This window comes from Leopardus geoffroyi, chromosome D2, assembly GCF_018350155.1.
Source record: "Leopardus geoffroyi isolate Oge1 chromosome D2, O.geoffroyi_Oge1_pat1.0, whole genome shotgun sequence".
Classification (NCBI taxonomy): domain Eukaryota; kingdom Metazoa; phylum Chordata; class Mammalia; order Carnivora; family Felidae; genus Leopardus; species Leopardus geoffroyi.
In genome coordinates, this window is record NC_059334.1 from 80,257,376 (window position 1) to 80,399,642 (window position 142,267).

The window sequence follows — 142,267 nt, forward strand, 5'->3', positions numbered from 1 at the left end:
ACACCATGGAGATCCTAGCACGAGTGCTTGGGGGCGGGGTGGGGTGAGGAACAGCATGCATTCCCAGGGACCGGTCACAGGGGTCCACATTTAATTATGTTCAGTATTAATAAAAATACAGCATAACTGGTTCACTTAACATACCTTCCACTACTAAGGGCGTACAATGGAGTACAATCCGATATACAGCTTTGGGGACACAAAGTAACTTCAATACCAGGTCATGAGAAATGCTCCGTTTCGCTTTGGTTTTGGATGACAAGCCCCAGGACCGCCGCTCGGAACGGCACCTGCACTGCCAACGGGAACCGGGCCCGAACGTGACAAAGCAAAGGCAACAGATACGCCCTCTGGAAAAAGGCCCCTTGAGAGACACTGTCCGGATGGCACAGATTGGCACGGAAGGGCTGGGCCTGCGTATATAAAAAGATTTGTATAATAAACCAAATAATATTGGAAATAAGACCTCCAGTAATACTTCTGTAAGAAGCAGAATTACACTGCATGTTATTCACATGCATAGGAGCGTGTAGGAAAAATCCTGTGTTGTAATTATGGCTGGAGTGGAACAGCAAAACACGTACTGAAAACGACAAGGTAATTGGCAGGGAAATTAATCCACGGAAGGGCCGCGTCCAGGGCAGGGGCGCCTCATCAGCGACACAACAGGAAGGGAACCCACTCAGAGAATGGACCCACGCACGCGCACACATCACCCCCCACTGCGAATAAATACACACACGCTGAAAGTGAGATCTCCCCGCAGCTCCCTTGTGCTCCGGCCAGACTCCGTGCCGGCCGCTGCTCCGAGCGCCGGCCGGCCGTGAGATGGGGACGGGGGGTTGCTGTCCCAGCAAGCGGGTCTTCAGCAGCAGAAACAGCTCGGCCGTGCCAGTGCGGACGGAAGGCCCTCCCCGCGCCTCCCGGAGGGCTGTGCCTCCCACCTCTGATGGTAGAGAGGTGACGGCTCCGGGGCTGGAGAGCTGAGCAAATCCTCACGTCTGCGCGTGATGGCCAGGCACCTGCACGTTTGCGCTTCCTGACACTGGTGTAGGAGACCCTGCCCGGAAGGTTCTGGTTCACCTCGCAAACACTCCGGTGCGAAGCTTCCCCGAGTTCGCACCCGGGGCTCCAGCCCCCTCCCCATCAGTCTCTCTCCATCACCTCCGAGAAACGACGAGACCGTGAGGCCATCCGTTGGTGGGCCAAGCGGTCGAGCTGCCTGGAAAGTCCCATCAAGAATCGCAGCACACCCACGTGTGGCTCGCTGTTTCTGCCTCGGGACACACGTGTCTTGTAGTTTGCAGAAACAGGGAGGGCCTCTGGCCACACGTGGCGGAGAATGTGGGCAAGGAGCTGATTCCAGGGGGCGGGCAGAGCGACGGGGCCCGTCTGTGGCCACAGCTAGAAGTTCACACACCCTCCGGGTCTGACGACCTCGTGTGCGTGAGGAGGGTCCAGGACACCTAGACTTCCCAGAGAGTTCAATTCCTTGAAGTTGCTCAGTGTGGCATTAAAGCAGAAATTTCCCTTCTAATTATAAGCTGAGTTTGTATCCCGATTATAAACTGCATGAGCTCTTGAGAAGCCCTCAAAAGTGGCAGAAAAGGAGCTACGGCTGGTGAAATGCAGGAATGGTTCGTCTGAAACATTCGTGTTCTGGTTAAACATAAGTAACACCAGGACAGGATGGGAGGGGCCCGAGATGAATGTGCTTGGGCTTTTTGTTCTCTTTCGTAAAAGTGAAGTTAACAAGGTTCAGATCTGAAGAGAAGAAAGGGCGGACCTCGGAGTAAAAGAGAAAAAAGGAAAGCGTCTGTCTCCACGCTCTGCCCAAATGAAGGTGTTGGCCCGACCGGTGTTTCAGGGCCGAACGGAAGTGTAACTCGGACAGTGTCGTGGCGTGACCTCTAGCGTGATGGCGCGACCTCCGGCGTGGCGACGTGACCTCCAGTGCGCTCACTCGGATCCCACACTGTCAGCCCCCAGCCAAGCTTCCTTCCCGCCCCCCCACAGCCCGCCTGGTGCCCCCCGCCCCGCCCCCCCCCACCCCCGCCTGGACCCCGCGGCCCGGCCACTGTGCCGCAGGAGGGAACGGTTCCCAAGTGGAGGTTCCAATGGCCCGGGATGGCGGAGCCCCGTGAAGGGTCAGTTGCCAGGTTGTTTCACACCACAAACGGTTATACTAAACAGGTGCCTAGGGAGGGGAAGAAGAATCATCTGGGGGTTTTCTCCACGCTGTTGAGGAAGAGGGCCCCGCCCCCCAAAGAGAGATTTTTAAATCACGGTAACCGTGGAAACCGCAGGGGGACCCCGACCCTCAGGTCTTCTTCCAGGCGAACGCCTCGTCCGCGAGCACCTGGGCCAGCCTGGCGTTGAAGGGCCCATAGAAGTCCTGCAGGATCTTTTGGGTGACCGGCCACATGGGGCCCAGGTTCCGGTCCTCGGGGCGTCGCGCGTTGGACGCGGGGCTCTTTGTCATCAGGGTCTCTTGCTTCTCGCCTAGGGGTCCTGGAACACAAAGAAAAGACTGTGAAGCAGGAGGCGCGGCAGGAAGGAGCTTCGCAAAACTCCCAGCCGTGCTCTGTGTTGGGCCAGGAGTTCCCCTCCCCTCAAGAGTGCTCAGTCCTCTGGCCAGACCCGTCCTGGTCCTGGAGTTGCCGAGGACGGAAAGTGGCAGCGTGCCATCGCGAAGGAGCAGGTGCTGTCCGGCCTGGGGCTGGACACCTGCCCGCAGGAGTGCAGCTGTGGCTCTGGGAGGCAGCCTCCCCTGAGCCTCCCCTCCTCCCGGTCTCAGTGCCAAATACCCACAAAGGGCTGGCTCCCGTGGCCGTCAGCCCGTGTCCGTGGATAACTGCGCGAGCTGCCAGGCACAGTCCGTGTGCTTAGATTTTCCTACTGACCAGCCTGCTGGAGTCCTGCCAGTGTCATTTCTGCTTCAGGCTGCTGATGCAAAGGGCCTGTGGCTGGGCCATATTTCACCCTGTGTGTTGTGCCGTATCGTGGCCGTGGGGGTGGTGGGGCAGGAAGGCCACCTGTGCCCAGAGACCCTATAAGCTGCAAGAGACCCACCTGCAGCAAGATCAGTGGGGAGAGGCCCGGGAACAAGCCAGCCACCTCTATCCCCTGCCCCCTGGACGGTTAGTCCCTCACTGGCTTAACCGTATCACTGCTCAGGCCACTTTGTGCCAGGCCCTCGGGATCGGGCCGAAGTCCTGAGCCCTTACGCAGAAAAACCATATTCCGCTGTCGCTGGGGTGTGTGCAGCAGAAGGAACAGAACTGGCCTCACTGTCCATCTCAGAGACTAAAGTCAAGCTCACCAACACAGCAGAGTCTACGAGGGACCCACTCCAAGAAAAGTGGTTCTAGGCCTTCAGAGGAAAAAGCAATCACCCTCCCTCCTACCACTATGACGAAAGGGTTCTGAGGCCAGTGGAGGGTAAACAGATTTTAAGGAATATGCCATCAACAGAATTCCCGGGCCAGATCATTAGATGGGGCTGCGGGAGTGCTTGAGCTCTGGCAGTCCTTGGGTGCCCATCCACGTGGGCAGCCCTCTGTGCCCAGAGACCCACCCCTACAAGCCATCACCCTGGCCACCGGCAGTGGACTCTCCTAGAGGAAGGTGGCCACGTGGCCCTGACTCCAGGCGCCCCCCAAAACCTGAGAGCATGCCATGACCCGTCCACTCCCTCCTCCAAGCCTGTGGCCTCTGCAAGACCGTTCCAGCCGTGCTCGGACATGTCGCCCAGCCCAAAGACTCAGCTCGCAGACCACTCCTTCCATGACCCCTTCCACCATTCCTCCTGGGACCCCGGAGGCACGTATACGAGCCAACCGTCACTCTGCCAGGGACTCGGCCACCAGTGGCTTCCTCCTCTTCTCTTCCTCTGCTGGGCTGGAACCTCCCAGATGAGGGACCCCCTCCCCCCACCCCGGCACCAGGCCCCGCCCTGAAAAGCACGTACGGAACCAGCTGCCCGGCCCGGCCCCGCCCGGTGCGCAGAGTCTGTCTGCGACTCGGCGAGCCCCGCGGACGGCCAGTGTCCGCGGAGCTCATGCCTGCTCCCGGGCCACCAGCGTGACATTCATACCGAGGTTGAGGAACTGGAAGACCCTGTGCATGGTGTACTTGACATTGGAGGCGTGGTCTTCCAGGCGAAGGACGAGGAACTGTTCTTTATTAAACACGGTGAGCCAGTCCAGAAGGTACACAGCATACAGACCGACCTGGAGCCTCACCTAGAACCAAGGCAGAAGGCGGGCATCACTTCGGGAGTAATTTCCCTAACGGTTTTCCAAACATACGAGGCCTGAGTACAAACCAGCACCAAGAGTTACCCGAGCAAACAACTGCCTTCAAAGGATGGATTTTAAACGCCATGCTTTCTTGAGTCTTCAGGAAGGGTTCTGAGCTCCTCACACAGAAGATTCCTACTTAAGGTCACAGTTAATTCTCACGACAACCCTGGAGGTGGCTCCGCGACACGTTCCACAGTGGAGACTCAGGTGAAGGAAGAGGTCAAGACCGTACCCGTGAACAGCGCAAACGTTCTTTGCACGATACCCTGGCTGTTTCCGCTCCTACACCCAGCACACGACAGCCACGAAAACCACGTTCGACACCCCAGAAACAAGCCAGGTGAGTGAACCGCCCCGTGCCTGCTGCCACCTGGGCGTCCGTGACCAGGGGGCCGTGTGTACATCCAAAGAAAGCAGTGTCACGCACAGCCACTCCTTCCCACCTCCACGCCCGGGGTGACGTCCTCCCGTGCCTTCTCTCACGCCAGGCTGCAAGCTTGCGCGGTGAAGAATTCACCTTACCCAAAGGAAGTCTGGCCTCTGGCCTCGGCTCCTGGGAGGTGACCTCTAGGCCACCTGGGATGTCCTGCCTGATAAGTGGCTTGGCTGGCCTGGGGCATCTGGCCACCGGAGAGTAAACAGTGAGACTGACAGACAGGGGATCGGTCTGGCCTGTAGCAGGGACTGGACGGTAAAGGCCAGCCAGGCGGATGGCATGTGACTGAGTCCCAGTAAATACTCCAGACACCACAGGCTCGGGTGGGCGTCCCCGGATGGCAAATGCGGCAAATGCTGTATGTGGCCACATGTGCTCCTTCCGTGGGGGGGGGGGGGGGGGGGGGAGCGGTTCAGTGGGTGTCCCTTCTCTGCTGGACGCACGGTCTTCAGTGAGTCCTGCGATTCCTTCCGGGGAGCTACTGGACCCCAAAGTGGTTTGGGGGACCCCCTGCCTTACAAACATGTCAGAAACGAGAGTGGCCGTGGGACGTTCCCTCTGACTTCACAGCTGCTGCTCAGCTCTACAAAACTTCAGGAAAACACCAGAGCTCTCCCCTTCCGCCCGCAGCCCCTTTCTCCTGGGCCCCCCACCCTCCCCCAAGTCCTGGGGACCCTGCCCCATTTCCGGTCTGCCGCTCTGCCTCTGCGACCTTCCCACGTTTCCACCTGCTGCCTCTGCCTAGCTCCACGTCAGCTCCTCCGGTCAGGCCCAGTTGTCACAGCCTCCTAACCGGTGCTCCCCGTCTGGTCTCTGAGCACCCACCCCTGGCCCGTCACCAGTGCGAGCTGCCCCACCTGCTGGCCTGGCCCCTCTGGCCCTGCTCCCAGCCTGCCTGCCGTCCGAGCATGGGGAGCCCTTGGTCTGGCTTGCGCTCGGCCCCCAGGCGCCCCCTCCCAGCCTCAGCCGTTCGGCTGGCGTAGACAGATGCTCTCCCTTCAGGGTCCCTCTCTCCCTCCCAGCCTGACCCGGGGCTCTTCCAGCCTGCCGGGCTCCGGTGCTCCTCGGGCGACGTGCCGGGCACGGTGGTGGCAGGGTGGTGAAACGTTTGACAAAATACGTACAGAAGCCGACTAGTCTCATCTCTCGCTAGTCTTTTCCCACTTCCTTCTTTATCTTTTTTTTTTTTTTTTTTTTTTTTTTTAAAGCTTGGGGCCTAGATCTGAGGATGCTCATGTTCTCCAAATTCTCCCCAAGGCACCAGCTGAAAGGTGTTGACATTTCGAATCAACATTTATTTATTTTTGGGACAGAGAGAGACAGAGCATGAACGGGGGAGGGGCAGAGAGAGAGGGAGACACAGAATCGGAAACAGGCTCCAGGCTCTGAGCCATCAGCCCAGAGCCTGACGCGGGGCTCGAACTCACGGACCGCGAGATCGTGACCTGGCTGAAGTCGGACGCCCAACCGACTGCGCCACCCAGGCGCCCCTGCTTCTTTTTCTAATCAGGCAGGAGGATGCAGAGGAAGATAAACAGTGAGAAGCGATAAGCGGTCTCCAGAATTCATTAGCTGCCTCCTGTCCCCCCGGGGTTGTTACTGCCTCACGCGCCGGCCCCTAAAGAAGACCCCCCCGAGCTGGACCAAAGCAGGAGAGAGAACGCGTATGTGCCAGCCTCAGAAATCACGCGTGCGGCACCCCTAACGCAGGCAGACCGTAACGAGCGTGCCTTCTGGAGTCATGGGCCTCACAGAGCAGGTCAAGTCTCTGTCGGGCTCGCTGGCCGGCCCCTCCCAGGGAGGGCCAGCCTCACGAGGGTGATCTTCCGGAGAACCTGCCTGTGCAGCTTGAGAACTTTCTAGAAGGACAGAAGCTGGTGTTTGTGGTGGGGATGGCGGGCGAGGGGATGATACAGCAGCTGGAACGCATTCCTGACCTGGCCACAGGTGACAGACTATTTCTCCGAAAGCCTGTCGGCTCCCTCTGTGGGCAGAGCCCCCCAGCACAAAGACCCGCGGGCTGAGGCCTCCTGCAGCAAGGCCTTCCTTCGCGGGCAGGGACGGTCCTGGCGGGGTGGGGGGGTGGCGGCAGGGCAGGGAACAAACCCCGCGGGGCTCTGCAGGCCACGGGAAGCGAGGAGGCTCCCCTGAACACCTCCCCTTCTGGCCAGCCCTGGTCCCCCTTCTTCCTCCCCCTCCCTCCCCGCTCACCACTCCAGGAAAGCTCCGGTCACCCTGAGTGACGCCTCCCGGTGCACGCAGCCATCATTACCACAACTGTGCGCCATCGACACAAACCCAAGACGGGCCCACTTGGAACGGTTTTTCTTCACCTTTCCCGGCAGCGGCCGGAGGATCCAAACGGCACGAAGATAAAAAGGGCATTTAGGGGAAGTGTCTGATAGATGTAAAATGACAAGACAGCAGAGCTGAGAGAAAGCCTTTGAGGTTATCTGCCGCGGCCAACTCTTGCTAGAAAAATGGAAGCCCAGGGAGGGGTGGGGGCCTGCCCGGGGTCAGCTGGGAGCACCCATCGGCACCCGGAGCTGACACCGGGTCCCCGCCACCGGGGCTCTTCCTGCCACACAGGGAAAGAGCCCAGGAGGGGTGGGTGCAGGGCTCTTTCCAGACAGGCTCCATGCCGAGCCTCTCGGTTCCCGATTAGGGGTTTAGGTGAAGCACCCTACACAGCCTACCCGGTATCCGCTAGTCTCAAAAACTCCCCATTCATTCATTCATTCATTCTGCCAACAGTCGAGTGCATGCTACACGCAGGTACCCCCCTAGGCAATGGAGATGTGTTGCTATGTAACAGCCGTGGCCCCCGGCCTCACGGAGCCTGGAACCTCGTGGGGGACACAGAGCCGAGCTGCTGAACAAACAACCTGCAACCACCAGTTGTGATCCATGCTGCAGGGAAACAACTGGGGTGGAGAGAGAAAACAGAGGTCAGTAAGACCCAGAGGATGAGAAACCCTGCGGCATCCAGGGGAAGCACGTTCCAGGGAAAGGGGCTGGAACCGGTCTCTCCAATCCGCCTGGAAGGTGCTGGACAGACTGATGCCCCCCCCCCCCACCCCCAGCTGCTGTCTTCTGTGGGCCGGGGCTGAGCCTGAGGGTCCCACTGCTGGCAAGATCCCCGCGGATGCTGACGCTGCCGGAACCCTGCTTCGCGAACCCCCGATCCGAGGCGAGAGGCTGGCCGGAGGACCTAACAGGAGAGAGTGTGGCTGCAGAGAGCAGTGACAGAGAGGGGGTGGCTGGGAGGAGGTGGAGAAGGAGGCGGGGACCGGCCGGTGCACTCCAATGCTGCTGGAAGGCAGGGGATGTCTTAGGAAGGGTAGCACCGGGGTCCGCCGATGTTTGGAAAAGCTCTACCTCCCTGCGCTGTGGCTGAGCTGGGACTCACAGCTGGAGGGAGATTTGCGTCCCTCACCCCAGAATGGAAGGTTCGCCCCCAAGAGGAGGGTTTCCAACTGCTCCTCACTGCCTGGCTCTTCCTGGTGAGCAAGGGGCTGAAGGGTCACGGCCAGTCTGCCGTCTGTGACGCCCCCCACCCCGTCCTGTCGACCGGTCCTGCCCCTGGACACCTCTCTCTGACCTAAGGTGTCGGCTCAGCCACCACCTCGCCATCCTCAGCAAAACATGAGATCGAGTGAAAAAGCCAGTTCAAACCTGTGCTCTTAGGAGCTAGCCAGGGAAAGGAGGGAATGCCATGAGTCCGAAAGGCCACAGGACCTGGGATGAACCCTAGGCCTGTTACCCGCTCTGTGTCTCTGGGTGTGAGCGTCCATGTCTGTGAGCCTCAGTGTCCTCATCTGTAAAATGGGCATGGATCTCAGGGCAGCACGGACGACAGAACACAAAGAGCCCAAGACTGTGCCTGGCGCAGAATCAGCGGCGAACAAAGCTCGGATCCCATCGTCCCTCTCTCACTGGCAAAGGCTTGTGATCGGGAAGAATTTCCAGCACACCCCAAAGTGGAGGCCCATGACGACTCCTAAGTACTGATCACCCGGTGTCTACCATGTTTCAGTGTTCCCAGCTGGAGGCCAACAGGGCAGCAGAGGGGAGGGCACCCTTTCTTGTCTGTGGGACAAAGTGGCTGTGGAAATCCCGCCTCCTAGAAACCTATTCAGAGGCAGGTGAGACCTGCATCCGGCCAGTTCCGTCCCCGTGGCCCTGACTGTGCCGAGGCGCTGGCCCGGCGAGCTCTGGGTGGTACACGGGCCCCGGGTTCAGACTGCACGTGTACATCAGACACTCACTCTTCTGGGACAGAAACACGACGTGAAGCCACTGAAATGCCACTGAAATAAGCCGTACCCTCACAGTCAGGAGCTCTGCCCGGCCCTGCCTCGCCCTGCCCTTCCAAATCCAGCCAGCTTGGGGCGCTCCCTTGCAGAAGGCCCCCGAAGCAGAGCCCTCACCTATCCCTCCCTTTCGGAGCACCTGCCACATAACCTCTTGAAGAGAGAACTCAGTACTAACATGGCCTGGAAGAGGACGGTTCCAGCACCTTCTCTGAACCACACCAGCTGGACCCATCACCTCAACTCTCCCTGTTCTGCCTCCCGCCCCCTCCCTCTCCCTTCCAGGTCACCCCATGGCCGTGCTTCTTCCAGCACTGAGCACGGTGCTGAGCACAGAGTCGGCACCCACTGTATGCCCTCGGAGACGAATCAAGCCTCAGCTGTGAATGAGGCCAGTCCCCCAACCACACCACACCTAGGAAGTTTCAAGAAACATCTCCAGGTAGTGGCTCTTGTCTCCTGCAGGCCCTGCACAGATGACCCTCACGGTCATGAACAATCATACTAAAAAGCAACAGCTAAGAACCAGAGCCATTTTGAAGCAAATGCTGCACTCGGCCTGCCGGCCAGCAAACACGTGGCTTCCCCATCATCCCACCGCTTGATCCGATCCAGTCCAATTCCTGTCCACGTCCTTTCCACTAGTCCTCCTAATTGTTTCTAGAAACTTCCACCATCTCCTACCCCGACTCAGCCCCCAGTTCTCTTACAGAAACCCCATCCCACCCCCACCCTGGCCTCCCTGTCTCTGGGAGACACCCCGCCAGCCCTGGGCGCCACACATCAGGCATCTTTCTGAAACACAGATTTGCTACGACTGTTAAACCCTCCCTGGGGACCCACGTCAGGCCAGACTTCCAAGGCTCACGCCCCCCTCTTACCATCGCCCCACCACCCACGCAACCGTGTGCTGTGCCCAGCTGTAGCAAACGCTCTCCGTGCTTAACTCTTCGGCCTCTGCCCGAGCTGCTCCCTGCACCTGGACAGATCACCACCTCCACGTCCCGAGCCCGTCATCCTTCAGGCCTCGGCACAAACACTGCCTTTCCTAGACGTTCCCCTGGTGCCTTGTGTTCAGGTAGCCTCTGCTGGGAGCCAGGGCTCCTGCCCCAGCCGCTAGGTCACTCTCCCTGCCAGGACTGGGACTGCCCGGGGGCACAAGGACCAGGCCTGTCCTGTCACGGCTGCCCTCCCAGCCCATGTGTCATGCACAGACACGGTCAAATGACGAATGCATGTGCAGGGAGGCAGAACACGCTGCCCCGAAATATACCACTTTGGCATGAGGATTATTTTGAGCCCAAGGCAACTGAGAAGAAACACAAACATAAGAAAAGCTCTCCGCCCTCACCCTATTTGCCTCCAAGCCGTACATAAATTTGTCAGGGTGCCCTTCCTCCCCTCTCCACCAGGACGGACCAAATTAATCACTGGAGACAACCCTAGACCTTTATCAGCCTTAAGACAGCATCAGAGGATGTGACGTAACAAACCTCGATAAAACTAGCCCTTATCAACCATTAGCTCCCCCATACGTTTACCTGCCTTCCCACGATTTGCTGCCCTAGAAACTCAAAGTCCTCCTGCTTTGTCTGGTCACCTCTCTACAGATGTCCTTTCCTCCTGTCGGGATGTTACACAAGCCTGAGTTCTAACCGTCCCTCTGAGCTACTCATCACGCACGGGTGCAACACACATGTTAATAAACTTGTGGTTTTTCTCTCTCTTGTTAATTTGTCTTTTGTCGGTCTAATTCGCAGGGCCCGGACCGGCAACTCTAAGATGGCTGCAGGACAAGGGTTCTTCATTTCTCCCCTACGCACGAAGGAACTATCACTCTGACCCTTACAACAGCCTGGAACGGCAGTCTTATTACCCGATTTGAGGACGAGGCAATGGCGTCTCAGAGAAGCTAAAACGACTGTCCAGAGTCACACAGCTTCGTAGACGCCCCAGCTGGGAAGCGAACCCACACCTCTGTCTGGCTCCAAAGGCCATTCCTCTACCCTGTGCCGCTGGGCAGATTCTAGGTTTATCTGTGCCCCTGTCCGCATCTTCTCTGACACACTGAAAACTCCAGCCTCAATCCAACCTGCTGCCTCTGTGCATCCTGCCGGAACCAGGACCCTGCGTTCCAGATACGACGGCCTTGAGAACAAGGAAGAGGGAGGGAAACCTCTTGACCCCGAGCACCCCACGCCCAGGGGGTTCCCAGCCTCCACCTCGAGCACATCGGTCTGTGCCGTCCCACATGCTGCGCTCCGCAGAGCAGTCGTGAACCACGCCCCGGGACGGGGGCAGCACCAGCTTCACTGTGTTAGGCTCTCCGGCAGCACCAATCTGCTGAAAAGGCAGACAACCCAGGGTGCTATGCGGTAGAAAACCACCCCCAGCTGAAGGGTGCTGAATTCACCACCAACAGCTTCTTCTGCATAAAAAAAAAAAAAGAAAAAAAAAAAAAAAAAGGCAAGAAATGTACAGCCACATTCCTGAAGGCAAGTAAGAGAAAAGCAAAAGAGAGATCAACGGGAGATAGTTTTCCATTTAGGCCCTGTCGCAGGAACGCTGAAAGTCACCGGTGGGTGATTCGTTAAACCACCAAAACAAACCGCCATCGATCAGGGAACGACGCTTAAGACGATTCGAGAGCTGGGTCCCCGCGTCTGCCAATCCTAATTGCAGGGTGGGTTTTTGGAGCCTCACTGAATGGCAATCTCCCTAAATGTGCCCTCATTCTCTGCAGGGGGAGGAGAGAGCATTGTAATGGGGAGATGAGCAGGGAAGAGAGCCTGGTGCCAGCTGAAAGGGCCCAGCCTTTCTATACAGTTTTTATGCCCGTGCGTATTTGTTTGTGCACTAGCCACCACGGCTCAGAGGCATGGGGAGAGGCATTTGCACATTAAAATGCTTCTCTGCGTTTATATGCTAAAATCCCATCCACTGTGCCACCTGCATAATAACCACCAAGTGGCCTGCTCTGTAAGGGGGCCGGCTTCCAGGATACGCACAGGCATGGCATTGTTGAGGGTGTTGTTGTAGACGCAGGCACGCAGGGAATAATCGAGCATGCAATTCTCAAACAGCTGCAGAGCTTCTGTCACTTTCTCGTGGAAGTCATCAGCAGATTTATTCGAACTTGCAAAGTAGAGATAGTCGGAGTACAACCTGTGAATAAAATAAACGGAGACTTTTACCACCCGGGACTGTGAAATCACGCGACGCGGGTGACGACGGAAATCGACGTGCAATGACATTACCTCGTCTCGTTCATTAGGACCCTGCCATTTCTCTTGGTTCCCCTGCAGATGAGCCCCCTCCCTACTTCCTCCCACACCTCCCCACCCCTCACCGGGCCACCCACGCTCTCCTGGATTCGGACATGTCTACACTGGCCCCCCGACCAACCACCGGTACTTCTTAAATCCTATCCAGCCACTTCAGCACGCAGCTGTTTTCACTGAAACGGTGAGCTTAGAAACACCAGATTGTGAAAACTGTACGACGGCGAAGACGGGCCACGAAAATGTTATGCTCCTTCCGGTTTCTCTCTCCTCCATCAGAGGCAACAATAACCAGAACAGCTGTTGCTCCTACAATCTGACAGTTTCTCATGAGATTCCTGGCCCATTCCACAGACGTTCCAAACATTAAAAAACAACAACAACAACAAATTATGAAATGTATCTTTCTAGATTGGTACGGACCTATTTTTTTTTTTTAATTTTTTTTTTTCAACGTTTATTTATTTTTGGGACAGAGAGAGACACAGCATGAACGGGGGAGGGGCAGAGAGAGAGGGAGACACAGAATCGGAAACAGGCTCCAGGCTCCGAGCCATCCGCCCAGAGCCCGACGCGGGGCTCGAACTCACGGACCGCGAGATCGTGACCTGGCTGAAGTCAGACGCTTAACCGACTGCGCCACCCAGGCGCCCCAGTACGGACCTATTTTTTAACACAACATAAAAACACCCCTACATCTGCGTGCAGTCACCCTGTAAACCCGTTCACACGGACCCCACCACATGTATGTGGCCATGTTTTCCTTCGAGAACTGACGGCATCACTCCTGGACCCAATTTCCCCCGGTTCCCCTAAACCTTCCCAACTGGGCCTCAGCTTGTAGACTTCCACGTCCAGCTCTGCACTGCCCAAGTGCGCAGGAATCCTGCCAGGTCGGTTCAGCCAGAATCCCCCGCCCTGCGATATCTGATCACCCTCAATATTTGGTGGGCTCCTGGTCCCCCACCATCTCCCAGGGGATGTCTCATCGCCCCAATGTGCCTTCAGCAGGAATCCTGCTAGGTCGATTTAGCCAGAACTCAGACCGACCTTAGCCCGGTGTGTCCTCTTAGTAATTTCCAACCCACGGACCCCCACTACTCCTTGGCTGTGAGTCCCCACTTTTCCTTGCTGTATCTGGAATTGAGGCCAGTCTTTGTGCCCTACACAAAACCCCATGCAGTGTCCTGACACTCACTGGAGTGGGTCCTGAGTGAAACCTGCCTTACCAGCCTTGACCAAGCTCCAGGATAAGGGTTTGCGTGCTCCTTCCTTTCTCTCTCTCTTCCTCCCTCCCTCTTTCCTTCCTTCCTTCCTTCGTTTCTTCCCTCCCTCCTTCCTTCCTTCCCCTCTCTCTTCCTTCCTTCCCTCCTGCCCTCCATCCTTTCTTCCCTCCCTCTTTCCTTCCTTCCACTTTCTTCCCTCCCTCCCTCCTTCCTTCCTTCCCTCCCTCCTTCCTTACCCTCTCTTCCTTCCTTCCTTCCCTCCTGCCCTCCATCCTTCCTTCCTTCCTTCCTTCCGCTTTCTTCCCTCCCTCCCTTCTTCCTTCCTTCCCCTCACTCCTCCTTCCTTCCCCTCACTCTTCCTCCCTTCCTTCCCTCCCTCCCTTCCTTCCTCTTTCTGTCTTTCTTCTTTTCAATAAATCCTCTGTGAATATATTTTACCAGACTCTCAGCATTACAGATAGATTTTGTTAAGCAAGGGCTACTTGTTTTCTTAAATGAGACAGACAAACAATAAGAAAGGGTGAATTATGACAACAGTATCATGAACACGGCGCTCACTCAAGCCCTCCTGCCCAGTTTCTCCGGGGGTCCAACCTGTGAGTCCTGCTCCCCAGAGGTGACCTCTCTTATCAGGGGCTGAAAGAGCCTTCCAGAAATTTTCTGTGCCCACTGAAGCAGGTAGGGGCATATTTTCTATTTTCACAACCATGGATGGTACCAGATCAGATCCGGTGGAATCAGATCACGTGCCTGTCATCGTGGCACATCACCCACCTCCCGGTTGGGGGGTGGGGGGCTCTGAGCACCCACGAGCGCAGGGGCGATGGGGGACTGCACCCTAACATAAACGTCATCCCACTGCCACCCAGTAACTTTTTTCTTTGCCACAACTTCTGAGCTGTGAGTTCCCACACCTTTTCCTGCTTTCCGCTTGCAAAGTCTTCATCTTCTTTCATGTTTCGGAGATCGCTTCTTCATTCCTGCCTGGTGCCTTTCCAACGCCCACCCCCCAAGCGACCTCCCTGCTTCGCCCTTCACTCGCACACCGCCCACCTCTCCCTGCCTGTGGGGAAATGGGGCTGACACGGGTCGGCCCCCTGGCTCCACGGACTCACGTTCTCTCTCCCGTTAACGCCTTACTTTCCACCCTCCAGCCTCTCCGACGTGGCTTCCCTCATTCCAGCAAGGGTGAGGGCGACTCAGTGAATCTGACAAGGACACATGTCCTGCCAACGCACACCCCCACCCCGCGCCGCGCCCCTGACACCCACACTCAACCACGCCCACCGGGGCGGAAACCACAGGGCCCCCATTGCAGGGGCCAGCCGCAAACGCTCCCCCCCCCCCGGCACCCCTCCCCTCTGACTGCAGTCAAGGTTGGATGCACCTGTGTTGACTGCAGGAGCATGGCTTCTTGGGGACCAGCTCTCCTCAGGCACTGGGCACGGTGCCCACGACACGGCCCGTTAGAATTCATCCACAGCCAGTGTCCACAGAGGACACCTCTGAGAAGTCCTGAGATGACTGGGATCTGCCCACCGACTGCCTAGCATCTACACACACTCTGGAAAGGGAGAGTTTTGTAGACCTCGGCCTGCTCGCTCCAACTCTCCAGAAGGCCCTGTTTCCAGACTAGTCATTAGAGATGCTCAGGGACTAGCGAGTACATTCTCCCCCAGATCTGTGCCCACCCGAGCACATTTCCCAGGATGACACTCCATCTGCCGGTCACAGCGTCCCCAAGAGCAGCTGTTCGTCGCGGCACCCGTCCCTGCAGGCCAGTCGTAGTATAACCTAGAGGCTGATGGGTAAGTGTCTACATCGGATTTGCACGGACCTCAAAGAGCAGTCGACCTGTTCGTGCCAACGCGTTCCCTGTGGCCACGGGTCTGGTGGGGGTGTCCTTCCTGGCTCACACACTTATCGGTCCTGCCGTATCACGGCCCGGCCCAAGAAACCACGTCCGCGAAAAGTAACAGACACCTTTCAAACTCCCATCAAAATCTGTATATAATGGGAAATCCGAATTCCAGAGTTCCTACCACGGACTCCTACAGGACCATCCAAATCCTTTGGTGGAGCTGGAATTCTATCACATAAATTACTGTCTACAAACCCAACCACTGGGTCAAGCTTTCCATACTGAGAATCGATTTTGTGGTAGTACCATTCCTTGTAGACACTTTGGCTCATAAATAAAACAAGAGCCCGGGGGCGCCTGGGGGGCTCCGTCGGGTTGAGTGTCCGACTTCGGCTCAGGTCATGATCTCACAGTTCGTGAGTTCAAGCCCCGCACTGGGCTCTGTGCTGGCAGCTCAGAGCCTGGAGCCCGCTTTGAATTCTGTGTCTCCCTCTCTCTCTGCTCCTCCCCCGCTCATGATCTCTCTCTCTCTCTCTCCTTCAAACAAACAAACAAACAAACAGACAAAACCATTAAAAATAAATAAGTAAAACAAGAGTCCCTACACCGGGCTCAATTTTAAACACAAAGTAACTTCATGAAAAATCTGCTGATTCCACAACAACTCTTTAGAGATCAAGAAGTAATCCCAGGGCATAAACTGGGACCTGTCCGAGGTGCCAACCAGGCCAGCCCAGCCCTGCTACGGGGCGGGGGCGGGGGCGGGGGCCAGTGAGGGAGGATAGGACGACTGATTTTCATCTGTTTGAGGGGAGGTGAAATGAACTCAGGACCCCATCTTCTGTGACTCCAGTTCACAGCCGGGCCGGGCCCACTTCCTCAGCAGAGTCTCTAGAGGGGGTGTCTCTGGCCCCTCAGTCCCCCCGGGAACCTGGACCTGCCCACAGAATGTGCGGGGGGCTCTGGGATCCCCTCGAGCCCACAGGCTTGCCGGGAGGCGTACGAGTAACAATACATCCCTCACCCTCCACTTTGTCACAAACAGCTGAGCAGAGACTTCACTCATCACAATGAATGGCCACCTCTCCCGTCTGGATTCTACAGATCCTCCCAAAATGTGTCCCCAGCACCTATGAATGGGATCTTATTTGGAAACAGGGTCTTTGCAGATGAAATTACGTCGAATGAAGATCTTGAGATGAGAGCATCCTGGACGGAGGGTGGGTTGTAAATCCAATGACTGGTGTCCTTACAAAGGCGACAGAGACACGGGGGGAGAAGGCCACGTGAAGACACGGGGGGAGGCTGGAGGGATCCTGCCGCGAGCCAGGGACCAGCAAGAACTGTCAACCAGCAGCAGCAGCTGGACACAGGCCTGGGACAGCCCCTCCCTCAGAACTCCCAGAAGGAACCCACCCTGGTGGCACGCGGAGTGTAGACTTCTAGCCTTCTGAACTGCCAGAGGGTAAATTCCCATTGCATTAAGCCCCCAGGTTTGCGGTAATTTGTTGCAACAGCCCCAGGAGACGCATGCAGGTTCTACCCCCCAATTCCCAGGAAGACTGAGGAGTTTTCTGCCCACACCTCTCTCCTACCCTGAGACCGCGGGAGAGTCCTGAGTGTAAGATGGATGAGAGCCACGCGGTTCGCTTCCCTACAGAGATGTAAGCAAGAAGGCAAAGGAAAGGCATGAGCTCTAACTTTCAGGGGAGCCCTATCTGGATCCCCCGAAGAATCAGGCTCGTGCTTCCTAAGAATGTCAGCAATGATCAATGCTGTGATTTCCCCCACAGCCACTCTCTGGGGGAAAAGGGCCAGGCAGTGACCATGCACGAGTGAAAGCCACTTGGATGGGTTAAAGCCATTCAGAAAATGTTGAGAAGGGCAGCAAATGTAGCAAGGCTAAGTATCCAAGGGCTGGAGCGGACATTCTCACGTAACAATAGATAAACCTAAACATCCACATTTTGGCCTTTAAAATCAACTGTACAGGGGGCACCTGGGTGGCTCAGTCAGTGACTCGACCGACTTCTGCCTAGGTCATGATCTCACCATTCCCGAGTTCAAGCCCTGCATTGGGCTCTGCGCTGACAGCTCAGAGCCTGCAGCCTGTTTCAGATTCTCTGTCTTCCTCTCTCTCGGCCCCTCCCCTGCTAGTGCTCTGTCTCTCTGTCTCCCTCTCTCTCTCTCAAAAATAAATAAACATTGGGGCGCCTGGGTGGCGCAGTCGGTTAAGCGTCCGACTTCAGCCAGGTCACGATCTCGCGGTCCGTGGGTTCGAGCCCCGCGTCAGGCTCTGGGCTGATGGCTCATGATGGCTCAGAGCCTGGAGCCTGTTTCCGATTCTGTGTCTCCCTCTCTTTCTCTGACCCTCCCCCATTCATGCTCTGTCTCTCTCTGTCCCAAAAATAAATAAACGTTGAAAAAATAAATAAATAAATAAATAAATAAATAAACATTAAAAAAAATTTTTAAACAACTGTACAATGATGAAGCAGGAGAGAGAGGCCAACAGGGTAAACACACAATAGGTTTAGCTGACATAAACTCATAATGAATCATCACAGAATTGCATGGACACTGATGCAAACCATAGGATGCATTAATAAAGGTATGGCATTAAAAATGTGGGAGGGTGTCACTCTGCACCACCCTGGCCAGTTGGGATCCCAAAGGATGCTTGCTTTCAGGGCTGGGTGCCAAACGGTGAGCGGGAAGGAGCTGTTCCATCTGAAGAAGCAAGACTTAGCAGGAAGGACAACAGCTTCAATGGCTGAAAGGCCGTCCAGAGCGGGAAGGAAACCTGAACTACACTCCTGGAGGGAAGACTGCCCAGGGGGTAGAAGGTTCAGGAACCAGCTTGAGACAAGGGGGAGGTCTCCAGCTGGGGCAGTCCAGCAAGAAGCGAGTGGCCCCAGCAGCAGGAACAGTCACGGCTGGCGGGGCTGAGGGCTCCCTGGCTGAGAGCCAGCTGCCTCGACACCCAGCCAGCCCCCTTGCATTGCAGGGGCCGCCAAGCTCCCTTCTGCTGAACCATCTAATTTTCTTACTCTTAAACCATCCCAAACAGATGGGTGTTACATTTGGCCAGGACCGTTTCCAACAGCAATTCCAAATATAAGTCCAAATACATTCCAGGCCTTCTGTGCTATGGTTATTTTAGAAGGCTGCTGGGGCGGCCCCGTGACGGGGGGCCAGCTCTCCTGGAAGTGCGCTCGGCTCCTGCCTGTGTGGTGCGGGGGTCCCGGGACCCAGCATGGCCACAAGGGGGAGTGGGAGAGAATGTATGCGTGGGGGGGTGGCTCCCCGAACCTAGTGCCTCTGGATGGGACTACATCTCTCCCACTCGTGGGGGCAGAGGAATGGCCACCAAGGCCATCACGGAAGGCCCCGCCATGTAAAACCGGGACGGTTATGCCCAGGCCAATGCTGGATTCCTTCAACGACACTGAGCAGAGGTGGGGTGGACGGATCAGCACAAAAACAGGGGCAGCCACTACTCCGTGGGCCGCTCCCACAGGCCGGGCTCGCGGGTGCTGTGGGCGTCAGCTCCCACGGTCCTCACGGCTTCCATCCCTGACGCGGCTGCCCTCAGCAGGCCCTGCGCCACGCACTGCACACGTTTTCTCATTCCGCGTTCACAACCCGTCCCCCCGAACCCCCCCTCCCGGCCTGAGCCACAGGCAGAGTGTCGTCACCCTGTCTTACGAGGAGAAGGCTGGCCTTCGGACAGGTCACACGGCCCCAGGGCCTTTGCGGCTGGGGCCCAAACGAACCCAGGTCTGCCTGGGCCCAGACCGAGCCCCCTGATCCCACAGGCCTCGGCCCATGGCCCGAGTTTAGGAGCCAATCCACTGGGGCGGGGGGAGGGCCAGCCATCGGAGCTGATGGGTTCTGGGGTCCGTTTTGACGTTTGTGTTGTTTTAGGTGCCCAGTGACTGCAAAGCAGGAGTCAATTCTGTTACAGAACTACTTAAGCTCCTGGAAACAGAAAAGCAATTATGACGTGTAACACAGCACCCAACACACACTCAGGACAAAGATGAGCATCGCTGCGACCATCGGGAAAAGCGAGTTTACGGAGCGTCGCCTTGGGCATCATTCGGCAGCAACGACAAACAGGTGTTCAGGTGTTCGTCACGATGTCAGAGCTCGGGGCACCTGGGCGGCTCGGTCAGTTGAGCGTCCGACCCTTGATTTCAGCTCAGGTCATGAGCTCACGGTTTGGGAGATCGAACCCCAAGTCGGGCTCTGGGCTGAGAGCCCCTCTCTCTGCCCCTCCACCACGCTTCTGCATGCACACGCGCTCTCTCGAAATAAACAAACATTGAAAACAACAATTTCAGAGCTCACGGAGTGATCTTTCACCACTTGCATAAGCCGACGGTCATCGGCTGCTTGGCCTTAGTGGGTTTGGTGCTCACCGCCCTTTGTAAATGGAGACGTAATCCACGTCCTAACAATCCAGTAGGTCTTGGCACACACACGACGCTGCGCCCGTGCTGCCACCATCCACTTCCAGAAGGTTTTCGTCGCCCCCAGAAAGTCCCTGCTGCTTTTAACCCGTCCGTTCCCGGAGAGGCTCACGTCAGAAGTCACGGACATCCCCGGGCCCCCAAGGCACGCGACACTTCATCGGCTGGGTCTCGAGAGCCTGAGCCGTGCTGTCGGTCCCCGTCGAAGCGTCACGCTTCGGCCGTCTCAGAGGGCTGGGCTCTGGGAAGAGACCGGGGGGCGGCTGCTGGAATGGTGGGCGGCTGGGGGCGGCTGCCGGCTCCTGGGCTGGCTCACCGCCTGCAGGCCGTGCCGGCCCCAATGTCGCCGCGTTCCCAGAGTGCCCGCCAGCCGGCTTCTCAGGGACCCGCAGGTGAACGTCCCATTTCCTCCACCAGGACCCCCCCCCAGGAGGTGGGCACATAACACTCTTGTCTTCTGCTTCACCCAACCCCCACCCCGGGCCTGCAGCCACCCAGAGGGGGATGACGAAAATGAAAAACCGAGAACCCCGCCACTGTTCTCCATCTGCTGGCGTCCAGATTCAAATCACTGATCGATGACTTCCCGACCTCCAATACTGTGCCGTCAATAATCGTCATGCGTATTTTTCCTACAAGGAAATAAAGGCCATTTGATGTGGCTGGGAAGCAGGCCCTTCCATCTCGCCGAATCATGGGCTGTGCATTTCTCACTGCGAGGAACAATGAAGCAGGACCGGCCGGGCCAGCTCGTTGGGAGAACATGTCGAGAGTCACCTTAGGGCCATACACATGGGTGACACGGATGAGGCTCATTTTCTGCCAGAGGAGAACATCCACGTTTGGGCCTGAACGTGTCCACATGGATGCAAAATCTCCAGGTCACTGAGGTCATTTGGGCCGGTCTTCTCTTCCCCTCGGGCACGAGTAGGGTTCTGGGTCCAGAGCAGCCAGTCCTGGGTCCGTGGTAAATGCTCACGGAACAAAAGGCAGGACCTCGCAGAGGCAATACCAAACGTGCCTTTCATCTAAGAGCCCAGCGTGGTTGACAAAGCACTTGGACACAGTTTGCCAGTGACCCTGATCGTGGGTATCTGCTGGCAGGAAAGAGAAGAATGCTCAGTGGATCACTGGGCTGCCCCTGATTAAAGCAGTGCGAAGCCAGGCCTGAATCCCAGGCTGGGGGGCCCCCACCGCAGGGCGTGGCCACCGCCCCCCAGGGCTGGCCCGTGTGTAACACGCGCCATCTCCCCCTCCCCGCTTCAACTCGCCAGCCTCACTAATCCGAGGTCCCCGGACTGACCTGGCGGTCCAGAGGGGACTCGCCACCACCCCACCCCCATCCATCCTGGCCCGATGTGGGCACACGTCTCGCCTCGCAGCCTCTGCGGACTGGCTACAACGGGGCCCTTCTCCCCGGTGGCTCTCGCCCTCTGCAAACAACCCGTGTGGGAGCACGCAGGGCTGCCCACGCCTCTGTAAACATTTCCCAAAAACATAAACAGTGTCAAACACACAAGGAATTTTCAGCACGATGGTTTTTCTCTCACCGGTAACAAGACGGGGGCCTTCGCCAGGCGGTCAGTCCCGAACGGCCTTCAGAGCACCTTCACAAAGGCCCGAGCTGTCCTGGCCTGGGCCCGGCCGGCCCTCCCTCCCCACCGTGACATCCCCGGCCAACCCCCTCGGCCTCGGGTGGCTCACAGCTCAGCCCTACGAAAGTGAGCCCACGCCACGTTTAGGGCTCACGGAAGGCAGGCCGTAACACCCCACAGACAGGTTCTGAGAAGCGAAATGCCTGAATCCGCCAGGAAATTAACAGGCCACTGGGAGACACTGCACTACAATCCTCCTCGAGACTCCCGCTGATTTCTTCGTCCCCCAGAGTCTCAAAGACAAAGGCAAGAGTGCGGGCCGGAGGGAGGAAGAGGGCGTACCATCGATCTGCGGCTCTGAGGCCGCTGTCACGACCTCTCCGCTCCGACGGCCTCCCCCCCCCCCCCGACCCCCGGTCCCATCTCTTGCCCACAGGGGAGTCCTCCTCATTTCCCCTTAAGATAATCGACGTTAATAGCTGATCCATCAGCGCTGGGCGACAGCTTGCTTTTCAATCCCCGTGCAGACGTGTTACGGAGAAAATACCACACGTGACGCCGAAGCGCCAGCTCCCCGCTCCGGCCCGAGGACGTGTCTGTGGCACTAAGTCAGCGCTCCCAGGGACCTAGGGAAGTGGAACTGTTTCAATCCCGCAGCGTCGGTCGGTGCAGCTTCCTGCTAATCTGAGCTCGATGTCGCCCTGGGATCGGCATCTTAATCTCTCTGACGTGGGGTCCATGCCCTGAAGGCACCCATCAAAGACAGGGGACCTTACTGCTTCCAGAGCGTTGCAAAAGTGGGGAGTCACCCTGCTGATGGCTCACAGCCCAGTCCCGTCCAGGAAAGGCCCCGCCCCACCCATGGTTACGCTTCCCCAGCACGGACAGGGGACAGCGGCTGGTGGCCGGGAGAGGCCTCGCTGGGGACAACTCTGAAGGGCCGTCCAAGCCACGGAGCTCGTGGTGGGGTCGGGGGGACCTCTGTGTGACTGAATCATGGCCCCAACCTCCGCTCTGCCTGTCTCCCCCCACCGCCGCCTCCCCCCCCTGCCACCGGCTTGTCCCACAACGGGCCCCGTAAACCTCCCGCGTGCTCACTGCCGTCTCCAAGTTAAATCTGCATCCCAAGGACCAGCCTATGACAGGGAAGAAAGCCTGATTCCTCAAACCAACAGGGGCTCAAATCCAGCCTGGCCACACTACTAACCAGTTGACGGCGAACCCAGTAATGCAGCCCCGCTGAGCCCACACACCTACTTGCCAAGTTCGAATGAGGCAATGCCTGAAAAGGGCTTAGCAGGTAGCCCACCCTGAGTACGTGCTCAGTTAACGCTTTGGTCACTTAATTGAGGGCTGTCCCCAGCCCTTGCACTGGACATAGACTCCACGAAGGCAGACAAGAAGGACTTTGTTCTCTAACGTATGCACCACATCTAGCATGTCTAAGTTGTTCAGTACCTGTTCAGGAAGTAAATGAGTGCTCAACCTGGTTGTTGTCATTATTTGCTACTACTGTGACCTAACAACAATAGCTAATAATTCCATAATATTTTGTACTTATCCAGCCCTGTTTAAATACGTTACATATATTAAGTTATTCTCACAACCCTAGAGATAGGACTATTTTCCCCCATTTCACTGATAAGGAAATGAGACACAGAGAGGTCAAGTAACCTGCTCAAAGCCACACAGCCAGTGAGTGGCAGAGCTGGGATTCCGATTCAGACTATCTGGTCCCCCAGAGCTATGACTCGACAAGGCGACCCTGGTTTGCCACTCACCGCTCACACATCCTACCACCCGCTTTGCTGGGAGTAAGATCCAGGAAACCAGCATTCCTGCCCCAAGGCTCAGCATCACTCATTACTCTGTCCTAATGATCAACTGCACGTAAATGGATGCATTTCATTAAGTGTTTCATTCCTTCCCTTCCTAGGGCATCGTCCTAAATAGATTAATTATTGACCCACACTAGTGGGCTGTTTAAAAATCAGTTTAGGGGGGCCTGGTGGCCCAGTGGGTTAAGCGTCTGACTCTTGATCTCCACTCAGGTCACGATCTCACGCCTCATGAGTTCGAGCCCCGTGTTGGGCTCTATGCTGACAGCACACAGAACCTCCTTGGGATTCTCTCTCTCCCTCTCTTCCTGCCCCTCCCATACACACGCACTCGCTCACTCTCTCTCTCTCTCTCAAAATAAATAAATAAACTCTAAAAAATCAATTTATACAAGCAGATGAAGAAAACAATGCCCCAGGTTCCCAGGCTCATGGTGCCTGGGTCAAAATCAAGTTCTCACTCTTAGCGGAGCTCTCCTTCCTGTTTGACTCGAAAACCAAGCATCCCTGTGGGGGTCGTTGCTGCACCCTGCATTAAAACCACATACAGAACAAAACCCAAAACAGAGACGCGGTAAAGTCCTTGACAGATGCTGTGTGACCCTACCCTCCAAGTGTCCCCTGAGTGAACTACGTCCGAGGGGCCAGCACCTTCCAGACATTCTGCACATGTAACGGAGGCTGTCTCCAAATGATGAGGCAAACTCCACCAACCTCTTGCAGATGAAGAGGCAGGAGGCTAACGTGAGAGGCAGTGAAAAGAACGGTCTTTTCCACTTTAGCGTCAGGTTAAATGAAGAAAATTCTGCTTTTTAATTAAGTAGGCCAATTTGGCCTAGAAACGCTTCACTTTTTTAAACCGTCATTATCTCTTACACAGAGAAACTTGCGACATGACGCCTGGCTGGCCCTTCTGGCCGCAAGCACCAGCCCACCCACTTTCCACTATTCCTCTGTTCTCCTCCAGAAGGGGGGAAATGGGCTTACTTACCATTTACATCTTTCTCTGGAAACTTAAATGTGATTGATTTGATTCTACCTGCAATTCCAGTATTTTTAAACCCTCTACCTTGGGTCAATTCTAGAAATAATGGCTAAATGTGACTCTGAAACTAGAAATAAAATCCACCCCTGGCCCCCGCCAATTTGTAGATGGAAAGAAAAGTTTAGCCTAATCCCACTGGCAGCAGGCAACCGCGGAACGTCCCCGCGGAAGAGCGAGGTCGCGGGACGACCCAAGTGGGCTACTGGCCGGGGACCCAGTTAGACTAAAGGGAACAGGGCTCCAAGGGTGTGTTTCTTCGAGTGACCTGAACATTGAGTATCTATCATCCTTTCTGGCTGGGATGGCGAACGAGCCAGCCACTTAGGATAGGCCATGAGCCACGGGTTTAAAAAAAGAAGAAATCCCTACTGTTGCATATTTTTTATAAATGCTTAAAAAGCAGCAAAACAGCTGTTGCTGTCAGTAGCCCACACAGAAAAGGTGCAGATGAACACACACTCCACTGTGCGTGGGGGGGGCTCTGACTCTGGATGGGGTATCACACCGGCAGCTTCTCTGCTGTTGGCTGCACGGCTGGGACCCAGGTCTCTGGGAGGATCAGACAGGGAAATGGAAGGCAGATGTGCAGGGCAAAAATCCCTGTTCCTTGGCATTCAGAGCACGTAACCTCCTCCCTTCGAGTGTGGCCCGGACCTTGTAACTTGCTTCTAACCGACCGAGTATGTAAAGGTGATGGATGGACAGTCTAGCGATCAGATTATAAAAGACTGGGACTTCCGACTTGCTGGTTGACTCTCCCCTTGCTGGCTTTGATGAAGAAAGCAGCCCCGTTGGCAAGATCCAGCAGCAAGGCCTTGAGGGAAGCTTCTAGCCAGCAAAGAACGGACGCCCTCCCTCCAACAGCCCTTGAGGAACTGAATCTGCCAACAACCGTGAGAGCTTGGAAGCAGAGCCTTCCCCAGTCAAGCCTTTGGATGAGACCCCACCATGGTGAAGCCCTGACTGTGGCCTTGAGAGCGAGCCCGAAGGAGAGGACGCAGTAAACCGGGTCAGGTTCTGACCCCCAGAGACTGTGCAACAGTAAGCGTGTGGTGTTCTAAGCTGCTGACTTTGGGGGTGAACTGTCATACGGCAGTCGATGCCGAATGCAGCAGGCGATTCAGTGACGGGGTTAGCCTCCTGATGCAGGCTGCCCTCGCGGCATCGGGCCGTTCCCTCCTCGGCAGCCACCACGACATCTGCCACGAGAGAGGCAAGGCCTCGCTTCTCCAAAAAAGTGCCAGCCCCCAGAGGGTAGGCACTGGATGGACCTCCATCTTTCACAGATATGTACATGCTCAGCCCCCAGCACCATGCCCAACATGTGGTCAGGGTTCGAGAAAGGACCAAATGGACCAACTCTTTCTGCTGAGGACCAGAAAGGCGAGAGTATTCACAATAAACAGAGTATTTGGGAGAGGGGAGGGGAGGGGAGAGGGGAGGAGAGGAGGGGAGAGAGGAGGCACAACCTAGGACTACTTGAAATGGCCGTCTCGTGGCCCGTAAGTCTTGTAAAGGCAGGCCGACTTTTGGCTGGGTCTAGAGGCAAGTTGGGCAGGTCCTGCTTTGGCTCAGCTGTCTGAATCTGGGCAGCACCATGGCCCTCCCCACCGAGAGGCTCGCCTTATGGCACTTGTGTCCTCGGAGGTACAATCGAGAACTGCACGAAGAAAGGGACGTGTTTGGGAAAGGTGACTCCACCCTCCCAACAAGAGAACCTGTGGTCTTTACCTTTGCTCTCACTGTTCTCCCTGCTCGCAAGGCTTCTTCCTCTCAACCACACTCCATCTCTGTCGACTTGCCAAACTCCTACTCAGCCTTCAAAACCCAGCCTGGCTTCAGCTCCTCCAGAGTAACGCTTCTAGACCTCCCCACTAGGAGCTCATTCCCTCTTCTGGGTCACTTCTCACCCTCCCTCTTGCTCTGGTTGAAGTCACAGACCTTAACGACCACAGCCATGCCGGTCCTGCAACCAGCCGTGGGCTCCCATGCCCGGGGCCCAGGACGGGGCAGGCACACGCTGAACAAGACCAGACCCACACCACACCGGTCCCCACCCCTCTATGCCCAGGGAGTGACACGATGTCGCAGCGCTCACTCCCGTGGCCCCTGAGCCTGAGACACAGCGTGACCTCCCTCAGAATGAGGAACTAGGGAGAGTGACAGGAAGACATTCAGTGCACAGGAAGCATACTCTTGAGAGAATGTTCCAGCCTTGGGAGCTGCGGCTGGAGGCGGTCTGGGGGAGGAGGGCAGAGCAGCTGTGAAAACACCTCAGTGGGCGGTGAGGGGTCACTCAGTCATGGAGCCTTTCCTCCCGAGGCTGACAGTTACATAATCATGTCTACACGAGCGCACCGCCGGTTTGTGTCAACCCCTCTCCGGCTGGGGAGGAGGCTGGGCAGCCCACGCCCTGAGCAGAAGGGCCGATCCCTGCCTCCCAACTGTGGGAACCAGCAGGTAGGATGTGGCGAGCTGCTCCGAGGTCCGCGGCCGCCTCGGAACCAGACAGGGTGGCTTCCTGAGGAGAAGGACAGAACCAGAGTGGCGGCATCCGGGGCACAAAGATGTGCCTCGTGATGCAGCACGAGGAGGGCCTGCCGCAGCGCAGACAGAGGGGGACGAGCCAGCGCTCCTCTGACCAGGCCACGGTCAGAGCTGCAGGGGCCGTTTCGAGAGCTCCGCCAAAGGGACACAGACATAAATGCAGGGAGTGACCAGGGCAGGACTTTAAGGCAAGTCCTCCTGGGGGCGAGAATGTGAAACAAAAGCAGCACGTGTAAGACTGGATGTGCAGACGGTTGTGTACACACACATATACACACACACACACTTATCTGCCTAGGTAAGCTGGTGGGAGACTATTGCTGCTTTTTTTTCATAAGTTTTCCTTTATAGCTTTCCAGTGTATTTCCTAAAATTTCCACAACAAGCACATCTTATTGCTATCCCTGGCAAGGACACGAGGCCCCGGATGCATGCCATCCAAGAAAGATGTTAGGGGGATATTAGTTTCTACCGCAACCTGTGGGCCCGTGACTGCGGGATTTTTATTCTTTGGGATTTCTGAAAGCTCCAAGTCTGAAATCCTGGCTTCAGCAGGGCGGGTTCCCGCTGGGGCTGCTGAGTGAGGGGCTGTGCCAGACCCGTCGCCAGCTGCTGGCGGTGGTCGGCAATCCTAGGTGCTCCCGGGCCTGCGGACGCGTCACTCCAATCTCCGCCTCTGCCATCACGTGGTGTCCTCCCTGTCCCTGCGTCCAAATTTCCTCTTCTCACAAGGGTATCAGCCACCGGATTAGGGGCCACCCGAGTCCAATAGAACCTCATCTTAACTCGAGTCCAGCCGCAAAGGCCCTGTTTTCAAACAAGGTCACCCTCAGACGTATGGGGGCGGTTAGAACTTCAGCACCTGCTTGGGAGAGGCATAACCCCGCCCATAACAAGAGACGCGGAACCCAAAGAAAAGCGAGAGACACCGAAGGCCCTGGCTGCTGTCTTCCACCTGTGGCAGGCGCTGCCATTTGGGGAGCATGACACTTGGTCTGTGTGACTCTGTGGGGAAGAAGCGGGTCCAAAGTGCGGATACTCCTACAAGACAGATCCGGCTTCACAAGAGGAAGAATAGTCTCACGGAGCTGGACTGGTCATCACAGGGCTCGGGGACTCCCACTCCAGGATCCTGGACCAGCCTGCGGGCCCCTCATCTCTGATGTGGTGATACTACGGGGACTGCTGGGCTAAGTGTCCCAGAAGCCCTGAGCTTCCGCCGTCCACGCAGGCTTTGGTGCGATCGGAGCATCGCCAGTGCCGGCCCCGCCCCGCCGTTCAGTATCACGCCAGCTGCGCCTCAGTCACACGGGGCGACCCCGGCTTTCTACCACAAAGCAGCCCTGCCCGTCATTTTTCTTCCTTTTGGTCTTTGGAGGGAAGCTGGAGACGGAACACTCAGCGGAGCTGACGGGGTCGTGACACAAGGAATCGCGGGAGCTAAAGCGCTCGGCAAACCCCGACGCCCCTGATTCCAAGGGGGTTTCACGTGCCCTGACGGTACCCAAGGAAGGGCCCACGTCCCCAGGCCAGAGGCGGAAGGCCCAAAGACCGTGGTCAGACTAAGAAAACAATCCACAATTTGTTTAGACCCAAGGAAGACTGCACCAAGAATAACATTTACACAAGAAAGAGCAGTAACGTAGCAAGTGAAGCTTGTTTATTTAAAAAAAAAAAAAAAAAAAAAAAAAAAAGAGGCAAGATCTTGCTCATGGTGAGAAGGCGGGTCTTTAAAACTGCCTCTTCACCCCCAAATGCATGAAACCCAAACCGCTCACCTCTCCACGGGGTCCCTGAGCATGACAATCAGTTTTGCGTCTGGCTGAAAGGCATGGATGAAGTCCTGGGTCAGAAAGGGCGGCTCTCCATCCGTGCTGTTGTCGTAGAAGAACGTCCAGGCGTTGTTGTCCCACATGGTGGACGCGCTGGCCTCCCCTAGAAACAGAGAACGCCGCAAATGAGCGGTGCTGAGTTAGGGGCTCCCGCGGGGCAGCCTGTGCTAGGGGCCAAACGGGGCTCCGACCGATGCCTTCCCCTCAACCAGCCATGATGGGTGAGCTGGTCCACCACCACCGGCACAGGGGACTCCAGGAAGAGTCACGACCCTCTGCCACGGCGACTTCCCCCACTTCCCCCCCAAAGGCCTCCATCTGGAAATCCAGGTGATCTAGGCACCACGGAGCATCCGCTCCCTCCCAGCTCTTCTCCAGGATGTGCCAAAAAAAAACCCCTCTGCCAGCATCTGGCCTCCCAATTTCACGATGTTTGACTCTGCTCACGGCACACAGCTCTGTGGCATTTGAAGGGCCCGCTGAGAATGTACTAGATCGTTTCCTTCCCCAAGTGCCAGGGATGGAAGAGTAGTTTAGGGAAACGGAGGCTCTTCGGGAAATTAGACGGCAATCAGCATCAGATTTTTTTGTTCAATCACAACGGCCGGTCCGGGGCACTCTCTGAGACCAAACGAGAGGAAGGCTTTGCGGGAAGGCTCACGGGACCTCAGTCTCAGGTGCTGCGTCCGACGGGCCCGCCACCCCATCGCCCCGCACACAGCTGGCATTCACTCAGTACCGACTGGGTAGACGGCCCGCCGGCCCGGCCCTGGTTTTACGATGGTCCGCACGGACGGAGGAGGAAACGTTCAACACGCATTCTAAAACGGGGAGGAGGCCAAGGCACGCACATTTCCGCGTCTCCCTCTCCGACACTTGAACCACTTCCCTGACTTTTTTTTTTTTCTTTTTAGCAGAGTCTTCAGAGATTTAAGAAGAGAGGCAAATCGATCCATTACATACCAATTCAATTTCCCGACATTTTACATGGGTACTTGATACATCGCAAAGTCACTTATTCAGGGAAAATCTGAGCCAAAAGACGAGTTTCTTTGATCGGGGATGAGTGCGTCACAAAGATGCGGGGAGTTGGCAGGGCCCTGGCTCTTCTAGGATGTTCAGTCACATCCAGGTGAGCATTTCTGTGCTGGTCTTTCCTCTCTTTCAAGATAATGCCGTAGAATACGGGCAAGGCACGCCCGTCAGAAGTCCTTTGAACATTCTACTCACAACGAATATGAGAATATTACAACAAGGGAAGTATCTAAAACCAAAGTGGCACAAGTTCGGTCAGATCTCATACATAAACCAGCTCTGCAACCAGAGAAACGTCTGTCCCTCCACCCGTCTGTCCGTCCGTCCATCCATCCATCCAGAAAACATTCGTCTAGTGTCTCCAAGTGCCTGGCAGTGTGCTTGGCATTACGGATAGCGAAAGGAAACGGGACAGACAATCCCCTGCCTTCTCCTCTCTTACAATCTAGGGGAAGACTCCATCAACAACTCCGTCAACAGTCAGATCCCCAGCTGAGCACTTTGTCAGGGCAGAGCAGGGGGCCGTGACAGCAGAGGTAGGGGCCTGCCTTTCCGTGTGTCTGGAGCCCCACCCCCGAGAATCTGGTCACTGGAATCCCTCGTGACTCCAGCCATTGGCCCAGACCACTGAGGAAAGGCTCTCTCTGACCCGTGAGCAGGGGTGAAGGAAGACACTTATGCTCTACCAAAGACCTAACCCGAGGAAGCTGAAGCAGAGCTGAATCGCATTTCAGGGCTCGCAGGAGCCAGAATGGATCTGGTCCATTCTGTCCCATGGTGCAGATGTGCCGACTAAAGCTCAGGAACGCCAAGACCGACTCGTCAACACGTCTCAGAGCAGGCTGGAGGCACAGGCAGGCCTTAGCCATCAGCTTTCCACCTGCCTCTCCACTACCATGAAACTCATCAAACTCTGTTCTAGGTAAGTATCAGAGCAGCAAACTTTTTCCTTAATTTTCCTTTTTAAATCTGGAAGTAAAGGGGCGCCTGGGTGGCGCAGTCGGTTAAGCGTCCGACTTCAGCCAGGTCACGATCTCGCGGTCCGTGGGTTCGAGCCCCACGTCGGGCTCTGGGCTGATGGCTCGGAGCCTGGAGCCTGTTTCCGATTCTGTGTCTCCCTCTCTCTCTCTGCCCCTCCCCCATTCATGCTCTGTCTCTCTCTGTCCCAAAAATAAATAAACGTTGAAAAAAAAAAATTAAAAAAAAAAAAAAATCTGGAAGTAAAATTAGAAAACCACACTAAGGCTTTCCTTTTTCATTCATTATCTTAGGCTCTATTTCCTAGCCCTAGGATGTGTATTTTTAGCTCTTTCATAAGAACATGCGATTCTCCCAGAGGCATACGGTGTAGGAGTCACAATCAAATATTAATTAGACTTGTGAGCTGAGGTGTGTGGACCCAAGGCTGCAAGAAAATAGCTAGTAGTCAATTCGCACTACTGGGGTGGGGGGCGGGGGGGTGGTGGTGTATGATCTCATCTGGCTCTCAGAACTTGATGTGAGTTAAAAAACCATAAATAAACCAGAGCTTAGGCGTGTAAGTCTATCTCCTTGGACAGGAGAGTCAAAAGCAAGGCCATGGTTCAAATGGTTGATTACAATTCCTCTGAGTTGCTAAAAGATTCCTTGAGTTTGGAGAATCAAAATATAACACATTTAGGAATGCTAAAAAAAGAAAAAAAACAGATTGCTGCCTTAGGTAACCAATTGAAGCAAAATATGTGATTAGGTTTCTCTCTTTCAGAAGAGGTAAGTGGATAAATGTCTTCTCCTAAGCTGAATCCAATACAAAGAGCGGGTAGACAGATTTTTTTTTTTTTAATTTTTTTTTTTTTAACGTTTATTTATTTTTGAGACAGACAGAAACGGAGCATGAACGGGGGAGGGGCAGAGAGAGAGAGGGAGACACAGAATCGGAAACAGGCTCCAGGCTCTGAGCCATCAGCCCAGAGCCCGACGCGGGGCTCGAACTCACGGACCGCGAGATCGTGACCTGGCTGAAGTCGGACGCTTAACCGACTGCGCCACCCAGGCGCCCCAGATTTATTTTTTTTATAAAACGTTCTTGTGAATTAAAAAAAAAAGTGATTATTAATCAAACCACCTCATTGTGAATGTCTAAAGGCATTAAGTTGATAAGGGCTAGGCTTTCTCAACAGCAATGAGTCACCAACAATGTGTTAGGGCTGCGTCTGCTTCAGGAAGAGACTGCGTCCCTCTCTTCCGGGCCCCAGTGGCCAGGGACTACAAAAGCCACAATATTAAATTGACTCATTGGTTATCGGTGATCACGATGCCCCATCCAAACTTAGATCAGTACGTCATGAAAAGAAACCAAGCGTGTGCGCTTGGTTTAAATGAAGACAAAGAAATGTCAACCTAAAAAAAAAAAAAAAAAAAAAAAAAGACAAAAACGTTTCCGGTACACTTGAGTCCGCACAGAACTAAAAAAGCCTACTAAACGTTGCTGCTTGGGGCGCCTGGGTGGCTCAGTCGGTTAAGCATCCGACTTCGGCTCAGGTCATGATCTCACGGTCCGTGAGTTCGAGCCCCGCGTTGGGCTCTGTGCTGACAGCTCAGAGCCTGGAGCCCGTTTCAGATTCTGTGTCTCCCTCTCTCTCTCTGCCCCTCCCCTGTTCATGCTCTCTCTCTGTCTCAAAAATAAATAAAAGTTAAAAAAAAAAAATCTAAGCGTCGCTGCTTTACAGAAATCGCGTAAGCGACGTCAACGTTTCACGGAGGGGTGAGACCGACGGCCAGGTCGGGAAGTGCACGTTCAACAGAGGTGGCCGGCGTCAGGCAAATGTTCCCAGCAGGCAGAGCAAAAGCTGGGCCAGCGTCAGGGCAGAAGGGGCCCGGGGGGGAATGGGGGCCCAGCCTGGGGCGGGAGTGGCCCCGGTGGGAGCTGCCCAGAAGCCGTACCGATAATGATCCTAGTCATCCTGCTCTGTTCCTCTGCAGAGCTGGCCTGCAGTCCTTGATGAATCTGGTGTGCGGCCAGGTCAAAGAGGTCCAGGTAATCTTCCACGGGGTAGCGGTCCCGAAGCCCATCTCTCAGGCGGACGATTCCTACGAGAACCAAGAAGCCCACGTTACTGAGAACGAAAGTGTCAACGGCCGGACAGTGGCCTCCTGGGAAGTAACCAGAGAGGGATATGAAGGCCCGGGGGCCCACCGGAGTAAGCTGCAGGAGGGGGCTCACAAGAAGGACGCCTGCAAACTGGCTGTCCTCTTTAATCCGTGCACGCTTCAGGGAGCGGAAGGCCACCATTCAGCCCCAAGTGGCAGCTTCAAGGACAGCCCGCCTGTTCGAGATCTATCAAAGCATCTGCTTGGAGGGCCAGAGACTTGGGGGCTGGTCACCACGTGCGCCAGACGGGCCCTAAAGTGGCTGAGCAGCGATGGCATCCAGAAGGCACGTGCTGTATCAGACAGAAAAGGGAGTTTTTTATCTGAGTTTCTGTTTCTGGCCTGTGGGATCAGGCAGCTTGTCTGTCTGCCTCAACAAGGGGAATGGACAGTCCCGGGACAAACGCTCGGTTGAACCCACTAGTCATTCTGGCATCGACCCACGCAGCCCAACTGTGCCCCTTGCCTTAAAAGCAGGTAAATTTTGGGGCGCCTGGGTGGGGCAGTCGGTTAAGTGTCCGACTTCAGCCAGGTCACGATCTCGCGGTCCGTGAGTTCGAGCCCCGCGTCAGGCTCTGGGCTGATGGCTCAGAGCCTGGAGCCTGTTTCCGATTCTGTGTCTCCCTCTCTCTCTGCCCCTCCCCCGTTCGTGCTCTGTCTCTCTCTGTCCCAAAAAAAATAAATAAACGTTGGAAAAAAAAAAAAAAAAAACGGGTAAATTTCACGTGGAAATATGTTAACAACACACTGTCCCAAACCACAACCATCAAGGTTAACGGAAAGCGGAGAGAAAACACCCGTGTGCAAAACAGCAAGAGGTTCAAGGAGACCCTGGGGATCGGATTCCAGAAGCATGTTCCTGGGCTTCCCTCTTCCCTGCCAGTGGGAAGCTGGGTTTCATCAGGGCAAATGGTGAGCTGTGCAGGGAAATCACCCTATGTGAAACCGGGGCTCCCATAGCCGCTGCTGCCAAACCACAAAAGACACATTTACGCTTCTGTTCATCCGCTCCGGGAAGGACATCAAAAGTATGAAGTCAATTTGTCAGGACACAAACAGGACTTGGTCGAAACTCAGGTTCTACTAAGGAAAACTTTAAAGATTCCCTTCTAAGCAACCTGGGTCCTTTGCCTGAAACACGCCCTCGTGTCCCACCCGAGCTCTGACCTTTGTCAAAGGGACCAAACATCTCCTGGCAGAAGGGAAAAGGTTAAGAGGAAACAGTGACATGAGGGCTGCAGGGTGGCTCCGGCTGGGTGGGGGCGGTATCCACGGTCACCCCTGTGGCAAAGGGGTGCTGCGAGCAAGGTCGCCCGGAATTATCTCCATGTGATGGATGTTCACTCTGAACTTGAGGCAGACGGATGGAGCAGGTCAGAGCAAGTTAGGCCCGAAGCAGCTTGATGACGTGTTCACGGTCCTGGGAGAAGCCAGCCAGAAGCTCAAACTTCACCCAGCGTGGCAGCCTTTGTAGTGTTCCCTAGGCAGGGGGGGTGCTGGGGGCGGGAGGAGCTCTGGCAGGAACGGTGCAGAGCTGGGGGCAGACAGCCCCAGAAATACGCCCACCTGGCACTTAACCACTCACCGCTGGCAGGTGTACCAAAGCTCTTCAGAACAAGAGTAGCTGCTGATTCTGCACCCTTCCCCTTGCCCTGTATACAGCCGGCACTCAATAAATGCTCCCTTGGTGACTGGGAGCTGGGTTCCAGCCCCACTGGAGGTTTGAGTCGGGGTGGCCCTGGATTCGCGAACGGTCAGCTCCCTGCGACTCGGGGACCTGCCCACCCTCCCTGGCGGGGCCTAGCACCACGGGACCTGGGATGGAAGCCGGAAACCACTTTAGGAGGAAGGCGGGAGGCGGGGACAGGAAGAAGCGCGCAGGCGCAGGCCCCTCCCCTCGCGGCGGCAGCTGGCGCTCACCAAAGCGCTTCCGGGTCCACCAGTGGGGCTCCTTGATGGCGGAGAACTTGACTTCCGGGTGCAGCCGGAGGCGGTCGTAGAGGTCGGTGGTGCCACACTTGGGCTGCCCGATGATGTAGAAGCGCGGCAGGCAGCGGAGGCGGAAGTGCTTCCCGCTGGCGTGGGACAGGTGGCCCCAGAAGGCCTTGCGCAGGGCGTCGAAGGTGGAGCGGAAGCGCTTGGAGTAGAGCACGTAGGAGTTGGTGAGGTAGGGGTCGGTGGTGTTCCTACCCGTGAACTCCTCGTACCAGCAGGGGCTCTTGCTATTTGGAAGAAATTTATTGGGGATTACCGAAAACATCTGCAACGAGAAAGAAAAAAAGGGAGAGACACACGGAGGGGGCACAATTAGCAAGAACGCGTTCTAACCGCGATGCGATCATGCCCTAACCCTCGCTACGGTGTCCGCGTTTCAGCTGTTATGTGACAATGGCTAAGCACGAAAATAAAGCAAAACTTGGTAAATAGCCAAGGCCATGTTTTCTCCTTAGACCAAAATAAAACTAGAATTTGGAGAGAATGAAGATAAAAGCTTACTCAAAATCCATTCTACCATGATTTATCTTTCTTTTCTCTCACACGCGCGCACAGCAATCTAATTAAATTTCACAGTTGGAATCTTTTTACTAGTTGTGTATTTAAGTGACCATTAGGGACAAAAATACTAATTAGGACACAATAGACACAGGATTCTGGTGATCTACAAAAGCAACTTGAACCACCATGGCCGCGTTTCAAGTCCTGCGATGAAATTATGAGAAGGGGAGGCCCTTCTGGTATTTCTAGCTTCGCCCTTCAGTACTTCGAGTTTCCTCCTTGGTGTAAACATCGTGAAGGGACAGCCCTCTCCCAGTGCACTCTGATCTGTGAGGGCGTCAAATTATCCTTGTTACACATGAGAACATTTTTTTTTCCGTCATTTTTCTTCCTGTGTTCCCAAAGATGGCCACAGAAAAGGAAGCATCTATTTTTAAAACTCAATAAATCAATGGAGATTAGCACAAGGCTACTCACGTGCAATTCCTGCTTCTTGAGATCTTCTATGTCTGGGAGCTGCCTGGTTGTGAACTCTATCCTGGCTGTGATGCTGTTGATAATTAATTTAATGCTTGGGTAGTCTTTCACGTACGAAATATTATTTACAGAGGGTTGGTGATGATGCTGTTTCGTGTCACTCGGGTTTTCACCGTCCATCAAGCTGGGATTGCTGGGGAAGGCTCCATAATGGAAAGGTGAGGAGATCAGAAGCTCTTGGTGGGCCCCAGAAAGGATGTAAGATGCCATCACCAAGGTCATGATCATCAATCCAAAAACCAGGCTACATCGCTTCCCCTTCTTGAAGCGCAGAAACCTGCCCCAGCTCTCATTGCCCTCAGCCCTCACCTCGAGAACAGCAAGCAAGTTCATCTGCTTACCGTCCACACGAAGCACAATTTTGTTCTCTCCTTTGCACGCGGGGCACTCCGGGTGACTGTGAAGGGGGCCTCCTCCGCAGCCAACCTGCTGTTTGTGCTCGTTGTTGGGCAACAACTGTATGCAGCAATTAATGCAGTGCCTCATGGTAATGCCCTTGGACTGCTGGCCCACAGAGCCATGGGAGAGCCCCTGCGGAGCCCAGATGCATGCAAGTCGCGCTGGGAACACTTTTTAAGGATGTCTTCTGGTTACGTAAGATGGTTTTAAGGCACAAGCAACGGAAACAAATATAAAAATGAGCAGGAGCCAAAGCACTAGACAGTGAGGAAGTGCCTTCTTTGGTTCGACTCTGAAAGACAACAAAAAGAAGTGATCTCCAATTGTCATGTCCCGTAAGAGCCGCTGAAACCTCAGAAAAATCCCCAAGTCTGGGAACAATTCTGCCTGCCCTTCAGGTTTTTCCCATGGCACAAGATGAAGGGGAAGAATTCTCGCTGGAGAACACGGAAACATCCAAGGGATGAGAAGAGATCATGGTCTCAGTGAGGGATGGGTTGGCATTCCATCCTTGGAGACGCCCGTGAAGGTTTCTTCTTTTACATCTCGTGTTCCTTTCAAATGTTTCCTCTTCAGGGGGAGCAGAACCTTTAAAATGTCAGACCACCTAAACAACAGAGAAAAGAGGTGTTAGTACCTTATGCGATGATCGCAGTAACCCTGGGATCATCTTCCGAGGAGAGAAGCTCTCTTCCACTCCTGTGTTTCAGCCAGTCTGCTCCGTCGCAAGCAAGTCATGGAAAATCACACAGGATAAAAGGAGACGTTGCAGGTCCTCAGTGCTTGGCTTTGGGGTTCAAGCTCTGCCACCAAATGTGGCTCCGCATATATCCTCTAGCGTCCCAGCCACACCACAGCCAAGTACCAGATCCCCAAATCTCAGGAGTTCACAGTCATTCTCGGATGCATGCAGGGTCAGTGACTGCTTGGACATATCCGTGCTTTTAAATCAACAAAATACCCAAGAAGCAGCCTGGTTAGGATAGGCGCATGCAGAGATAATATGTTTTTTTTTTTCTCTCCCAATAGCACCAAGAGTCTCTTACCGAGATCTAACCTTTATTACCAGTTTAGGAGGCAAAAGTTAATGAAAATTTAGAAACACTGAAATGATTCTCTCCTTCAGTAGAGTGTATCATATAAAAAAAAAAAAAAAAAACCATTTGACTTTAAGTTATTAAGCAATTAAATCCAACGTGCAGTATTCTCCTGAGTAACATAACACTCAGACCCTGAAATCATTTTTCACTTTCATCATCCTGGGGAAAACATGATTCTTAAAAATCCATTAACAGAATTCTGTGGTTATAAAATAGATTGTTGCCCAAATGACACTTCTTTGTAGATGTTGTAAAAAGAGCAAAAAAGGAGGCTTAGTTTCCAATAATGGTAGACCACCGTGAACTAGCTGTGTGGCCCTGAGTAAGCCACGTGACCTGTCCAAGCTTTGCCACCCTCCCTAGTAAAATTAGGGTACGAGTATCTCCCTTACGAGCTTGTTGCAAGTACTAAGTTAGTTAATGCACACCAAGAGTTTGCAGAATGCCTACACATAGTTGGCCTCCCCTAAAAGGTAGGCAACGTGAAGACGTGTCATCAGTGACCATTACTATTAGGACTTTTCATGGTCAGTGAAGGCCAAGAACATTTGAAGTGGAATCAAAGATGGGAAATCCTAGCACGTTATTTTTCCTTAGCTCTTGAGAATGAATTACCCCAAAGGGCAGTGGACTCACCTCCGACCTGGCACACACACATACGGCCCTCAAACAATCCTACCTGTCAAGGCGGGATTAACTAACCCTCCATTAAAGCTGCCTTGTATTGGCTGGCAGGCTGAACAACGAGAACTCACTGGCAGAAACCTTCCCTTCCCTTGAACCCAAAGGCCCACACCTTATCAAAATATGTGGACCAAGCAATAGCCAAGCAACGTTTCCTAAAATGTCTTCCACTGAGTGCTCTGCACGTTGTCAATACCTGCTTTGTGCTTCAATTACTCGGAGAAAAGGGAAGATGGACAAAATCAAACAGACTTCTTTACCAACAAGCCTTTAATACTCTACTGAGCCCTGTGAATCCACAGGAGAGGAATAGAATACACACAATTTCCAAAACATAACCAGCCATGGAATTTTCACTAATGTCGCAAGGAACCAGCTTGAGAAATGCTAGTTAGTGAAGGCTGACATCGGGGTCAGGGCAGTTCTGGGAAGAGCAGAGGAGTCGGGGTGGTGTGGGCGGGGGCGGAGGCAAAGTGCTCTGGAACCAGGCCAACATCCAGGGCTCTGCCGCCCTCTCATCTCTGAGAGCAGTTGGAGGGATGTGACAGGAGCCTCAAGGCTCACATCTCTGCCTCCCATTTGCTCAACCACCCTTGACCCATCACTTGGTACAAACAATTCTTCCAAACCAAAGAAACAAAAGGGCAAGATCCCCTACTTGGAAATCCAATCACTAAGCCAAGAAAACATTTTTTTACATGTTGAAGACAAGGACAAGCGGGTTAAAAGAAGGCTCCAACCAGGATCCCAGCGGGGAGCGTGTTCGCACCCTTCTGTGTCTCTGGCTGCAGAAAGTCTAATTAGATTTTTTTTAAAAACATGGTCTTTGAAGCTCTAAGGCAAGAATGCACAAAATCCGGACCCGACAGAATGGGCAAAATATTCCCAAACACAAACAAAGGTTTCTTATTACAAACAAAGTAAGTAAACGGGTCTGGGTAGTCGGGGAAGTGGACAGTCTCCACAGGGAGGCTCTGGGACACGGTGAGCCCAGGCATTTGTACCCCTGGGCAGCCTGCCCCCTCCAGCCAGACCGCTACTCCGTCTTGCTTCTTCCACATAAAACAGGGCGCAGAGAACTAGGGCAACAACTCATTCACCTGTCTGTCCTTTTGGCCCGCGGATCCCTTCTGAAGGGTGACTGTGTACCAGGCACCGCTGAAGAAGCCGAGGAGGTGTGGAGACCCAAAGCCAATACGAGATGGGGGCGGGGGGCAACAGAGTAAAAACGACACCTGTGGTCTTTGCCCCCAGTTCCTGGCACACGGCTTCTAAAACGCTTGGAATTTCCCAAGAGGGGACAGGAGCACCTTTTACCCTTCAGCCACACCTGAGCTTATGCTAAGGAGGTGACTCCTGAATGAAGCCCCAGGGAGCTTCAGGATGGGGCTGGTCACCAGAATGCCCGAGGCCTTGATTAGCCAGTTAGAAGGCTGGAACTTAGGGTCCCACTTCCTCAACCTCCAGGGAGGAGACGGAGTTAATCATCAAGGAGCAGTGATTTATTATTAGTCATGCCTGTGCAATGAAGCCTCCATGAAAGCCCCCAAATGCCAGGATTCAGAGAGCCTTCTAGTTGGTGGAGATGCTGGCAGGGTGGCTCGTCCAGAGAGGAAGGCAGGAAAGCTCCACACCTCCTCCCCCCACATCTTGGCCTCTGCTTGTGTTCGGTCTGGCTATTCCTGAGTTGCTTCCTCTATAACAAACTGGTAATGGTAAATAAGGTGCTTTCGTGAATCCTCTGCGTTGTTCTAGTGAATTCTCAGAACTAAGGAGGGCCCTGTGGGAACCTCTGAATTTGTGGCCAGGTCAAACGGAAGTTGGGTAGCCTAGGGACCCAGTATTTGCAACCGGCATCTGAAGTGGGGGCAGTCTTGGGGGACGGAACCCTTAATTTGTGGGGTTCGTGTGGGCTCCGGCTAGTTATTACTGGAATTGAATTGAATTGCAGGGCACCCAGCTGGTGCCTAGGGAGTTGGAGTTGGTGGCAAGGGGGAAACATCCGGGGGACCCTCTTTGAAAGAAAATACAAAGCTATCTTACATTTACAAGTTTTACCAAAACAGATGGCCAGTAGATAGTATGCAAAATACCCCTTGATGATGTTGATTAAGAAGTCATATGACCATATACCATACACAGCTGGGCCCTTGTACGTGCAGGGCCGGCAGCTTTGAGGCTTCCAGACCAAGCCTTGTGTGGACGCGAGTGGTACAGAAGTGACGGTGACAGGGAGGCCTTTCCCCACCGGGAGATTATATCCTGCCAGGAGTTAGAGGCTACAGGGTAACAGACAATACATGCGACAAACCACAGCGATAAAGGCCACGAAGAAAATACAAAGGGAGCATACAATGAAACCATTAAAACAGGTGTCCGCAGTGCAGCACTAGGGCTAGATAATTCTTTGTCATCAGCGGCTTTTCTGTGCCCTGACCTCCACCCCCACTGAGACTTGCAGCCTAACAGTAAAGGGGGTCTAGCAGCACGATGTCCAGGGAAGGCCAGTGGGGACGGGACACCTGAATGGCAAGAAGGAAGCCAGCCACGTGGGACTGGGAGACAGAAGGACCCTGGAAAGGTGAGAAGCCGGGGGTCAAAGCCCAGGGGGACCACCAGGAGGGCAGACTCCTGGGCTTTGGGGCAGGCGAGGGGTAGGAACCAGATGCACGAGGAGGCAGGAGCCAGACTCTGTAGGACCTGGAAGGCAGGAGTCAGGGCTGAGATTCATCCAAGTGCAAAAAAAGGATGCACGTTACATTTTCTCTCAAAAGGATCTTTACAATATGTGTAACTATTAACTAACATAACTCGGTGAAGAAAAATCGAATCAATGTCGCTGTGTTGAAAGGCAAATGGATTGCCGTTGGTGTTCCCGAATTGGCCTTTTCCACGTGCCACAAATTATCCTGAGAACAGTCGCGCAGAGAAACCTAACACTCAGGTGGTTCTTCCTTAAAAAATCAGCAACGCCTTTCCCTTGCACTTGACCTGTCTGGAATGTCCACATTTTGGTGCCAGTCGACTCAGATTAGTCAGGACCCTTGGCACTCCATGCAGGTGCTAAACCAAAGCACTCTGCTATATATTTCAGTGCGATTGCTTCCCAGCCTGGGCTCAATGCTGTGCCCTATGGATGCAGACTGTAATTGTGGGAACTGGTACCACCGTGAGAGATCAGATAACTGGTCCCAAAATAGAAAGCATTCAATTACCCAGCCCTGGCTAGGATGCCCCCTATTAACCTATGTACCCCAAGCATCATTAGCAAGCCATTTATAACAAAATTGTAATTGAGAGACCCAGAAATACCACTTTAGAGTAAGTAATTGAATGCCCCCTCAGTGTAAGATCGATAAAGGGCATCCAATTTCACCCTAGGAAAAACTTATTAAATTATGGTGGCCAGGAGCTGATAGAGCAGAAGAAAGATGTACAAAACTTCAAAAGAAATCTGGATGGAGTTAAATAAATAGCTTCATTTAGGTAGAACATTTACATCTGCCCTCTGGGAGAAGAGAGAAAAAAAAAAATAGCTGATTACGTTATTTTCCTTGACTGTTTTAAGGAAAAAGATTTGATGGGTCTTAAGTGTCCTTTACTAAAAACACAAGGCTTTCTTCTGATTAGCACGTCTAACTGCTGACATTTCCTTTGGGCTATGTGTGTGCAAAAACATTTCTTCAAGGAATATTCATCAACAAGTGCAAGAAGGAACGTTTTTTCGTATTTAGCTCGAAGACATCAGATTGTCTCTGAGACTGAGAAGCAGCAAGCCTGGAGAGTCCTGTACAAACAACAGGTTACCAGTTCCGACCTTACGCCCGGAGCTTTACGCTTTTGATCACAATGCGGTCAAATCAACAGAATAAAGCTACAACCCTCAATTATCACGCTCACCGTCTACACAGCATAGCGGAAGGAAGACAGTCAGCAGTCCTGCGGGCCAGGATGCCAACGCTGTGTCCACCTGGTGACTGTAGGCAAGTCACTTAAGTGATGCGGGCCTCTGTATTCTCAGAAGAAATCCTTGACGGTTACAGATCCCATGCACAGCCCTGGAGCCTGGATACCTGTGGCTTTGACATTGAGCGAGTCATGATACACGTCTCTTCCTGTGTGCCTGGATGTAAATTGGAAATACTCACTGGACCTATACCACAGCATTGCCGTGAGCCTCGAGTGATCAATTCATATGAAGCGTTTAGGAGAGTGGCCCATAGTAAGTGTTAAATAACTATTAGCTATTTTTATACAGACATAGTCCCGGCCCACGAGAAGTATTTGATAAGTAGCAGTCGATTATTCTTTACTGTAGATTACACTGTTGGTTCCAGTTTATTACCCTGCCTCGCATTCTACTCTCCGTCCGTCGCATGAGTGACTTTGCAGCCCCTTCAACGAGCAGAGTGGAATACGTTTCTCCACCCTTTGGCTTCGGGTTGAGACTTGCTCTGGCCCACACAATGAGCAGAGATGACAACGGGCCAGTCCCAAGCCCAGGCCTTAAGACACGTCACGCGTACCCGCCTTGCCCTCTACACCTCTGCCGTCGCCATGGGAAGAGTACAGCGGGCAGTGGCTGATCCGCTAACTGATCCGCTCCTCCGTAGGTTATGAACACGAGGTGTTACTAAGTTAGACCGGTACAACTGGACATTTAGAAGTTCCCCAAAAGTGCGTTTATAGGAGTAAAGTGAATCACGAGCGGTTCAGGCCAAAGGAACTCATCCAGAGACCCAGTGAATCCACTGAATCCATGCGTTTGCCTAATGGAACCCCTTGGCTAACACCAGAAGCAGATATGCCAAAACAGTACCCGCAACCCAGATGGCAGCCGTTCTCAAACAAGACAAAACTGCCCCAATGTCACGCACCAGGTTACTTTCTGGCAAAATGCGTGTTTGTGACAACCACAGCTGTTATGTTTTGTTATCTGGGCAGCTGACCCCATTCTCCCCATTTTTTGATAACGACGCCTTCCTCCCCGCCTCTCTCTGGGACCACTATAATTTCTTCGGTGCCTCCTTGAGCAAACCTTTCCTACAGCCTAATCCTTATGATGTCCTTGCCAGATTTCACCTTTCCTGATGACTGAAACACCTCCTCTGTGCTTTGTCTAAAAGAGAGGTTTTCAATCTGTGTGATATGACCTGCAGTGTCTTCCTGGCGGGCCCAAAATGTGTGTCCTATCCTACACAACACAGGTCGTTTTTAAAAGTTATTAAAAAAAATTTTTTTTTGGGGCGCCTGGGTGGCGCAGTCGGTTAAGCGTCCGACTTCAGCCAGGTCACGATCTCGCGGTCCGTGAGTTCGAGCCCCGCGTCGGGCTCTGGGCTGATGGCTCAGAGCCTGGAGCCTGTTTCCGATTCTGTGTCTCCCTCTCTCTCTGCCCCTCCCCCGTTCATGCTCTGTCTCTCTCTGTCCCAAAAATAAATAAACGTTGAAAAAAAAAAATTTTTTTTTTAAAAAAAATTTTTTTTTGTTAATGTTTATTTAGTTTTGAGAGAGAGAGAAACAGAGCACAAGCAGGGGAGGTTCAGAGAATCTGAGGCAGGCTTCAGGCTGTGAGCTGTCAGCACAGAGCCCAACGTGGGGCTGGAATTTGCGAACCGTGAGATTATGACCTGAGCCGAAGTCAGACATTTAACCAACTGAGCCACCCAGGCGCCCCTAAAAGTTATTTTTAAAGTATACTTGACTGTAGGGGTGCCTGGGTGGCTCAGTCAGTTAAGCATCAACTCTTGATTTAGGCTCAGGTCATGTTCTTAGAGCTCGTGGGATCGAGACCCCATCTGGCTCTGTGCAGACAGTGGGAAGCCTGCTTGGGATTCTCTCTCTCCCTCCCTCTCTCTCTGCCCCTTCCCCATTCATGCACTCGCTCACACTCTCTCAAAAGAAACATTGTTAAAAAGTTAAAGCATACCTGACTGCATATTAAGTTCATCATCAACACTGTATGTGTTAATAATGACTACTTCCCATGCCTTACAGTATAGAAAATATATTCCAGACTATTCTTTCATTCCATAAAATACATTCGTAAGAAACTGGCATTTCTGCTGTGATCAGATCTCCACAGGAGGCAGCCAACTCCTCCCCTGCATCTGGCCTAGAGGCCCGGTGATTTGCAACTTGCTAGAAAGTTTGGATGTAGCAAAACATGTTCTCTGAGCAGTGCAAACAAAGGGTTTCAGGCCTTGGAGTCAGGCAGACCTGCATTTCCTTCCCACTCAATTCCTTGCCAGCTTTGTGATGGCAGGCAACTGACTTAACCATTCTGGGACTTTATTTCCTCATCTGTACAATGGGAGTGAAACCATCAGTGCTGCCTAGTGTGGATGTGAAGAGGAAATGAGATCATGTCTATAAAATGCTCACTCCAGCATCTGGCAAACTTCAGTATATGGCAGGTGTCCTTTCCTTATTGGGGACGCCCTCTGGCCCTCACTCCAGGCCCACTTGTATACAGAATTCTAGGCTCGGGTATCCGATTTTCCCGTCTGCAACTACTCTGAAGCAATGAATCAGAAGAGGCACGTGACAGCGAGAGGCAGGCACAGAGAAGTCAGCCAGGTTTTTAGCAGAAATGACACGTTAAAGAGCAAAGCCAACTGGGATCATCCAGGTGCCCCAGGAACCAGGGTGGGGAGCCCTGCAGCGTCTGAAACAGCTGCGGGTGCATCTTGGGAAAAGCTTAGCCCCTTCAGAACGATTATCCGTCCACAGCTTGCTTCAGTGCTGAACAGAGAGGGTCAATTTTCCCCAAAATGTGCCTGGTCCCAAAGTTCTAGACGTCTGGGCTAAGCAGACCGCTTCTTTACAGAGGGAGTTAAGAGACGGCAGAAAGGAACTCGTGGGGGATTCCTGGGGACTTCCGCTCTAAAGTCTTTCATGCTATGACCAATCTGCAAATGACGGTGGGCAGTCAGGGCCCAGGCCAATACCTGGGCAGGCTCTGGTGAATCAAACCTGCAAGGTACCCACTCATCCAGGCCCACAGGTCACAGATAAGGAAACCGAGGCCCAATGTGCTTTTGTACTTCCCCAAGGATGTGCAGCTCGTAACAGAGATCCAGTGTCCTGATCCCAGTCTTCCCCGCACACCTTTTCAGCGGGGAGCCCACCCTAACCTCCAGCCCTTCACCCTGGCCCGGCCCGGGACAGTCCTGCCCTTTCCCATCCTTCAGGAATCCACCCCCACCCTCCCCCCTACCGAAAGAACAGATTTGCACAGAGATACAGGCAGGACAGGGGGCCCTGAGAAGCATGTGGGAGGGTGGTAAGGCGGGTCCCTTAGGCAGGCGCCTGGGGCACCGAGTCTTAAAGGGTCCATTCAGACTCTATTCATCATGCAAGAGTGTCTCCTCCAGCTGCAGAGTATGAGGGGCGACAGGGACAGCACCAGGATAGGGACAAGGTGTGCAGAGGCTGGCCTGGCACCAAGTGTGGGGCAGGGGACAGAGGTGGGGGCCGGTCTGCTAACAAAATGCTGAAGCTAGGACAGCAGAGAGAAATGGAACGGGCCGCCCTGTGGGGGAGGCAGAGGAGGCCCCAGCCCCATGCCCCTCTTTTGTTCTGGCACATCAAAGGGAAAAGCCTGGACCGAGTATGACTCGGGGGGTGGCTGACCTCGACTAGCTGTGCTTTGGAACGCTACAGCCACAAAGGTAGCACCTTCCAGACAAGGCAGGAAGCTACTGCACGGTTGAGGGGGGCGGGGGCCACTCTGAGCTGGTACCCGCAGCGTGTTCTCAATCCAGACCTGATCACTAACACTCCTGGCTGGTAACCCTGGGCAGGTCACTGCAGCTCTGGGCCTGTTTCCTTGTATGTAAAACGCGGAGCTGGCACTACCTGTTTCAGCCTGAAAAGCTGGTGCATGCGTGTTTTTACACTGGGCAAAAAAGCTGGACAATTAACCCAAAAGATACAAAAGCATCTTTTTCCTTAGCCCACACCCCATTTAAAAAAAAAAAAAAAAATTAGGGGCGCCTGGGTGGCGCAGTCGGTTAAGCGTCCGACTTCAGCCAGGTCACGATCTCGCAGTCCGTGAGTTCGAGCCCCGCGTCCGGCTCTGGGCTGATGGCTCAGAGCCTGGAGCCTGTTTCCGATTCTGTGTCTCCCTCTCTCTCTGCCCCTCCCCCGTTCATGCTCTGTCTCTCTCTGTCCCAAAAATAAATAAACGTTGAAAAAAAAAATAAAAAAAAAATAATAAATTAAAAAAAAAATAAATTAATTAATGTTTACTTATTTTTGAGAGAGACAGAGAGTATGAGCAGGGGAGAGGCAGAGAGAGAGGGAGGCACAGAATCTGAAGCAGGGTCCAGGCTTTGAGCTGTCAGCCCAGAGCCCGACGCGGGACTCGAACTCACAAACCACGAGATCGTGACCGGAGCTGAAGTTGGACGCTTAACTGAGCCACCCAGGTGCCCCTCCTTAGCCCACACCCTCAGGTACATGTTTATCAAGCACCCACGGCATTCGCTAAAGCTAGTGATATGAAAAACGCACAGCCCAGGCCTTCTGGAACATTCCATCTAACTCCAGAACAAAGCCTCCAGAGGGTCCAGGAAAATGCTGACACTCAGAATTACATATCCCATTTCAAGGACAGCCCCGAAGCCCACGGGCCCCAGGAATCTGCAGACCTTGGGAAGAACCAGCACTGACTGGTTCACGGAGCTGAGGGGCAACCTCACAACAGAGTCACTGACCCCCAGGATCTCTGCGGGTTGAAGGCGGGGGATCAAAAGGGGTCTCTGGCATGCTCTCTGAGACGGTGGCTCCCCCAACAGGGTAACGTGTCCCAGCCACCCTCATGCAACTACCTGATACTTGCACGGAACACAGTCAGACACCCCCGTCTCTCTGCCAAAATGATCAGATTCTCTCAGCAGACGGGAAGGGTGGACAAGAGGCTTCAACATGTTCACGCTGCAGCTGTCACACAATGATTCAATGTGCACAAGACGCTTTGTGACAAGGCCGACAATTTTCTTTTTCTGAAACCAAGTGGGGGGAAAAAAAGCTACCTGATTGCTCATTTTATTATTGCCAGGGGTCCTGCAAATGCATACAAGATTCAGGTACCAGATTTTCCACTCCAGCTTACAGATCTACCGACGGTGGCTTTCTGTTAAGGTAAAACGTACCGGACGCAAGCTTTCACGATTTGCTGTGAAACCTGCCCACCTAACGGCTCTTGGCAGGAAAACAATGACGGCCCTGTAAGATACAGCATTTCAAGGGAGCGATGTTCGGTCTGTTTTAAGATCTTAAAAATTAAAAATTAAATATCACCCTTGGTGCAGCCTGGGATATATACCCCAAAGCTGGTTTCTGGGGACCCCAGAGGACGAGAGCGCCATGTGAGGTCGCTTCTTGATGGCAACCTTCCGAGGTCAGCACGGCGACTCCCACGTTACGTGTGGGAGACCGAGGCCCAGCTGGTGAAAATATAGCCCCACCACCACCGCCATGGCTAGCGGGCGGCAGGACCAAAATGCAACCGTTGGGCTGCAGAGCCCGTGACCTCTGTCCCGCACTGCACCATCACGCAAGACAGCAGCTCTGGGAGAAACCTGCACAGAAATCGAGGCTCCAGGGGCAGCAAGGACAGCCATCGCTCAGCGCACTGGCCACCCTCTCTCCCAGACAAGGAGGGGCGGCTAGAGTCGTCCCGTTCTCCCTGGAAGCTCTACGAGGGTGGAGTCAGTGCTGCTCAGCCCCGAATTCAAATCAATGCAGGCACAAGATTTCCCACTGAAGCTGCAGCATCTACTGCCCCTGGCACTGGCTGGGTACCCACTAAATAGTTTTGTTTTTAAATTAACGAGTGAAGGAGCAAACGCCCAGCTGAGATCCAGAACGGGGCTTTGGCCACAAGTGACACGAGCTAAAATGTATTAAGGGTTTCCGTGTGCCCAGACACCGGGCTGGGTCTTCTATGGAGCATCCTGTTCATGCATCATGATGGTCTACGAGAAAAGCGCAATTAGCATTTCCACTTTGCAGAGGGGGACGTCGTGGCCCCGAGACTTGGATGCTATACCCCTCCTCTTCCATATGACTTAGAGTAGAGAGAGATCAGACCGGGGATCAGCAAACCTGGGTGAAGCACCTGCCATGCCTCTCATCCTCTCCCTCCCTAAGCGGACACATCACATGCCCCGGTGATCTCAGGAACCCATCTATGTGATATATTCTGTTATTACTCTTCCTGCACGCTTTCAAGGGTTCGCGCACCTGCAACAACAAACCCTCACTACCAGGAAGAAGGGACACGTTCTCGGACGAGGGGCCATTGTGGTTCTCGTGCAGCGGGACCACAAAGATGACAGGCACATCCTAGTTGCCTTTCAACAACGTTCCCTTAACACAAATAAGAAAATGAATACAAAGCAGCAGCAGGTCCGAGCATGATGCACAGAGACGACATCTCAGGGCCAAGAGGCACAGGGTGGCTCTGCCCCCTGTCGAGTCCCCAGAACCCTCCCGCCCGCTTGGACAGGAATTCAGGAAGAGCGGAGGGCCGCCGAAGGACAGAGGAAGCCCAACCCAGATGTCCTTCAGTTGGGGCGAAGAAGAGAGGTCTTGCATAGACACACGGCTCACATGTTCAAAACCGACTGCGAATAATGATTTTGCAGATGTACCACGGCACCCTTCAATGAATAAATTAAAGGCAGCACAATTGAATGGGGAGCAGCTGGTACTCCCCACCAGATGGCTTTGCTGATCTGAATAGTTTTAAACATTGTTTTATTTCCAAAGATAAGCAAAATAAGAATCTGGTTAACCCTTGAATAAGAAGAACCTCCGGAAAACACTTCTCTGGAATTTATTTCATTTTGATGGAAAGCATGAACAATCAGGCGGAATAACAATGTCCTGGGGCAGCGGGGAGGGGGAGTTTAGAACAAGGTGAACCCGGATTTCTCCAGGGCGTTGTCTGCAGTCAGTAAACATTCACTGCCTGCCTCCAGGCCTGGCCCTTAATAGCTGTGGCAGGGAGACAACTCCAGCACCAACCCCGGCTTGGGGGCATAGACCCCAGGTGTTTGGGCAGGTGCACCAGCCCCCCAAGGGTGTGGGGGAGGCGTGCCGGGGGCTGCGGGGAAGCTACCAGGCAATGTGAGGCTTCCAGGTTCAAAATATTTAAACACATCAAACACGAAAAGCATTGTTTTTAAGTAAAGTTAAGTTGGGATATATCACTAAGTGATACAAAATCTGCACAGAGCTGGAGCCTGCCTTGCAGTCTGCACACTGCGGGGGGCCAGCGGGGGGCACCCCAAGGGGAACTGTCTTCTACCTGCAGGGTGCCCTGGAGGGGAGTTCGAGAAGCAGTGATATAGGGCGGCCGGGGGGGGGGGGGGGGGGGGGGGGGGGGGAGCACCAGGTACCGAGCACCTGCTCTTGTGGCAGGCGCTGGACTGCCTCCCCTCTACCTCGAGGATCGAGCGAAGCGAAAGGTACATTCTGCTCCATTTTGCAGGTAAAACAAACAGAGGCTCTGGGCAGTGAAGTCTCTCGTCCCAAATCACACAGCAAGTAACGCGCAGAGCTGGATTTAAACCCAAGCTGAAGCCCACACCGCACCCCCCCCCCCGCCACGCTCCCCCATCAGTGCAGGGAAGACAGAGACCCAAACACACACGTTGGAACCCTCCAGCTGTGGGGGTGGGAAGGGGAGGGATTTGCTCTCCTTTTACACATCTCCTTCTGACTTCCGGTTTTACTTGGTTTTACTTACATCAAGCAAGCATTCCTTCTGCAACCACAAAGACAATAAAGACGAAGTAATAAGAATAAATGTGGAGTCAAACAGGGCGGCAAATGGAAAACGGGCCGGGGCCAAGGCCCCCAGGACAGGAGTTGCCATCTCTGAGCCCCGGTGTCCCCTTCTGCGGGAAACGAGTGCACTCTTGTCCCACTCCCCAACTCAGGTGGCATGGGGTGATGGCAATGAGGCCCCGGGACCCCTCGAGGCGGGGTCTGGTGGCACTAACGGGCTTTGTGCAAGGTGCAAACTGGAAGTTACCTGGAAACCTCGCGTCATCTCCTTATTCCTCGCATTATCTTTGCATTAATGGCATCTTCCCACAGGACACACCGGAATGCTCAATTACCATTAAAAAAAAATCCAATTCCCATTTCACTAAGAATGCCGTGCCTGGGAGTGAGCCCTGCCCGCTCCGCCGCTGCCATGGAAACCCCGGAGTGGGGGTGCTCGCTTCTAAACCTGCACTGTCCAAAGAGCACCGAGGGACCCTGAGCACGAGGGACAGAAGGACCCCACAGGACAATGTCTCGTGCTATTTACTGATGCCAAACGAGGCCTTGACAGTGACGACCCAGGATCGAGCGTCATGGGCGCACATGCGGGGCAATGAGCGTGTTGCCCGCGTGGAAAGGGAAACGTGGTGGCAGAGAAAAAAGACGAAAACCCAAACCGAGAAGGATGCAGATATACACACAGGCCCATCTGGTCGCTGTGTGCCCTTGGGCAACAAACTGCTTCACCCTTCTGTGCCTCAGTCTGCTCATCTATAGAATGGAGACAGTGACAATATGTCATGGCTGTAGGTATCGAATGGGGATAATCCCTGTGAGACACTCGGGTGGTGGCTGCTGACACCGGGGCGGGGCGGGGGGAGGGCTCAATAAGCAGCAGCTGAACCACGATCCTCATTTCTCTTCCTTCTCTCCCTCCTGTCTCTGCCGAAAGGAGCTCAGCTCAGCGGGAGGATGCTGGCCTGGTGCGCGAAGACCCAGCCAAGTCTGGCTGCGAGGCGGGAAGGAGAGAAGCTGCAAAGGCTTCATATGGGCAATGTCTGGAAGGACCAAAATAGGCCTGTGGAGGAGCCCCCCCCCCCTCCCCTTCCCCGCAGTGACATGGCGATGAGGACACCAGTGCCACCAGAACGCCCCCCGAGCCAAGCGTCGCCTCTTGGATGGAAGGAGAGGCCCACAGAAGAAACCGAGCTACCAAATGGTGCTTTCACACCCTCCTTCAGACTTTAGAAGAGAGACCCAGTGTCTGATAACCTCACTCATCCGTAGTCACAACTCTGTAAAATAAATAGGTCAAGCAGGTATTATTTATAGACGAGTATTACGCCGGACGCCGAACGTGGATATGCCCAGGCTACGGAAAAGGAATTCTTTTCTCCACGAAGTGGAGACATCCTCAAAGTGTTTGGTGGCACATATTTTCCAAAAGCAAAACAAAACAAACAAAAAAAGCTCGCCAGTTTTCAATACTCGAAGCTGGAGAGGTGAACGCTCAGTAAAGTATTGGAACAAAGGTTATGGTCTCCAAGAATACCTCTGTTTCTCTCAAGCTGACACATCCATGCCCATCTTGCCAATGAACGGGGCTGCTGCGAACCCAGGAGAGAAAGCCTCCTTTTCACAAATAAGGAGGGGGAAGGGGGGAGAGAGGGTGGGGGGGAGGGGGATGGGAGGAAGCTATACAGTGGATGCCATCAGACAGCTGAGCTACAAGAGCTGTTCTGGATCCTTAGTGCTCTATAAACAAGTAAACAAAGCAACCTCTTCATATTAACCACAGGAGAGTGGAATCTTCTTAATAAAAGATCTGGAAAGCATTCAGGCCTCATTATGAAGGTCAGGACTTGTTTGCAGAGAGCAGACCTTCTCCTGAGCTAAAAAAAAAAACAAAAAAAAAAAAAACCTCTCAACTTGAAGAAAAGAAAAAAAAAAGGACTTTAAAAAAGTCCTTGTAGCTGACTTCCTATCAAGAACTTCTCTGGTCTCTGTTTCAGCAAAATAAATATTTGGCTAAAGCGCACAGTTGTTCGGACCCGACAAAGCCAGCTCGCCGTCGGTAAGATCTCTCTCTGCACAACCCGAGCGCCTACGTGCTGCCTTCCCCATCCCTCCAAAGGCCCAGCAGAGGCTGTGGAACCAAAAAACAAGCACAGGACTTAGAGCCCACGGGAAGGCATGGCGAGCCGAGCAGGAACATGCACCCACTGCCCGGGGGACGCCCCCAGATCCTGAAGCAACCACATCAGCTCTGACTTCGGGCAGGCCACCTAACCTCTGAGCCCTGAGCCGCTGGGCTGTAAATGGGGACATCATCCACTCCCCCCAGAACTACAGGAAGATTAAGGGAAACAGAGGCCCTGGGTGCCCCTTCTCCCGTCTATTCCCACTGTTACCTACAATCTTCTCCCACACCACTGACCCATGAACTTGACCCATGTCAAGTTGACCTGTCACCCTTCAGATGTCAGCCAGGGCCCCCCCCACCCCACTCCCCGCACCTCATTTGCCCAACCCTTTCCATTTCTCATCTCTGTGCACTTTTTGGAGTAGCACCTGCCTTGACCCCTGTACTGTGAGCTCCACAGCGGCAAGAATGTCTATTCTGTTCACTTTTACAACTATTTCCTAAAGGAAGAAAATTAGGGAGGAAGGCAGGGGGTGGGGGAGCAGGCAACGTATGTAAAAATATACCACATCTCATACAGAGAAGTCCAAATAAATGTGGGGGGGGGGGGTGGTATTTAAAATAGAATTGAAAATTCTGCCATTGTGCAACTCTGCCTCTCTAGGATCAGTCCTTATGTCACTGAAAACCCACTTGCTGGTGTCTCTTGGGCCTGCAGCCATCACTGGCTTCCACCATAGGACGGTGGGCTGGCCCGGGGCCTCATCGGCCTTAGGTCCCCGACGCCTCCGCGAGCCGCCCCACCGCCCCAGTTCCGCAGGCGCAGAAGCCAGGGCCGCTGGGGCCCGTGACTGTACCTCACTCCGGCCAATGTCAAGCACGCCCCTTCCCTTTCTAAATGAGCTTTCATACTTAAGAAAACACAAAATGATACGTCTTAGCAAATTATATGATTCTTATCTGTGGCCAGAAAGTTTGTTTTTTCCGTTCTGTTTTTACCCGTCTTCAGTTCTCATAACCCTTTCGCACAAATTTCTGAATGCACTCAGACGGCACCGTTACTCAGCACAGGCCACACATCCCAGGACTGAGTTCGGAACAAAAGAAAGGAAGGGGAAAAAAACAAAAAACAAAACAAAAACCCTCCGCCCTTCGGATCATTTTCATTCCTTTCCTGTAAAGGGTTTGGAAATGTCTCGAAAACAAGTATGGAGAGCAGACTAAAAATCCAAATTACCTTTCTTCACTCTCCTTTCTTTCTTTCCCTTTTCCTTCTGTGGCCCTCGCAGCTCCTTTCCCTCTTCTCTACTTCAGAGGAGATAAAATACCAATTCCCTCTGTAATTAAATGTGCTCCTCCATTTAATTAATTTGAGGGATTTACTGGGGTTTATGGGTGGGGGGAACAGATTCGGGTTAAACACTTATTCAGGGCATCGTGCAGGGCTGGGACGGGCAGGGATGGGAGTGTGGACCGCAGAGGGGCGGCCGTGGGGAGAAACGGATGCCTCCAGGCCCCTGCAGTGCACACGGGCCGGGCTGGGGCTCGAACCCCTGCTGCCAGGACCCGTTCCATCCCTGCTTCTGCGTCTGCTCCCAGGCCTTCCCCGCTGTCCCCTGTCCCCACATTGGCTGGAAGAGGCTGGAAGAGATGAGGTGACGCTTTCACACAGTGATGGGGGCCGATCTTTTTTCTAAATGTTCCTACACCGGGATGGCTTTCACCTTCGGATGACGAACAGTTACGACCTCTCTGGACCCTCTTGGGCTGACTCAGTTCTTCTGAGGTTTTCACACCCTTTTTGCAGTTGTAAAACCTTAAGCGAAAGCGAATGGTTAGGAACAAATCCCCCAAGGTGCGAGGAATGGCCAAAAGCACTGACTTAACAATCTGGCAAAGAGATGGGAGACATTTCAACTTGGACAGGGCGGCACCCTTACCTAGCGCTGGTCACCCCCCTCCCAGCAGTGTGGGTCAGCTCCTTCTGGGGCCTTGTGCTCCCTGCACAGCCTTCGGAGACCCTGCAGGGCCTTTTGGCCACAGGACCTGCGTTAGCACATACCTTGGCTTCAGCTTCCTGCTTTTGCCCTGTTCACCCCCACCCCTGCTTGGGTCTGATCCTCCCCCCCCGCCCCACCCCACCAAAAGGGGCGTTGCAGCTGCAACAGAGGAGCCGTCTGCATGTCCCAGAGTAACTGGCTGCCCTTCCAGGAGCATCGCTGGGCACGCGGGCCCCAAGCCTGGGCGATGTGACAACAGCACCCCAGATACCACGTTCTGCACTCACCCTGCAGGATCCGATCTAGTGCCAGGACTCCTGCAAGCAGTATTCTCCAAGTCTCTTTAAAATTCTCTTTGGGAGGGGCGCCTGGGTGGCACAGTCGGTGAAGCGTCCGACTTCAGCCAGGTCACGATCTCGCGGTCCGTGAGTTCGAGCCCCGCGTCGGGCTCTGGGCTGATGGCTCGGAGCCTGGAGCCTGTTTCCGATTCTGTGTCTCCCTCTCTCTCTGCCCCTCCCCCGTTCATGCTCTGTCTCTCTCTGTCCCAAAAATAAATAAACGTTTAAAAAAAAAAATTAAAAAAAAAAATTCTCTTTGGGGATTTCAAAGAAGAAATTAGGAACGTTGTTCAAAGGTAGCACGAAGCGCTTAGATTCTTATCGCCTATGGATATTTTCTGGCCGGTGATTCCCGTGCACATCAACGAAACCACAGCAACTCCCCCACTTGTTCAGACCGAACTGCTCAGTCACCAGGGCCAGGCCTTGAGGAGGGAGGCAGATGAGAGCAAACGTCCGTCCTGCCCTCCTAAGACCTGCCCGCCCATCCGGTCGGGCATGGAAGCCACCAGAACAGAACCCAACGTCTGAGAGCGAAAGGTCAGTCAATCTGCCTAAAACCTAAGCTGACTCGAGTCTGACCAACGGGGCCCTTGGAGGATGTTAGGTGTTGGGCAATTACGCTCATAACTGGATGCCGAGGCCGTCAAGGACTTCGGGGGAGCAAAGTTGGAAGCGTGTGAACATCATTTCCCCAAGTACAATTGGGTCTTCAAATTTCATTAAAAGCGGGGTCTAACACATAACATGCAAACGGTGTACCGAGGCAATTATCCAGATACTTAAAGTCCAAATTCCCAGAACCTTTGCCTCAATGAGTGAAATAATAGAAGCAAATACACACACACACACACACGCACACACACGAGCAGATGGCTCATTCCAGGACTAGCTGCCTCCAGTCCTCCCCTTCTCTGTGGGGGGGGGGGGGGGGGGGGTCACAGGCAGAGCCAAGGGAGTGGCGAAGACGAGTCCGCACTTGTGTTCCACGTGCCAATCACTCAGGAGCAGGGTGGTGGCTACGAGCACGTGGGTCACCCAGTCGGCTGGGGTTCCCGTTCTGGCTGCAAAGCCTGACCCCCAAGCCCGCCTCCGTTCCCCATCTGAAAACTGGGGATGATGATGCTAATGTCTAGTCTAAGCAAACTGCAGAGAGCACTGAGATAATCCGCGGGCAGCGCTGAGCAGGGAGCCCGGCGCCCCCTAAGTGCTTGAATAGTTGGCACCTCTCCTGATTATGCTTTTCCTCATCATTACTAGAATTCCTCTTCCCAGTATTACTCCTGCTCTTCGGGTCTGTGTTTCACTAACACGTCAGGTGTGTTTCAGGTTCGGTCTGTCTCACTCAGCTCCGCGTGTCATTCTGGCCTCTTCTAGAAGGCTGGCTCGCTGAAATGCGTCAGAAATGAATTAACGTCGCTTTGCTGCCTGTTGCCACAACTGATCCTTCATATTCTAATCCAGAAAAAGAAGATCAAAACACATGCATTTTAATGTCTCCCGAATCAGTTTAAAAAGAATTGCTATGTTCTTATAAAAAAAAAAAAAAAAAAAAAATCTGCTTTCATATCAACGCCTTGATATCCATACTCTTACATACAAAGGGGGGAAAAAAAACAAAGAGGAAACAGTTATTTTAAAAATAAGACATTGTGGGGGCACCTGGGTGGCTCAGTCAGTTAAGTGTCTGACTTCGGCTCAGGTCATGATCTCATGGTTCATGAGTTCGAGCCCTGCGTGGGCTTCTGTGCTGACAGCTCAGACCCTGAAGCCTGCTTCCCATTCTGTGTCTCCCTTTCTCTCTGCCCCTCCCCTGCTCACGCACTGTCTCTCTGTCTTTCTCCCAAAACTACATAAACATTAAAAAAAATTTTTTTTGAAAGACCTTGTGAATAACTACACAGTGTTCCATTTTAATGAGAAACACAAATTGAAATGATTAAAGCAGGATCATTTTTATCTTACAATGCTAGGTCTGATTTTGGGCCTCCAGCTCACAAAACAAAGCACAGGAAGGAGATAATCCAAGCTAGGAAGAAAGTATCCCAACAGGTATGAGCAGGTTCCTCTCTGGGCTAAGCTGCAGCCAGACAAGAGTGAGACATGACCAGCAGGGAGGGGACTCCACCTCTCAGAGGCACCAGGCTCCAGATCCCTGCACAGACATCCTGCTCAGCAGGGACCCCCGGGGGCCCCTCCCTCTGGGAGTCACGGGTCTGTGCTTCACCAGGCAAAGATACAAACTCCCACAAACCAACATCCCATCCGATTTCCCACTTCCCTGAAAACTCCCAAACGCAGGAAGAATTGGGGTCAACTGAATTCTGCAAGCCTGGCTTTTGTACAAATCAATGCCATACAGGCCATAAATACAGCCAGGAGACACAAGAGTCTAGGGAGGTTCAAGTTCATCCTTGCTGTTTTCGGACCCCGTCTCCTGGCTGGAATGGATGGCAACCCCATGCTGTGATGTCACCATCAAGGTCAGCCAGTGCAGAAAGAGAAACTGAGACAAGCAGTGGGCAGGGCCTATGGCCTTGTGACAGCTGAAGAAGGCGGGGTATTTACCACTCAGTTTATGGTTTCCGGGGTAGAAATCTGAGTCACTGACTTTAAACGGCCGAGCAGAAGACTGATGAACCAGGACCCGTGTCCTCCACGAGCTCCCACTGAGGGACACCTGAGACAGAGGCCAACCTGAGGCCCTCCCCAGCCAGCCAGCTTGTCCCCGCTGAACCAGGCCCCAAGCCTCGCCTCAGAAAGGCACAGATTTCTCTCTCCCTGCCTCGGCTTTGACATTTCCAGTTTCCCCTGGCCTAACCAACCAGGACCTTGAGGCATTAGGTTACATTAAACACAGTTAAGAGTGAAGAAGTCACCCGAAGATGGAAGTGCCCCCGAATCTAAGTTCCCACTTAGACGGGACTGTTCCAACTTTGGACGCGTGGCCCCACCTGCTTCCCGGGGTGATGAGAGAATGCAGACGCGGCCCGGGGTGCTGCCAGGAGCAAACGGCAGAGGAAGGTCAAGTGGACAAGGAGGACTCTGCCCAGGCGGGAAGTTTTCTCTTGTCAACGTGTCATGGTGGCAGTGTTGTCCGAGAGACGGCTTTTAGAAGGAAAAACACCCAAAACCGCACACTTGGAGTTTTAGAATAAGGCACAACGTTGGTCTGAGTTCCCAACCACTCCCAGGCCAGGGCCCCCAAGCCCACCCCCGGGGGCGTAACTTCAGGGAGGCCAAGCCTCCACCTCCAAGGGTCATATTCGATCTTCAGACAGCAAGCTCCACATGAACCCATTCAACAAAGTTCACGAAAGCCCCTACCGTGTGGCGGGCCCGTGTGTCAAGCCAGGGGCACGGCAATGAGCTAAAACGAGGCCCGTGCAATGGGCTCGCAGGCCGGTTGGGAGAGGCATCCAGAAGCCCACAAGGGAGAAAATGAGTCAGATGGGCTAGGTGCGGGGGTGAGAACGAGCTGGCGCCTGTCACAGCCCACCATACCTGCACAGGACTCCTCCAGGGGACTCCAGAAACAGAGGGGCCAAGGCCTGGCAGAAATGAAACCCGTTTCACTTTCCGGGACACGTCTCTGTAGCTTAGTATTTGCAGTATTCTCTCCCTAGGGCGCTTGCTGGTACTTTCTTCCTAGGTGGGGGGCGCATCAGAGCAGTGCCCATTTCCAAGGCAGCCCCAGGAGAGAAGCTGCAGGAAGGACAGAGCAGTGGGCAGCTCACTGAGGGCTTTCCCCTCCTTGAGGCCACATGTAGGGCCAGGTGTGTGATCAGCCCCAAACCCCGCTTCCAGGTGAGCAAAACAAAGGGGGGGACAGCGGGCAGCTCTCGCTTCCTCCAGCGACCTGGCTCTCTGGCTCTGCTCCCAGCAGGGAAGGGAGAATCGTCCCAACAGCATGTCCCACAGAGAGAGAGAAGGTGAGCCATGCGCCCGAGTTGAAATGTCCCAGATTGAGTTCCTTCTCCCAGATTTCCGTCAACCTGATCTTCTCCGAAATACTACCATTTCGGCATGCGTTCAAGCATCCAAGGAATTAATATAATCGCCCGCATTATTTTTTTCGGACCGCGTCGTCAAAATCCACTGTGCATTTTACACCTCTAGCCCCTCCCAATCTGGATGCTAAATTTTCATCAGAAGTTCCTGATCCGTATCTAGATTTCATAAAATGTTTAAAAAGCAGAGTCAGTACTAGGAATTTATCCAAAGGATACAAAAATGCTGATTCGAAGGGGGCAAATGCACCCCAACGTTTATAGCGGTGCTATTGACAATAGTCAAATTATGGAAAGAGCCCAAATGTCCATAAACTGGCGAATGGATACAGATGTGACACACACACACACACACACACACACACACACACACACACACTGGAATACTACTCAGCCATCAAATGAAATCTTGCCATTTACAACAACGTGGAAGGAACTAGAGTGTATTATGCTAAATGAAATAAGTCAGAGAAAGACAATTAGACAATATCAGATGATTTCACTAATATGTGGAATTTAAGAAACAAAACAGATGAACATAGGGGAAAACAAAGCAAAAATAAGATAAAAACAGAGAGGGAGACAAACCTAAGAGACTCTTTTCTTTTTTAATATGAGACTCTTTTTCTTTTCTTGTTTAAATTTAATATGAAATTTATTGTCAAATTGGTTTCCATGCAACACCCAGCGCTCATCCCAACAGGTGCCCTCCTCAATACCCATCACCCACCCTCCCCTCCCTCCCACCCCCCATAAACCCTCAGTTTGTTCTCAGTTTTTAGGAGTCCCTAAGAGACTCTTAAATACAGAGAACAAACTCAGGGTTGCCAGAGGGGTGGTGGGAAGGGGGATGGGCATTAAGGAAGACACCTGTTGGGATGAGCACTGGGTGTTCCATGTAAGTGATGAATCACTAAGTCTACTCCTGAAATCATTATTACACTAACATATAGCTAATCTGGATTTAAATTTTAAAAATAAATGAATACAATTAATTTTTAAAATAAATAAAAATAAAAAATAAAAAAAAGGAGAGTCACATGCCCAAGTTGCTCCAAACACTCTTAAAAGTTTTCCAATAGCTGAACCGAGTATCTTTTCAAATTGAAATTAAAATTAAACTCAGCTCCTGGCGGTGGGGGGAGGGGAGAGGGGGGGAGGGGGCAGAGGGGAGGGGGCCGGGGGGTACCGGTCACATTTCACGTGCTCACTGACTACATGTGACTGGTGTAACCAAATGAGCAGAGCAGATACAGTGCCTCTCCGTTGTCACAGAAAGTTCTACTGCCCAGGGCCGCCCAGCATCCTGAGCTCCTTAACAGCAAGGTCTGTTTTCTATTTCCTTCATTGCCCTCCTTACCCAGCCTCCCAGCAAAGGCACTGAGAAGTCACTGTTTCCCACAAGTGACTCACCTAGGGCACCAGATAAAAAACACAGCTGCCAGACCCTGCCCAGGATCTACTGAATCTACTGGGGACACGGGGAGGCAGGTGGGCAATCACACCAGGGGACTTTTAAGCCTCAACCTAATGGCCAGAGTTTCCTTCCTTCCAAGTGTCCCTCATCCAGCCATCACCACTGTTGTAAGTTAGGAATTCACGGAGCCAGGGGGAGCAATCGCCTTGGAACTCAGCCGGCGCTGAGCTCCCCCCTGTGCTGGGGGAGAGTGACAGGTCCCCTCTCTCCTTCAGTGTTCAATCAGTAACAAGAGACCAGCCCACCTGCATTCAGCATTCTTATCACCACCCAGGGACACCCCAGAAACACCAGCTGCCTCCTCCCACTCACTGCTGTGGTCCCCTGGTCACACTGAACAGCAGCCGTGAGGAAAGGAAGAGTCCCTTGCTTCCCTTGAACACGGAGCCAAAAGGTTCGGCTGGTCAAGCTGCACAAAAGAAGAGCTTGCACAGAACCAGTTGGTTCTGGGACTGCACTGATTTGCAAATAAAACCTTCCCAGACTGGGGCACCTGGGCCGCCCAGTCGGTTGAGCGTCCGACTTCGGCTCGGGTCACGATCTCGCGGTCTGTGAGTTCAAGCCCCGCGTCGCGCTCTGTGCGGACAGCTCGGAGCCTGGAGCCTGCTTCGGATTCTGTGTCTCCCTCTCTCTCTGCCCCTCCCCCACTTGCACTCTGTCTCTCTCTGTCTCTCAAAAATAAATAAATAAATGTAAAAAAAAAAATTAAAAAAAAAAAAACCCTTCCCAGATGAAGCCACGGAGTGGTGGCCACGCCCACTTGCACCTGGAGGAGAGAGGAATCCCAGGCTTCACTTGAATGCAAGCCGCCACCCAGAGGGTGACCACTACAATGCTGGATTCTGTGCTCTTCCCTGAGACTCACAAATCCCCACCCCCAAGTTCAGGTACAACGACAGTCTTCCAGTGACACCTGACTGCGGGATGCAAAACCCTAGTAGGGGCAGGAATGTCTTCCGGGGCATCGTAGAGACCTTCTCTCTAATGGTTCCTGGTTCATCCATGCAACACAAACCCTCAGAAGGGCCAGAAGTTATCCCCCAGGGCTTTTCCATCTGGGGCAGGGGGCAAAGGGGGAGTCAGTCTCATGGTATGGTTTGTCCAGGCTCTTCCTTCGGGAAACTCCTCCGCTGCTGGTGGGAACTGTATCTGGTACAATAGTTTGGGAAACTGGCAGCATCTACAGGAGCCAAACACATTCATTTCCAAAGACCAGCAGCTCGACTCCCAGGTACGTGCCCAACAGAACCGTGTCCAGAGGCTCGTCAAAGATGCACTAGATGGAAAGCCACGAACCGGAAATTGTAGTGTCTGCCCACAGTCGACTGGGTAACTATAATTCAGCTGCGAAAGAGAACCAGCTACAGCTCTAAGCAACACCAGGGAAGAATCTCACAAAGTGTTGGACACAAGAAACCAAAAAGAAAGGGACCACGCTGCACGGCTCTGTTTATGTCATGTACACAGAGGGGGGAAACCAGCCAAGGCTGTGGAGGTCAGGAGGGGTTGACTAATGAGCAGAATGGAAACAAGGCGGGGGGTGGGGGTGGGGGGCGGTGCCTGGGTGGCTCAGTCGATTAAGCGTCCAACTTCAGCTCAGGTCATGATCTCAGGGTTCACAGGTTGGAGCCCCGCGTCGGGCTCTGTGCTGACAGCTCAGGGCCTGGAGCCTGCTTCGGGTTCTGTGTCTCGCTCTCTCTCTGCTCTTCCCCCACTTGCACTCCGCCTGTCGCTCTCTCTCAAAAATAAACATTAAAAAAAATTAGAAAAACAAAAAAAAGAGTGGAACCAGGGTTTCTGGGGTACTATTCCTACACTTGACCTAGGTGCTGGTTGCACAGGTGAGTTGTGTCTGCAACAGCTATACGCACACACAAGGTGCTCTCTCTCTAATGGATGTTATACTCCAAGAAAAAAAAAAAGTTCATACAAAAAGAAAGTTTGGAATGGGTGGTGCTAAGTTTCTGCCCCGTAAGGAATCAAGAGGGGAGCAGAGGGCCCGCAGGCACTCTGACACTGCGCGAACGCACCAGTGAGGCCCAGCCCTCTTGCCTTGAAGGTGGATGTCCTCCCATCCGATGGGCGTCCGTTTCCTTTCAGAGGCACCAAACCAAAGCCTCCCCTGCTTGTGCATTTCAGAATGGTTAACAGAGCTCGTAACCACCGAAGGCTGATTTTTATGACCCAGCTCGCAGTCCAGACGGCTAATGACCCCCAGTTGCCAGGCTTGATGGGTTTCCAGGGTCTAAACTGGCTCATCCAGGGTGAACATGGCCAGGAAGCTGCAAGCCCTGGGCCCTCCTCGGCCGCACTCAGGGCCTGCTCACCTGGGTGTCTGGGCCGGGCACCCTGGGCAGAGGTGAGGTCCGAGGTGGGGGCTTTAAAGGGGCTGGCTCACGTATTCTTTCGGCCTCTTTCCATCGACGGTTTCTGGGGGCAGAGGCTGCACGATCAACGGCGGGGCCAAGCCTTCCTGCCGCACCGCCAGGGAAGGGAACTCATCATTAGGTCCCTGATCTCTTACTGCGCCACCAAGGGGACCAGTACCCCAAGGGGGGGAAGACAGTGAGTCCCCACCTGTGGCCGTAGAGACTTTCCTCTCTGCAAGTTACTTCCAGACAATCCTTCTCAACTCTCCCAATGGAAGAAGAAAACAAATAGGCCCTCAGGAGCCCTCACTGTCTCCGAGGAAGCCCAGCTCCCCTCCAGGTGGAAGGCAGGAGGCGCTAGGGGGCATGTGCCCCCCCTCCCGGGGCCACAGGGGTGCCAAGCCGGGGGGAGGGGTGGCGGCGCGAACAGCGGCTGTCTCGGGAGCCCAGTCTCCAGGAACAAGGACTCCGCACACTGTGAACCTTTTAGAGAGAAGCACAGGCCACAGCACCTCACTGGGGTGCGTGTGCCCCTGCCCTCACACTCACTGGGCACGCCCTGTCGCCTCGACAGGTGCAGACTCTGCCCCTCGGAGGCCTTCCCTCCCTCCCCTCGGGGCCCACAGCTGCCTTGTGCCCAGTCTCCTCCAGCTTCGTCCATCGTGATCTGGAAGTCTCCAACACCACCCCGCACCCTGGGCCCGACGGCTGGATGCACGAAGCGTGCTCACACACTACTCCCCTGTGACACACTCATCACAACTGAAATTGAGTGACCATGTGACAAAGCGTTTATGTCTAGTCTGCCCACTAGACTCTAAGCTCTGAGTCTGCAGGGCCCGGACACGTCTCAGCCACCACTCACTCGCCAGCAGCCAGCGTTTACTTCGTCATCTGTGTCCTTCTGTGAGCTAGGGCTCGCACGGTGGGAACACCGGGGCACCCCAAACAGCTGACTGTCCACGAATGTTCTTTCTCTCCCTCCCTGACATCTCCTGTGGCACAGCCGGGGCGGGGGGGGGGGGGGGGGGGGGGCAAGTCCTGGAACCAAAATCTCAGCCCAGCCACTGCCAGCAGGGTGACCCAGGAACCTCTCTGAGCTGGATCTGTCCCTCTGTGAGACAAGTTGTCATGTCACCTACCTCTCCGGGCCAAAGAGAAGATGAAGTGAGTTATGTCAAGGACTGACCACAATGTCTCCAACAGGACAGTCGGATTTTCTCCTAGCTTTGTAGTTTCTTTCCATTCGAGGCCACCGTCCAAGAACGCTGGCCCACAGGCCCAAGAGCAGCCTGGTGCATTCAGCCACTAAGATGCCACTAAGCGTGGCTGTGCTAAGTGTGGCGTGGGGCGCAGGGGGCGGGCCAGACAGACAAGGCCCCGGCCCTTTGGAGGTGCTGTGGTTTGCAGAGGGGATGGACTGCTCTGGCACATTCTTGTTCCCATGCTTCTCTCCCTCTCACTTTTCGCGCGCGCGTCAAGATGTTCCCCCAACAGCTTGAGAGCAGAAGTATTATTTAAGTCATCTCAGACTTCCACACCAGGTAATAAAAATATCGTGGGCTTTTCTCCTATTCTTTTCAAAATAAAAACAATGCTTGTGGAGGTCTTAACAGGGGAGAGCAATAAAACCAGCTTTTGCTCTGCACAGGAAGGTGCTATGCTATTCTCGTTAATTACTAAAGCAGTGACGCACGGGGCCGAGCGCTCCCTTGAAGGCAGGGAGGAGTTCATTCCAGGCCACCAGGTGCGACTCGGGGTCTCGGGCTCAACAAGGGCAGCTGTGGCTTCCAGAAGGAATTCCAGCCCTGCCAGCTCTTCCCCAGCCAGGAGGCAGAAAGGACGGGTCTCTCTTTCCTGGAGCTCACAGCCCCGTTCAGACCCGTCACCTTGCAACAACGAAGGACAGCACAGCCCCGGCTGCTTTGAGCTCATGTCTCCAATGACCTCTGTACAAACCGAGGACAAAGAAGGGAAACCCAGCACGCAGTAACTCCCCCGGGGCCGAAGCTCCGAAGAGCTGACCTGGGCGGCCGTCCATCCATCCCTATTCTGAGCCGAGCACCGACCCCTGCGCTCCCTCCCAGTGGAAAATAACTTGAATCCTCATCCCAGAGCCGCAGTTCCAGTTTAAAACCTGAAAAGGCCAGGTTCTCGTTTGCTGGAGCCTCCCCGCTCCTTGGCAGCCAGCCCCCAATGGATGCTACTCCCCGCTTCTCTGGCTGGCTTCGAAGAGAGAAAGGTACCCACTGAGCACGCAAGTACTGGCCTGCTGTGCTGGGAGAGAACAAAGACTTTGCACAAAGAAGAGAGTTAGTGCTTCTAAGCCCTGTGGCCACTCGCTCCGGGGGAGGGGGGGGGGGCGGCTCCAGGCGCCAGAGTCTCCTGGAGAGGTGCACGGTGCCAAACCCCCTCCTCTGCACACTGGGAAATGACCAGAGTGACCCACACTGGCCCTGAAATCCTGGACTCTCTCCAGGGGCCTTCTGCTCAGTGAGGGGGGGGGACGGGGGAAGAGGCCAAGCAGTGGATTCCAGAGATGAAAAGCTGCCCCTCTAGGGACTGAGACACAGGGCCACAGACGAATACACGTTACCCATTAAGGGGCGCCGGATAATCACCGTTTGTCAGCCTTTTATATTGTGCAGTGAAAAATTACCAGGATTTTAGCTTTAGACACACACACACACACACACAATCTAGAAGGATTTTACATTCAGGTTTTCTCTTCTCTAAGCTGAGCTGTCTGACAGGGAGCTTCCTTAGAGGATTTTGATGCTTGTGCCTGTCCATTCTGAAGAGCACGGTGGTGGGTTTTTCCAGATCCCTGACACCTGGAACCCGAGAAAGCCACAGGAAATCCCACCAGCAGGCCAGGACGATCGCTCCGGGAGCCAACTCAGCTCAGCAAGTCTCTCCTGAGCGTGCACAGAACCCACCGAGGCGTTACAGCTGCAGCCCTGCCCTCCGGCCACTTACACTCGACTGTTCGCGCCAGTGGCTCTAAGTCAACTCGGTCTAGGATGAGCAGCACGTTAGATACCCAGGGCCGGCTCCACAGACTGCGACCCAGGCGGGCACCCGGGCTCCCCGCTGGGAAGGGCCCTGCACTTGGTTCAATGCTCTTGCTGCCCCAACTTGAAAGTCTCAGTAATCTTTCAGGTAGGGGCTCGCTGTTCATGTTGCGCTGGGCCCTCTAAATAAATCCTACGGCCGGTTGTGGAGGTACCTGACGAGTTACGTAATCGGGACTGAAAGGAAAGAGAGATCACGCCCAAAGCGCCTCTCTTATTCCTGGGATCTGGGGCCGCTAAGGAGCAAATACCCAGAAATGGCATCACGCCTCGGGTCTGAGCTTATCGTGGGCTTGCGCAGGGATCTTTCCGAGAGCGTTTCGGAATCAGAACGTTGCTTTCTGCACCAACGAGCAGCTTCCGGGGGCTTCCGTGGGCCCGTTGATCCTAACTCTGATCCACAGCAGCATCTCCTCCGATGCAGCTTTGCCTGACGATTTAAACAACAAGGGCCCTTCACTTACCACGCGAATGCGATTACACACTGTTCCCAGAGTCCAGCCACCGCGCCCTCAAGTGGAGGCCCCTTCTGTGAAATTTACGGCTGAGGCTTACACCCTTCTGGCCCCTTTAAGTGGGCAAATCTTTCCCTTAGTTGAGCGACGGGCTCCTTCCACAACCTGCAAAGAAGATGAGGCCCTTGGACGAGGGCCCTGCTCTGTTAGTTTTTACAGCCGTCTCCAGGACCGTGAGGCTTAAACACCATTTACAAACAAGCTTAATTTTAACCTTCCTTTGTGGAGAATGCAAAATCAATTAAGTATCTGCTGATAATGCCCTCGTATCTCGTTTTGGTGGCATCTCACAATTAATGCTGCCCGTGAGGCCGACACACCGAGCAGCCTCACACATGCCTTCTGGTTATTACGAGCGTCAGTCTGACCCCCAGCTGAGCGCAGGGGGCTCAGACACAGCCTGCTGCGTGGGGATTTTGAATTTTTAAGAAATCGGTTTGTAGATGGCTTAATTAAAACACACCAGAGCATAATTCAGTGGGAGTGGAGCAGGTATCTTCCCGACCCGCAAAGCACCTCCCGGTCTTTCACCAGGAAAACCAACCGCGCTCACAAACGGGAAGGGACACGGCGACAGATCGTCTCAGCCAACCGCCTCACGTGGCAGTTGAGGAAAGAGGTTCGGAGAGGTCAAGGAAGCAGCCCCAACACACAGAGCAGTCAGGGAGAGCTGGGAGCACAAGGGTCAGGACCTGAACCAAGGAAGGCAGCCCTACGAGGTAAGGGCGCGCAACCTCTGAAGCAACACTGCCTGGGTTCAAATCCCACTCTGTCACTCACCAACTGCCAGAACGGGGGCAGGATGAACGTCTCGGGCCTCAGTTTTCACATCCGTTGAGTGGGAGTGTCAAGCGCGTCTATATCAAAGGTTGCTGAGAGTAATCAGAGTGCAGATAAAGGTTAGCACGAGCGCCCAAAGGTTGGCTACCGTGATCAGAACCCAAGCTTCCCGATTCCCTGTCCTGGGCGCCAATGCACTGCACTGTTCTTTACGGTTCCTTAGATCTGAGCATCTCTCAGATCTGGGAAAGGAAGCTGTCCATGTTCATGCACCAAGGCTGCGGGCCCACCGAGCACCACGTGGGTGCCTGGAGGATGTGAAATGCACATATCGCGGGTCTCCCAGGATTGGTTGACCAGTGGAAATGAATTTTAATTGATGACCAATCGGAGGAGATCCAAAGACAATCTAAAACATAAACGACAGCACTGAAGTCTATGAAATTCTAAAGTGCTGTGGATCCCTCCATGTAACAAAATTAAGCGGCAACAGGGGGCGCCTGGGTGGCGCAGTCGGTTGAGCGTCCGACTTCAGCCAGGTCACGATCTCGCGGTCCGTGAGTTCGAGCCCCGCGTCGGGCTCTGGGCTGATGGCTCAGAGCTTGGAGCCTGTTTCCGATTCTGTGTCTCCCTCTCTCTCTGCCCCTCCCCCGTTCGTGCTCTGTCTCTCTCTGTCCCAAAAATAAATAAACGTTGAAAAAAAAAAAAAAATTAAGCGGCAACAGAATAGCGTCTGTAGTTAAGTAACAGTATTTTACCAACGTCAGGCTCCTGACTGTGATAATGTCCTACGGTTACGTAAGACGCTATCGCTGCGGGAAGCTGGTTGAGGAGCACACGGGGACTTAGTAAGTACTATTTCTGCAGCTTCTTGGGGGTCTCAAATTATTTCACTGTTTTTCTTTTTAATTAATTAATTTATTTTTTTTTTTTAATTTTTTTTTTTTTTCCAACGTTTATTCATTTTTGGGACAGAGAGAGACAGAGCATGAACGGGGGAGGGGCAGAGAAAGAGGGAGACACAGAATCGGAAACAGGCTCCAGGCTCCGAGCCATCAGCCCAGAGCCCGACGCGGGGCTCGAACTCACGGACCGCGAGATCGTGACCTGGCTGAAGTCGGACGCTTAACCGACTGCGCCACCCAGGCGCCCCTAATTAATTTATTTTTGAGAGAGAGAGCACGGAAGGAGCAGACAGAATCTCCAGCAGGTTCCACACTGTCAGCGTGGAGCCCGACATGGGGCTCGAACTCGTGAACCCCGAGGTCATGACCTGAGCCGAAGTCAGACGCTTAACTGACTCAGTCACCCAGGCGCCCCAGTCTCAAATTATTTCAAAATAAAAAGCTACAATTAAATCACAAGGCAACGTCTAGGAATGCCAAAAGACTAAGGGGATTCGTGGCAAGTTTTCAACAGGTCAACACAGGCACAGTTTCCAGGCGGGACAGCCCCACGCAAACTTGGGAGGAGATGCCGAGTGAACATCTGGAATGATTCTAAATCGAGCTCTACAGGAAAAAAAAAAAAAAATTGTTTCTCTTTTGTTTTTCCATTTACTTAAACTCAGAGAAATCCATGTTCTGTCCATAGTTTAAAAACTAATCATAGGGGCGCCTGGGTGGTGCCGTCGGTTGAGCGTCCGACTTCAGCCAGGTCACGATCTCGCGGTCTGTGAGTTCGAGCCCCGCGTCGGGCCCTGGGCTGATGGCTCAGAGCCTGGAGCCTGTTTCCGATTCTGTGTCTCCCTCTCTCTCTGCCCCTCCCCCGTTCATGCTCTGTCTCTCTCTGTCCCAAAAATAAATAAACGTTGAAAAAAAAAAAAAAACTAATCATAAACAATATAAAATGGGGCTGTACGTCACCATCGCTAACGATAAACATTTCTAGGGAAGCTTTGCAACATTATACCCTTAAGGATGTCCAGGGGGGGATGAGAGAGATTTGAAGCCTATGAAAATAAGTGATAGAAATAATCTGTGGAGGGGGCCAGAACACCGAATAGGGCGCTCCCATTTGGGAACATGGGTTCCTATGGGATCTGGGGTGGGAAGGGAGAGGATTCTGAGAAAGAGACATGAATGGCAGGTCCCTCAAGGAGCAAGGTTATAACAGATGATGGGAAGGAAGCTCTGGGAGTAGCACAGGGAGTGGGGCAGAGCCTCCATCTGAGACAGTTAAGAGGAAGCCGAGTCGTGAGGGACTTGGTCAAGGCCAGGCAGGAAAGCAATACTCCAGGAAGAGGCCATGCCTGCACAGGAATCTGCTTTGCCCCACTTCCCCGCCAAAGGGTCCCCTCTGCCAGAAGTGGGCCGCTTGGAGCCGTCACAAATTCAAATCATCAGCCACACGCTCACCTTTGGGAACTCACGGCACCATTTCGGTCTTGTGTGGATGAGTGTGGGTTCAGCTGTCCACCCTGAGACTTTGCCCTCAAGCGTGTGTTTGCATAAAAATAACTTCTGCTCACAAGCCAAACCCTCAGGGAGAGGACAAGGAGGATGGGGGTTTCTCCTGCTCCCCCCCCCCCCACTAGCCATTTGGACAAGTGTTGTGCGGCGAGCTGTAAATGGTAATTTGGAGGAAGACAGAAGCATGGACGTCAACCCAAGTACGGTAGAAACCAAGTCCTCTGACCAGCTCTCCCATCCCATCAACTGGTCCCCTGTTGGGGTCTTGTAACTTGCTGTTCCCTCTGCCTGGGACACTCTTCCAGAGCTTCAGGTGGTAGTGCCTTCTCATTCAAGGGTCCGCCTACTTGTCACCTTCTCGGAAAATCCTTCCCCGATCACCCAGTCAGCCACTGCCCATCGCAGACACTTCTGACTATCTGTTCTGATACTTGGGAAACTGTCTACTCTCCATCTCTCCCCATGAGAGTTCCAGCACAGTGGCAGGCACAAAGTATTTCCTCCATCAGGAAAATGACTTTTAAGGGGAGGTACAGAGCCTGCGTCAGAAGGGCTGGGGAAGCAGAAGGGTCAGGCTCCCAAATACTCTTCACCAATGGCGCTGAAGGATCGGGGGCAAATCATTTCACCCCCACAGGTCTCAGCCTCCCCGGCTACAAAAGGGCTGTGAGTAGGCTAGGAAAATGAACCAGCTGACCTGTAAGACCTTTGCTTTCCCACACGCTGGGTCGAGGTTTTCAATTATCCAATGTACCCTTGCCTTTCTTCCCTTCATCCATGTGTCCGTCCATCCATCCATCCATCCATCCATCCAATCATTCTTTGCCATGGGCTAGACCCTGGGAATATAACCTTGAGTCAGACACAATTCTGGTCTTAGCAGAATAAATAACCTCGACCAGCAGATGGAAAGGAAGTAATTCCTGCACAACCAGCTACGTGCCAAGGGAGATTCTCAGATCGCTGGCTGGGCCGCCGTGGAGATGGTGCCGGGGCAGTTCCCAGAGAAGGAAAACAGACCCACGATCCCACAGATGCAGCAGAGTGATGGAAAATGTACAATCATCACATCCAAGGAATCCAGTCCAGAAACACAAAGAGAGTCACAGTCCAGGTCCCAACACAGACTGGGGACAAAAAAGGCTCATCCCTGAGGATCGCTGTCCCCCTGTTGGCCACGGAAGGATTGTAATTCTCCCTAGAAGAATGATTATAATCACTGCCTGATTCCATCAACGGTTCTCAGCTAAAGAGCTTAACATGTGCCTACACACGCAGGTGCACGGGCACACGCACAGCTGTCCAGGGCCCCCCCCCCCGCCCCAAAGCCGTGATGAAGGACTGGAGTAGGTGTATTTCTTTCGAAAAGCTCCATGGGAGTTCCGATGCAGCACCCTGATTTACAGCCAGAGAGCTTCCTGCAAAGTTTACTTCTCACTGCAATTGTAGAAGTGCATGACAACATCAATGACAACGAGGTGTATCCGTGGGGATCTCGACGGATGGACTTTCTGAAGCCTCCAGAACATCCCGGCCATAAAACACTTCTATCTACTGCATCAGAATTTAAATGGCACCTGAAAACAAGTGCATGAGAAGCTAGAATGGGGACACGGCTCAACACTTCAGGATGAACCCCCAGCCACGCAAGCCGCCCGCCCCAGGAGGTGTCCCCGCCGGGCCGCGCAGGTCCGCCGATGCTCTGGCCCAACATAATGCTTCAAAAACAACTTCATAATGTACCCTGAAGTCACAGCCACAGCCCCTTGTTTATGGGCTCAGCCAGATCAGATAAAATTTCATTCTCTGAATTGGTTCCTAATTTAATTATTCCCCGGATAAGCGTTGGCCTCCTGTTGCCGCAGGGAGAAAGAACGAGAAGGCGCTGGCGCCACAAGCCGTAGCTCTTGTTTGGCAGCTGGTGGCGGACCAGCCACTCTCCGGCCTCCATCAGGTCAGAGGGGGGTACAACAGCGGGCTCGGGCAAGGTGGTCACCAACCGTCCACCCCACGCCAGTCAAGAGGGTGACCGGGTTTTACGAAGAGCTTAGGAAGAACATTCAGGACAACTGAAACCAGGGCTGAGTCCTGGCTCCGTGTGACCTCTTGGGGCCTCAGTTTCCCCATCTACAAAATGGAGCCAGACTATGATCCCCTGAAGGCCTTTCCTAGCTCTAATAAATTCAGACAATTCAGATGGGAAACAGAAACCCATCGGAGAATTAAGCCTTCCCTAGGGCCAGGAAAAGAGCATGTAAAAAAATAAATGAATCTTATTATTAAGAGCAACTAAAAATATCTCATAAACCATAACCCTAGGAATGGAAACGTGTGTCCACACAAAAACTTGTACATGAATGTTTATAGCAGATTACCAAGACTCCAAAGTCGGAGACAACCCAAACGTCTATAAAATGTGATCCATCCATCCAATGGAATACGATTTGGCCACCAAAAGGAATGTCATACTGGTACATTCTACAACATGGGTCAACTGTAAAACCATGATGCTGAGTGCAAGCCAGTTACGGAAAAACCCGAAAAACAAAAACAAAACAAAAAACAAAAAGCGCACACACACACACACACACACACACACACACACACACGTATTATTTATACGATTCCAGTCATACACAAGTCCAGAGCAGAAAAACTGATAGAGACAGAAGATGCCTCACTGCTTAGGACTGGGGGATCGGGGGGCTGTGCATGAGGGAAGTGGGGGCTGACCGCGAATGGGCAAAGGCTCCCTTTCTGCGATGATGGAATGTTCTCAAATTGAATGTGGTGCTGGCTGCACAGATCTGTAAATACACTCAAAACTACTGAATCATATGCTTTAAATGGATGGATTTAATTTAAATGTGAGGTACGTGAGCGGACTGTATCTCAAGTAAGCTGTTTGAAAAGGGAAGAGGTTAGGAGCGCCTGGGTAGCTCAGTCGGTTGGGCGTCCGACTTCGGCTTGGGTCGTGATCTCGCGGTTTGTGAGTTTGAGCCCCGCGTCGGGCTCTGTGCGGACAGCTCGGAGCCCGGAGCCTGTGCCTCCCTCTCTCTCTGCCCCTCCCCCACTCACACTCTGACTCTCTCTCCTTCAAAAATAAATAAACATTAAAAAAAATTTTTAAACGAATAATAATAAGGGAATAGGTTGAATGGACAAAAAAAAAAAAGCAGTCTGTTGCATAATTTTGAAAAATAAATTCGATGAGAACTTTGTGAGCTCAATATACCTACACACATATACATATACACACATCCACACGCGTGCACACACACCTCCCCAAACGGTTCTATAGCTTCAGGGCTGGTCCAAGAGGCACAAGGCTGATTTTCAGTGGGCAAATCTCCTTCTTCCACAATCCAAAAAAACCGCTGACTCAGACGTGGGCAGGCCTGCATTTTTCTACTGATTTGTTTCAGTTTTAACGGCCGAAAGCAAATTTCCTTTCTACCCCTAATGGCAACCGAGATTCCATCTAATTTTTAATACCTCATTTTACTACATCATTAATGCATCAATTACAATGCAAATTCTGTCCAAGGCAAAGGATCCCTGGATTTTGCAACAGTCGACCTGTGGGCGAATGATTTATTTTATTTTATTTTATTTTTGCCTGGAAGGTGCTTCTGGCGAGGAGGTCTCATTTGCTAAGTGCTCATTGTCTTCTGCACACCTTTCCACATCTAATTTCTCACAGAGACTGCTCCAGCGAGTACAAATAGCTTTTCAAAGTTAGGACGACACAAATGTCAGGCTGCTCCCACTCTCATTAATCAGAGCGTCCCTTCAGCCTCTTATTTATTCCGACTGATAACTTGCTTAGGCAAGTTCAGCATGTCCTAAAAGCAGCTATTTATTTCCTCTGACTCTCAGGACAGTGCATTTGGATCGCTGGCCCAATCCGGGGTCGCGCAGGGCCCTTCTGGATCAGACAATCTTTTATTAAGAACTGTGACAGGGAACGAGGTGGGGGTCGCATCACCGTGGGCTGGGCTAAAGATGACCACAGAAAAGGCAACCGTGAGTTTCTCGCACTTCAAGAACACCCAGACACCCAGGAAGTGGTCCTTCCTAAACGCTCACCATTTCTGAGGCAGGACAATGTTTCTTTCAGATAAGGAACGTTCACTGATGGGTCAAAGTAAGAACCAAACATGGAAAGTTCCACGCTTAACACTGGATGGCCCATCAGGGCAGTGCTGGAGCTAGCATCCCAGCTCTCCATACCTCTCTCCTCACACCGTCTCCCTGCCTCGCTTCCTCTCCCACGTGCGGCTCAGCATCCCTGGAGCCCAAGGAAGGAAAAGTTCCCAAGCAGAGGGAGGCCTGACACTCCTTCCGTCAAGATGCTCTTTTCAAGATGGCGATGGGAAGGACCAGAGGGTTCCTGCTGCCTCAACCGAGTCCGGTCCTAAAGTAACAGCGCGCAGCGTCCGAGGAGGAGCTGGTCCCAACCAAGGGGAGGATCCTGAGTAGCTGGGAAGCAGGGACAAGTAGACCCTGGTACCAGAGAACCAGGGGCCAGAGGTGGGGTCCCCCAGGCCCTGCCAGGAACCCCCGTGTCCCCTTCTCCTCTGCCCTCCACCCTGTGATGATGGAGAGTTTGCCGGGGGGGTTGGGGACAAGCCTAGATTTGGGGCTGGCTGACATATCACCCAGGTTGGCTGTCTCCAACAGGCCGGCTGACTTCCACTTCTCCATTTGTTGAGTCACTTGGAGACAGGGTTTCCATCTGAGGCTGCCACCCTCCAACACACACACACACACACACACACACACACACACACACACACACCACTGGAAGCAGAGGTCCTAGCCCAGCACAACTGCAGCCCCCCACCTCTCACTCTGGAGAAGAGAGCGGAGACCAGCTAAGTGGTAAAACTCCATCTCCACCAAATGTCTGACAAAGCAGGGCTGTTCTCTGGAAAATGAAAAGGCTAACCCGTCCCCAAGAATCTCATGGAGGATGACATCCCACAGAGGCCTTCGGAGTTCAACCATGAACCGGAAATGAGAACGTCCTGCCCCCCGCCTCCTCCAGACCACAGAACGGACCCCAAACGCCCATTCTTCTCCACATCTTCCTAGAGCAACAATAATTCTGAAATCAATGTCTGGTTACGTGGCCCAGAGATGAGCCAGCTGTGGTCCATCCCCTACCTGGGATGTCCAGGAAACTGAGGTCAGAGGAGCCACACAATCCCACGGGACCGGGGCCCAAACCCGGCCATCCTCAGAGTGGCTGCTGCTTACCAGAACATGATCTGGAATGCACACTGGGAGGCACAATAGCTCAGCCCAGACTCCCCAAGGCAACCCCGCTCTTTGGTAATCCTGGAGCTCCCTTACGTGCACAAGCAAATATGGTTGTGTGTGTGTGTGTACATTTGGAAGACTCTTTATATAAACAGGTTCACAAATCAGAGGAAATAATCCTCTGTAGACCAATAGTCTGATTTGGGGTTTGGAAATTATGGCCGCAATAAATACACGCCAGGATATACTTTATATTTTTAATGCAAATATTTACATTCCAAACAAAGGCGCCTGGAATTTAAAGACAAGCCATTATGCCAGCTATAAGAAACACTAACAGCCCCCACATTTCTTCCCTGAGTAGCTGGCTCCTGTTTATATTTCTGAAACACCAACCAAATTTCCATAACATTTCCCCCCAAGGCTCTCAAGACACATACACACACACAAAGCTGTTTAGTGGCCCAAAACCCTAATGCCAGGAAATCCAAGGTTATTGCACGAGGCTCTTGACTCCTTCAAAAATTTAGTGGCAAGCGTTAACTCCTGTACCGGGGCACCAAATCGGGGACTCTTTTCTACCTTCCGGGTGCACGCCCAGAGGCCCGCGTAAGATCCGTAACGGTCCCGGAGAAATGGGTTTTTGAAAGAATCATTTTCCTTAGTTCAATAAACGGCAAGCCTCCCCCGACTCTTTGCGGGCCTAGTTGTAAGCGGGTCCCCTAGAAACCTTCCTCAACCTTGAGAGGCTCCCCGGGCTAGGGAAAGCAGACGGCACTCAGGAAATTGGAAGATGATGCAAGGTGAGATAGGTTCAAGGTGGAGTTCGAAGCAGAACACGGAAGGTCAGAAGAGGAAAGTAACACTTGGACGGGGGACAAAGGGGCTCAGGGGAGATGTGGCAGAGATGATACGAGTTACTGGCAGAGGTTTCCTGAAGGTGGCGATGGGGTCCCACGGGAGCGGAGGGGCGGGGGGCCAAGGGGAGGCAGACGCGGTTCTCCCGGCCAGGCTCATGGTCAGCACATACCTCCACTCCTTGTGAACTGTCTCACGGTTTAGAACGCAGCCTCGGGGTCCACGGCTAATCATTTACTCACTGTGGCGATCACTCCCACGCTCTGCAGATACAAGTAGCCGACAAGGCCTTGCTGCCTAACTTCAATGCCCTCCTGCCCTAATGGACACCATCTGTCAGCCCCCACCAAGGGCCAGGCCCCGGGGTCCACACTTACTACTGGATGTCAGCAAGGGACTCGTCTTGCTCGCTCCTGATGTCTCCTCCCACATGCACAGCATTCCGCCTGTGTGTCTACACCCGGTGGTATCTACACTATCCCAGGAGTGTGGAACGAGGATCTGGATGTGAGTGACCCAGTCTTGCCTTTTCTCACCCTGAGCAGGCCTGCCACCCCACCAGCTGCCCGGGGAGGTGGGGGCTGCCCCCAGGGCAGCTGCAACCTCCCCATTCTGCCTGTGACTGGGGGGGTGGGGGGGCCAGGGGGCGCCCTCAGTTCGGGACTACGATGCCCCCATGCCCACCAGCTCAGCCACATTCTCCAACGTAGGCTTCAGTCGAGGACAGATGCCACATTTTTATCTCCACTCCTCTCTCTCTCTCTCTCGCTTCAGAAGCTGTCCAGGAAGAGGGGCTCAATTTGGGGAGCTCCCTGGAGCCCTAAATTGTGCTACTTCTAATACTCAAAACACAATACAAAGTAGAAATCATTAACCCCCTTTACCAAAGACAAAACTGAGGCACAAGAAGGGTAGGCCAGTCGCTCAGGGTTACGGTAAAGGAGCAAAGAAACAAAGGATGGGGCGCCTGGGTGGCTCATTCAGTTGAGCCTCTGACTTCAGCTCAGGTCACGATCTCATGGTTCCTGACTTCTAGCCCCGTATGGGGCTTGCTATTGACAGCATAGAGCCTGCTTCGGATCCTCTGTCCCTGCCCCCCTCTCCAAAATAAATAAACATTAGAAAGAAAAAAAAGAAACACAGGAGGGACTCCCACCCTGGTCAGCATGGTGCCAGGCTCACCCACCCCCTGAGCTGCCCCGCCAAGGGTCTCTAAGGGACTCAACACCCAGGCTAAAAGAACGTCTGCATGGAGGCACCAAACATCTGATTCACTGCAAATGTGAAGGGGCTGAAGTTCACTTCCATCAGCGTGTGTGAGTAAACAGGTGTCACGAGGGGCAGACAGAGCTCCCCGGCCCCTCCCATCGAGGGCATGAGACAGGAATGCACTTCTGCAGACCTCTCAGACTCTGGGATGCAGGTTCCAACCTGAGAGCACAGATGCCCCAGGCCCTCGGGGCGGGTCCCCACAAGGGCACAGCAGAGCAGGACAGAAGTTCCCCCGTGACCCGGGGCTGCCCTGGCAGGGACAGAATCACCACCCCTCACGGTCTTCCCCTCCTGCTCCAGACCACCACTGTCTTTTCCACCCCAGGGAGCAGACGAATCAAAAGGAGGGTATCCCATTTCAAGAGAAAATGTAAAAAGACCAGGTTCCAGCACAATGTAGGAAAAAATAATTATGCCTGGTCTGCATCTAATTATTTGCCCATGTTGGGGTAGTTTCCAGGCACCTGGGTGACTAGGCTGCCTGCTTCAATATTTTCACCACAAACACAATTCTGGAAAGTGTCCAAGTTTCCATTATAATGACACCCTCTACTCCTGATGATCTGCCAACCTCGCTTTCTTCCGAGAGCCGAAAGGCCGGGGCCAGGACGAGTTCTAGAAACGTAGAATAGGTGTCAGGGGGAGCCCTGGGCCAGCAACGAGGCCCCTGCAAGCCTGCTCAGGACTCTTGGAAGCTTACGGTGGGGCTCAAGATGTAACATCCGAAAGCAAGCTGTCCCCGCACGTCTCTGGCGAGAGCTGCCTGATCTGCCCTCTGCTTCATTGTGACAAGTGGGGAACACAGCCGAACTGACCCACGGCCTCCCCACGGTGTCCGGTGAAAGGGTCACAAAGTGACCGTTTACCCGGCCCCTGCTCACACACACACACACACACACACACACACACACACGAAGCAACAGGCCCGAGAGCTAAAGCAGCCAGCCAAAGAAAACCTGAACAGGATCTACAGGATCTAAGGTGTCCTGGGGCTCCTGGCCTTACGAGGTGCCGAAGGCAGAATCTGTTGAAATCGTGCGCCCCCTTCTGAAATACACACACCTATCATCTTCATCAAAAGTTGTCCACGCAATTTCCGGGCGTTCAGAGGCGTCCTCTGTCCTTGGTTATGAGCTCCAGCACTCAAGAGTACAAGAGTGCTTCCTGTGCGCCAGGCCCTGCTCCAAGCACCTGGCAGGTGTCGACTCACGTAGGAGACAGCGGCCCATCAGGCCGGGGGACGAAGTCACTCCAGACCACTGCGACCTCAGAGCCGCTAACCATGTCCTTCCTGCCAGCGGTGTTACATAACCAACTTGTGCAAGCTTTGCCTTGCCCACTAATTGGGTGCTGCCCTGGCTGTGTGCTTCCTCTGCCCCCCCTCCCCCCCCCCCTCCCCGGCCCAACCCAGCACACTTGGCCCTGGGCCCACTCCTGGGGCGACGCATCAATGCCTCCCATCATCTCCACCGCTGAAATGCCTGAGGTTCCTCACACCCCTTTTGAAACCAGCAGGGACTGAAAACCTGCTTTCCAGGGCCACCTCCCCCTAACGTAGCACTTGCTGATTCACACCCACCTTCCCCTTCTGGGGAAGCCACAGTTTTTACCCTGTACCCTGTCTTCTTTCCCTCCAGACCCCGCTGTCGTTCCCTCATCCTTCCTCCTGGACACCTGGGTGGCTGAAAGCTCGGTCTGTGTGATCTCAAGCAGCCTCCCCGCCCTCTAATAGAGACAAAGGGGGACACCTGTCCGACCTGCCTGGCACAGGGCCAGCTGGGAACCAGTGGGGACCCAGCCAGTGACAGCTGTTGTGACCAAATGTCCGCCTCCCCAGCCCCCATATGTCAAAAAAAAAAAAAAAAAAAAAAAAAAAAACTGTATTGGCCCAAATCAACACAAAGCCTTTACTTTTCTTCCTAGCTACCTAGATGGGATAGACTAACTAGATAACTACCACCTTTAAGCTTGTTTCATGCTGTGAAAACACGGGTCATCTTCTCCGGCTTTATTGTAAAGGAGGAGCATCTCGGGAAGGAAATCAGACCTCCGCACTGGAGAACAATAAAGAAATACATTGTGCACGTCAAAACACTCGGTCTCCTGATCCCTGCTCGGCTAAGCGAGAACACAATCTCCTGGCTCACGTGACAGGCACAAAATCACCCACGGAAGTAACTGAATATACTCCCCGGCATCCCAACAGACACACTGGAAGGGAAGACAGGCGGCATGATTCTGAACAATGACTGAAAGCATCACTGCCAAACGACATACTGCTGGAGAGATGCCCGCCAGCTGACTGCTCACTTAAGTGACACTCCCATGCCAGCTACTACTGTTAAGTTTTATTTATTTATTTGAGAGAGACAGAGACGGCACGAGTCGGGGAGGGGCAGAGAGGGAGAGAGAGAATCCCAAGCAGGCTCCACGCTGCCAGCACAGAGCCCGGCGCGGGGCTCGCTCCATCCCACCAACTGCAAGATCATGACCCAAGCAGAAACCAGGAGTCCGAGGGGCGCCTGGGGGGCTCAGCCGGTTAAGCGTCTGACTCCTGATTTCAGCTCAGGTCACGATCTCACGGTTCGTGAGCGGGAGCCCTGCGTGGGGGAGCTCTGCACCAATGGGGTGGAGCCTGAGATTCTCTCTCCCTCTCTCTCTGCCCCTCCCCTGCTCATGCTGGCTCTCTCTCTCTCTCTCAAAATAAATAAAACTTAAAAAAAAAAAAAAAAAGGAAAGGAAAAGAAAAGAAACCAGGAGTTAGACGCTTAACTGGCTGAGCCACCCAACTTTCCCCAGCTACTACTTTTAAAGGTAGTGTCTGCTTTTAGAATTTAAGAACATTCCCGTCTCTGACACATGGTTCCAAATTGTATCTTTGCAATCCTGGACCTAGAGGCACTAGGAAGGGGATGGGGTCCAAACATACGGACAGGAAAAGCGAGAGCTGCCAACCACAGAGAGTGTGTGTTCTGGGGGTTTCCGAGAGGCTCCAGCCCCGCATGGTGGGATGCAAGGGCAGGTCCAGGAGATACAGATCAGGGGCAGGGGCTGACTCCCCACTTTCAGGCTTTCAACTGCTGTGAGCCTCGATTTCCACATCTGTCAAAGGAGACTCCTCCCCCAACAACCCACCCCTTCCAGCACTGTTCTTGCCCTACTGTCCTTGCCAGCTGGAGGTCTGTCCGTCCGGTACAAGCATTTCTGTCTGCCCCCCCTTCTGTAAGGGCTGGGGCTGTGCCCGTCTTACCACCGTAGCACCCCCAGATGCTCCACCCTGGGATCTATTTGGTAAATGAAATCATACAAAAAGTCTTAGTAGCGTCACTTCCCACGTGATGGGTCTCCATCAGGTAGCTACTGATTGAGTGTGTGACACACACATGTGTGACAGAGCCTGGCACATGGCGCTTAGTCCCTGGGCCCTTGGGGAAGGGGGGGGGGCGGTGAGCCACAAGTCCTACCATGTATCACATCTCCCTGATGGTAGGACACCCCTGCCATTATACAGACACGGGGCCAGATGTCAAACTTCAGACCTCCTGGCAATACAAGCACCCCAACCTTTTACTCCACTTCTAGAATGAGAACCCACACTCGAATGTCCACGCTTGAGAATTCTCCTGAAAACAAACAAGACCCGCCAAGTCTGTTTCTTCCCAACTGGCCGAGGCCGAGTCAAAGCTGCCCCCTCTAGGTGGGGCATGGTTCACCCATTCAGGGCAGCCCCAGACTCTCCCTCCTCTCCTTCTCCCCCTGCACTTGCAAAGGCGATTTCCAGCTGGGTCCTCCATGGCCTTGGACAACCACAATCTAATCACAGCCCAGACTAATCTAAAGCTTCTGATAGTGCAGGTTCAAAGGGCCTGAGGTTCCTGTGGCCCAGCTGGTTAACCTGGAGTTTCTTTTACACTCTTCTCCAAACACCAAATAAACACAATCCACCTCCCAACCTCTCCCAACCTTTCCTGCAAACACTGCCTCTTCCAGATGCAGGGATTAATCTTCTCTCTTTCTGGCAGGTAGAAAACCAAATGCCTTGCCTCTCCTGGCCAGGGGCAGCAGCAACAGAGGAGAGAAAGGTGCAGAAAGAGAAGGCTGCACCGAAGCCACAGCGACGGTGCTGGGATCCCTGGCCGAGATCCCACAAGCTCTAGTCATCAAAGAAAAGCAAGGCATACCTGTACCCCACTGTGGGCAGACCTGCCCCCTCCCCCTGCCCCGGCCATCCTCCCCCCACCCCTGCTCCCCATACCTGGATGAATTCATGCTGCTTGCTTCACCCACAAGCCAGCTCACTGCAGTCATGCATTGATCAGAAAAGACAGACGCTGTTGAATTTCCTTCCCAGGAGCCTAGAGACGGTTCTCCTGGGGACCTTGAAGGGAAGCCCAGACCCGCAGCTCTACTCCTGGCTCCAACCCACGCTGAGAGGGAGAGACCATGGCAAGCAGCCTCACCTTGCTGGCTCAGCCTCCTCGTCCAGGACGAGGCGAAAAGAACATTTTCCTGCCAATCTTCTAGGAGTACTGTAGAGAAAAACTTATTTGATAAAAACCACCTAATTAAAAGACATTTTTGTGCACACGCTATTTTAAGCAAAAGCATGTATGACTCCCATGTGTTTAGGTAGCAATCAAAACATCCCGATTCAACATTCAGTTTGTAAAACCCCTAAGCGCCACGTTCTGTAAGGGAGGATTCCTGATTTTCCAAGGGATGGGGGGGCAGGGAGGCTGGGATGGAGAGCGGGGTGGGAAGGTCCTAGAGGAACTTCGGGCAAATCTCCAAACCTGGGTTTCCTCCGGGGCCCCGCAGGGCGTGCACATGCCCTCAAGGTGCCTTTCTGCTCGGCGGGCTGGCTGCCCTCATGGCAACTGCCCCTGATAAAGTGGGGCTGGGGGGCACTACGGAGGAGCCCAGAAGCGGAGCCCCCCCCCCCCCACCCCGCTCCGCTTCACTGAACGCCGCGCCAAATCCCTTCCCGGGGCGTCCTGGGGCTTCCTGAGAACACAACTTCATCCCCCAAACTCCGCGCCATCAACTCACCCAGTGTGAACACGCGGGGGACGGGGCAAACGGGGGGCCCCCGGAGAGCTAGCCTCAGCCCCAGCCTCGCCGCCTGCTTCTCGAGCCTCCCTACGCGAGGCGCAGACGTCCAGCCGCCAGCAGCCGGCAACCGAGCCCCCGCCTCCTGTGTCTCCGCCGGCCTCTCCAGCCGCGAGGGCCACGCCAGGGCGCGGGGCGGGCGGGCAACGTGGGCACCAGGACGGCGACGGGGCGGCCAGGCAGCCGCGCCCAGGACCCAGGCGGCTCCGAATCCCAAACACACACGCACACACGCGCGCGCACGCCGGCCAATCCATTCGCCCAGAGGAGTCGGAAGGCGCTTTCCCAGCTCTTCATTCATTCCCCAAAGGCGAGGTTCCTTCACCCGGCCGCCTCCATCCCGCCCTCCCAGGGGGGCTCCGGGAGGGCCCACTGCGCCACGCGTCCTCTCCACCCGCACCCGCAGCCCAACACCCTGGCGCTCCGGCACGATCGCCGCCGCCTCCCCGGTTCCCCCACGGCTTCGGCGCCCCGCAGCCCCCGCTCCCCGCCGCCGCGCCGCTCAGACCTGCCGCGCTCGGCTCGCCGCGCCCAGCCGGCCGGGGCCGCCGCCGCCGCCGAGAAGCGCCGGCAACTCCCGAGTCCCGCCGCCTCCCGAGCCACGGCCGGCAGCCGGGAGGGGGCAGGGGGCGGAGGGCCGAGAGGAAGGAGGAGGGGGCGGGGAGCAAAAGTTCAGGCCGCTCCGGGCCCGGCCGCGCCCCCGTCTCCTCCCACGCCCGCCCCCGCGGTGTCCCCCGCCGGACCGGGTCCCACAGGCGTGGGTGCCTGGGGACCCCCCCTCCCCCGCCGCGTCCTCCCGCCTCCTCGGCCCAAAGCGCCCGTGGCACCGGAGCGGGAGGTCCGGGGGTGGCTGCCAGCCAGGGTCGGGGAGAGAGAGAGGCGGCTGCCCACTTACCTGCCCCGGGCTGCGCCTGGAAACTTCCCCGAAGTGCGCGGGGGAGCCGAGCATCTGGCTGGGGGAATTCCCGCCCCCCTCCCCCGACTACCACCACCACCCACCCGGCGCGCGCTCACACGGTGAAAGCACCGGTCTGTCTGTCGGTCGGTCCGTCCGTCCTCCGCCTGCAGCTTCCAGAGCGGGGCGGCGCGGGGGCGCCCCGACTCCGACTCCCGGGGCCGTTCTTCTGGGCAGCCGGCCCGTGCGTGCCCCGCGGCGTGCGCCCCCCGCCGGCCTCCGGCCGTCCGCAGCGCCACCACCCCTTCGCCTCGTCCCCTGTCCCCGAGCTCCGGCTGCATTCTCTCGAGCCAAGGAGGGGGCACGCGAGTCCCGGCGCCGCCGCCGCCGCCGCCGCCGCCGCCGCCGCCGGGCAGCCCTTCCCGCGGGGTCGCCGGCGCGCTGGGTGCCCGGAGGCGGCCGGGACCGGCGGCGAGGGGACGCCCCCGCTGATGTCCGCGGGGGGGGGGGGTGCGGGGGGGGCTTCGGGAGACTGGGCCGAGGGGCACGGGGCTCAAACCTGCCTCGGCTCGGCGCGCTCGCAAGTTCATTGTCTGCCTGGGCCGCCGCCGCCGCCGCCGCGCCGGGAGCGCCGCGGGGAGTGAGGCTGCGCGCAGCCTCCGCCGGCCCGGACTCCCTACGCCCAGCCCCGCCGCCGCCCGCGCCGCCCGCGCCGCCCGGCCGGAACGCGGAGGGGCGCCGGAACCCGGAGCTCCGAGCCAGACCTCCGCCAGCCGCTCCTCGCCGCCCCCACCCCCGCGCCTGGCACCCAACTTGTACCTGAGAAGCCGGAGTCCAGCCCCGGAGCCTCTGCGGCTCGGGCTCCGCGGGAGCGCGCCCAGCCCGGCGCCTCGAGCCCCGCATCCAGGGCGCGTCAACCTGACTCCCCGAGCGCAGGGAGGAAAAGTTTGGGAGTGACGTGCAGATGGCGAATGAAACCTCCGAAGAGAACCCTCCCCCCGCCCCATGTCGCGCTGACACAGCTCGAGTCTGGAATGTGAGATCAAGGCGTGTGCGCCGCGCGGTGGGTTTGGTCCCCGCCCCCTCCCCTTCCGAGTAAACACGGTTTGTGTGATGCGGTGATTCCAAATAGAAAGCAAACCGAAACCCCTGAAGTCTGCCCGCGACGCTCTGCCAGAGACATTTTTAACGAACTTGGCGGTCTGCAGCCAGCCCATACATTGATATGCAAGGCCACGGCGCTGGTGGGTTCTGCGCCGTCTGTTGTATTTTTGCAGCCCGCGAAGCCTCTCCCGGGCTCTTCGGCCCAGCCTGTTTGCTTCTACCGGGAGGGAAGGCTCCGCGGGACCGGGAGCCCTGCCGCAGTGGCCGGGAGGCTCCTGCTCCAGGAAACCACCTGGGCCGTCCCAGGCCAAGGAACCGGCCCCGGTGGTCGACTCCCTGACCCTTGACCAAAGATGCCATCAGTTAAAGAAAAGACACTGGGTTTTTGGAAGACTCAACTCAGGGGGCGCTTGGAGCAACCAAGCCCAGCCTCTCAGGAAACAGGTCCAAGGGACAGAAAAAAACCATCTTTGTCTTCAGTCACACAGCCTTTTGCCTGCCCATGTCCCCATGGCCATGGTCCAGCATCCTCTGGCTCAAAGCAGCCAGAAGTGGAGCTGATAGTGTTTCCTATGCTGCAGAGTGCTGGCCCGCCGCTGAGGGGTGCTTCCCGATGCTGCCTTTCCCCCTTTCCTCTTGTTCTGAAAAATCTGATCCGTATTGCCCCAGGCTTCCTCTCACCCCCCAGAAACTATAGCCTGCCCTGAGGTCGTCAACTTGTGCTCGGCCTCCATGGCAACTAATGCAGAGGTCACAATCAGAGGATTATAACTGCAGATGGGAAGCTGGATGAGAGGGGAATTCTTCAAAACTGTGTCTTGTTTTCCTGCAAATAATGCCTCTTACATAAAATCTACGAAGAAAGCGGCAGCAAAGAGACCAGCCTCGGAATCTCAGACTACATTGCGTTCTCCATATAGACTCCGCTTGGTGATTTTCGCTCATTATTATTATTTTTTTTTAAACGAAACCCTTTTTCTGAAAATACAATGAGCTGCTTTTTGCAGGGTTCACAATTCCCAATAGATGATGATGCCATTTTTCAAGGTCTTACACACGTTGTGGCTTCGGGGCTTATTTATTGGCTCCCAAGAAAAGCCTGCCTTTCAGTGAAGTTTATATACTCGAGTAATTGCATCGGGGGGCACAGTGCAGGGTGCTGTTAAAGAGGGTTAGTTGTACATGTGTCTGCAAGGGAGGCCCTGGGCCAGGCAGCTGTCAGAGCAGAGTGTGCAATGGGTTTAAACAAACACAGGGAAGGTTCTATGGAAACACTGAGGAGGAAATCCGCTCCTGTAAGGCTGTGTGGAACATTATTCCATGGCCACACATACCTCGGTCTTTCCTCTCCTCCCTCCAAGTAAACACATGACCCCGTTATGGAGATGGCTCCGGGCCCACCCAGATCACTTTCAAATTCAGGTGTCAGAAATCACAGTTGACACGGAGCAAATTGTTTTTGAGTAAAATCACGGTACCACTTTGATCTGAATTCCACCAGGGACTTTCCAAAGGTATTTATACACGTGCCTGAGATCAACCAGAGGGCAATTTTTGCCCTCCACACTCAACATTTCAAAAAATTACCCGGGAATTGCACTTTGCCTATGATTCTGGAGGGTTGAGAGAACACCCCAAAGCCAGACGTGTGAATGACCAAACAGGTAGACGGATGTGTAACTGAGAGAGAATGGAGCCAACATGACATTGGCAGCTAATGGGCGGAAACATGAAGATAATTTAAAGAAACAAATATCCCCTTCCCCATATGCACACCCTGAGGCTTCCATAACTCTGGAGTTAAAATGCCCGGGTTCAAACCATACCTCTCATACCTACTAGCTGAGTCCCTTGGGCATGTCACTTTCTGTTGGGACAATAGCACCTACTAGTAGTAAATCGGATCAGTGATCCCATGGGGATATTACACTTCCACACCCTTGTCACAGCCTCATAGAGCATGGAATATATTTCCCCATTCCAAGATTTTGGACCTGGCCGTATGACTCACTTTAGACAATGAGATTTTAGAGGATGTTAGTAAATGAGGAGATCGATATGTGTTGCAGGGCTGGGCTTCCTCTCTTGTGCTCTGGTGGCTCATAATGGGAAGAAGACATCCCAAGAAGCTGCCGTCTCTTCCAGCAAGGCTCCGGGATAACCACACATGGAGCAGACCCGAACTCAACCGGCAGCCTGGGACGAAGTCACCCCATCTACAGCTGGACGCAGAACTGCCTCAGCCAACCTACAGACGCATGGGCAAGGGAGGAAATGCTTGTAAGCCGCTGGAGTTTGTTACGCAGCATTATTGTGGCAGTAGCTGACTGATACATTCCCTTGGCGGGGGCTTATGTGAAGATTAACGTCAAAATGTTTGAAAAAACACTAAGCACAAATCTTGGCACATCGCAATCGCAAGAGCTCAGAAATATTAGCTATGATTAGCAGTCAGCATTATGGAAAGGAATTTTGTGCAGAACAGTCACGTAACAACTTTTTGGACCAATAAATTGAACCGGTGAACAGGTATTGCTTGAATAGAGATTCTATAGGACGCAGTGCAAACACATCAGAAAACTGGAAGGCCAGGGACCTCTCATGGCTACCGAGTCACATTCATTCACTCATTCATTCAGCAGACATTCCCTGAACACCTGCTCTGTGCCACACACACTGGAGTGAATATTGGAGCCGCCAAGATGACCAAGTCTCCATTCCCTCCTAGGGATGGGGACACACAGAGCCCCGCCATGTGATAAGCACTCTGCTAAGCACCTTCCTACTCTGCTAAGCACTTTCCTACTCTGCTAAGCACTTTCCTACGCTACATCCTTGGCCCCTCACAACAGCCTTGTGAGCCGGCCATGCTTATCCTCATTTTTCAGGCAAGGAGACAGAGGCTCAGAAACCGAACAACCCAGGAAAAGCACCGAAGCCTCTCCTATACCATTAGTGTGAGCGAATGCCAACGAATTCGAGTTAATGGCAGGCACGCCTGATGGGAAAGTGCAGCGAGAACCAAGTTAAGGGGTGAACACAGCGTGGGCCACTCTCCACGCCACGTACGTGCTAAGTGCTTTGGAAATAACCGAGGCTCCGAAGACCCAGGCTCTGAGCCACCAGCTGTCTATGAGACCTGGAGCCCTTCTCTGGCCTTCAGTGTCTCCAGCTGGAGGACTGAAAGCCACGGCCTGGCATTTTACAGAGCTGTGAACTCCAGACGAATTGCTATTGGGAGTCCCTTTGCAAGGGATTCGGGGATGGGAGTCATGTTTCTGAAAGGACCCGGACCCCACAATCTGAAAGTGGGGACAGCAGACCCCTCAGAAGGAAAGGAGATAAGGCCGGACCTTGAGCCCTACTTGCTACAGGCCCCAGCTCAACAGCAGAAACTTTGCCATTGGTCATTCCATTAGAGCATGGAGACCGGAGCCAGTGGGGTCTCCCAAGGGCCTCCCACTGCGATGCAAAAGCCACTGAAAGAAAACCAGTTTAAATGCCTAAGGCCATCATTATCAGCTGACGCCTTCATTTGCAATGAGCACTAGACCAGAGAACCAGAGAACCAGAGATGGGGATGAAGTTGCGATTCACTTTCACCTTGTCCCCACATTTGAGGTTGTTTCCAAGGGGACAGCATGGGGGTGGAGGGCTGCTGGAAGCTCCCCGTGCGGGGAGGGGCCGCACCTGGGTGTGAGGGGTCCTTGGGGATCCTCGCACAGGCCCTCGCTCTGTGGACCTGGCTTCAGATCCCTGCCACCAGCAACGACCTGCCTCCAGCCCTGTGACTTTGACAAATTTAGACTGCTCGGTAACCTGAAGTGCATTTCAATTTCATAAATTTAGAAATGCTCTGGTTAGACAGATCCCTTCTGCAGTAATGCATCCATTAAGCGCACTTTCCGCCAATTTTGGTATGCTAATCCATCACAAATCGACGTGAGATTTAGGTTCTTGTGAAAATTTCCTACACCCGATCCAAAAACCTCTACCGGATTGAGGGTACTAACCACTCACGGTTCCTTAAAGCTGCAGACTTCGACTCTGCGTCGAAACTTCTCCACGGAAGGGAGAAGCAGGGCCGGCTTCAAACAAGCATTAGAACCTGTGTTCGCACCTGAGAGCTGCCTACTCCCCCTGAGAGAAACGGCTCCCTTACTCCTAAGATGCTGCCACAGCCTGAAGGCGTTCACAGGCTGCATCTCAGAGTTCCCAGCTGAGAAATCTGAAGCGCTGTAAGCCCCCGGGGGGACAGGAACGGGGGCCTATGTGTGTCAGCACTCGGAGCCCCTAGCTCAGCGCCTGGCGTGGCAGGTGCACCCAGTAAATGCCTGGTGAGTGACCCCAGTGGAACCCCCGGCTTGATTAGCGCCTTGTCCGCCAGACTTAACTTCCTGTGATTTTCACTCTTGCCTAGAATCCGATGCCTTCCCCGCCCAATGAAGATTGGAGGTCCTAAAAGCACAGGCAGAAACCTCTGAAGGAAAATCAGTTGAGGACCCCAAGTGATTTGAGCGATGACAGCACCATGGGAACAGCCTCTTTATTCTGCAGTATCTGAGGCCAGGAGTGAATGTAGGGCCAGTAATTGGCGATACAAAGACCGTGCGGGTGATGAAAGAGACATAATGTCATCGCTATCACCGCCCGAGACTCTGTTGCTACCAATTGTCGGAGGGCAGCGCCTTCTCGCCAGAGGTTTTTAGCTGCATAATCGACATTTTGCCAATGAGGTGAAAGTTTATAGCCGGTAGCATTTCCACTCGCTTCTGTCATAAGAGCTACAATCCACCCAAGAGCAAAAATGAGCTGTTGACTTGGTCAATTTACAGCGGCCTCCTGCCCTAGATGTGAAATACCTGGGCCTTCTAAATAAATTTCATTTTCCTGGCTGAGCATGTAAGGCAGTCAAATGTTACAAAGCGGTGCTGGGGAGGATAATGGGAATAACACCCACACACAGAGAGGCTCTGAGTTGGCTGTTCGTGATTTGCACTCCCTCCCCACCCGGCCTCGCTGCTGGGTCCAACCCAGACCCGCTGTGTGCTTTGCAACAGCCATTTCTATGAATGCCCCCATCACGCACCTGCCCCGGTGCCTGATGCAGAAGCCCCAGTGTCATCCTTCGCTCTTGCACCTGCAATCAGCCACCATCCTCCTCCCAAGCCTGGCTCGCCGTAGAAGCCTGGGAGGATTTTAAAATTCAGTTTCCTGGGCTTCGAAACCCGAGATTCCGTTTCTATAGGTCGAGCGCGGGGCCCAGGAATCTGAATCCCTGGCATGGTACCTAGGAATCTGTGTATTTCGCGAGCTCCCCCAGTGCCCAGTGGAGTTGAGAACTGCTAGTTTGGACCCATCTCATCTCTCCCTTGGGACCTGTTGCAGTAAGCTCTAGCTACTCTCCCTGCCTCCTCTCCTTGACCTCCACGAACTGTTGTTTTTTTTTTTTTTTTTTTTCTACATACGCAGCTGGGATCTTTCCAACACACAAATCTGATCGGGCTAGCCCCATAATTAAATATTTGTGACCCCTCCCCTGCACCTGCAAGGTGACTCATGTCTCCGTTGTAGTCCTGCCTCTTCTCTGGGCCTGTCTTACTCCATGGCTCTCGTACCCTCCTGTGCTCCGTTCACACTGCTTCCCAAAGTGACTCACGGACAACAGACATGGTGGCTGTATGACAATGGCATCAGAAAACATCGGTGTCCATTTCTAGGGACTACCTGCTCTCAGATGGAAACTAGAGAAAAGGCAGCTGCTTAGAAGTTGCTTTAATGGCAATGAAACCCGGTGAGTCTCTTCAATAAATGCCATTGGGAGGGGCACCTGGGTGGCCCAGTCTGTTAAGCGACTGACTTCGGTTCAGGTCATGATCTTACCGTCTGTGAGTTCGAGCCCCGCATCGGGCTCTGGGCGGACAGCTCAGAGCCTGGAGCCTGCTTCGGATTCTGTGTCTCCCTCTGTCTCTGCGCCCCTCCCCCACTCATGCTCTGTCTCTGTCTCTCAAAAATAAATCAATGTTAGCATAAATAAATAAATAAATGCTGTTGGGAAAAACTGGACAGTCACATGCAAAAGAATGAAACTAGACTACTATCTCACACCACACACAAGAACTAACTCAAAAGGGATTACAGACTTGAATGTAAGACCTAAAGCCACAAAACTCCCAGAAGGAAACATAGACGGTAAGGGCCCTGACACTGGTCTTGGTGATGACTTTTTGGATCTGATTCCAAAAGCCAAGGCAACAAAAGCAAAAATAAGCAAGCGGCACTGCATCAAACCAAAAAGCCCCACACGACGAAAGAAAGCATCAACAAAATGAAAAGGCAACTTACTGGATGGGAGAGAGAATCTGCCAAATCATAGATCTGATAAGGGGTTAATATCCAAAATATCAAGAACTCCTACAACGCAAAAGCAAAGAAAAAAAAAATGGGCAGAGGTCCCAAATAAACATGTTTTCCAAGAAGACATGCAAACGGCCAAGAGACACATGAAAAGATGCTCAACATCCGTAATCACTAGGGAAACGCAAATCAAAGCACAGTGAGATGCCACCTCACACCTGCTAGAGTGGCAAGTATCAAAAGGACCAGAAATAACCAGGGTTGGCAAGAACGTGGAGAAAAGGGAACCCTCGTGCCCTGTTGGTGGGAACGCAAAGTGGGGTGGCCACCCTAGAAAACCGTGCGGAGGTTCCTCAAAAAGTTAAAGATAGAAATCGATCTAGCAATTCCGCTTCTGAGCATTTATTTGAAAAACGGTGAAAACATGAATTTGGAAGGATGTGTGTGCCCCTAGGTTCACTGCAGTGGTCTTTACAATAGGCAAGATGTGGAAGCAAGATAGGTGGCCATCGACGGACGAGCGGGTAAAGAGGATGTACAGGCTTGGTCAGACTCAGGGTAGATATTTCTGACAAGAAGACCTGGCGGATGGTGATGTGTGTTTCCAGCAGAAGCACGTGACTTCTGGCTGTCTTTCTTCTTGTGATGTTGCTAGCTAACAATGCTTCTAAATCCAAAACTATAACATCCAAAATCCACTATTCTTTCGTCATTTCTTGGATGGAACACTCCTAGAAAAGAAAAGTTTTCCTTGACTATTATCGGCTTACCTTGTGGTACAGTTAGTAAAGAGAAGGCAAGATAAACGCTTAATTTTTTCAGTTACTGTTTTCAGAATTATGGCTCGGGGCCGCCTGGCTGGCTCCGTCGGTAGAGTGGGAGACTCTTGATCTCGGGGTTGTGAGATCTCAGGGTGTACAGCCTGCTTTAAAAAAATAAGTAAATAAAATAAGAGAATGAAAAATTAAATAAATAAAATTAAATAAAAAAAAAAAAATCCGTGTCTTGGTTCTCCAGCATCCTACGGTGGTGACCGATCAGATTTACTTTTGTCGTCGCTTTAATCCTTGTTGGATCGATGGCCTTATAAGAAAAGGAAAAAAGAGAGAGCTCTTTCTCCAAACATGCACAAAAAGGAGGTCACGTGAGCACACGGCCCGAAGCCAAGAGTGGAGGCATCAGTATGAAATCGACCTGGCTGGCACCTTGGTCTTTGACTTCTCAGCCTCCAGAACTGTGAGAAAACAAGCTTCTGTTGTCTAAGCAAAACAAAACAAAACAAAAACCCGGACCGAAACCCAGCGAGAGGGTGGCTGCGGCTGTGGCGTGGTATGGGGTGCTCCAAGGCTGTGAGCACCCTGTTCGGGGGCCTTCCCTCCGACCTGGCTGAACCTTGCTCGCTACACTTGGGGCACTTGGTGAACGAATGAGCTGCAGGGTCCCGGGCTTGGGTTCTGCACTCAATGACTTGCCTGGTTTGCTACGAGACCCTGGGTGGGCCCCTTCCCCTCTCTGGGCCTCACATCCCCTCTCCTGACGTGAAAGATGGAACCGGATTAGCTCTTGGAACTGTGCTCTCACCAAAACGGGTCATTAGCATCCTTATTACGCATCACTAGAGGTGACGGGAGGTGTTCATTCTCTGTATCGGTCTTCTATTGCTGTGAAACAAATTACCCCAAATTCAGCGGCTTCGGTCAATACCCATCTGTTACCTCGCAGCGCCGTGGGTCGGAAGTCTGGTGGGCTATCTTCTGCAGGTGTCACGAGAATGAGGCCAAGGTGTCAGCCACGCTGGGCTCTCATCTGCAGGTCCTGGGGAAGAAACCACCTCCACGCTCATTCGGGTTGTTGGCAGAATCGATTTCTTTGCGGCCACGGAGGTGCCTGCTTCCTCGATGGCCGTCAGCTGGGGTTCTCTCTCTCCTCTTAGGGGCCACCCGCGTGTCTTCTCATGTGGCCTCCTCTGCCTTCAAAACAGCAACAGCAGTCAAGTCCTTCTCCCTCTTGGAGCCCCTCTGCTTTTCTCTTCGTCTTGCCTTCGGGGGCTCCTGTGGTTACACGGACTCCACCAAGGAGAATCCAGGATGTCAGTAACACAGAAAAATCTCCCTATCTTAAGGTTGACCGATTAGTGACTTGACCTCTGCAAGGTCCTTTTTGCCACGTAACTGACATATGCACAAGCGCGACACTGGGGGCAAAGGTGATAGGTCGGGGTCATTTTAAAATTCAGCCTGCCAGACGTCTGCGTCAGGAAGTCCCATAGACTAGTTTCTCCTGGGCGTCGTTGCTTCCTCGGAAGACGTTTTCCTGGGTGGGTCTGGGGACCCCCCCACCTGGGCCTCCAGGTCGGCAGCCCTGCCCTCTGGAGGCCCCCAGTCTGAAAGGATTCGGAAGGGAAGAACCAAGTGCCGTGTCTGTGCCTGGCCTGGTTTCTCATGCAGGTGTCTCATGCACTCAGTCGGCAAGGGTCCCAACCCCCGGTTATTCAGACCACTCTTAGCTTGCCGTTTATCTGGACCTCCCTATACGATGATTAACATACCATGCTTTTCTAACACATTCACATAGAAGCAATTTACATCCTGAAACATACACTGACAAAGCTGGGACTTGCTTCGATACGGAAGTGTGAGAAGAGCCGGGGAAATATAGAAATGACACTCGCCCCAGGCCGACGACGGCTGATGCTGGAGGGTGGTACGTCAGGCACCCATCTCGATTTCTGGTCTGAGTTTGGAAATGTCCACGGTAAAAAAGGAGTTTTTAAGATGCATTTTTAAGGGGGGATCTCTTTTCCTCACAAATGGAAAAGCCACTATCATTTGCCATAAAAGTTTCCCAAAAAGTAAACATAAGTAAGAGAGAACACAGAAATTAAATTCCAGCCAGGTGCTGATGGGTGTCTTCCCCTTGTTAACAAGGAGGTCAGCAAATGTCAGAGTTTAAGGTCAGGGCTCAGTGAGCTTTCTCACTTGGTTAGGTTTTTAAGAAGACTTAACAATTTTCATTAAATCCTTCCGATAACGTTCTCAGTAAGCGAAAAGCAGTAAGCAACTCAGTAAGTTGTAGTTAACACAGGATCCATGCATCCCTAATAGCCCCTGTGGTCAGAGAAGCTCTGAGTCACCTTCCAACCCTGCAGTGTCCCCGTCTGTGACTGTGGGTGTGCTGTCTGGGGGATGGGGGGATGGAGGGGGGGAGGCGCCACGGGTGGAGAGGGACAGACAGCTCAGAGCAGAGGGGAGAGCCCCCTTAGACAGAAAAGTTTGGGTTCCGAGTTTACCTTTGACGCCTCTCGCCTTACCTGAGCACCTGACCCTCTTCTCTAAATCCCACCCCCCCCTCCTCCCACCGCCACTCAAGACACAACAGCCCAAACACTGCTCACATCTCCACCCTGGGCTGCACACTGGCCCTGGGAAAGAGCCTGGGGGCCCTCTACCTTCGGTGAGTGACCAGTGAAAGCCTTTCTCTTCCTGCCCCACCGTCTCCCCTCCCAGATAGAAGAGAAGACTGCAGGTGGCCTTGTCACCTAAGTCTTAGGCATTCTCAGCATTGAGGAGGTTGGGCCAGGGAGTACTCAGCCAAGGCATGACTTGGGGATTTAAATCCATGGGCCACATCAGGGGAACCAGAGGAGGCTGGTTTCACAGCTGGGCCATCGATCCAGAATTGAGTTGTGAGCCCTTCTGGTCAGGGGTGGGGTTAGGCCCTCTGACCTCTTGGAACCTCTCAGAGGCCTGGTCTCGAACCTGTTCCAGCCTGTCAAGGAAAGGGGCAGGGTGAGAAAATGGGCCAGCTACCGGGAGGTACAGAGGCCACAGGAGAAAGGGGGGAAAGAGACGGACTGGTTTCTCCCTAGGAACCTAGGATGCTCTCCCAGGCTCGCTGCTACATAGAGACAGGGTGGGGCTCATTGCCTGTTGAATCAGTGCTCTGTTCAAGGTACCAGCCCCCCAACCCACAAATAGGCCAGATGTCACCTGAGAGTCCCACCCTAGCAGGGTGGCACTCAACGGGCTGGAGCACTCAGTCAGGGGTCCCTTCAGGAGCCTGAGGAGCCACCAGTCACCTCGCTCCCGATTCACACACTTATGCACCAATAACACATGCCAACAAGGACCGTGAGCATTTTCAGATGACAACGTCATGATTATAGTCCTCTGAGCCATTTGTCGTCTCTTGTTTACTCCTTTTATTTCCTGGTCCACACCAGGCTGTATCACGATGGATCTGGCCTCTGGTTGGCCTCTCGGGAGGGAGCATTCTGGGAGAGAGGAGCCCAGGACCCAAGAAGCCAAGAGGTAAGAAGGATCTTTCCTGGGCCAAGAGATCTCTGGGTTCTGCAGTAATGGCAGGCCTGGTCCTTGTCTCTTTCCAGAGCGAGGAAGACACATTGTCGTTGCACCAAGCGGAGGGGACCCTTTTCATCCTGAGTCCTGGCCCTGGCCTGCCTCCCACAGGTGCCTACTGGGGGCTGCACTGGACGTGAAGCCTAGAGTCCCCTCCCCCTCCCCCTCCCCCTCCCCCGGGGCTGGGCCTCCGTGGGTCCTGGGCGAGGAACTCACCTGGAAGGCAGCCTTCACACAGGGTTCCCCTCCTGCCTCTCAGGGGCTCAGGGCTGAGCAGTCGGTTCTTTCAATGTTGTACCTCAACAGGGGTTGGGTGTGGCTTCCCCCTCCCTCCAGGAACCACCGACTCAACATTTACATTACACAAACTGAGACAATCCTTGGACATTCCTTTTCAGGCTGCGACCAGGACCTACAGCTGTCATCCCCGGGCTCGGGTCGTTGTAAAAAACAATTATTTCTTCTTCCACTTCAGCCCGAGAGCTGAGCTGGTATTTGAAGAGTCAAGGAATCAAATATTCATAGAAAAGACTGCATAATTCTTATTTGGAATATTAACAATGTGAAGGGACAGACAGAATCGCTCCTTTTCTGTTAAGCCCCAACCAAGGAGCTGTCCCCCCCATTTCGGCTAAAAGCCTAACCCAGATAAACAAGGTCCCACCAGTCAGGGCCTGCTCCGGGCAATTTTTTTTTAACATTTATTGATTATCGAGAGACAGAGAGGCACAGAGTGTGAGCAAGGGAGGGGCAGGGAGAGGGAGACCCAGAACCCGAAGCAGGCTCCAGGCTCCGAGCTGTCAGCACAGAGCCCGACGCGGGGCTCGAACTCACACACCGCGAGATCATGACCTGAGCCGAAGTCGGTCGCCCAACCAACTGAGCCACCCAGGTGCCCCTAGACCTTCACAATTTAAACTTTCATGTTTGTCCAGTCCTTTGAGCCCCCATTCCTAGCTTGGAAAGATCCATGTGGGAAACACTAACATACCATTTTGCGAACGAGCAGTAGTCTCTCAAAGAGGAGAAGTCTTGCCCGAGGACTCCGCTAAGAAGTGTGACGGGAAGGACCGAATCCAAGGCTGATGCTCTCCCCCTAAAACCCTCTTTACTTCGCAGAAAACTTCAACCTCGCTCCAGCCCCGAGGAGCCGACAATTCATCGACCCATTTTATAGATAAGAAACTGCAGGTGAGAAAGGTCTGCCTTGGACACCTTTCCGAATCCCCTGTCACGCCCCCGCCTCCACCCTTCCACCCACGAGATGTTCCCAGCACCCCAAGACCCTGACCTGACCCTGACCGGGATCGGAGCCCCGCAGAGGTGCTGGGGCTCACGTGTGTTTTTCAGTCATTGTTGCTTTCCAGCCCGATATTTAAAAAACAACACACCAAAACCACAGAACACAAGGTTTTCGGCACCTTGGCTGATTTCCTGCTGACTCAGCCAGGCTGGGCAGGAGCCAACGGTGGTAACTTCTCGGGGCCCTGGGCGAGAAATATTTATTGTTGCACAGTCCTCTGTTGAATAAAAGGCGCTCGGGCCTTTCTACAGGGCAGAGAGGTTCAGACGAGGGTGGCTGTATTTCCCCTTTGGGGCGCGTGATTTGGGTGGAGTCCTCGACTTTTCTAGCTGACCTGCAGCCATGATTTGCATAAGCCAGAGCAGCGCTTCTGTCGCTGGCTGCACTCTCATACGTGAAGCAGGCGAATGACTTAACGCCTCCGCACCTCCATTTACCCGTCTGCAAAATGGCCAGAATCCAGTGCAAGTATTGATTAAGTTGCAAAGATCCCACCTGGGATTCACCCTCCGCTAGCTGCCGTGTTCGGGGATATGGGACTCGTCCCTAGAGGCTGAACCGTGGGTCCGGGCTGACTTGGAAGAAGCCTTTGAAATGTCAGAGTAACAACCAAGAAAACGGCAAAGGACTTCGGGGCACAAGGAAACTACCTCTGCCACTTAATAATGCACGAGGCTTTTTATGATGCATCTGTCGATAGCGCCCGTCTGCCAGGAGGACAGGACGCGCTGTGAGAGTCACTTCCAGGAGGGAGCCCTTCACAATACAGTGGAGTCCACATCCCCAAGACCAGAGACCTGGGGGGTCAATCACGCTTCAATTACCTCAGAGATTACAAAGCAGGATATTGATGTGCTGTGCTCGGGCTGCGCCCCAGGCTGTCCTCTCCGTGTTAACAGCGTTCTTCCTCTTGCCATAATTAGCACCTCAATTTTTTGTCCCACTTCCGCCCCCGCCCCCTATCCATTGGAAATTCGAGGACTGGAAATTGATCAGAACTTCAGTTGCTGAGATAACACATGGTGCTTTTTAATCTGTCAGCCTCCCCTTTGTTCTTTCAGGACTGGCTGGTTGCCCTGCCTCCTCCAAGCGGTGCCTGGCAGGGGTCTGCCAAGGAGGTCGACTGAGCAGACGCGACGGCTGTGATCCGTGGGTTGACGATTCACAAGCCCAAGTCTCTCTCCCAAGCCCTAGAATGTCGTATCCCACTGCATCCTGGGCAGATGCGCCCCTCAGCCCCTCATCTTCCCCCAAAGCTGCCTTCCGGGTGCCTGTCTCGGGGAATGGCAATCACCCAAGTGCAGAGGCTGGGAATTGCCCCGATCTCTCCCCATCTCCCTGACTTCCAGCTGGCCTCTGGATTCTACGTGCCGACAGCTCAAAAACCTGCCCCCTCCTCTCTTGCCCTGTGGCCATGGCCCCAACTCAGACCTCTACACCCCTTGTGCAGACTCCCCACCCCCCCCCGCTATGGCCTCCCACGGGGCTCCTTGCCTCCAGCCCTTGGATCCACTGCAGCCAGAGCTCTCGAGCACGACCCACTGGCACATCCTTGCCACCACTCAGCCCCCAGTCCCTCTTTCCTTTCTTGCTCTCATTCCCACTCTTGCTCATGGCTTTCCCAGACACCGTTCTCCCTCTGGTCCCTGAGCCTTTGAATATATTGTTCCCCCAGCGTGGGAGGCTCTCCCCACCCCACCTTCTGGGCGCCACACATTTATTGCTCCTGAATACCCACGTAGACTCCCGCACTTCCCAGCCCTCCTTGCAAGTCAGACTGGCCACGTGATGAGTTCTGGCCAACGAATAGAAGAGCAGGTGGGAGCTCCATGTGCTGGGTGGTGAGGCGGTGGACCGACCCCAGGCGGAAGCAGCCTCCGTCACTGAGTCCTTACAACAGCCGGATGTTGAGTCTCTGGACGTGCAGGGCCTGGGTGTGAACAAGAATAAATCCGAAGTGTCAAACCCCCGAGATTTGAGGGTTGGGGTGACTGCAGCCGAGGCCCAACCCCTCCGGACGGATGGTCTGGTGAGTTCCCTTCCCTTTCCGCACGACCAAGAGCCACCTCCTCTGGAGGCCCGCTACCCAGGCCCCCAGTGAAACTCAGGTGCCCACTCTGCACCTCCGTAGTGTCCTAGGGTGTTCCCAAGGAGAGGAACTTTGTCATCGTCGGCACCACGGTCACTGTCATCGCCATCGTCATCTATCATTTCTTGACCAGTGTCTAAATATTCCACGCATATACCACATCACCCCCTTCGGTGTGTGCTGTTTATTGTTCCCAGCTTGCAGACCAGGAAACTGAGGCTCAGAGGGGCTCCGTGGCTTGTTTAGTGGCCCAGCTGCTGAGGGTCAGGTCTGTGCAAGCCCCCCACCTCTGCTGGACTCCTCCCTTCTCCACTTTCGTACCCCCAGCACTTAGCACTATTACCTAGTAGGTGCCCGGTGATGTTTGTTGAATGAATGTATCAGTGATGCCTGCTTTCTGGCCTTCCTTTTATGCAGCAGAGCCTCAGGAAGAAAGGGGGGCCTGCCCACTGGGTGCTAGGGACAAGTGGCAAGTTATGCCCAGAAAGTTCCCCACCATGGCCTTTCCCTCCAGGGCACCTGGCTCTAGACATTGCCTCTCAGTTCACGTTGCAGATTTTTGTGATGAGCCTTTTTTTTTTTTTTTTTTTTTAAGAAAACTGAAGGGGGTGCCTGGGTGGCTCAGTCGGTTGAGCGTCCGACCTCAGCTCAGGTCATGATCTCACAGTTTGTGAGTTCGAGCCCCGCGTCGGGCTCCATGCTGACAGCTCAGAGCCTCGAGCCTGTTTCGGATTCTGTCTCCCTCTCTCTCTGCCCCTCCCCTGCTCACGCTCTGTCTCTCTCTGACTCTCAAAAACAAATAGATGTAAAATTTAAAAAAAAAAAATTAAAGAAAACTGAAGAAGGATGAGATGGTCACAGGCCTCATCGGTCACTTCCACCTTGACGCTGGGATTCAAAGGCTTTGATTCCTCCAGTCCCAGAATAGCTTCCCGCCCTCCTCTGCGGTGCAAAGCACTTTTCAGGTGCCTTACCTTATTTGATTCTGAGATACGGGGTTATCCCCGCTCCGAGATGAGAACACCCAGGACCAGAGATGTGAGGCAATTACCTCTGCTCGGCCGACTCCTAAGAGGCCACGCTACAGGTCCTCTGGCATCAGAACCCACGTGATCTTCCCCACCGCCTGCTGCCTCTTTTTGGGGGGCAGACGAGGCGAGCTGGGCGGGTCCTGGGGCCACTACCAGGGACGCTGGGAGTGACAGCGGAGAGGAGAGCTTGGAAGCGGCTCCGGTAGCCTCTTTCTGATGTCACATTCAGCACAAGGGAGCCATTATGCTGATTGTCCTCTTTCCTGGGCAAAAAAGAACAGCAAACCCAATGTGACAAGTGGGAAGACTGTTTGGAAGGTCTGAGGGGGCCCATTCCAGGCGGGGCGTGGGTGCGGGGAGGAGGGTTGCCAGGTGAGCAGACAATTTGGATTTTGTCCTTTAATGGCTGGCTGTGTGATGCCAGGATCCGGGGAGAAGAAAGACAGGGCCGTCCAATGTGCCGTAAAGACCGCTCAGCTGACCGGTCTTGTGGCCTCCAGGAATCAGCTGAAGGTAGTCTTTGTCTCTCTCCACCGGCCTGGCCTGATTTGAAATCCCCTGAGACAGCCAGTTGGGGTTGCATTCACTTTTCGTGATTGGCCCGTGTCTCCCCATCTAGGGATTGGAAAATGCACGACCAAAGGCCATCGAAAGAGACAGAAGAGAAGGCCCTTCTTTTTCCTCTCGTCTCTGTCGACCCAGAGCTGGGAGCAATGGAGAACAGATAGAAAATGTGCTGGTAGATGGATGGATGGACGGATGGACAGGTGAGTGGATGGAGGGAGGGAGGGAGGGAGGGAGGGATGGGTGGACAGAGAGACACTGCCTGGTGGAAAAGCATGAGGTTGCTCTAAAGGCTCTTCAGAAGGGGCCTTCAGGAGTCAGGAGCAGGAAGGACTGGAATCCCGTAGGAGCTGAGGACCCTCCAGCCCACACCACCCCCACCCTTTCAAAGAACCTTCACCGGGTGTGGAAAACCACACATGGGTCCACCTGCCCATCTTGACGCTGAAAGCGTGCCACGGCCTGGAAGGACATCAGACATCCAACGCCAATAGGGCATCCCCCAAGGGCACAGTGCCCATCCCCTCCTTGCCCTCGGAGATAGCGCCATGCCTGACCTGTCAACACACGGTCATTGGAGAGCTTTTTTAACTGGAAACACAAGCACGTGATCACAGCCATCACTTCCTTATTCTCTTTCCCAGGAAACAACAGGGGAGATCTCAGAAGCCCGGAGCCCAGGAAGTACCAGTGTGGGGACTTCAGAGAATAGAACAGATCCCAAAATTGGGACTTTGGTCTCATGCACGCAACTCAGACGAGCCATGCGGCCTGAGGCAGCCGCCTACTGTAGCTTGAATGCTCATTAAATGTTTGGTAAATGGACCACCGGCTGTTCTGTGCCCTCACGGGACACTTGTGTGGCATCATCCCAAAATCTCTTCGACGTCTCCGCTGGAGAAAGCACGTGCAGTCAGACGTACCTGGGTTGATACCATGGCTCTGCCATTTCCGATTGGGTGACCATGAAGCAACCGCCTCGCATCTCTGCGCCTCGGTTTCTCTCACTGTCACCTGGTGGGGACCGTTAGGTCCATGTCAGGTAGCGGGGAGGAGCGTGGGAAGCAGAGAATTGAAAGGGGCGGCAGCCCCCCTGAATCTATGTCCTCACAAACTGATAATGGGATGACTTCAAGGCTTTAAGGATCATAGGTCCCCCTTCTCCCTTCCTGAGAGGCACTTGTGTGGTCATTTTCCCATCAGCTTTCGAAATTCCCACGGTGTCTCCCAAGACAGCAGCCTATGCGGCCAGCATTGCAAATGAACCAGAGGTATGGGTCATCCACACTCCCTCAGATGGTAGAGGGAGTAGAAATTACAGAAATTACATTGGTTCCAGTGAAAACGGGGTCCTCTGATCCAAGATATGCAAAGGACGTCTTTGTTCTAGAACATTCTCTGCATTTCCCCCATGACCCTTTTTGCCCAATAGTCTTCCCTGCCTTGTTGTATGTAAATGGAGGTCTGAGATCAGCTGTTCCTATTAGCATATGAAAAATCTTCCCCCCTTCTATTGATTGCCATTATTTGAGTTCCCTTCACAATTCCTGCAGACTTAAGAGCAGAACTTGATGTGGACACAGAAAAACGGGAGAGGGGATAGAGAGAACAGGAGCCAAGGACAAAGATTTGTTCTGAGTACCCGTACCCCGTACACAGAGCCCCCACCCTGGGGAGGAGCCCAGCAAGCGTTGGATAGGATGTCAGGGACCTTGCCAAGCAGGCAGAACACCAGTCCTTGTGACAGCAGGGAAACTGAGGCACAGGCCAGCCCTGGAACTGAGCCTGCATGGCAGAGGGGAGAAAAGATACCATTAACTACTTCAGAGGTGCTCCTGGGAAGGTGCCAGGTCCGTGGGCTCTAAGGGACTAGCAGGACACATCACCTAGTGGCATGGGTAAGGGTCCATTCCCACCACAGGGCCCAGAGAATCTGGTCAGAGGCTCAGGGCAAAGTAGTAACAACACGAACATCCCTCAGTGTCCCACTGGGCAGGACTCTCTGGGACTATGCCCAGCACCCTGGAACTGACAAGGAAATAGACAGTAAGAAAAAGCCATATAGATTTCTGTGTCTTTTTAAAGACCGTATGTAAAGGATGTGGGCAGGGGCTTCTGATGAAGATGGAAACAGAACAGTCCCCCCTGGTTGTAAAAGTATCAGAAATGAACAGCCTCCTGGAGATAGAAGAACGCTCTGCTGGGTGATATTGATTATCTTTGGGGTCAGAAATTGTTTCGCAGTTGTTCCTGATTGAAAGGTTTTCTATTAATTCCTACCGGCAGGCAGAATAAGAAATATTGAATACCTAATAGCCTTTGAAATAATTACACCCCCCCAAATGTAATATCTTAACCAACGCATCGTGCGGTCGATGCCGCGCTGAACTAGGGAGATTCCAGAGGCAATGGAAGGTCAGGGCTGGACGGGGGAGGGGATCGCTAGCGCCCTGGACTACGGGGTTAGAGCAAGTCGTCTGCTCTTTGAGTCCTGGCCTATCTGCAAAGCTGGTGGACAGGAAATCCTCCCACCAGGACAGCAGCCTAGGGTAAAAGACCACTGAACTAGGAGTCAGAGCCACGAGCGGCATCCCGATCCAGAGATCTTGTGAAAGCGAGTGAAACTCTTACGTTACCTGTCTCTCTCTTCTGCAAAATGACGCCTACCGAGAGTGACCCCGAGGGTGGGGGGTGGGGTGAAAATCCGCTGGAATCCATACATCCACCGATATACGTGGAAGCATTTTGTCATCTATGAATTTATCCATTCACTCATTTGAGAAGTATTTGTTCAGCCCCTGCTCTATACCAGCTCACACCTAGGACCCGGAGCGACAAAATAAAAAAGAGCGAATCCCTGCCCTTCGAGAGATGCATTCTAGGGGGGACTGCAGGCGACAAACAGAGGGACACATAAGATGTGTAGCATGCTGGTGACAGGCGTAAGGAGAAAAAACAAATCAAGGAAGGGTGAAGTAAAAGGTTGGGGAGAGAGAAATCAGAGAGAGAGCGTGCTACAGGTACAGGTGGCCGAAGAGAGAGATTTATTATGCGGAACCGGCTCATCAAGGAGGCTGAGAAGTGCCACGATTCTCCATCTGCAAACTGGAGACCCAGGAAAGCCAGTGCTGTGGTCCTAGTCCAAGGGCAGGAGGTTAATTTCCCAGCCCAGTAGTCAGGCAGAGAAATAAAATTCAGCCTTTCTCCACTTTTTTGTTCCATTAGCCCCTCCGTGGATCGGATGAAGCCTGCCAGCCTTGGGGCAGGTAATCTGCTCTCCTGGGTCTACAGATTCAAATACTAATCTCTTTCAGAGACACTTCACAGACACACCCAGAAATCAGGTTTGACCGGATATCTGGGCACCCTGTGGCTCAGAGAAGTTGACACAGAAAATCAGGCTAAGATCTCACAAAGTACAGTGGACCAGAGTACTCACAAAGTACAGAGAACCTGATGGGCCGCCCCACCCTCCAGGCATCCGTGGTCTCTCTAGAAGAAATCTCGGACGACTTTTTCAAATCCACTCAGTTTCCTGGAGATTCTGACAAGTAGCGTTGGGGGATTTTGCCCCTACTTGCAGATGCCCGGTACTGATCTATACACCCTGTGCATGGATGCTCCTTCTTTTTAAAAACAAATTTTTTTCATGTTTATTTGTTTTGGAGAGAGAGACAGACACAGGGCACGAGTGCGGTGGGGGTGGGGGGCGCAGAGAGAGAAGGAGACACAGAATCCGAAGCAGGCTCCAGGCCTCGAGCTGTCAGCCCGGAGCCTGATGTGGGGCTTGAACTCGATAACTGCGACATCATGACCTGAGCCGAAGTGGGACGCCTAGCCGACTGAGTTCTCCAGGCACCCCTGCTCCTTCTTAACTCTAACAATCAGAGAACGAGGGAGAGAGAGAGAGAGGGGAGAAAACCATTATTTCCTTTCCACGGACCCTACAGTCCTATGGTTCAGGAAGGTTAAACAATTTGCCCCCCCCCCCCTCCGCCCGCCCTGCCAGCACAGAGCAGGGCTTCAGAGCTGGATTTTTGTGGCCACTGTGATTCCAATGCCAGACTCTTAACCACTCCCCAAACCCTCTGCCCCACCTGGGGACCTCCACCCACCTTTGAGGCAGTGATCGATGTTGACAAACACGCATCCCAACAAACCCAGTTGACAGATAGGAAAACAGGCTCAAAGAGGAGGAAGGCTTCCCAAAGGACGATTTCTGCAGCGGAACCCCCTGCAATTTAGAGCTATAAGTCCGGGTTCAAATCCTGGCTCCACCCACAAGAGCTGAGGGACCTCAGTCCCTTCAGGGTTCAGAGCCACGGGCCCCTCACCTGGGGCAGTCGGCACTCTTACCCTCCATCATGCACCAGCAGCTGTTTTCCTAAGGATGCAGAGAGCTTGCTTCTGAGAGCAACCACGACTCCCTTCCCACCTACCTCTAGGGATACAAGGGGAGTCGACACATCTTGTAAGACCTCAACCGTGTGGCAGGGGCAGGGTGCCTTCCTGCCACCGTTAGATCTTTGGTCCCAACTTGCAGCCACAAATCTGTGCCACCGTCTCTCCTTCCAGCAGCTATAATGCCATCAGCACAACCCTCCCAGGGCATTGGCGTAGAATTGGAATTTTTTTTAAATTTATTTTGAGAGGCAGAGAGAGAGAGGGAGAGAGAGAATCCCCAGCAGGCTTCCTGCTGTCAGCACAGAGCCCAATGCGGGGCTCGATCCCACAAACCATAAGATCCTGAGACGAAATCAAGAGTCTGACGCTTAACCGACTGAGCCCCCCAGGCGCCCCATGGAATATTTTCAGTGACTGATTGCCCCTATCTCAGGCCTTGACTACAAAACCCTAATAAGTCACAGGTTCCACTGAGAATTTGAAAAAAGAAACTGAAATAGGGTATTTTTAGAGAACCTTTCAGCCTTGTCCTAAAAACACCTGCTATCTGAACTTTAACCTCAGCCTGAAGACCACAGTGGCTGAGGACGGAGAGTTTCGGGAGGAGGGCTGGGCCGGGCCTGGAGGAGGGTGCACAGGCCTGTTGCTTCCGAACAGCCCAGCTCAGGCGTCTCTTCAGATAACAGACCCGGCTCGGATCCACGCTCGATAAAATCAACTCCCTTCCGTACAGATGCTTCCGAGCACTGACATCCTGTGGCTCAGAGGTGGGAGCCACAGAGGAACCTCCATTTTCCTCCACGCCAGACTGTGACAGCTTCCGGGGCAGCCCCGGACGCACACTTGGTGCCCTCGAGCTGCTGTGGGGGCCTCTGTGATCACAGGGCAGGTCCCGAAGGGCAGAGTACAGCCCGACACCGACCGGGGGTCTGAGCGAACACGGCCCGCCCGAAAGACGCCAACAGCCGCGGCCTCACAGCCTCAGCCTCCATCCCCTGACTGTCCCCTGGGGTCTGCCTACACTTCGGTCCCTATTTGGGGCTCTTGGCAGCATTAGGCGTTAGCGGTTACTCTCCTTGGAACTTCTTTTCTCCCGCTCTCCTTCGATTGCCTCCTACGGTTCCTACCCTTAGGCTCAAGTCGTGATCTCGAGGTCCACGAGTTCGAGCCCCACGAGGCACCGTCTGCTGTCATAACAGCTCAGAGCCCGGAGCCTGCTTCGGATTCTGCGTCTCCCTCTCTCTGCCCCTCCCCCTCTCAAAAACTACATAACATCAAAAAAAAAATTTTTTTAAAGATTTCTCTTGCAGCCTCTTCCCTGCTGCCGGAGTCCATCCACCTTCCTTCTTGATCTTCATTTATCCAGTCAACACACATTTGAGCTCTCTGTGGGTGCCAGGCATTGGCAGAGGTGACCAGACATAGAACATTACATTTTAGTGGTCGAGCCAGGTAGTCAGAAGGAAAATGTATGCATCTGGAAAACTTCAGTCTCAAAAGCCTTTAAAGGCTTTCCCCAATTCTCTTCAAGGGGAGGATCCGGCCTGGAATGTCAGGATCCCAGGGCCCCCGCCTCACTCGGCAATGTGACCAGGCCTCAGTTTCCCCATCTATAAAATGAACAAGGTTGCACCACAATCTTGTCTCTAGATCAGCACGGTCCAGTAGAATTTTCTGCGATGACGGACACGTCCTTTCCCTAGGGCGGTTAATTCAGCGGGCAGCAGCCACATGGGGGTCCTAAACACTTGAGGAAATGAACTTTTAATTTTGTTTCATTTTTTGATCAGTTTGAATTTCAATCGGCACACAGGGATGGTGGCTAAGGCATGGGGCAGCACAATTTTCTCTGCCCTGGCCTTTCATCTGGATACTCTGTAATTATACAAAAGCATTAGCTGTGATCTCAATAACGTTACCTACAAACTCTCTCTGAGTTGATCATCAAAATAAAGAAACAGGACGGTCAGAAGTGAAAACAATTCTGATTTTCAAATAGGTTCATTTCTCCTTCCAGAGGCGAAGAAAGACCTCATTCATGCCCCTGTGTGAGGCCCCAAGGACAATCCTAACGTCCTCCTGTCCCAGGCTCCTGCCCCAGCCGGGTGTTAGAATCTGCTGGGGGAGATTTTTAGAAGCTCCAAAAACTGGGTCCAACCTCAAGCAAATTAAGTCAGGGTCTCAAGGCCTGGAGCTACAGTGATTCTAACGGGTGGCCGCAGTCTTGCCCACGACCCTGCTGACTTACGGGGAAGCTGAGGGCAAGAGGAGAGGGCAATTTGTCCAGTTCATACAGCAGTTTTCCTGACAGCCTGAGCTGGACCCCAAGTCCCCAGACTCGAGGGCCAGGCAGGCTGTGATGCAGGCCTGGCAAGACCAGGGTGCGGTGCCCACGGAGACGGCCTACCTCCTGACTCTTCCTGGTTTCCAAGCCACGGCCCAAGCTGGTATTCTACCCACCTGAGGCCTTTTAACTTCCCAACAGCGGGGCGCATCCATCGGCCATGCTGACGCTCTCAAGGATGGTGTAAAGCCGCGTCCCTTTCCCACTGGGGTATATTATTCAAACCGGGCCCCACAAATCTGAGAAAGGTATCTCTCCCCTTGTCACAGTGTAAAACACGCAATTTTCTGCGCTGAAGGAAGCAGATTTCACGTATAAGGTCATTCCGGACGTGGAATGGGGAGACCATTCCAGGCATGGGGAGACCCAGCATTACACAGACCCCACCAGCTTGGCCCGAAGGGAAGGAGGTGCGGCGAGGGGTGGGGGAGCCGCGTGTGCTGGGCCAAGGCCCATAGAGAAGGCCCTCAATTCCACACTGGGTCCGCTCAGCCTCCCCAACCCCTGAGCAGGGACCTCCTCCTTGCTCCACCCCCCTCCAGACACTTCTTCTCGAGGGCTTCCTCTGCCCAGGAGCCCTGTCCTCACTCTCGGCTACTCTCTGAACCCTCCCGTGCACCTGCGTGCGGGTCCAGCAGCTGGCTCACCCCCAGCCCACGTCTGGAGGCCAAGGATTGTTTCTTTTGCCGGTTTTGGTAATTTCCAAAGTCAGCCTGGTCTGGTGACGCAGCCAGGACAGACCTGGACTCACATCTTAGCTTCCCCACTTTATAGCCATGTCACCTCCTAATAGAGCTTCGGCTTCTTCGTCTATAAAACGGAACCCACCTTCCGGGAGGCATGGAAGAAAGGGCTTTCTTAGAGGACAGTCCCACACACCCCACGAGGGCTTCACAGATGTCGTTCTTCGTCTCCCTCCCCCCCACCACGCGTCAACTGCCTGCTTCCCCCCAGACTTGGGTCGGGGTCTCATTCTCTTTTGTCGTCTCTTGAGCATTTCTCAGTGCCCGGTGAAGGGCTGGCGGGGAGAGGGGGGGACATTTGGCAAATATGTGCTCAACGCGTTAAAAATATCCGGAAGGAGAGGATACAGGATTGCCTCCCTGCTTCTTCCCCAGGAATTAGAATTTAGAACTGCCTTCCTCTCGCCGATAAGCCTGACAAACAGACCATTTGAGGCCATTTCCTCCATTACAAACACACACACACACACACACACACACGCACGTACACACATTCAGCAAAAATGCGTTCCCGTCAAACAATGGGAGGAAATGAGAGGAATCGTTCGCCAGCCTGGAAGCGAACAAGTTAATGGTGTGATAAGCAGACCAGGGAGCCGCTAGGCTTGACAGTGAGAAAAACAGGAAATGGCATGGTGTGGTGGTGGTGATGGTGATGGTGGCAGTGTCTGTGCACGTGTGTGTGTGTGTGCACTCCTGTTCTGCCTGTGGAATGCGCTCCACTCACAGATGCGCCTGGAACCAAAGCCACTGCAGCAGCCTGGGGTGCTTTCCGAGCCCCAGGAGCCCTCCAGGCGGAGTAGGGCAACCCCCACAGATGGGAGGGTGGATCCAGGGGAGAGGGAGGGGGCGAGGAGATCTGCAGAAGCCGTGGAGTGCCCCCGGGACCCGGTGCTCTCTCGGGAAGGCTGGTTTTTCACCCCTCTCCTGGAGGAGCCCGGGTTTTCGGCAGGGTTTCTGATGGAAAAAACGGGTTGCAAACCGTTGACTAGTAGAAAAAGTCCTGGGACAGCTCAGGAGGGCTGCATCCTGAGTCTTGCCGTACTGGTGTCCTTGTTCAGAGCAAACACCCACGCAGAGAGCTCAGAAGGGGAGTTGGCTTAAGGGTGAGCTGAATTCAGGTGGGGCTGGGAAGTCATCAGGACTCAGAGATTGCCTGCTTCTCTGTCTCAGTCTCTGGCTCTCTCCGACTCTCTCTCTCTCCTCCCTGGACCATGTGGTCTCTCCGCGCTCCCCTTCTCTCTCTTGATCTGCCAGGGGACTATGCGACCTTGCAGTCTCAAAGTCCACCATACACTGACTAGTCTCCAGTGGCTCGATCTGGCGCTCCGAGTCATAAATGTCTATAAAGTGCCACCGTTCGTGTGCTGGGCACTGGGAGGCCCTGGGACGCAGGACAAACAAGGCAGACTGACCCTCATGGGCCTACCCCGTCCTTCCATTTCTCCGGGGAGGTAATTCGATGGGTCCCTGGTCTTGGGTTACTGTCCTCCGGTCCGCTCAGCTACAGCAGAGAGAGTCATGTGATGCCGAAATGACTAAACTTGAACTTGCAGTGGAGCTGTGAGCCGGCCGGATCCAGCCTGCTACCTGTCTCGTAAATAAGGTTTTATTGGAGCGTGGCCATATTTATTTGTTTACATACGGTCTGGGGCTGCTTTCACACCAAACTGGCGAAGTGGGTAGTTGTGACAGAGATTACATGGTCTACACAGCCTGCAATGTTTACTATCTGGCGCTTTATGGAGAAAGTTGGCTGAGCCCTGAGCTAGGATGGCAGCTGTCAAAAACTGACGTGTGCCACCAAGTACCGTATAAATGTAAGGAATTCCGTAGTGAAATTATGCCGTCCCTCATCCTGCCAGTATTCCAAGAGTCGGCAGGGCCGCCTGGATAAAGTTGTCGAACCTTCTAGATATTATTTTCCACGGTGCCAAACTTGCAGGCCATTTGCAAAAAGACAAATGGAGCTGATCTGTCCAGGTCCCGGTGGTTGCGGATGTGACCTCCGCTGAGCCTGTCTCAAGACGGCGCGATCCCCCGGGCAGACCCCCGGCGGAGGTACACCTGTCACCCAGGTAGTGTGCTCAGCGTCATGACCAGTAGCTCAGTCATCCTCGCCACAGCTTTCTGAGGTTGGCACTGTTGTTGGCCAATTTTACTGAAACCGAGGCTTGGAGGGAGGGACCCACAGCCTAATAAAAGTTGGAGCCAGGTTAGGACCTGGGTCTGCAGATCCCAGGGCTCCTGCCCTTCGTCCCAGGGCTAACGAGTCTGTGAAAAATCACATATGTAAGTCATCCTCTCGGTGAACATTTGAGTGCATCATCTTTGCAAAGTCGTTGCCGGGTGCTTTGGGGGACAGAAGAAATGAGGAATGCAGCGTAGCACTTGCTTGCTGCAGGGAGCATGGCATCTGGGGGGAGTTGGGGGGGAGACACTGATGCAGAGGAAACTGGAGGCCGAATGGAAGAGCTCTGCAGAGGTTCGTCCCGATGACCGTGGCAGCAAAAGGGACAACCATCCAGGAACTCTGCTGCCGGAAAGAATCTCGACGATTGTACCCGCTGAGGCAGACCCGGGTCCTCGGCTTCCTGCGGAGTGCGTTTCCCAAGCCGCCCTGAAGAAGGTGGGGCCACATGGCCGCTGTGACTGCGTCCCATCCGAGGGGTCCACGCTCCGCTGATCCTCTGTGCTCTTCCCCTTCCAGCTCACCGGAATGGAGACCACCCCCGCACCCCGTGAGACCAAAGAGGACAGTGACAATGACAGAGGCACAAGACAGGAGGCAGGGTGGCCGAATCCCCACTGGAGGATTGCTGTAGGTGCCTGTGCCTGGATGGTTACGTGACCAAGAGCGAACTACAGTCATGTTGATCCAGTGAGATTTGGGGGGCTGTTTGTTACAGGAGCCAGAATAATCTAAACAGCTGGTTCCCAACTTTGCCTCGCAGCTAAAATCGCATGTAGGGCTTATTTGACATCCAGGTCCCCGGTTCCACCCCGGGTGTTCTGATTCAGGAGATCCGGACGGTGACCTGGGCACGCACGTGAGGGAAAAGCTCGGGTTAAGATCCACTGGTGTCTAGGGGCACCCGGGTGACTCGGTCCGACTTTGGCTCAGGTCATGATCTCGTGGTCCATGAGTTCAAGCCCCCCCATCGGGCTCACCGCTGTCCGCGCAGAGCCCGATTCAGATCCTCTGTCCCCCTCTCTCTCTGCCCCTCCCCCACTCACACTCTCTCTCTCAAAAATAAACTTAAAAAAAAAAAAAAAAAAAGGAAGATCCACTGGGGTCTAGAGAGACTCCCACATCTTGCAGATTCTGCAGAAAATGAAAACCAGTGAGGTCACTGTACAAGTGACACAGCTAGTCGGGGGCAGGGTCGGGGGCCAAGAAATTCAGTCTCCTAACGCTGAATTGATTCTGTGACAGATCGACAAGCTCCTTGCAACGTTCTCAAGCCTCGATGCCGCTGTGGGGGTTTTGCCAAGACGATGTCTTTTGGTTGATAGGGTTTAAATGCCACCAAGTTGTGTACAAGTGTTGAGAACACTGTTATCTGATTGGGGGGAGGGGTCAAAACAGTGTGTTCATTGCTTCTGCCTCTCCCCCCCTCCCTCCTCAACCCTCCCCCCCCGCCCTTGTCCCCCCTCTGAGGTCAGCGCGGTTCCTTTCCCTTCCGACCCCGTGGTCCGCTGACTTCCCTGGAGGGCATCCGCTGTGCACGGGTTTAGTGCTTAGCAACCACACGCACAGGCGCACACACACACACAATCACATCGTATGCGCACCTCATAACCCCCCCACACATCCACCCCCCCCCATCACACACACCTCACACAGTCACACTCACCCAGCATCCTTCAAGACTGTGCGTGGCATTAAATCAAACATCCTAGGTCGATGACAGTCACCCTCAAGACACGAGTTTTTAGAATTTCTGCCACTCTGGTCAAAAGCCTCGATAAAATTTTTACGGGCTTCGTGGATTCTCGCGTAGCTTTCTCGATTGAAGATGGTCGTTAGGAGCCCAGGTCCCCACAGCGGCATCTGCTCTGTCTGGTGTCCCGTGTGGGCTGGTGGGCCCTCAGCACCCCCCCCCCCCCGGGGTACGAGCCTCTGCGGCTCTTTCTCTGGCTCTTCCGGCTGCTCTCTGGTGGCCCAGCTCACGACGGCAGATGTGCCCCTGTGTCCCGACACGCACCTCGGTCTCCCCAACCCGCTGTGGGTTGTGGGGTGCGAGCCCGCCTCAGCTGTCTGCTGGTCGCCCTGACCCTTCTTCCCTCCCCTCCCCCGCACCCCTGGCTCAGCACAGGGTAGGTCCTGGCACACAGTAGGTGCTCCCCAACGCTCAGGAGCACGGATCCCCGTTCCAGCCCAGGGCACTCGCTGTCGGATTTTATGTTAACATTTCTAAAAACGTGATCCTAGCTGCAAGTCAGGAGACGGTTAAGGAGCAGCAACCACCTCTGGGAACGTTTTCCTCGATGAGGAGATTTAGATTCATTAGATTTCAGCATTTACAGAAAAAAAAAAATTTTTTTTTTACCTGCGGGCTCCGAAGAAAATTCCATTCCATATTTTAAAGTCACAGCCCAGATTTTTAATTTCCTAATGGACTTATAACAGGAGAAGCATTGCTCCTTAATATGGTATTCTTTCCAGACACCAGATCTCTTCCCATCTTGAGTTTGGCGATGTGACCTCCTCACTACAGAGCCGAGCTTCCTTCAGCCTTCGTTCCGAGCACATTCGCGGAAAGTCTCTTCCCTGGAGTGAGCTCATCGGGCAAGCCCCCCCCTCCCCAGGCCACCCCAGCCCCTGCTTGAGCCCCAGAAGATTCCCGGACAGACAGCCCCCCCAGCTTCTCCTCCTTCTAGCGCTCACCAGCCACCATTCCCCGCCCTCATCTTGTCCTCTTTCCCATGAGGCCCTAGCTGTCATTCCTCTCCCCTCACCTGGCAGGGCTCCAGTGTCTGGGGTCTGGCTATGGCCTCGGACAGACGGACGGCCTCGCACGGCCTCGGACGGGACAGAAATGGTTTGGGGCACTCGTGGGCTCCCGGACATCGGGATGCCAGGCTGGACACTGGCCTCATGAAGGACCAGGAGGGAACCCCTGCAGAGGCAGCCTCCACACCACAGGGACAGGGTGGGCACTGGAGGCCCTGAGGCTGCTCTCTGAGCTGGGTGCTCCTTTGCCGGGCTCTGTCCCGTCCCCCAGCAAGGCACAGAGGGCTGGGCCAGAAAGGAGAGGCGGGGCTGGCAGCAGCCTCAGAAGGGAGCAGTGGGCTGGCTCTGGAAGCCGGGTGGGGCCAGGGGAGAGTCTGTACCCAGGAGGCTCCAGCCAAGGTGGCCCGGAGGGCAGCCCCCAGGCCATGCTGACTCAGTGTGAGGTCCCAGGGACCAGGAGAAATGGAAAGGCTTCTGGAGGTTTTAGGCAAGAGAGTGACTTAATCAGACGGTCCCCAGGACCAAGTGGTGATATTTCTTCAGGAAGGCCCTCGTCCTCTGTCCAGAAGCAGCCCTCCTGTGCTCGTCCCCTGCCACCATGGTCCCCGCCCAGGATGGGACCAAGATGGCCCCAGGCTTCCCAGAGCCCCATCATGTGGCCTCCACGGCCAGGCAGTAGGATAGCCAGACTTGCCCGCCCTGTGAGCCCAGGGAGGCTTGTCACCGCTGGTTACAAGACGGAGGACGGTGTCTGCGGGCCGTAGCCAGAGGCTCCTACAGGGTCTGCGGGCCCCACGTTTGTCAGGCGTAAGGAAAGTTTTGGGACAAGAGGATCCAGGCTGCAGCCCCAGCCCTGCCACCCACTACCCTGTGACCGGGCCTTGGTTTCCTCTTCTGGGCAAGGAGCAAAGCAAGCCTCACCGGTGGCTGGAGAGGCTGGAGGGGCACCAGCAGGCTAGGCCCGGGTGGGGCCTGTCATGGCACCACGCCACCCCCACCGCCCTGGGGTACTTGCCACCACACAGGGTGCCCAGGTGTTACTCGAAGATGAAAAACGCACCCAGAACCTTTCTAAACATTGTGTGTTTACAACTGAGGCCAAGCCCCAGGGGGGACAGAAAGCACCTCAACCTTCTGACGCTGGCCTCGAGAGCTGGTGCGGGGCCCTTTCTTCTCCTCTTGGGGGTGGGGGCCTTGAGCGGGGGCATTGGGGTCAGGACTGAGCTCCCCAGTTTCCAGGGGCACGGCTGGGAGAGGAGAGGTGACTTTATTGCCCAAATGGGGCAGTGCAGGCCAGAGAGGGAATAATGCTCGGCAAATTCAGAGCCTGCCCCTTGAGGAGGATGTGGTCCCCTCTGCCGAGGCCTGCCCCATCACGTGTCCTTGTCATTTCTGCTCTCTGCTGCCCCCAACCTGTCTGCTTCTTTCCTTCCTCACTCTTCCACTCCTTTCCTTCTCCAAACCCTCAAGGCAGGCTGGGGGGCGGGGGAGGGGGGGGCGGGGGGGATGGAGCAGGGGAGACAGGAGGCAAGGCCTGGTGGGCTCCACTGCCCTTAACAGTTTGGCTGGCAGGGAGGGAGTAACAGACATTCAGGTCCCCAGGGCGTGTGATGCCACAAAAGCTGGAGAAGCAACTGTTTTCTCCACCCCTTCTCCACCCCCGCCCAACATCCTGGGCTCTCCCCCAAGCAGCCCTTCCGTGCGCCCCCTCTGTTCCACAATGTTTTACCCTTCCATGCACCCGCTGTGCAATCCTGAAGGCGGGGGCGGGGGGGGGGGTGGCAGGGATCACATTCACCTTCTAAGCATCCTTATCTGCAAACTGACAGCTTAGAGCAGACTCTCCAAGGCTTTTCCAGCACAAACCTTGCGCGCATCCAAGCCCTGGGTCCAGCACACCCAAGCAGGGGGCCCAGCAAACCCGGAGAAACCAGCTCTTCCCGCTCCACTTTCCCGCATTAACCAGCCCCGTGATGCACACAACTCCCGACGATTATTTTCCCTTTTTGACCTTCAACCGCTCAAATGATTTCTTTCTCACTCTGAGTCACTCCCGAGGGGCGGCACAGCCCAGGTGGGGAGGGGCAGCCTGGAGATGAGCCACATCCCATTTCCCCTCCCAGGGGATCGTGGTCCGAGGCTCAGCCCCCGCTCCCGACCACTCAGGGCCGAGCTGACTCCATCACGTCGCACGCCCAGGCCATGCATAATTGACGAGCCTCGTTCGCCCCGTGCGCAGCCCTGAGTCGTCCGGGGGCCGTGATGTTAAAGGCTTCCTGGGAAGCACTGCTCTTATCTCCAAGTGGGGTAATTCATGTCACACAGGGGTTCCCAGTTCTGATTCCGGCTGCAGCTTTGACCCCCTACAATTCCTCCCTGGATGTTTCCAGAAGCACCCGGGCCTTTAGTATCTGTCAGCTCAAAGGAGTCCCATCCACTCGTACCTGCTCCTATTGTCGTTAAAGGAAGAGGCCCACAGGGCTGGGGTCCAGGCCCCGTGCCAGGGCATCAAAGTGTGGGAGGCAGCCACCACCCGGCAGCCAACCCTGCTTGCTTGTGTCAGAGGGCCGGCCGCCCCTCGTCAGCCTCCGTTGCCGGTTCATGAACAGCTAGTCCCGCTCTCTAAAGGAGAGGCTGTTTGAAGCTAGATTGCCTGGTCCCCAGGGCAGAGGAGCGGCGGCTGGTTTTGGGGTCTGAGCTCCGCCCACTAGGCAGCCGCTGACCCAGTGTTGTTCGAAGCTGCCAGAAGCTTCGAGAAGCCGGTTGTCAGCAGCGTCTCGGTGTTAGAGGTGTGCGAGCTGAGCCCCAGATTGGTGAGGAACCGTGCATAGGGACACACACACACACACACACACACACGAGGACCAGGACCCAGACTCAGGTTCTCCAGATGCCACTCTCTTCCCTCTGCCCCAACAGTGGCCAGACCACCGTGACAATCCCACCCCGTGCGGGCTCCTCCTCTCCCCCCAGGACACTTGACAGAATGTGGTAGCTCCCTCTTCACGCGCTGGGGAGAAGCTGGGAGGCATTGCTCCTTCCCTGGAAGTGGAAGGAAGGGGACAGGGGACATCGGGGGGCTCGGTGGGGTAAGCGTCCAGCATCGGCTCAGGTCATGATCTCATCGTTCGTGGGTTCGAGCCCCACCTCGGGCTCTGTGCCTGGAGCCTGTTTCAGATTCTGTGTCTCCCTCTGTCTGTCCCTCCCCTGCTCGTGCCCTGTCTCTCTCTGTCTCTCAAAAAATGAATAAATGTTAAAAAAAAAATTTTTTTTAAGAGGATGGGGAAGAGACACTCGATAGCCTCTTGCACACACTTGTGCATGCACACACACGCCCTCACACGCGCACACCATGGGCCTGGGTTTGAAGCGCGCAGGAACCTCAGAACTCTACACTAGCCTGCGGGGGTCAGAAGGGCATTTAAAGGGACTTTAACTCTACTACGTAGGAGACCGCTTTGTCTGGGCTGGCCAGGGGCGGGTGGGGAAGACCCTAAGGGATGCCAAGTCCCCCCTGAGGATTCCTGCAGCTCTGGACAGTTGTCAGGACTGGGCTAAGACCTGGAGTACTGAGCGGGGAAACTGAGGCAGCCACCCAGGAATGCAGCTCACACCAAAGCCTTAGCGTGTGGAGAGGCTGTGTGTCCCCGTGTTTGGCTACCCAGGGCTCATGGCCAGCACATCAGATGCCAGGCGAGTGACATCCTCCCACCCACTGTCTCTCCTGTGGCTGCAGCCATGTTGTGGAGAGAGAGAGAGAGAGAGAGACCCTGTGACCAGCAGGGTGGGGCGGGACGAGCAGATAGAAACTGCCTCTTCCTTTTCTCCTTTCCCTCTGTGGCTTTCTGGTTTCTCTTTCTCTCCTCTCTCAACTTGCCCTGTGCTCCCTGGATTCGGGTCACAGCCCGAGATGCATTATGCAGTGTAGGCCCTGGGGGTCTAAAGCAAACCCAGAATACAGGAAATAATGAGGGGTGATGGGAGCTGGGAGTCTCGAGCAACGGAATGACAGAATAAAGAAGGAATTAAATAAGGGGAAAAGCCTTTTGAAATAACATCACGGAGAGCATTTCACCAAGCATCTTGGGATTTCCCTGCAGACCCTGGGGCAGAAGCCATTCCTATCCTTTTTCTGCTGTCACTTCAACGAATCTCTCCAGAGTCACTGATATTTCTCGTTAGCCTCAGGCTGGAACTCGGAGCTTCCTAGATATTAAACATTAACATTGGCACATGCACTTTTCTTAAAGCAAGAACAAGCTAAAATAGAGAATTCACAAGTCAGCTGCCCTGTGATCATTTTCCCTGCCTATGGTTCAAGGATTTGACATTTTCATTCACACACTGCACAAATGTTTATGGAGCACCCACTGAGCTCCTGGCTTGGTTTTGAAGGCAGTGGCTCCATTTAAACCTGGTTGAGATTCTTTTTTTTTTTTTCTTTTTTACATATTTTTAACATTTGTATACTTCCCCAAATGACCAGTCCGCTTAATCCCACAGATGGCCATCTCAGAAGAAGAAACAAAAGCGTTGGTCCGATGTGAGTAGCCGGGAAAGAAGAAGGTGGGGCTGTGGTCGCCTGCAGTTGTGGATGTCGGATCCCGGGGCCCCGGGGACAGGGGCTGCATGCCGAGAGCACAATCTGGTGACCCCACAGCACACAGCACTGTGTGTCCGAAGAGACTGTGGCATGAGACTGGCCCAGGGCCGGGGTGCGGGGTGTCCCAGGGAGGGCCTGGCTTCTAAGGCAGGTGGACGCCGAGGGGCTTACCCTCCAGAAGCTGCATGGACAGCTTCTCCACCGGAAGAGTCTTGCCCCCGCCCCCCCACACCCCCACTTTACCTCCCCCAGTTGCAGTTAAAGGCAAGGACCGAGGTGGGCACTTGGTGGGTTTTGCCTTCACCCAGAAGGTCATGATCTCACCAGTGATCACTTTTTAAAAAAAATTTTTTTTTTTAAATTTTTTTTTTTTCAACGTTTATTTATTTTTGGGACAGAGAGAGACAGAGCATGAACGGGGGAGGGGCAGAGAGAGAGGGAGACACAGAATCGGAAACAGGCTCCAGGCTCTGAGCCATCAGCCCAGAGCCCGATGCGGGGCTCGAACTCACGGACCGCGAGATCGTGACCTGGCTGAAGTCGGACGCTTAACCGACTGCGCCACGCAGGCGCCCCTCAAAAAATTTTTTAAGTTTACTTATTTATGTTGAGACAGAGACAGTGCAAGTGGGGGAGGGGCAGAAAGAGAGAGAGAGAGAGAGAGAGAATCCCAAGCAGTTTCCACGCTGTCAGTTCAGAGCCTGATGCGGGGCTAGAACTCACAAAGCCACAAGATCATGACCTGAGCGGAAACCAAGAGTCAGACGCTTCACCGACTGAGCCACCCGGGCGACCCATCACCCTTCTGTAAATTGATGGCTGTAAAAAAAAAAAAAGAGAGAGAGAGAGAAGAAAAGAAAAAAGAAAAAAAAAATTCTACATTAAGGTTTTTTCTTTTTTTAAAATTTGTTTTAACATTTATTTATTTTTGAGACAGAGAGAGAGAGAGCATGAACAGGAGAGGGTCAGAGAAAGAGGGAGACACAGAATCTGAAACAGGCTCCAGGCTCTGAGCTGTCAGCACAGAGCCCGACGCGGGGCTCGAACCCACGGACCGTGAGATCATGACCTGAGCCGAAGTCGGACGCTTCACCGACTGAGCCACCCAGGCGCCCCTCTGCATCAAGGTTTTCAAAGCAAATAGAGTAATTTGACAAAATTCAAAACCCTCCTGCAGCTCGGAAAGGGGTCACGATGGCACGGGAAGGACCCTAAACCAGGAGTCAGGGGCCTGGCGTCCCCCTTAGCTCTGTTCCCAAGTCACCTAACAAACTTGGGGCCCTCCTTCCCTTTTTAGGTCTTTTCTTCTGCATTCGCTTACACATGAGTTCAAAGCCATTCGCTGTGCCCCTTACCCTGCTTCGGCTGGTGCAGGCAGCAGCTACGGGTATGACTAATACCCAGTCCCTCCCTCTGGCGGCCCTGCGGGATGACAGCACACAGTCCCATCTGCCACCATGGCAGTAGCTCCTTAGCTGTCCCGGGGCCACGGAGGAGCAGAAACGGATACATCTGGATGCATGGAGGCCAGGGATGGGATCACTGTGGACTCCAAGGGCAGGGACAGCAGGGTGACATCTGCTCTATGGTGACAGCAGTGGGGATGGAGAAGGGGAGAAGAGGTCTAGATGACTAACCAAATTCTCAGGGCCTCAGTTTCCCCATCAAAGCAGGGGGCTAACTATACCTGACAAGCCCTAAGCAGGACACCTAGCTGAAGCGTGGCCACAAACAAAGACTCGTTTGCAAACCACCAGGTTCACGGCGATGGCGAGCCCCGTGAAGAAGGGAAGAGGAAAGCCCGACGGGGTAGGATAGATGTTGCTTCACTTTCACGTGTGAGGCTTATTTAATAAAGCTATTTAAGGAGAAAAAAACTCCAACTAAGTTTAGGTAGAAGAAAGGGCAGACTGCAAGCCTCCTAAAGATACCAGTCGGTGATGGTTGCAAGGCAAAGAGGAGAAAAGTTAGAAAAAAGAAAAACAGCGATTGTCATAGACTCTGTCTTGAACGTTTTTAGGAACACTGTCCCTCCTATGACCTCGTTGTTCTCTTGCTGCTAAGCAGGAGATGGCCTGATCCCCGGGGTGGGGGGGGCCGGGAGCCAGCGTGGATGGCTACCGTGGCCCGCCGCAAGGTGGTCAGCCAAGGTCCCTCCTGCAGGAGGGTCCCAGACGGGTGCATGCTGCTGACGAGGGCTTTGAGTCCAGCATTCGGGGCATCCGTGCGGCTCCCAGCGGTTCCTGAAGGAATCCGGAGATGGCTTGTGCGCCAAGATTGGTTTGACCCAACAGTGGCGGTGGATACCTGGAGTATTTGAGAAGGTACCTGCTCGATCCTGCACCTTTGTCGTTCTTTAGGTTCTGTCCTAAATTGTCCATTACTTTTTCCATCAATAGTAGTTGGAGGGGTGCCCGGGCGGCTCAGCCGGCGAAGCGTCCAGCTTCGGCTCGGGTCATGATCTCACAGTTTGTGAGTTCAGGCCCCGCGTCGGGCTCTGCGCTGACTGCTCGGAGCCTGGAGCCTGCTTCGGATTCTGTGTCTCCCTCTCTCTCTGTGCCTCCCCACTCGCACTCTGTCTCTCTCTCAAAAATAAAGATTAAAAAAAAATTTTTTTTAATAAAATAAAAGAGAACGGTAGCTGGAGATTCTGGGGCCCCAGGGTGGCTCAGTCAGTTATGCATCCGACTCTTGGTTTCGACTCAAATCACGATCTTGGGGTTCGTTCGTGAGTTCAAGCCCAGCGAGGGGCTCTGCACTGACAGCATTTTCTCTCTCTCTCTCTCTCTCTCTCACAAGAGAAATCAATAAACTTGAAAAAAGATGGTAGTTGGAGATTTCATTTTAATTTTCGCTTTAGTAGAGGCGACTTCTGTTCTTTTCAATACATACAATATCTCCTGAATAGCACCTGGAAGAAATTAGCAGGTTCTAAGTTCTCGGAAACCCATGCTTACTTACGAAAGTGTGAGTAAATGTGGAAGCAAGATGCTGTTATTATTTATGTATTTTTAAAGCTTGTTTTCTTTTCCTGACTCCTCCAAATGTCTGCTTCCCTCACAAAGCATTAGCCAAATGATACGTAAACACATTTCTGACCCTTCCGAGGACAGCTGCGCAAAGCGACTTGGACAGGGCTACAAAATGAAGAAACGTGGGGCTGCCCTCTTAATTCCAGATGCTGTCACGGCTTTGATGGCATATCTCAGAGGGGGGACGCTTTCCTGCCTCTCAGAGTGCAGATCAACGCATGAGTCCCACCGAGCTTCCCGAGACGAGGAAGCAAATGCTTATGGGTTTCAAATGGCCGCAACCAATGGGCCTCGGGACATCCTGGTGACTTCGAATGTGCAGGTTTGGATGCCCCGGCAATGTCTGCAGTGTCATCTTCTCAACAGGGCTGGCTCATTTCCCGCCAGCATTAAGAAATCGGCAGACGGGCTCTGTGTGCGCACCTTCCGTTGGTCTGGTCACGGCTCAGATCCATCTCGAAGACCCCGGGCCGAGGAGGCCCCAGGCCAGCTCTGACACCGTATCCGTCCTTCCATCCCCCGGGGCCTGGCACACCAGGGCTTTGCCACGCCGGCTGTGTGGAGGCCCAGCCCCCGGCTCACTGCCACCCCGCAGGCCAGCCTCACCGTGCTGGGGGCTGCTTGGGGCCTACTGTCTGTGGTGAACGAGATAACCCCGGTCTGTCCCCCTTCGAGATTGTGACACCTCGAGGGGAGGTCCCCCTCCCCTGGTAACCCAGCCCCGGGCACAATGCATATTTGTTGAATCGATGACGGCAATTTGCTTTATAAACAGATTCTTGCAGCTGGTTAACATCAGTTTTCAAATGCTTTTCGCTGCTTCCCCTTGTTGGGGCATCTACAACACAGGCCCTGTGGTAGGTCGGGGACACCCACGGGAATAATGCATATCTTCCCTCGAGGGGCTCATAGTCTAGTGGGAAAGACTGGGGCGGGGGGCAGGTCATTTCAGGATGACACTCTATACAACTGCCTGCTTCTCTCCATCGGGTCCCAGCTTCAAGGCCACCCTCTCCAAGAGTCTGCCCTCAACACCCCATTCAATGCAGGCTTCCCTGACTCTCTCGGTCAAAGCACCTGCTGATCTCTTTCAGCAGTAGCTATAATTCCGATCTGATTTTTATTTATTTGTTACTTGTCTCCCCCTAAAATACAAACACAAAAGCAAGAGGCTTGTCTAGTTAGTCCCCTGCCGTAATCCCAGTGCCTAGCACCCACAAATAAATATCCCTTATATGAAGGAACGTACACAGTGACATTTCTGACCGTGTATTACAACTTATGGCCCTTGCTGCCTTGGCATCCTTTCGTTTTGGGCTTTTCTCTCTGGGATATCATTTAATTCATTCATTTATTTTGTTTATTGCCTGCCCGCCCCTTCTAAAATGTACATTTTGTGCCAACAAGGATTGCTGCCTGCTGTGTCCACTGTTGTTTCCCTAGTGTGTAAAACAGGACGCATAGCACACACTCAATAAATACGTTTTGAGTGAACGGATGTCAAGCTACGTAGGAGTTAACAGGAGAATAATTTAACCCACGAAGGCAAGCAGTGGTCACAGAAGTCTTTCCGCAGGGTACGGCCTCTGAGCTCTGTCGTAAGTCCTCAGGAATTAACTTACCGAAAGTGATCCGAGAACAAATAGAAAATCTGAGTAGTTCTATGACCACTAAATAAAGTGGCTTAATACTTACTTAAATACCATCTGCGAGGCCCAGATTGTTTTACCAGAGAATTCTACCCTCTTTCGACTTCCAATCTTATATGAACTCTTGTAGAAAATAGAAAAAGAGAAACCATTTTGTGAGGCTACCATAACCTCGATAATAAAACCAGGGAAGGGCAGTACGGGAAGGAAAATCATTGGCTAACGTTGTTCACAAGTTTCACGCGAAAGTCTCAATGGGACTCATGCGAAAGACTCAATGGCATATTTGCGATCCAAATCGATCAATGACTATAAAATAATAATGCATAATCATCAAGTTGGGTCTATCGTAGGAATGTGAAGATGGCTTATTAGCAAACGGTTGATAATTTCACTGTATTAAGATTTAAAGAAAAATTAAATTGGCACCTCGTTAACTGCAGACAAAGGCATCAAACAAAATTGAACATTTATGATAAAATCTTAGCAATCTAGAAAAAGATGGCAATTGATTTAACTTGATAGAAAGAATAAATTAAAAATCTATATAAGCATCACAATTGCAGGTAAAGCATTTAAAAGCACTCCTTTTAAAAAGATGAATAAGTCAAGGATGTCTATGATCACTGCTTTTATTCAACTGGAAAAGTTGGCATAAAGTAAAGAAAGGGTTGACTGATAAATGGCGCTCGGGAATTGGTTATCCAGATGGAAAGAAATCTGATCCTTGCCTCAGATTACATGGAGGAAAAAAGACATAAGCATAAACACTAGGAGAAAAAAATAGAATAATTCGACAAAACTTGAAACATTCCTGCTAATCAAAGATACCATAAGCAGAAAGAGACAAACCACAAACAGGGAAAAGATATTAGCAATATATATAACCCAAAACAGATTCTTATCCAAAATATATTTTTGATTTTTTTCCGATCATTTACAAAAATCCTTAGAAGAACAAAAGAAATAGGAGCGAAAGTTACCCAGACGTTTCACACAATGGGAAACATGACAGTCCACTTATAATCAGGGAATGCCAAATCACAAGCGTAACAAGATTGTCCCCAAATCTTTTAAATATGTTGTTAGAGAGTTGAGGCAACCATGTAGACTGAGGGGGATTTTCTTTATGGGCCACTGATGAGCCACATAAACGATTCCAACCGTCCCGGCAAATTATTTGACAACACCTAGTACAATTGGAAATTTTACTCGCCCGCTGATTTTCAGTTCCATTTCTGCATGATCATGGTACCCTTGAAGAGCTCTTGCCCATATGCATAAGGAGATATGTTGATGGTGTTCACAGCAGTAAGGTGTGTGAGAGAAGAGAGAGAGAAAGAGAGGGAGAGAGAAAAAGAAGGAAGAAAGGGAGGGAGGGAAGGAAGAGGAGAAATTAGAAGCAACCTGAATGCCCTCAATAAGAGAACCGATGTAAACACATACACGCCTCCACATACACTGAAACATCGGACAGGACTGAGAGTGAATGGACTAAGGCTTACAACACGGAACCTCTCAAAAACACGACAGTAGGCAAAAGTTGCAAGTTGCTGGAGAATACATAGAATATGATATCATCTATATAAGGGTTTGTATCTATTTATTTTTTTAAATTCGAGTTAGCTAACAGAGAGTGTAGCACTGGTTTCAGGAGTAGAACTATACGAGGTCTTAAAACATTCTCAGCAACAGCGTGTATGGCTTAGGGATGAGCACGCACGTGAATGTGTATACAGATCCTTAAAGAAATTATAAAACCCTGAATTCAAAATAGCGGCTACCTGGGGGGAAGGGAGGAAGAGCTGTGGGATTGGGGAGTACAGAGAGGTTTGACTGCATCGGGATACTTCGTTTCTTAAGCTCAGTAGGACGAGACATCTCTTAGATACCAAATATTTTATCTTAAAATTGAGTGGGGGAGGGGGGAGGGAGGGAGGAGTTAGCGCCAGAAGGGAAAGAAAAGAAAGAGTATTCTAGGAGGGAGGAGGAGCATGAGCGAAGATACGGAGGGGTAACTGAGCAGGTGCAGTGGCAGAAACATGAGAAAAGTTGTGTTTAAAGCCCACATTGAGAGGGAATGGTTCGTGTCGACCGAGGGGGGTAGTCAGGGGGCAGAGCATGCAGTAACCTTGAGCGCTGTGCTAAAGAATCAGGACATTATCCTGCGAGCGGTGGGGAGTTATTCAAGGGCATCAGGTGGATGAGTGACTCAGCCGTCTAAGCATTTGGGACGGGCGGTTCTCACGATGCCGTGTAGGGTGGCTTGGAGGGACCTGGGCGAGACGAGGGGTATTCTGGCAGCAGGAGACCCAGTAGGATGCTGGGAGGGGTCCAGACCAGAAGGGAAGAGCCCTGAGATAGAGGCAGTGGCACTGGAGAGAAGCTGCCTGAAGAATAACTATCCACTGCCTATTTCCAAACAATTCTAATGCTGTGGCACATCCGCACGGAAATGACTGTTCAGTATGTGGCAGCCTTGAAGTTCAAAACACAGAGGCTTCAGCCTTCCCATGTGTTTCTAGAGATGGCTTAGAACGGCAGGCTCCGCCCAAGTTGGCTGAGTCCTGCCGGCCTCCGATGCCATAATTACGTGTTTATTGGTATTTGCAATGGATTGTGTGCACGGCCCACGTTGTCAGGTCATTGCTGAATCTGAGTGACGGCCTCTCTGTTCCATTTCTTCCTGATGAGTACACACACTTGAGCACTTAATGAAGAACGGGGGGGGGGCCTCCCAGGACCGATGGCCTTCAAGCGGAACAAAGCACCCTAAGGAATTAGTGATTTCTGACCTTTCTTAACCGGTCTGATGACTCTGGAAAAGGAAATTCAAAATTTTGAGTTATTCCCAAACTGGATGCATTACAGGAGTCATTGTAAAGCGAAGCCACGGAATCCCAGGTATTTTACACCAGATATTTCGCATCAAGCGCGTCGAGAAAGCAGAGTGCACAGCAGGTAGCTCCGTAGAAGGATTTTGCCGTCAAGGACTAGTCACAGAAGTGCGAGAAGGGCAGAAAAGACAGGCGGGACGGGGACGCGAACCAGCAATGAGCAGTAACAGGCAGCTACTACCAACCCTATGGAGACAAAGAGAAGAAGTGACGTCCCAGAGCCCAGGAATGGACACCGTACTGGGAAGGGCTGGCCCGTGGGTTCTGGACGACAGGGAGACAAAGCAGGTGCTGGACGTGGTCCCTGAAGCAGAGAGGGAAGAAGGGCTAGAACCACCCTGGCTCGTCCCTTTCTCCTGCCCTCTGGTCTGTGGCCAGCACTTCCCAAGGGCCAAAGCTAGCCACAGGCCAGTGGGCAAGCAAGCCTGGAAAACTCATTTCCCCCCGGGGCCTGTGATATGTAGCAGGGCAGGGAAAGGAAGGGGCTGGATCTTAGGGCAAAAGGGCAAATGGCCGGAACAGAGGCAACACTGAGTCAAGACCCGTATGCCAAAAGGACGGAGCCATGGAAAAGTCTGGGGAAGAGAATTCCAGCAAAAGGAATCCAGAGCGAGCAGGGCAGGGGTGGGTGCACTGTCTTCCTCATCCCAGTTCAGGCTTGTCGCTGGCACTGGTCATCTCGTTGGGACCTCCCCCACCACCGTGATTCCCTTTGGCCAGATTTTCCCTTCCCACTCAAGCCTGCCTCTTCGGAACCTTCCAGCAGCACCAGGTGCTGCCCTTCAGAGAGCTAGGGGCTGCCTGGCAAGCAGATTATACACTCTTATGTCTGAGCCAGTTCTCTGACTCATAATTACACCTCGCTCCATTTATTGACTCTTCACCCTGTGCAGGAATTGTACCAGAAAGAACTCAAGGGCATTACATCATGTGTTTCTTGCCACAGCCGTGTGAGGGGGGTTTTGTGCTCCCCATTTGACAGACTGGGAAGGGGAAGTTCAGATTAGTTAAATAACTTGCTCAAAGATCCTGTTGGTGACAGGGCTAGAACCCCACCCACGAATTCAATTTGCGCATGTTTAACGAACATCTCTCAAGAGTCAGACTGTGGGGATAGACGAGCATAGAACATATAGCATCCCAGGGAAGGCAGATGGCACACAAATAACCACGCAATTATTGAGTCATTGTGTTTATGATACATTTATTGCTGAAGTCATTTATGCCAGTAGAAAATTGTAATAAACTCCAGACCCTTCCCTGCTCATGTGTTTCTCAAGTGTAACCATTGGTTATTTTTTTGCACTATTTTATTAACTTCTGCTCTTACCTGTGTCATTCTTCCTTTCTGCAGACTCACTTCAAAGTTCTTTCTCGGTACTTGAGTCAAACACTGAATTCATTTACAGCTAAGGCTATAAATTGTCCTCTGCATGCTGCCTTTGCCATACCCCACAAGTTGCAACGTGCCAGTCTTTTATTTCTGTGCTATTCTAAGCATTTGCAGAAGGGAAGCTGTCAGGGTATTTGAAGCAGAATCTTACTGCACCGTTTTGACCCAAAGTTCTCTTCTTTTGTTAAGCATATAAAATACGATGATGGTGATGATGGTGATGACGATGACGATGATGATGATAAATTCCTATAAATGGGGATGGGGGAGGGTGACTGCCGAGTATGAAAAGGTTTGCCAGCAAAGCGATGCTCCCTCTCACCCCGGGTCCCCAGTCCCCCTCTGCAGAGGTAATGCCCATCAAGAGTGTTTGATGCCCCTTTGAAGACATCACCCACACGGAGGCACCACTTCTACGCATCTTTCCTTTTGCAGACTCCAGCCTAGAGTCTCGCTGAGGGTGAAGACACTGTCGGGGCCACTCAAAACCAACTGCAAGAGCCCAACTCTTGCAAAAAGCAGCTTGTAGAAAATGCATCTTGAGGTTCCTTCCGTTTTGAAGTTTAGATGTGGAACGGCAGGACCCTCCGAGGATGGCTCGACAGGAGGCCTTCGAGGGCTGGGTTTTCGTAACCTCGAAATGCGGCAAAAGGCAGAGGCCCCAGCTCCAACTGGGGCAGAGATTCATTTTCCCGCTTGGCCCAGCTCGGAGCTCTCAAACGGTTCTTGGACCTTATGCAGGACACGCGTGGCCGGCCCCAGGTGGGTCCTCAAGGCGCCAGGCCCTGTCCTGGGTGTTTTCATATGGCATCTCCGTTCCTCGCCAGGGACACGTGTCATCTGAGAGAAGAGTGATAAAAGCTCAGGATGGGAACCTCTGGAGCTCAGGGCCACACAGGCAGTGAGAGAAGGAGCAGGAACTTAAACCCAGAGCTGTTACAGCATCCATGCATTCCCATGGACTGCATGGGACTGCACGTTGCTCTGACCACGTAAGGCCAAGTTTACCTTGGAGCCTGGAGGGCACTCTGCGTCTCTACCATCCACACCGACACAGTGACAGACCATTCTGGCCACTGAGGGGAAGGGTGCTCTGTGCTCCTCCAAGTGTGCAGGGCTGGAGGGCACTTGTCCACAGGCTCAGGTCCAGTATGACCTGCGGGTCAGCTCTGGTAAAGAAGTCACAGAGAGACAAGGATGCACAGGGGAAGGGGGTCCGTCATGCAAATGTTGCCTCTCTGGCTACAAAACTGGCTAAGAAATGCCAAAGAAAGGAAACAAAGGAGCTGAATTTGTCCATTGTTCGTAGATGCTACTTTTGGTTCATTTCCCCCCTCCCCGTTATACACAATGCTGCCTTGCACATCCTCATACCTGCTTCCCTGGCACATCTTTGAAAGTCTCTCTGGGGCTTATGCCTTCAAAGCAGTTGCACCCACTTATTCTTCCACCAGCAGGGTGTACGTGCACATTCCGGCAACCGTGTTTATATGAAACTATCAGACTTCAACATTGTTTGCCCATCGTAGGGGTGAAAAACAGCATCTTGTTTTAATTTGCATATTCCTGATTTTTAAATGGGAGTGTCTTTTCATATGGGTTTCGGTCATTTTTATTTCTTCTAGAATTTTCTATACATACCTTTTGCCTGCTTTTTTCCGCTTTTCTTGGCTTTTCAGAATTTCTTCAACTCATCTGAATTGCGTTCTGTTTAAAGTTTGGAAAACATTTTCTCCCCAGCCAGCTGCCTGTTTTTTAGCCTTGCTGACGGTGGCTTTTGCCATGTAGAACTTTTTATTTTGATGCAACCAAACTTATAAATCTTTTTCACTTATGGTTTATGTCTAAGTAATCATTTCCTATCCCAAGGGTATAACATTATTCTTAAAAGCTGTGTTTTCAGAAGGTTGCTAGTGTATTCTGGAAACTTAGCAATTCTAATAGCTAGAGAGGTGTTGGCAAACTTCTTCTGTAAAGGGCCCGACGGTAAATATTTTAGGCTTTGCTGGACCTAGCATCTCTTGCAAATTGTCAACTTTGCCATTGTAGCACGAAAACAGCCATGGACAATACGTAAGTGAATGGGGGTGGCAGCGTTTCAATCAAACTTTATTTATAAAAACCAGGTGGCAAGCCAGATTTGACCCACAGGCTGTAGTTTGCTCACCCCGATCTAGCTCATCTAAGTCAAGTGTTGGAAGGTCAGCACTCTCTTATGGTCTTCAGAGGTGCCCCGCCGAGTTTGTCGAGGTTTGGGCAATTCTATTTGGAATTACATGTGAGGACAATTATGTATAAGACAGAGCTGAGTTTATTTCTCTGAGCCAAAGAACCCACCTTTCCTTTGTGTTGGACACTGACTCTGGACAGCTCAGTCGGCTGAGTCATGTGCTAATAAGACCCAAGTTCCACCTCTGGTTCTTCCGAAAGCTAAATGGATGTGGACCAGAAATTAAGCACGCTGTCGCCAGTTCAGCGGTTGCCTAGGGAAAGTGGCTTCAGACAGGTTGCATAACATGTAGGGCCCGGTTCAAAATGACAACGCAGAGTCCCTTGTTCAAAAATCACTGAGACTTTTAAGACGGGATAGCCAGGCATTAAACCAAGCATGGGACCCTCGTAAGCACACGGCCATCTGCTCCCGGTGAAGCTGGCCCTGCTCGCATCCCCTGGGGCGAAGGCTGGTTGAGGGAGTAGATGTCAACCTGTCTCACGGGCTCTAGAGGAATCTTTCAAAGGTCAGGCTAATTGGCTGGCACGTTGCCAGCATCCATTTGGCCCAGGGCTTGGGAGGGATGAGAACCAGCTAGTGCCTCTGAGTCGTTTCAAACGACTTGTTGCATGCTCGTTGTAAATTCTTAAATATAGTTCCTGAAACTTTTAATTTTCCCATTTGCTCTTGGCCGTTTGTGGATTTTGCCTCATGCCTCAGAAATCTGAGGCCCTAAGGATATCTATTTAAAGCTACGGTCCAAGTAGCAGAAAAATGGTGTGTGTGGCTTGGACTTTTACAGAGGAGAGTTTAAAGAAAACTCTCGGTGCTGATGCATCTGTCTTTGGTTAGCACATAGCATCCTTGGAGAGAAACCTGTGGGAGCTGAGCAGCGGTTCCTGCTTCTGGGGTTTTGTTCGGAAACCCAGAGAGGAATAAATAGCATCACTCCCCAAACACCCCTGTTTAGATGTTTGATCTCAGCCCGGCAGCTGCTGTGGGGTGGGCTGGCCCACCCACCCCGCGTGGGTGCCTGTCGTGGGCCCCGGAAGGACAGGGTTTCTTGCAGTCCTCTGGGGGCTGGCGTGGCCATAGAAATCAACCAGTGCGATCTCCTCGGACTACAGGAGAGGCCCAGAAAGGGCAAGTGACTTGCCTAAAGGCACACAGCGGTAAGCTATAAAGCAGAAGCCTGAAACCAGTCTCCCTGCCCACTGGTCCACGCTCCTGGCTCTTTCCCCCTCTCTGTTCTGCGTCTGAGGCCCTCCCAGCCTGAAATGATCACCCGCTGAAGCATGCTGGGCCTCCCCACCACCTTTTTTCCCCTTTCCTTTCCTTTTTTTCTTTTTCTTTTCTTTTTGCCAAGACGATGGTCACCCGGGCTGCCGGACCACTCTTAATTTCCTTCCACGGATGCTAGAGATGTGCTTAAGGAAGGCCACTTGAAGAGGGAGGGGGAGCAATGGTGGGGGGGGGTGGGGAGGTGAAGACAGCATTGTCACTTCCTCTTCCTGATCCCTTTTCTGTGACAACCACCCATGGAACATCGGCAGTTTCTGAGTCCTGGATAAGCATGAGCTGGCAGAGCGTCGATTTCGCACCCCCATCCGGGTCTCGAAGTCCCCGGCCAGCATCCTTGCCAACGGGCTGCTCAGCTGCGGCTTGGCCACAGCCCCTGACGGGGAGCTCACTCCCGCCGGCGGAGCCCGGCCCGCAGCACACCTCAGGAGCCCTGCACGTCTCCTTCAGCCCTCACAGACACCCCAGCTCGCTCGTCCCTTCAGCTTCTCTTCTCCGGGGAAGCAGGAAGTGGAGGGAGGCGAGCCCTTCTCCTCACCAGACCCGCCTCTGCACCTTCATCCCCGCGCCTGGCCCAGGCGAGGTGCCCCCTGTCCACTTAATTAACAAGTCATTCTGCCCCTTTTTGAGCCAGAATCTGCTCCTCTAAGATGTCCCCCTCCGGTCCCCGTTCTGTGGATCTTTGGGCCTCACCGAACAACCCTTTGCCACAGGAAAAGTTCTCGGACTATTGGAAGAACGTTTACCGGCCCCTCTGAGTTTTCTCTTCTCCAGGCCGGCACCTTCCCGGTTTCCCTGCAGGAGCGGGGTCCACACCTCCCTCCCTCTGTGTTCGGGCCTCGGTCTGTGTTTGTTCTTCTTCCCATGTGATGATCCCGAACAAGCCCAGCGCTCCAGGCCGGGTCCGTGGACACGGGACACGTGAGTGTAGTACGTGTGTGTGTTGTGTGGGGGGTGTCATGTGTACCTATGTGTCTGTTGGGGGGGGGGTCTCTGAGTCGTCCCCCAGATGTCCCTGAGGGAGAGCTAGGTGGGGCCTCCACGGCGACAGTCCCACGAGCGTAGGGACTCGGGCCTCGGAAGCACTGGGCGCGGGGCCCGGCGCTCACTCAGCCCCCGCCGTTGTCACAAGCGGTTTATGCTTGGGCTGCGCTTAGTAACAAAGCGCCCCCATTTCCTTCGGAAGGGACATTGCCAAATGGCTGCTATGGGCCACGGGTTGGCGTCCCCCTCACCCAATTCACGTGTAGAAATTCTAACCCCGAAAGGTGACGTTCTTAGGAAGCGGGCCTTTGGGATTAGGTGATTAGGTCCCAAGGGTGGAGCCCTCGTGACAGGACGAGCGCTCTTCCGGAGGAGACCCCAGAGCGCTCCCTCGCCCCTTCCTCCCGCCAAGGACACGGCAAGGAGACGCAGCTAGGAGCCAGGAAGACAGCGCTCGCCCGGCGACGCTGGCCGCCTGACCTCAGGCTTCCTGCCTCCAGACCGGTAAGTGGCAAATGTCTGCCGTCTGCAAGCTCCGCGGTGGGTGGCATGTTGGCACGACAGCCCCAGTGGACCGAGGCAGTCCCTTGCCTGCTGCTTTGCAGCCGGCAGGGGGACTCCTGTGAAGTGCATGACCCCGGGTTCGGTTCAGAGAGGACCCCACAGCCCAGGGGACGTGGTGGCGAAAGTCCGTTCGGCGCCGTGGAAAACAGTCACGTTGTACGGCTGCAGAGAGGAAATGGAATCATGGCACGCGGAGGGTAGGCATAAATAAACATTCCTCGTACGGCACGTCACAACTCGGGGGTGAAAGGGAGTCCTTTCTAGTCCCTCAGATCACCACTCGCCGGGCAGAACCACGTTCACATCAGCCAACCCTCGGATCGCCCCAACAACACCGTGGGCCGTGTGAGAGCCCGTCTCGGAGACGCCCAGACTCAGGGGGGTCAGATGACTCCCCACCGTCGCACAGAGTCAGGCCTGTCCCGGATCCGTCCGGCCCCGAGGCCAGGGCTCTGGTCACTCGGCCCCAGAGGCCGCCGTGGCGCTTCCTGACCCGCCACCCAAGAAAATGAAAACATCCTCAGCTGCCCTGCGTAACGCGGAAACGCACGTCCTCCTGCCAAGATTTGCCACCAAATCACTCTAAATTGGGCAATTAGCATGAATTGTGAAATGAAGAGGAGACGCTCTGACCCCTTGAACTTCTTCCCCACAGAACTCTCTGGCCCTAGTGGAGGATGGGATGGGGGGGCAGATCATCCCTTAACCTAAAGGTTCACAGTTGCCACTTCCTGGCGACCCATCTCCACCTGGAGGGTCAAGGTGTCAAAGCTAGGATTCCAGTAAAATGAAAACAAGGCAGACAATGAACTAGGAAAGGTAGGTAAGACGCGCGCCTGGAACACGGACGACCAGGACAACAGCGGGCGACACGATGAGTCGGCAATTCACAGAAGATATGCGAATGGTCGAGAAGCATAGAGGAAGCAGGGGCGCCTGGGTGGCTCCGTCGGTTAAGCGTCTGGTTTCAGCTCAGGTCATGATCTCACAGTTGGTGAATTCGAGCCCCGCGTCAGAATTTGTGCTGACACTGCGGAGCCTGCTTGGGATTCTCTCTGTCCCTTTCTCTCTGCTCCTCCCCCACTCGTGCGCAGGCTACCTCTCAAAATAATAAACATAAAAACAAAAAGCATGGGGAAACAATGTTCAGTCTCACCAGCAAACAAATAAAAGCAAATTAAAATGCTAAGATGATACTTTCCTCCTAATAACTTAGCAGGGATAATACCCGGTCCCGGCGAAGATGCAAAGAAATGAGCCCTCCTACTTATTGGGATGAGCACTGGGTGTTGTATGGAAGCCAACTTGACAGTAAATTATATGAAAGAAAGAGAGAGAGAGAGAAAGTAAGGAGGAAAGAAAGAGAAAGAGAAAGAAAGAAAGAAAGAAAGAAAGAAAGAAAGAAAGAAGAAAGAAAGAAAAAGGGAAGAAAGAAAGAAAGAAAGAAAGAAAGAAAGAAAGAAAGAAAGAAAAGAAAAGAAAAGAAAGAAGCCCTCCCTACACGGACACGGGGCATTTCAAGTGCCAGTCGTTCTGAAGGGCAGTCTGGCAGCATGTTCGAGAGGACGTTAAGATGTGGGTAAATTTGACCCAGCAAATGGTTTTTTTTTTTCCAATGTTTATTTATTTTTGAGAGACAGAGAGAGCGTGAGCAGGGGAGGGGCAGAGAGGGAGGGAGACACAGAATCCGAAGCAGGCTCCAGGCTCCGAGCTGTCAGCCCAGGGCCCGATGCGGGGCTCGAACTCACGAACGGTGAGATCGTGACCGGACCCAAAGTCGGACACTTAACCGACGGAGCCCCCCAGGCACCCCCTGCCCAGCAAACGTGCTCAGACCGTATCCCAAGGGAATTGGTGAAGCTGTGGGCACAGTTGAATCTACGAAAGGTGTATTGAGTTTTCACTTATAATATTGAAAAGTCTGGAAAAAAAAAAAAAAAAAGAAAAACCACCCCAAATCTCCAACAATAAACTACCGCTGGTGCAAATGAGAGCACGTCCCTGTGAGGAGATACAACGCTGCGGTTCCAAATCCCGTGGAACCTGTAGCTCCGAGCCTGAGGTCCTCCCTCGAGGGGCGGCTGTCCCTCAAGCCTGTCCCGGACGAGCCTCCCCCTTCCCAAGGCTGTGGCTGCAACGGGCGGGGGCATGAAACGATGCAAGATGGCATTGGGTTCAGGCGTCAGAAGAGCAGGGAACGTGGGCGGGGGCGCTCCGCTGCCATCCCGTTGGAAGCCACGTGTTTTCAAACCGGAGGCTAATTGAATAATTATGTACTCCGTCACCAGCCTTGACCCTGCACTCTGAAGAGGGCGCGTGGCCCACCGGAGGGGCCCAGAAGTCCCGATTCCTTGGCACCTACCCGCTGTGCGACCTCGGACCGCTCGGAACACCGCGTTCTTGCTCCGAGGCCACCTCCAGCGTCAGGGCCCGGGGCCGAGGCGGGTGTTCCCCGGGCGGCTGAGCGGCTGGCGGCTCGTTCTCCTTCCGCAGTCTCCCCCGCCAGCCACTGCACTGTCCGGTGGACACCCCCATGATTTGCAGCAGCAGTAGGACCCAGGAAGCTGGGGGAGAGAAATTTTAAAAGCCCAAATACTGGTTGAACTGAGAGAGAAGGGCACGTACCCCGCCGTGCCCGCCTCTCACTGGCTGTTGGCGAGATGCAGAAAGGAGCTTTGAGTTAGTGGCCTGACGGTGGGAGTGAGCCCCGGAGCGCCCCCCAACTCGAAGAGAGGGGCCGAGGCAGGCTGCTTCCGCACAGGCCGTATTTTTTTCCCTCCCGCCCCAGGGCTTCCAGCGGTTGGAGCCTCAGTGGTTTCCTCTCCACCCGCCCAGGCAGCCAGACCTTGGAAGCCTCGAGGGGTGGCCGATCACAAGGCACAGCGTCCTCCATTCTCCAGAACACTGACCTCTGCCGGGGCTATGCCCTCCTCTAGACCAAGGCCAAAGTTGGAGGGACTCCATGGAGTAGTGAACGCTACACTGGCCTCCTGACCCAAGGCCGCCCCAACACTGATGCGAATCGCACCCCAGAGCTCCAACCCCCCCCCCCCGCCCCCGACCGCGGGATCAGGTGGAAACGAGACTCGGACAGAAACCACCTTCTCGCTTAGCTCCTTCCCCTGCCCCAGCCGCCTCCCCCACTCTTCTCCTGAGAGCTCCTTTCCAACCAACCACTCCAACAAGTGTCTCCATTTCAGGATCTGCTTCAGAGAAGCGGGGCTGAGTGAGACCAGCTTTGATTGAGCCCCCTGGCCATTCCCGAACGTTCCCTCTGAGCCACGCCCCACACCGGAAGCCCCTGCATCGTTCTTGGGATTTCCGCTCCATGGAGAGACCGTCCAAGATGGCCGAAGCGAAGGAAACCTTAGCCTACATACGGCTCTGCGTTTCCCAGCGTGGGTTCTAAGGAATATCAATCTCACTGCGAGGTGGGAAAGCGAAAGGGATTCTGCCTGCACATAAATTTCAGAAATTCTGGCTGAAAAGTTAAAAGGATCCCTCGGCTACTCTTAGTGTTTCATATTCAAATAGGTTCTGGGACCCCAAGGCAGCATTTCTCAACCTCATTGGGGCCAGATAAGTCTTTGTTGTGGGGACTGCCCTGGGCACGTAGGATGTCAGCAGCATCCCTGGCCTCTCTACGTGTTCAACCCACCCCCTCCCCGCTGTGACAACCCAAAAATGCGGACGTTACCAAATGTCCTCCCCGGGGTTGAGAACCACTGCCTTCGGGGAAAGGTGTTGTCCGCCAAGTCCTTTGCTTTTTTGAACATCTCTCAGAACTACAATTCTGCGGAATGCAATCTAGAAACTATTGATCTCCGAAGCCAACTTCCATTTCACAGTTGAAGGAGCCAAGGCCTTGAGAGGGGACAGGGCCTACCAGCAAAAAACGAGTCAGTAGCAACTCGGAAACTCAAACTCAAGTCCCTTGACCCAAGGCCAATGCAGCTCTGTTTCCCCAGGGGAGTAAAACTTCCCAAGGGCCCTGAAGGGTGGCACAGGCGAGCCGGTGGGAAGGACCCTGCGCTAAAACCTGACGGGGGTCCCATTTGGCCACGCCTTTTCCGTTTTCAATCTGGCCTCCCTTGCTTCTTTCTAGGTTCTGAAAATTGTCATGCTTGTATGTGTGACCTCCCCCCACCTCCCCCGATCCCAGCTGCACCACCCCCTCCCCCATCCAAGACCCTTCTTTTCAAAAACAGCGAGGCTTTCCTTAACCTACCTTGGAAATTAAGTCCCAGGAAAAGCCGGCATCTAATTCATTTCACATGCTAAATTATTACAATTGAAAGGCAAAATCTCAACTGTGCAGCTTTAAAAACATCTGTGTTTTTCTTTGACTTTTGGGGATAATTATCCCAGCTCATATTGTGATTGCTAATTACTAAGCTAAACTAACCTGCTGAAGGGCTCTGGGGTGGGGTGGGGGGGAGGGCAGGGGTTCTTTTGAAAGCATTCTCCCTCAGACCATTAAATCATCTGAAAATGGAAACAGAAAATGGACCGGGCACCGGGAGCTCTCCCCACGCACGCCAGGGCTGGCCTGATGTGGGACCCTGCAGCAATCTCTCACTGGGGATCCCCAGATCGGGGGCCAGGAGAGGGGTGGGGGATGCCGTGGGGGAGATTTAATTTAATCAGGCCGCTAGCTGTGAATTTTTTTTCACGAACAAATAATTTGATGGCGTTTTCCTTTATACAGAAACCAGGCAAAACCGGGATTCCCAAACCCTGACAAACCATATTTCACGTTGAACCAAGAACCAAAGCCAAATATTTATTGCTTTAAAAAACTGACTTAAAGCCAACGAAGACATCATTTAAAAGATGAATAGGGAGTGAATCTTTTCGAACCAAAACCAAGACTTCAGCGTGGCATCTCAGTGAAATAAGAGCCTTCGTTCACTCAGTTGAGCCTTGTATGAGTCCCCACCACAGAGCAGGGGCTGAGGACACAACGGTAGCAAGACAGGCACGGTCCCTGCCCTCCCGGAACTCAGACTCTGGTAGGGGGACTTGAGAGAAGAAAGCAGGTGCTTCTGAGTCAGGCCAAGAAGGGCTCTGATGGGGTAGGACAGGTGTCCTTGATCCTGAGAGGGGCCTCCTATTCCCGGGCAGAGTGATATGAGGCTCAGCCAGGAGACTGAGCCAGAGGCAGCCCACAGGGCGAAGGGAGGCCTGGTAAGATTGCTGTAGACGGAGAGCAGTACACGCAAAGGACCCGGGGTGATGGTGCAGGGGCAGCTGAGAGGTGAGCACAGCACAGACCACCGAGGCGCTAGATGGTGTCCCAGAGAGCCGGGCCTCTGCCCTGACAGTGCCGGGGAGCCAGCAAAGGCACTAGGCAGAGGCATGACCAGATCGCAGTCCCACTTGGTATCGATTTACTCTCCCGAACGAACTTGCACGGAAACGTGTCGTTCAAGCGCGATGAGCCCCGATTCCCACGGGGCTGTTCGGGCAGGAGGAAGGCCCAGCCCCATAATGAATCCGTGGGTCTGGGCAGAGGCTGCAGACCCAGAGGGGAGTCTCGCGTGCCGAGGGCAGCTGGGCTCTGAAAGCCAGCACCCTCCGAGCAGCCCCCCCGAGCTTCTGCCGCTGCAGCGATGCCCCTCCGCAGGGGTGGAAGGGGCCGCTTGATCTGGGAACCAGCAGCGCTGTGGGTTACACAGCCGCCAGGAGAGAGGATGTACCGCTTGGGAACGTCACACACGTGCCGACGAAGAAATCAAAGCGAGTCAAGGCGGCTTCCAAGAACCCACCCCTCGTCCAACAAGGAAAAGGAATCCTTTGCGTGGCTCAGAAATCAAACTTCTGGAGGAAATGCAAGCGGGACAGGGAAAGAGGCAAGGTTGCTTCGGTTGATGGGCAGGTGCCCGGAGAGGGAAGGTGGGGGGTTTGCAGAGGCAGCTGCTCAAACGGGAATTTGGGGAAGCACCGTCCTACTGGGCGAGTCTCCCCTTGCGTCATCTTGTGCGACCCCAACAAACCCTCGGATGCGTCTTTCTCAACGCGTCTGGAGTCTAACGTGTTCTTGTGTGCTCCCCGTGGGCCGGTGTGCAGGCAAGGGGCCCACGGGGGTCCGGCTACGTTGGAGTTACGTGGACATTTCTCCTTCGGTCCTCCCAATAAGCCTTCGAAGTAAGTCTTGTCAGCCCCACAGCTCAGAGAGGGTGGGAAATCGGCTGCGGTTGCCCCGCTGGAGGTCTGGACGGACACCCAGCAAGACGGATGGAGGGAAACGGCTTGTCGACTGAGGGATCAATGCAGCTGTCCGTAAACAAGACCCGTGTGAGCAGCTGTGGGGATGAGGACACCACTGGGGACGGCTCTGTTGGCTTCCCGGCCGGAGGGCGGGAAAGGCGGTACCGGAAGGCAGCCGAGGCCTCACGGCCCAGAAGGGATGAGAGCGAGTCGGAAGAAGGAGCAGAGGGGGCTTCCCGGGCCCACCCCTGGAATCACGAGCTCAGGCCCTGGGGGAGGCCTCACAGCCTGGCGACAGACCCTCCCGGGACCCCACGACCCCAGAGCTGCCCTCAGCCCCCAACGCCGAGGGCCTCCCTCTCCTGAAAGGCTGGTGGCTCCGTGGGACGACATGGCTGCCGTTCTACGAAACCAGAGCCAGCCTTTGGGACCTTTCTGGGACGCACTGGGACCTTTCTCCCATGACTGGTCTCTGAGCCGAGAAAACCAGATGTCAGCCGGGAAGGAACGCACCGGGGCCCGGCCTGGCTTTCCCCAGGGCAGTGAGCGTCCTGCACTGGGCGCTGTGACTCGCCTGCCTTTCCTTGTGCGGAGGCTGACGGACTCTGACTGGGGGAGACAGCCCCCCACCCCGCGAGATCCTGCCTCGGCGGGGCTGTCAGTCAAGGGTGGTCAGGTGACCTGAGCCGGGGCCCTCGGAACTTTCTCCCCGGATTTGGGAGCCCGGGCAGAGTTCCCACTCTGCCATCCCCTCTGCAAGCCGCCTGGTATCCTTCCAGAACATTCCTTCTCTGCTTACACCAGTCTGAGTGTCTCTTGCTTGCCGTGGAGGAAGCTGACTGGCCTCTCGAGGCACCCTGAGGTCCAGGCAGCGGGATCACAAACCGGGGCACGCACTTCGGGAAGGCTCAGGAAGTCCCTCACAAAGCCTCTCCGTCCGAACCACTGTGCCCGAAGGAGAGGAAACCCAAAGGAAGCGGGGTGAAGGCAGAAGACGAGGGGTAGGTGGGGACCCATTTAGTGTCCTCCTGGACACAGCACGGTACCACCTGGTCCCTGCGAGGGCCACACCGTGACCCCCGGAGAGGGGCCTCCAGGCCCCCTGCTATTCAGAGGCCAAGCCACATTTAAGCCCAGTCCTGACCCTGCTCTGCCCACTGCCCTGAACCCCTGACACCTAGAGAGACCTCCCCCCCCCCCCCCCCCCCCACCACACACACACACACCATGAGTTAGGTTCAGCCCTCCGTGTGTTCAGCATTGCTCACGGAGGTTCCAGGTGCCGGGCCGGGGACGAGCGGCAGAAGGCAGAAGGAACGAGGGGCCAGCAGTCAGTGCCTGCCCCTCCCCGTGCTGCGGGAATTCTCCCACCTAACCCTCCCCACGGCGAGGGCAGAATTACAGCCTCTACCTGAGACTCGGGGCATCGCCGTCGCCTGCCTGAGCTCGCCCCCCTGGGGGATGGCAACACCAGGATTCAACTCCAAAGGCACCGCCTCCTTCCCGGTACAGAACAGGTGCCCTCTGGTGTGCCCAGCGCAGGAGGAGTGGGCCAAGTGCAGTGGTAGTTCGGAAGAGGAGCCATCCGACCAGTCAGGGAAGGCTTCCCGGAGGAGGGAGCACCGATGGATGGGAAGGAATCTCAACAGCCGCATCCAGGCAGGGGATGGGAATTACAGGCTGAGGGTAGAGCCCGGGCGAAGCAGCTGGCCACCCACCCCCGCCCCCGGGACACACGGGCACACGCACATGAACACACACTCACGTGCTCACATCTACTCACACTTCCATGCACTCTCACAACCCTGGCGGTGGCGGGGGGCCTGCTCCCTGACCTCACAGAGGGAGACGCCCTCAGGGAGGGGCCCGCGTCACGGCCGCCACAGCCAGGGACACCCAGGGGGCCTGCGCTCCGGGTCGCCGGCCAGCCCGCTGGCGGGAAGGGCGACCACAGAGCATCTGCGCCTGTGCCTGGAGGAGCCTGCAGACACATGTGGTCCCTCGGCTCTGACCAGTGTCTGCTTCTTTCCCTCTCTTTGTCTCCTCCTGAGGTTCAATTTCCGGAGGGATCCCCAAAGAGCCCGTCTCGCCCCTGCTCCCGGGGGGCCTAGGAGGGCAGCAGGCAGGGGCCCTCTCTCCCCTCCATAGTGTCGGGGTGGGTGCCCTGCCGGCGGCCCTGGCCTCACCCCCAGACCCAGTCACGTTGCCCCGGATTTCTTGCCTCACACTTCAGCATTCCAGACACTTCCCTGACAGCCTACTCCCCTGGCACCAGGCTGGCTTGTTTGCTGTGGGATTTTTGATACGGGTTAAAACCCAAATGTCCGACTCAGCAGTCTGAAAACCTTGACAGCTGGAAGAAATGTTTGGTCAACACTTTATTTCTGTACAGGGGGAGGGAAAAACCCAGGCCTACGTTTAATTCCTTCTGTCCCAGGTATCTGCTGGGTGGGACTGAGTCACAGATGCCTGGCGGGCTTGACGAAAGGTGCCAGTGTCATGTGTGCTTAGATTTGAGCCCCTTCACTACAAAGCGCAGCCCCTTGGGGAATGCCCATCCCTACTCGCTGTATCAGAAGTGAGAGTCACCCATTTCACGGAAGAGGAGATTGAGGCTGGAGGGATGGGGTGGCAGCTTGAATAACCCAGGGAGGGGTTCAAAGTCGGCCTGCCTGACTGGGTCCCCCACTCTGCCCCACCGCACAGCCCCCGGCCCAACCCAGGCTCCCCGCTCAGGTAGGGGTGCTGGCCTTTTAGCCCACGGTGTCCAGCCACGGGCTTTATCCTGATGGCCAAAGGCCCACATTCCCACCCAGCCCTGTGTGGCTGGCCACACTCACCTGGGCTCCAGGCTGTGATGACAGCCCAAGGTGTGGTATCCAACCCACAGCACCCTGGTCAGTTCTGGGATGACCCGTAAGAGGGACAATGCCAACCAGGGACACATTCGGACGGGGGCGAGTGCGGCATGGGGAAGAATTCAGATCTCATCACGGTTAGGGCCCGCCTTCCCTGGGTGTGCCCCTGGGACAGGACTGATCCAGGCCCGTTAAGCGCCTTTATTCCCACCAAGCAGCCCGCAAGGAGGGTCCTCACTCCCGACACCCTGGAGGCGCCATCCCAGTGGTGTCTTTGGCTCTGACAAGGTATAGACCACCCAGACTAACCCTCGGGGGCCAGCAGAGTCCAAGTCGCAGGTGCCCTGGGTCACCCCTGCCCTGGGAGGTTAGCAGCCCAGAGGAGCTGGACAGCTGTGTCACCTCAGACTTCATTTTATTTATTTTTTTATTTAAAAAAAACTTTTTAATGTTTGTTTTCGAGAGAGAGAACGAGAGACAGAGGGTGAGTGGGGCAGAGCAGGGGAGAGGGAGACACAGAATCCGAAGCAGGCTCCAGGCTCCGAGCCGTCAGCACGGCGCCCGACGCGGGGCTCGAACCCACGAACCGTGAGATCACGACCTGAGCCGAAGTCGGTCGCCTCGCCGACTGAGCCCCCCAGGCGCCCCTCAGACTTCATTTCAGATGTACGCGCCCCCGGCGCTGGTGGGAGCCACACTGTTCTCAACCCAGGAGAAATTACAGACCTTTCACCGCACTGCACAGTCGTGAATGCCATTCTAAAAATAGAGCCAGCCTCCCGTTTATAGTTCCCATATTCCATGTCACGGCGGCGTGGGGCTCTGTTTTGCAAGTGAGCCAGGAGGCGGGCTGGCCAGGGTGTCCCATCCCCAGAGGAGGAGAGAGCCTGGAATCGAGGGGCCAGAAACATGCACTTCGGGAGTGCGGCGGGCTGCAGGGCTGGAACCGTCCCCACGCCCCCGGGGACCTGCGGGGCAGGGACACCTGCGTGGTCCAAACGACGTGGCTGGAGGTCACAGGGGTAGAACCCTCCTTAATGACACCCAACGGAGTTCTTTCACCGGAGCCTTATGAAGCCAGCCAAAGGATTAGTTAAAAGCAAAACACGGATGAGACCGGTGATGGCAGGGGGAAGGGACGCATCTCTTAGCGTACCATGTGGCACCGTGTAGTCACGTAGCCGTGTAACACAGCTTATTTAACGCCGTGCTCGCAGCCACCGGCCGGCACACCCACAACCCCCATTTCTGGGTGAGTCTCAGATGAGTGGCCACGTGGCTTGTGGGGAGGGCAGCTGGTGCTCAGACGCAAGTCCCAGTGGCTCCCCAGCCTGCCTGGTGACCGCCGCGTCAGACGTGGACGTGACCAGAGGGTCTCCCGAGAACCCCCTCGCCTGCAAACATGCAGTGACTCTCAGACACGGAGGCCCAGCTTCGTTGCCGGAGGCCTGGCCTCGAGGAACCTCTCGGCCAGAAGCTGGTTCAAACGCTTTCTTTGCATCATTTTATGGCTTATTTCTAGATCCCACACTCTTCTGTGTTCCACACTCGTCATGTCAGAGCAGTGCTTTCCTGGCATCAGGGTTTGCACACGAATCGCAAATTCTCAGACGGTGCAACATGCAGGAGGCTTGGCTCTCCGTGTTTCTGTCGGTATCATTCTGGTGCATGCTTCTGTTCTGGCTACTGCACAGAACCGTGCGCGGCTGAGCCCAGGGCCCTGCTCCTTGCTTAGCACAGAAGGCGTTCTTTGCACCTCTCTCTTGGGGCTACAGATTTGTTGCCTGGCTTTTTGGCAATTTGTGAACAATTTTCTTACTGCTTTCTGAGATGTCTTTTCTGGATCCCCAGACCCGGACCTGGTTGCTGGGATCTCCACGGTCCTCTCCCTCAGGGAGGGTTGTATGTCTCTGTGGGAGAAAGGAACCACTTGTCTTTCCAGGGTCTCACCTTCTGTTTGGGGAACAGCCTTGGAACCTTTTAACCTTCTCGAAGCCACCTCTGGACATTTGGTGAAATACGTTTTCCATCAACCTGATGGCATTTAAGCTGGCAAATTCTTGGCAAGCTAAGATACCCGTCCCGGAAAAAGAGTAGAGACGGTATCTTGGCCACGACCCCTCAGACAGGAAACCCTGGTGGGGACATATTATGGAAATTAAACCCACCTTTCCACGCTGCAGGGAGGAAACTCAATAGCCCTGAAATTCTCCTTTTTCCAGGAGAAAATGCAATTAGGCAGATTTTGATTACATATGAAATTCTAAAATAGTCCTGCAGCCTTTCTCTCCCTTTTTAAAATATATAAGCAAATGAGGGCTCTTTGCACCTGGCAGCGAGAAGCCCCAGAATCTTAACATCATCCAGGCCTGGGAAGGTCAATGCTGGGGGCGGGAGGGGGGCAGGAGAATCAGGATTCTGATGGTGTCTGCCAGTGATGTCCAAATTTCAATCTGGAAAAAGTTGACCTTGAGGTGCTTTAAGGAATAAGGAGACAGAGCTCTATCACCATTGCAAAGGTTTCTCTTCGCCCCAGAATGGGAAGACGGGGGTGGCGGTTTGTAGGCCAAGACCTCCAAACCGGCCCAGTTTTCTTCCCCACACCAGCTTCCAGAAGGACTTCCAGAAGCCCTGTGGCACCTCCAAAGAGCCCTTGTCCATGCTCTCCACTCCCAGCGGGAGTCGCTACAGTAGAGTGTTTTCTCGCGATACACCATTCCCCGGGGACCTGTCCTTTGGAAGGAATAAAGTGCCCGCTGATCACTTACTCTGAGTCTGGTTCCTTCCCTACAACCACTCTGAACACATCGCAGACAACACAACCAGGGGCGTGCAGGAACAACCCGGGGAAGTCCACACAGCCAGGAAGCGCCCTGGAGGCA

General features: G+C 53.8%; 1 protein-coding gene and 1 long non-coding RNA gene across 7 annotated transcripts; one reads left to right on the plus strand and one right to left on the minus strand.

Moving 5' to 3' along the window:
* Window positions 1-2,051: 2,051 nt before the first annotated feature.
* CHST15 (carbohydrate sulfotransferase 15) lies at window positions 2,052-83,421 on the minus strand. 6 transcript variants are annotated; one of them, XM_045439152.1, is made up of 8 exons: window positions 83,250-83,421; window positions 35,891-36,956; window positions 34,838-35,177; window positions 32,711-32,857; window positions 28,700-28,856; window positions 12,062-12,218; window positions 4,097-4,244; window positions 2,052-2,511 (listed from the first exon to the last, which is right to left on the minus strand). In XM_045439152.1, exons 2-8 carry the CDS (start codon window positions 36,434-36,436, stop codon window positions 2,321-2,323), a joined length of 1,686 nt encoding a protein of 561 aa, XP_045295108.1. In that variant the 5' UTR covers window positions 36,437-36,956; window positions 83,250-83,421; the 3' UTR covers window positions 2,052-2,320. The 6 variants fall into 6 exon arrangements, with proteins under 6 accessions (XP_045295108.1, XP_045295112.1, XP_045295110.1 ...); XM_045439156.1 differs by lacking the exon at window positions 83,250-83,421 and adding an exon at window positions 82,550-82,698; XM_045439154.1 differs by lacking the exon at window positions 83,250-83,421 and adding an exon at window positions 82,535-82,698.
* A 14,047-nt stretch (window positions 83,422-97,468) lies between these two features.
* LOC123577543 lies at window positions 97,469-100,112 on the plus strand. The gene is made up of 3 exons (XR_006701915.1): window positions 97,469-97,581; window positions 99,292-99,439; window positions 99,881-100,112. It is a non-coding gene; the product is annotated as an uncharacterized LOC123577543 (long non-coding RNA).
* Window positions 100,113-142,267: the final 42,155 nt, after the last annotated feature.

Coding starts and splice junctions, on each gene's coding strand:
- CHST15 (XM_045439152.1), bottom strand. CDS start 36,436: ATGAGGCACTGCATTAATTGCTGCATACAGTTGTTGCCCAACAACGAG. Junction 32,858..34,837: donor GTGGACCCGGAAGCGCTTTG/GTGAGCGCCAGC, acceptor TGGTTCTCGTAG/GAATCGTCCGCCTGAGAGAT. Junction 2,512..4,096: donor CTTCCAGTTCCTCAACCTCG/GTATGAATGTCA, acceptor TTTGTGTTCCAG/GACCCCTAGGCGAGAAGCAA.